The sequence below is a fragment of the Dipodomys merriami genome, unplaced genomic scaffold (genome assembly GCF_024711535.1).
Source record: "Dipodomys merriami isolate MVZ:Mamm:240054 unplaced genomic scaffold, mDipMer1.0.p SCAF_505, whole genome shotgun sequence".
NCBI lineage: Eukaryota > Metazoa > Chordata > Mammalia > Rodentia > Heteromyidae > Dipodomys > Dipodomys merriami.
In genome coordinates, this window is record NW_027206075.1 from 550,916 (window position 1) to 691,016 (window position 140,101).

At 49.0% G+C, this 140,101-nt stretch overlaps 3 protein-coding genes across 5 annotated transcripts; 1 reads left to right on the top strand and 2 right to left on the bottom strand.

Annotated features, from left to right (window-relative positions):
• The first annotated feature begins 9,138 nt into the window (after window positions 1-9,138).
• On the top strand, window positions 9,139-86,719 carry LOC138810694 (neuroblast differentiation-associated protein AHNAK). Of its 3 annotated transcripts, XM_069997889.1 has the most exons (6): window positions 9,139-9,318; window positions 22,551-22,652; window positions 22,849-23,005; window positions 23,434-23,621; window positions 53,969-54,068; window positions 86,371-86,719. In XM_069997889.1, the coding sequence occupies exons 3-6, from the start codon at window positions 22,849-22,851 to the stop codon at window positions 86,376-86,378; spliced, it is 453 nt and encodes a 150-aa protein (XP_069853990.1). In that variant the 5' UTR covers window positions 9,139-9,318; window positions 22,551-22,652; the 3' UTR covers window positions 86,379-86,719. The 3 variants fall into 3 exon arrangements, with proteins under 3 accessions (XP_069853990.1, XP_069853988.1, XP_069853989.1); XM_069997887.1 differs by lacking the exons at window positions 53,969-54,068; window positions 86,371-86,719 and adding an exon at window positions 25,348-42,938 and having other exon boundaries at window positions 9,152-9,318; XM_069997888.1 differs by lacking the exons at window positions 53,969-54,068; window positions 86,371-86,719 and adding an exon at window positions 25,348-42,938 and having other exon boundaries at window positions 9,152-9,318; window positions 22,551-22,617.
• A 4,812-nt stretch (window positions 86,720-91,531) lies between these two features.
• Window positions 91,532-93,953, bottom strand: LOC138810693 (uteroglobin-like). The gene is made up of 3 exons (XM_069997886.1): window positions 93,848-93,953; window positions 92,217-92,404; window positions 91,532-91,709 (listed from the first exon to the last, which is right to left on the bottom strand). Exons 1-3 carry the CDS (start codon window positions 93,900-93,902, stop codon window positions 91,629-91,631), a joined length of 324 nt encoding a protein of 107 aa, XP_069853987.1. The 5' UTR covers window positions 93,903-93,953; the 3' UTR covers window positions 91,532-91,628.
• Window positions 93,954-114,177: 20,224 nt separating this feature from the next.
• Window positions 114,178-131,399, bottom strand: LOC138810695 (isoaspartyl peptidase/L-asparaginase-like). Its single transcript, XM_069997890.1, has 7 exons — window positions 130,915-131,399; window positions 130,005-130,202; window positions 119,093-119,235; window positions 118,348-118,505; window positions 117,677-117,795; window positions 115,884-115,994; window positions 114,178-114,819 (listed from the first exon to the last, which is right to left on the bottom strand). Exons 2-7 carry the CDS (start codon window positions 130,192-130,194, stop codon window positions 114,611-114,613), a joined length of 930 nt encoding a protein of 309 aa, XP_069853991.1. The 5' UTR covers window positions 130,195-130,202; window positions 130,915-131,399; the 3' UTR covers window positions 114,178-114,610.
• Between the last annotated feature and the right edge of the window lie 8,702 nt (window positions 131,400-140,101).

Consider the following 140,101-nt stretch of genomic DNA (forward strand, 5'->3'; position numbering starts at 1 on the left):
AAAAGAAAAAGCTGGAAGTGGCGCTGTGGCTCAAGTGGTAGGGCGCTAGCCTTGAGCTGAAGAGCTGAGGGACAGCACCCAGGCCCAGAGTTCAGGCCCCACAACCGGACCCAAAAAAAAAAAAAAAAAGAAAAAAGTTAGTTAAAAGCCTCTAACGTTCTTCCAAGAAGAACTTAGATTCTTTTCATGTTCTGCTTTGAGCAGAGCTGGACAGCTGCTGCGCTGCTTGGGCCAGGCCCATCCCACCAGCTGCCCACATGCCCCAAGTGTGCCACTTCCCTCTTTGAGAGGTGGAGGGTCTAGCATGCTGAAGGGAGAGGAATGAAGTGCCGCGAGGGCCCCACCCAAGCATTTCTGAAATGAATACTGCAGTTTTTGTGGCGACCAGCCCTCTCCCCAGAACCCAGAACTTCCTCTTTGCACCTATCAGATAGGGGTTTTTTGTTTTTTGGATAGTTAGAGCTTCCTGGGCTCCTCCGTCCTGTACCAATAATGCTGTTAACTCCTGTGCTTGCTTTGACCCTCTGTGTGTTTGGACATAGGAGCCCACCCTGCTCTGATGCTGTGGTGCTAAAATATTGGTGCTCCTGAAAGGTTAGAGCAATTCTGCCACCTGCCCTTGTCTGTCTGCTCTAATCAGGCTGGCAGTGCCCCCAGGCAGAGTAGGCTGATTGCTACTCCAGCAGAATGACTGCAGTGGCCTAGGGTTTCAGCATCTCAGGGACCAGTGCAGAAGGGGATAAAGAGGCCTGGGGAGTGTGTCTCTGTGCGTTTGACTCTCAAGAGAGGGACGACACCTGGCCCAGGTGGCATCCTGGGTACCTCTGCTCTCGGGCTTGCTCCCCATTTTTATTTTCCTGATTTCCTAAGGATTCCAAGGGGAAGCCTATTGATTTTCTTGTTTAATATAACAAACAGGTTTGGGTGGTAGGACGGTCAGGCTTGGAGGCCATTTCTGATAGGATCTCCCAGGAACCGTGCCAGCTGCCCCCTTCCTGTGCAGCAGCAGCAGCAGCTGCATCTGTCATGCAAAGTCCTCCGCTGGCTCAGCCCTTTGGCAATCATCTGGCTGGCTCTGCCAGGATGGGAGGTAGACTAGACAGTAAGGGTGGGCAGAGCCCAGGGGGAGGTTAGGGCAGGGTGGGGGTGTTTGTGGGTGAGGAGGGTGGTAGCCTTGAGGGCTGAAGGGAAGAGGGGTTGCCAAGGTCAGGTGCAAGGAAGGAGTGGAATTGCTGAGCAGGCCAAGGAGGCCGAAAGATGAGCTTCGGGCTCCCATCACAGGAAGTGGGGGCCATATTGGGTTGGCATGGGAAACTTTCTAGGTGAAGGGAGCATTAGTTCCAGTGGGACCCTGGCCAGTCATTCATCAGAGAGGTCCGTATTTCTCCTGACTCAGAAGCCAACGGGCGCTTTCCGGCCAGTTCTCCACCATGTGGGACCTGACTCATCTAGTTGCCGAGGGTGTTGGCTGCTCTGGGCAATGAGTCTGCGCCACCTTGCCCTGTCCTGTCCATTCACTCGGACTGTTAGCACAGGGGTTATCAAGCACGCCCATTTGATCCCACTCTTCCACAGTTAAGTGTCTGTCACTTTGACTCAGGCTGACAGAATGTTATTTCACACGTGAATAAACTGGACCCCAGAGAGAGGGAAGTGACTTATCAAGGCCATAACTGTGTCTTCCCACAGCTCCTGAGTCACATTGGCTCCTGAGCTGGCAGCAGCATGCTTCAGTCACAGGCTGAGGATAATCAGCATGGTGGACACAGTATACTACTTTGGGAGGGTGAGGAGAAGGTGACTTCCTTCGAAAAGCTTCCATGATAGGACACACAGAGACGTGGAGTAAGTCCCAGGGCTGGGTTAACCGCAGCCATCCCAGGCCTGGGGTGGGCAGAGGGCACAGGGTGGAGCAGAGGCGGGACTTTGAGTGACAGGAGCCTCAACTATGTGGTGACTCAGGCTCTGGGCAGCTAAGGCCTTTCCTTCCCTGCTAAGTCTGCTCTCCTTAAGCTGAATTTAGGAAAGTGAGCTGAGGAGGTTGGGAAGCCCAGGCTAGAAAGGCAGAGGAAGTCCGAGAGGACTAAAAGAGGGGGTGAGGAGGTGAGTGTTCCCTTCTCTCTCTCCCTCCCTGCTGGGGCTGGGGGAACTAGCTGCGTCCCTCTGCTCTGGTATGCAGCTCAGCCATCCAGCCCCCAAGTCACTCTGAACTCTCAGGTCTTTTCTCTGCCTCCCTTCTTCCTTCACAGCCTCCAGCTATCCATGCTTTAACATCTCCCTAATGTTTGGTGCATTTTTCCTGAGATTCCTCCCCCAACTGCTAGGAATCCCTGGCTGCTGTGATGCCCGGTCCTTCCCTTTTTTTCCCCAGTTCCTTTCCTTTCTCCTGCCTGGACAGTGTTTCTTGGTCTTACTTCCTCCCAGGGCTTGGATTCTGAAGACAAGACAGAGTCCCCTGACTTTTCTTTTTTTCTTTCTTACTTTTTTCTTTTTTGGTATCAGCATCAGGACTTGAACTCAGGGCCTGGGTACTGTCCCTTAGTTTTTTCGCTCAAGGCTGGCACTCTATCACTTGAGCCACAGCTCCACTTCCACTTTTTGGTGATCAATTGGAGAGTCTCACATTTTACTACCTGGGCTGGCTTTCAACCACAATCCTCAGATCCCAGCCTCCTAAGTAGCTAGGATTACAGGCATGAGTCACCTAGCAACCACCGGCACCTAGCTTTCCCACACTGTTGTTCTCTAACCAGGTTTTTTTTTTTTTTTTTTTTTTTCCCCAATCCTGAGGCTTGAACTCAGGGCCTAAGCACTGTCCCTAAGTTTCTTTTTACTCAAGGCTAGCACTCTATCATTTGAGCCACAGTGCCACTTCCGGCTTTTTCTTGTGTATATGGTAGTGAGGATCGAACCCAGGGCTTCGTGCATGCTAGGTAAGCACTTTACCTCTAAGCCACATTTCCAGCCCTCTAACCAGTTTTAACTTTGGTTCTATTTGGGTCTGAGGATTTCATTAGAACCTGAGAGTCATGGGAGAATTTCTGGATCCTGGCTATTCAATCAGAATGATTCGATTCAGGAACACCTTATTTGAAGTCTGAGGTTTCATACAGGCTGGCATTTGCAGTGCGCTAGGGAATGACATTTGGCTTTGTATTTGGGGTTAAGGTGAGGAGTTTGGAGTTTGAGACTCTTAGGAAATGTTTGGACTCCCAGCTCACCCAATCAGCTTGTCTTTTAGCTTGGAGGAAGACTACAGATTAGGAAATTCTGAAAGTGAATGGAGAAGGGCCTGTTGGGCTGGAATGCTGATCTTAGACCGTTTTGGGGCAGGCTGATAAGGGGTTTTGGAGCTCCCCCGATGGCGCTAGAAAGGGTTGACTCATTTCTCTGCTAAGGATGCCATTCAAAAGGGGATACCATTCTTGAGGGAAAGTGAAGGGAAGAAGAGTCAGTCTGTTTCTAAAGCAACAACAAACACACCATACACATCACTTCCTTCCTGGAATCTCACTTTAAAAGCTGAAATTACCCTTTAAACTATCAGCTTCTCCTCTCCTTAACTAGCAGATTGCAGAAAAGGGGATTTGTGGCAAGGGGGGGAGGGGAAGGGGAATCCCTGGGCTAGGAGCCGGCCTAGTGAGCTCCCTTTTGTGGTTACTATGGAAACAGGCATAATAAGAACAAAACACAAGCACGTTGCCCGGCAACCAGAGAGCCTAAGGTTCATCACACACACTCATTCACAACACGTATGTTTCAGGGAACCCCCAGGGAGGGAGCGTCACTTTTGTGGAAGCTGGGCTATCCCAGTAATGACGAATCCTAGAGTGCATCTAGCTTTGCCAGGGATTCTGGAAGACCGCCATGTGGGCCACCTCTGACAGGTGGGGGGGCCAGCTGTAGGGCTGACCACCCTCTTTTCCACAGGTAGATAGGACTGTAGCCTTTATTTTGACAGGAGTCCAAAATCTGGAAGGAGCAAACAAGTTTTCTTCTCAAGAGAGAGAGGAGCCGGGCGCTGGTGGCTCACGCCTGTAATCCTAGCTACTCAGGAGGCTGAGATCTGAGGATCGCGGTTCAAAGCCAGCCCGGGCAGGAGAGACCGTGAGACTCCTATCTCCAATAAACCACCAGAAAACTGGAAGTGGCACTGTAGCTCAAGTGGTAGAGCGCTCGCCTTGAGCTGAAGAGCTGAGGGACAGCGCCCAGGCCCAGAGTTCAAGCCCCACGACCGACCAAAAAAAAAAACAAACAAAAAAAAAAAAAGAGAGAGAGGAGTCTTTATAAACTAAACTCTGTGTGTGTGTGTGTGTGTGTGTGTGAGAGAGAGAGAGAGAGAAAGAGAGAGAGAGAGAGAGAGAGAGAGAGATAGTGTGAAAGATCTGATAGAAGCCAAGTGTTGATGACTCATGTCTATAGCCTTACTCAGGAGGGCTGAGAGCTGAGGATTGTGGTTCAAAGCCAGCCTGGGGCAGGGAAGTCTGTGAGGCTCTTATCTCCTATTAGCTACCATAAAGCTAGCAGTGGAGCTGTGGCTCAAGCAGTAGAGCACAAACCTTGAACAAAAAAGTTAAGGACCAGTGCCCAGGCCCTGAGTTCAAACCACAGTAACACACACACACACACACACACACACACACACACACACACACACACACACACACACACACACACACACACACACACACACACAAAATCTCCTAGAAAACTTCTGATTTACTAAAAACAGAGACCTTTGAGGAATTCAGAGATAAGGTAAAAGGGATCAGAGCTATCTGAACTGTCTCCAGGACAGAGATTCTACTTTGCCAAGTTTTCCATTGCTTCCACTACCACTACAAGTTCCTGACCCAGTGCTACAGACACAATGATGTGTGTGCAGCTGCTGGAGAGACCTCTGAGGAGGCAAATTGCTCCCTGGGGGCTGGCAGCCAGAGGGATGTAGGATACTGGTGTGGAAAGAGCAAAGGCCTTTGGGGCTCAGAGTTCATTCATTCACGTAAAACTTGTTGCTCATTGAGAACTAGTGACTCACATCTATAATCCTAACTACTTAGGAGGCTGAGATCTGAAGATTGAAGTTCAAAGACAGCCTGGGCAGGAAAGTCCATGAGACTTTGTTCTCCACTTAACCACCAGAAAGCCAGAAGTGGAGCTGTGGCTCAAGTGGTAGAGCACTAGCTGTGAGTGAAGAAGCTAAGGGACAGCACCCAGGCCCTGAGTTCAAGCCCCCATGACGGGTACACACACATACACACACACACAGAGACAAAGTTGGTAGAACTAAAAACATGGGTATAAATTTTTGCAAGTATGTGAATTATCACTGAGAACTTGAAAATACCCTCCTTACCTGCACTGTGGCAGGTGACTGAAATCCCAGCTATGGTTCCAATCTCACTGACAGGACATGATCTCTTCAGTGCTGGAGTTTGAACCCTACACCCTGCACATGCTAGACAAGTGCTCTACCACTGGAGCCATGCCCACAGCTCCTTGCCTCCCCCACTCTCTCTTTTTTTTTTTTTTTGTCCTGGTTGGCTTTGAACTAGTGATCATCCTACCTTAACCTCCTGATTGGGTGGGATATACTTCCTGGCTACAATGTTTTTGAAGGGGTTGCGATTACCCCTTATCTATACTCAGCCTAGAATTGGGCAGTAGTTTGTCCTCAGAACCATCTCCCCACCAGGTAATCTTGATATCCTTTCTCTGAAGTACCTGGACAGTTATCCTTGCTCTGTGGCTGCTCTAAAAGTCAGCCTCACCCTCCTACTTTCTTCTCTGTTGACCAAGAGGGTGGCCAGAACAAACAATGGAACTCATAAATTGGCTCTGAGCAGGGCAGTTCCCTCTGTTCTATTCGGCTGGTGAGCTGAGCTCAGCTGTTCCCACCTCCTTCCTCCAAACCCCTGGAGCCCTCCTTGTAAATACCCCATGTTTTTGTGGCATATGTCACATTACATCCATCTTTATGAGAGCCTAGGTACAAATCAGCTTCTTTTTTTTTTTGGGTCCAGTCGTGGGGCCTGAACTCTGGGCCTGGGCGCTGTCCCTCAGCTCTTCAGCTCAAGGCTAGCGCTCTACCACTTGAGCCACAGCACCACTTCCGGCTTTTTTCTCTTTGCTTATGTGGTGCTGAGGAATCGAACCCAGGGCCTCAGGCATGCAAGGCAAGCACTTTACCACTGAGCCACCTTCCCAGCCCCTGGTACAAATCAACTTCTATTTTATTATAGTTATTTATTTTCTGGTCTTGGGACTTGAACTCAGGTCTTAGATGTTGTCCCTGAGCTCTTTGGCTCAAGTCTAATACTCTACCACTTTGAGCCATAGCTCCACTTCTGGTTTTCTGGTAGTTCATTGGAGATCAGAGTGTCATGGACTTTTCAGCCTGGGCTGCTTCAAACTGTGATCTCAGCCTTCTGAGTAGCTAGGATTATAGGTGTGAGCCTCCAGCGCCAGGCTCAACTTCTATTTGCTAGGAGAACTTAACTCTTTTAAGGAATCACATGATGGTTTATGTCAAAGTTAAAAATCCTTTCGTAGGGGGCTGGGAAGGTAGCTCAGTGGTAGAGCGCTTGCCTTGCATGCCTGAGGCCCTGGGTTAGATTCCTTAGCACCACATAAGCAGAAAAAGCCGGAAGTGGCGCTGTGGCTCAAGTGGTGGAGCGCTAGCCTTGAGCTGAAGAGCTGAGGGACAGCACCCAGGCCCAGAGTTCAGGCCCCACGACCGGACCCAAAAAAAAAAAAATCCTTTGGTAGAAGGGCACCACTGCTCAGTCCTGTAATCCTAGCTACTTGGAAGGCTGAGATTTGGGTATCATGCAGTTTGAAGACAGCATAGGCAAGAAAGTACAGGAGATGCTAATCTTATTAACCCCTTCCCCCCAGTTAATTAACAGTGGTTATTTGGGGAAAGTGGGTGGAGATAGTGAAGGAGAAAGATATTTACCTTTTATTGTTCGAATTATATTGTTTAAGTTCTAGGGCCTGGGTGTGTAGCTGGGTGATAGAATATGTGCTTAGTGTAGTGTTCAGGAAGGTGGAGATTCAGTCTCCTGCACCAACCAACCAATCAACTAACCTAGAACTTCACCACTAGGGAGGTACTGACATTAAAACAATTTTTTAAAAGTATATATTAGTTGCATAAAGAGGATTTCATTGTGGCATTTCCATCCATGGGTACAATGTACCTGGCTCTCTATCACTTTTCCTGTATTCTTCCCCTTTCTCCAAGGGATTGATTTTATTTTGAAAAATATCAACAGGAATGAGGCTTCATTTTATTCTTGGTCTCTGTTCAAGAAATAAATGTAAAGAGATGTTGGTGGTAGCTGGGCTCCAGTGGCTCACACCTGTCACCCTAGCTACTAAAGAAGCTGAGATCTGAGGACTGTGGTTCCAAACTAGCCAGGGCAGGAAGGTTGTGAGAGACTTCTCTCCAATAAACCACCAGAAAACCAGAAGTGGAGTTGTGAGTCAAGTGGTAGAGTGCTCCCCTTGAGCTGAAGAGTGTAGGGACAGCGCATAGGCCCAGAGTTCAAGCCCCATGACTGACAAAAAAAAATTGTTCCAAAGTGTGTGTGTGTGTGTGTGTGTGTGTGTGTGTGTGTGTGTGTGTGTGTATTCTTTAAAGGTGGGTCCAGAACCAAATGGGGGAGGGGGTGTTTTTATGGGAAGTGTGGATCCATGACTGCGCTTATAATGATGTGCATGTCAGGAGATTGAGTCAGTGCAGACCTATATGTGTGTGTGCGCGAGACACAGAGATTGACACAGACGGAAAAAGAGATAGACTGCTAGTGTTCAAGTCTCAGCCTTGTCTATGTGTCTTGACGTGTCCATACCTGTCGGAATATCTACCTATATTTCTTCACCTTTGGGTGCCTGCATGTCTGTGGCTCCTTTTGCTGGCTCTTCCTTCCCCCCACCGCCAGTACCCTGTGCGGTAACTGGACCTGCACACAGCCAGCCCCCAGGCTGGCAGGCGGACTTGGCTGCTGGTATTTTTAGCCTGTAAACATGTTTGCCATTTTAGAGGACAGGGCTGAGCTGGTCCCAGCCCCGGCCCACTCATGATCTCGCGACCAAGAGGGCGCTCCTAACCTCGTGCCAAGGGCTCAGATGCCCAGCCTGAACTCTCTCTCCTCCAGCATTTCGGAAGGAAGAGAAGTTGGTAGAATGGGTCATGAGTGGCCACCTTTGAGGGGGGAGAACCAAGAGGACCCAGGGAGAAGAAAAACAGAGGTGCAGAGAGGGTGTAGCCAGAAGGGCCCTGCACCCCATCATTAAATGTTTAATAAAAATCTCCGTGTGGTTAGAAGTTGCTGTGGGAAATGGCTGTAAATTAGGAGCTGGGAGGTGGAGGAGGAGTCGGAGAGGGGCTCCAGAACAGGAGAGAGCTGGGGAGATGCTGCAGCTCAGGGAGAGATGCGGACAGTGGGGGGGGGGGGGGGGAACCGCCCCTCCAAGGACTGGCAGCAGGCCTGACCTGACTCCCGGTGTCTGCCGCCACGGCCCGATCGGCACCACGGGGCGTGGGGCACGTGGGACCCTGACCCTGGGGCTGAGGCCGGGGTCTCCCGGGGAGGTTTCCCGGGAGGAGATGAGCAGGCGAGGGAGGAGATGGAAGGCGAGACAGGGGCTCGGCGGCCTGGAACTTGGGAAACGCGGCGGGGAGCCTGGGGCCTGCCCCCCCCCCCCCCCCCCAGTGCAGCCTAGCGTGAGAAAAAGCTCAAGTTCACGATCGGGCAGTTCAGTCGGAGCCGCCCGAACCTCTGGGCCCTTCCTGCAAAACGGGCTGCAGCTGTGAGCACGGCCCCCGGGGTGCTTCCAGGAATTTCTCGTCGATGAAGCAGATACTGGGGGGGGAGGGGGTGGACCCAAGGCCAGGGACAGGTCGGGGGGGGCAACAGATTGGATAAGGAGGGGGGGGAAGTGGCGTCCGATCGCCCCCGCGCCCCCTTTTCGGCAGCTCCCCCTCCGTACCACAGCCCACGCCCCGGGTACTCCCAGACTCGGCCCGGCTGGCTGGTCCCGGCTCGAGCTCCGGCCCCGCCCGGCCCCGCCCTCTCCCCACAGCTCGGGGCCGACCCGCCCGCCCCAGCCGGAGTTACAAGAGCCGCCTCCGCGCTCGGGGGCCCGGCCACTCGGAGCAGCGCTGCCGCCGCGGGGACCGTGCTGCCCAGCCCTGCCGGACCCGCCCCGACGACCGGGGTTCGCCGCCGCCGCCGCCGCCACCGCCAGCCGCCGCTCCGCCAGCTCGGGCCCCGCGCTGGCTATGGCAGTGCCCCGGGGCTGAGCGCACAGGTAGGGGCCGGGCGGGCTGGGGATAGGGTGTGTGTGTGGGGGGGAGGGGGGTCGGGGACGGCGGAGCCTGGACGGGGCGCCCTTGGGGTCCCTCGGTGTGAGCGCTCGCGGAGTGCGGAGCCCGGGGGCCGCCGGGCGGCGAGGGGCGGAGACGCGCCGCACCCCGCCAGGGGCGCTCGGCCTCCGAAGCTGGGGCGCAAGTTGGGCAAAGTTGGAAACTCGCGCCGACGGGAAGTGTGTGCGGCTAGCGCTCCGTCCTTCTCTCGGGGGGCGGGCGGTGTGGTCCCGATTGCACGGCGGGGCGCCCCGTTCCTGGCTCCAATCTTAGGCTGTTCCTCCCTCCCTCGCTCGCTCGCTCGCTCCCCCCCCCTTGGGGCGGTGGCTCCGCGCGCTGCTCGGTTTCAATTCGATGTTTACTGGATAAGTTTTCGGAGAACGCCGCGGCCGTTCCCCCGGGCCCCTCCCTGCACCCCGGTGCTCTGCACCCCTGCGCCCCGCGCCACCTCCGCTGTCCTTCCCCGCGCCTCCGCCCCTAACTCCGCGTCCCGAGTCCTCCCGGCCCCACCCTGTTCTGTACCCCCCGAGCCTCTCCCTTTCTGGCCCCCCCGCTCCCCCTCTAGCGGCCCCGCCCTGGTCTCGCCCCTCGGCGTGGTCCCCCCTTCTTCCTCCACTGGAAGTGGCTGCGCGCCCCTGCGGGACGGGCGGGGGTGGGGACATAATTAGCGAGATTCTTGCGCTGGGGTGGGCGGGGAGGGGGGTGCCGCGCCGAGACACAGCCCCCTCCAGAACCGCCCCTTCCCCCTCTTCGAGGCGGTGCTCCCCCCCACCTCCAAACTCGTCCGGGCGGGCGGGGTCCCCCCCCCCCCCCCGCGCCCTGGCCCGGCGCCAGCAGCCTGAGGAATGCGGTGGTTGGAGCCGGTGACTAATTCAAACCAGAACTCGGGAGAGGAGTGGCGAGGGGCAAAGGGGAGGGGGGAGAGGGGCTGCGTGTGGGCCGAGGGGCCGCGAGCCGAGCCCGGCGTGGGCGGGGGGCCGCGGCGTCCCGGGACCCCTCGGCTCCCCCGCGCTCGCCCGCCGCCGCGGCAGGGGGCGAGGCCGCGCGCCCCGGGGTGTGTGCAAGGGACCCGCGTTATGTAAGGCTTCGCCCAGGCAGGGACGGCGCCCGCGCTGCCCCTCGCCTGCCCGTGCCAGGGTCTGGAGGTGGGGGTGCTGATCGGGAAGGAGCGGGATTAGCTGTGCCCCCGTTTGCACGTCGGATGGGGTTACCTCCCAGTTCTGAGCCAGGACCACCAGGTCCGGGCCGCTCTGGCTCCGTGCGCGGCGTGGTCACGGGGGACCACGGGGCTGGCGCGCCTCCGGGCGCGCGCGCTCGGCAGGGTGTGGCCCCTCCCGCTGCAGCCCTCCAGGTGCTGGGGGAGCTGGCGGTCGCCGCCCGGTGTTGTGGGGCTCTGGGGAGGGGCTATCGAGAAAAACCCTTCCCCCTGTGGGCAGAGGGGTGAAACCCTACTTCTCGCAGGAAAAGGGAGGCAGATATTCACCTCTGGGTCCCCAGTGCCCTTACTGGGCTCCCAGTTAATGGCTTTGAAGTCGACTTCCCATTACAATTTAACCTCGGGATTGGGGGGGTGGGGATGTCTTTACTCTCGTGCCCCTCCTCTCTGCAGCCCCCCCCCCTACGCACATGATGATAGATCTCGGGTGGATTTGGGGGGGTGGGACCCCCTGATCAAGCAGGGTGCTGTTCGGATAGGTGGATGTGGGTAAGGGGAGGTCGAAGATGACTAGGACGGCATTTAAGGGCTTTTGTGCAAATTAAGTGAGTTAAAGAGGCGGAGGTCCCTACCCTGTGAGGGAAGTCCCTGAGGTAGGGCGTGGCACTTTCCTTTCTCACTGAATGGAGTGTCTGACTGCCTTCTCCTGCCGCCTGAGGGTCTACTGGGCCAGGCCCTCCCCTGGCCCTGTAGAGTGTGCAGATTGGGGGAAAGGTCTTAGGAAGCCCTCGGTTTAGAGGGCACACCTTTATTCTGAGCTGTGAACTGTGATGAAGGAGGGTGGTAGAGGAACTGAGACTCCGGGAGTTAAGTTTACAAAGGAAAGCTGGGCGCTGGTGACTCCTGCCTAAAATCCTAGCTACTCAGAAGACTGAGATTTGAGGATCTCTGTCTGAGACTCTTATCTCCAACTAACCACCAAAAAAGAAACAAAAAAAACCAGAAATGGAACTGTGGCTCAATTAATGGGTAGAACAACAGCCTTGAGTGAAGAAAAAGTTAGTGAGCTGGGCTCTGGTGGTTCCACATCTTTAATCCTAGCTACTCGGGACACATCTTTAATCCTAGCTACTCGGGAGTCTGAGATCTGAGGACTGAAGTTCAAAACCAGGCTGGGCAGGAAAGTCTGTAAGACTTATCTCCGGTTAACCACTCAAAACCTGAAGTGGAGCGTTGGCTTAAACAGTAGCCTTGAGCAAAAGAGTACAGGGGCAGCTCCCAGGCCCTGAGTTTAAACTCCAGGACCAGCAAAAAAAAAAAAAAAGCGCTAGTGAGAACTTGAGGCCCTGAGTTCAAGCCCCAGTGAAGCACATGTGGTGCACTCGTGCGTGCACGCGCGCGCACACACGTTTGCAAAGAACATAGGGATAGGGCCTGGGGTAGAGGATGAGGATTGGAAGATGAACTTTTCTCCAAAGCTCTGTGTTACCTCAGTTACACACACACACACACACACACACACACACACACACACACACACACACACACACACACACACACACACACACACACACACAAGCCTCACAAGTCAGAGAAGAAGGACCTGAGATCTCGTGCCATGTGGGGCTTAGTGTCACCAAGATGGATGGTCCACTGCAGCGATGCAGGGGTCCAGGTCTGTGCAGACTTCCTGAAGAGCGGACCCTGTACAGAGCTGAGGACTGGCGCTGGCCAGACATGGTCCCGAGCCAGAATGGGACACGAGAGAGGGAGAGAGACAGACAGAGTCAGAAAGAGGGACACAGAGAAAACCAACTCCAGAACCTGTGGAGGGAGAAAGCCTGCATTAGTCAAGGGTGTGGAATGGGCCCCAGGGGAGGAGGGGGAGGCTGGGTCACCTCAGTCAGTCCTGGGGAAGGCCCTGGGTGGAGGGGCCAGCACCACTAGACTGGATTCTTTTGCACGTTGTCTTGGATTGGAATGGGCCGGCAGGCTCTGGCGGAGCACTCCACTGGGAGCCTGAGGAGCTGGTTGGAGGAGTTGGGGCAAGGCAGTGGGGGTGGAGGAGTGTGTGGGGCACTGGGGTGTGGTGAGCAGCTTCTGCAGAACTTGGGAACTGCCTGGGGACAGGCTGAGGCAGACTGGGAGAGCTCGTCTGACTCCTGCTGGAAACTTAGTCTAGCTGTCCGCCCCCCCCCCCCCCAGTTTCTCTCCCTAGAGCTGGGCTGACCATGCGGGGTTTGATCTTAGGTGAGCGGAAGGGAGGTGTTCCCCCGAGGGTGTAGAATATGTGTTGTATTTGGGCAGGGGTGTGGTGGCAGTGCTGAGGGGCCCAGGCCTTCTGTTCCCTTTGCCCTGGGCAGGCTTCAGCCTGGGAGCTTGCCTTCCGCTGGATTTGACCCCTGGACCATCTCCTGGTCTGAGTGCTTTTTTTTGGGGGGGGGTCCCTTAGCTTTTTTTGTTCAAGGCTAATGCTCTACCACTTGAGCCACACTTCTACTTCTATTTCTGTTTCTGTTTCTCTCTCTCTTTTTTGGTGATAATTGGAGATGAAAGTCGTCATAGAAGCTGGGCACCAGTGCCTCAGCCCTGTAATCCTAGCTACTTAGCAAGCTGAGATATGAGGATCGAGCTTTGAAGCCAAATTCAGGCAGAAAAGTCTGCGTCTCTCTCCCTCTCCCCCTCCCTCTTTCTCCCCCCTCTCTCCCTCTCCCCTCCCCCTCTCTCCCTCTCCCCTCCACCTCTCCCCCTCCCCCTCCCCCCTCCTGTCGTGGGGCTTGAACTCTGGGCCTGGGCGCTGTCCCTGGGCTCTTCCGCTCAAGGCAAGCACTCTACCACTTCCAGTTATCTGGTGGTTTACTGGAGATCAGAGTCACGGACTTTCCTGCTGGGGCTGGCTTTGAACTGCGATCTCCAGATCTCAGCCCCCTGAGTTGCTAGGATTACAGGCAAGAGCCTGTGAGATTCTTATCTCCAATTAAGCACCCAAAACACAGGAAGTAAAGTTGTGGTTCAAGTGGTAGAGAGCTAATAGCCTTTAGCACAAAAGCTCAAGGACAGTGCCCAGGCCCTGAGTTCAAAAGTCTGTAAGACTTTCCTGCCTAGGCTGGCTCTGAACCAGGATCCTGAGATCTCAGCCTCCTGAGTAGCTAGCCACTGGTGCCCAGCCCTTATGGTTTTGGAGGGCCTGGGCAATGGCATTATGCTCTGCCGGTGGAAGTTTTGTGCCTGTGTGAGGATGTCTGTGACAGGGCCTGGACAGCCCAGGGATCACAGGCCCCACAAGGCTTTGCACACAGCCTGTCAGGGAGGAGCATCCTGCCTGCTCCCTGGGGGCCTGAGTGGAGGCTCGGGCAGCTGGAGGGGGGGGGGTAGAGTAGAAGGGGAAGTGCTTGGAGCTGATCCTGGCCGTGGCTACGTGTCCTACGGGCTGGGGGTGGCTATTTGGCAGCTCTGTCCTGCGCCCCTGCACTGGTGAGGCCTGACCGCTTGGGGGCGAATGCTCAGCACCCTTTCAAGAGCTGGGCCCTGGGTGGGGCAGAAGGCAGTTTCCAAGCCTAAATTTATACCCCGCCCCAGGGCAAGCAGAGTGTTATTCTATTGCCCCCTCCCCCTCTTTGGAGTTGGTGTTCTAATCCTGTGTACAGGCCCGGTTTTTGTCTCACCTCTGTGGCTGGTGTGGGACTTCCGCACTAGATAAGGGGAAGAGTCTGTCTTCAGAAGGAGAGCCCCCCTCTGGCCAGGGAGAAAGAGGGGCTCTCCCTAAGGGAAATGAGAATGTGGTGTTTTTAGGCTTGGAGATTGCTGGGTGAGTTGGGAGGAAGGTGTGTATGTATGGGCAGGAGAGGGAGAAGTAGAGGGAAAAAACCATTCAAATAAAAGCAGCCAGGAGCTGGTGGCTCAAGCCTACAATCCTAGCTACTCAGGAGGATGAGATCTGAGAATCATGGTTTGAAGCCAGCTTGGGCAGGAAAGTCCACTAGACTCTTATCTCTAATTAACCATCCAATGCCAGATGTGGAGCTGTGGCTCAAAATGGTAAATGGCTAAAGCTAAGGGACAACACTCAGGTCCTGAGTTCAAGCCTCAGACTGGCACCCACATAGACATAACATTTAAAAAGTAGCCCACTGACTGGGTTCTGAGCATGGAGCGATCCTGCAGGTTAGACGATCAGAAAAACCTCGCCTGACGGAGTGGGACTGAGGGGGAAAGGAGGGCTGGATTGGAAAGGCTGAAATAACTCAGGAGTTGTGGGTGGGGGCAGCTCCACCTCCCTCCTCCCCCCAGGGCAGGTAGCCTAGCCTGGGACTGGACTGGCCCCAGCTCACACCGAGGAAGGCTCTGATTCAGGTAGGAAAGCACCACGTAGAGAACCGGTAGAGGGTCTGCTAAGGAATAGGACTGTTTGTTGGCTTGCTCGGGGCTATGAAGATAAGGAATGGGGCTGACGTCTCAAAGCCTACTGGGTGGTTTTGTAAAGGGAACTCAGGCTCCTACGCCTCCCGAAGGCCAAGACGTTAGACTAGCGCAATTGTGACACAATTGCTTAGATACCTGTATGCTCCTCTAGGTCGATTAGGACAATTCCTCCTCCCCCCCTCCCCCCCAAGAAGTCTAGTAGTTGCAGCCTTGTGGGAGCATTTGGAGGCTTAGGCTGTTTTTCCTTGGTCCTTGGGTTGATGGTCTGTCTGTTCCTTCTCCTAGCGAGTGGTGACGTTTGCTTTGCCTTGCTGGTTGAGTCCCAGAAGGGAGGAGGCTCCTGTCCCAAGATAAATCTAGACATAAGCTGGGTTCTGGGAAAGATCCTGGAACCAATGAACCACAGGACCAGTAAGTTCTGTCCAGTGCAAAGGCTTGTGGACTTGGCTGGGCCAGGATGAGGGTGATGTGGGGGAGGGGAGGCCTGGAAGCTTCTCTGTCCTCCTGTGGGAGTATGTGTCATCCCTTTCCCTTCAGCTTGCACTTTTTTTTTTGGCTGGAGCTCGAACTCAGAGCCTAGGAGCTGTCCCTGAGCTTTTTCTTTTTCGGTCGTAGAGCTTGAACTCTGGGCCTGGGCGCTGCCCCTTAGCTCTTCAGCTCAAGGCTAGTGCTCTACCACTTGAGTCACTACGCCACTTCCAGCTTTTTCTGGTTATGTGGTGCTGAGGAATCAAACCCAGGGCCTCATGCATGCAAGGCAAGCGCTCTACCACTGAGCCACCTTCCCAGCCTCCTTGAGCTTTTTGTGCTCAAGGTTAGTGCTGTAGCACTTGAGCCACACAGCTCTACTTCTGGCTTTTTGCTGGTTAACTGGAAAGAAGAGTCTCACAGACTTTCCTGCCTGGGATGCCTTCAAATCTCAGTCCTCAGATCTGAGTCTCTTTGAGTAGCTGGGATTACAGGTGTGAGCCCCTGGTGCCTGGCTTCCAGTTTGCACTCCTCCCCCCCAGCACAGGTTTTGCATCCTCTGTGCATCTTTCTCTGTGGTTTCTGGTGTCTCTTGTCCTGTGCATATATACTGTGCCTTCACCTCTTTACCTGAGTGAAGACTGTGTCAAAGAGTCAGAGAGCCCTGGGCTTGCATTGCCAATCAGGCGTCTCTCCTCTGGGGCCTGCTTCCACATCTTTAAAATTAGGATATGAAGCAAGCAATGGTGGCTCATGCCACCAATAATCCTAGCTACTTGAGAGGCTGAGCTCTGAGGATCGAGCTTTAAAGCCTGGCCTGGCAGAAAAAGTCTCTGACACTCTTTATCTTCGATTAACCTTTAGAAAGTAAGAAGTGGAGCTGTGGCTCAAGTGGTAGAATGCCCAGCTTGAGTGAAAACACTCAAGGACAATGCCCAGGCCCCAGTACTAGCACAAAAACAAAGTAAAATAAGGATATCAGTTCTTATCATAGAGTTGTTTGCAGATAGTTAAGACACTTGGTTTGGATGTCTCCAGCGTAGAACCTGGCACTCAGAGTGCTCTGCAGAATTCCCTTTACCCCAGCTCTTGCTTGGGGATGGTGTGTGTATGTGTGTGCTTTCATTCTGGAGGTTTCTCTTCCTCCTTGTGACTGCGGAGTGTTTATGAGACTGTAGCACCCATCTGGGTGTGTCTCTTTTCTTTGAATATCCCATCCCTTCTCCTGCTTATGAGTATTTGGGGCTTTCCCTGTGGTGGAGGTCTTTAATTCTGAGCGTGAGTCATTGCGTTCTCGGGATGGTCTTTTGTGTATGGAAGCCTGGTTGGCTCATGTTCACGCTGCTAGGCTGGAAGTTTTGTGGTTGTTGGGTGTCCTCAGGGAGTGTCCCGTGCCCCGCGTGTGCAGGGCAGATGCACAAGTGTATTCCCCTCTGGTGTGTGTGTAGTAGCTTGTCTTCAGGTTTGGTGCTTTCAGAAAACTGAGGCCCCTGGGCTTATCTCTCAGCAAGTGTGAGTTCCTGCCCTTTTTTTTTTTTTTTTGGTCAGTTGTGGGGCTTGAACTCTGGCCTTGGGTGCTGACCCTCAGCTCTTCAGCTCAAGGTGAGTGTTAAACTGCTTGAGCCTCAGCGCCACTTCTGCTTTTCTGAGTGGTTTATTGGAGATAAGAGTCGTACAGACTTTTCTGCCTGGGCTGGCTTTGAACCAGGATTCTCAGATCTCAGCCTCCTGAGTAGCTAGGATGACCGGCATGAGCCACCGGCGCCAGGCAGTTCCTGACATCTTGATACTCATGTTGGTTGCTGGGCTGCCAGATTGCTGCAGAAGTTAGGCTGAGTCCTTTTCTTTCCTTTGCTGTCTTCACACTGGCTCTGGGAAGAAAGGGACACTGTTCACCCCCCCCCTCCCCCAGGGCCCTGGATGTCACCTCTGCTGGGGTGGGGGTGGGGAACAGAGGCTGCTCCTGAGCAGATCCTCCTTGATCTGCTTGGTGTTTCCCAGCTCCCTGGCTGCTCTGTGCAGCTTTCCGTGGTTTTGAATTTCAGGACTGCCCATTCTTCTGGCCTTAGTCACATGGTTCTGACAGTCATGTACATGGGTTCTCACTGTCGTAACCATTTTCTTTTTCCTCCTCCAGGCAGCCCTCCGCCATGGGGTTTCTCCACTCCAGCCCTGCTGCTCCTCCTCGCAGAGCGAGGGCACTGAGCCTGTGTTGGGAGGTCCACAGGGCTGGACCTCCCTGGGCTGTAGCCCCCACATTCTCCCAGTCTCTTGTCCCTCCTCCCATCCAGCGCTGTCCCACCGAACTCTGCACTGGGGGAAATCTAAACCCCTGCGGAAATGTGGCTAGAGCAACCCACGGACTATAATTTCAATCTCATTAATTTATGTGTGTGGGTTTTTCTTTTTCTGATGGTGATAAGGCTTGAACACAAGGCCTGGGCTCTGTCCCTGAGCTTTTTTTTTTTTTTTGCTGAAGGTGAGTGCTGTACCACTTTGAGCCTCAACACCACTGCTGGCTTTCTGGTGGTTCATTGGAGATAAGGGTCATGTGGCCTTTTCTGCCTAGGCTGAAATGGGATCCTCAGATCTTAGCCTCCTGAGCAGGGAGGATTACTGGCACGACCCACCAGCACCCTGCTTTATTTCTTCTTTTCTCCAGTCCTGGGGCTTGTCCTTAAAGCTTTCTTTCACTTAAAGCTAGCCCTTTACCACTTGAGCCACAGCTCCACTTCTGGCTTTTTTGGTGGTTACTTGGAGATAAAGGTCTAATGGATTTTCCTGCCTGGGTTTGGCTTTGAAGCTAGCTCTATCCCCAGATCTCAGCCTCCTGAGTAGCCAAGACTACAGGGGTGAGCCGGGCATTAGTTTACATTTGAATCCCCACATATGTCTACCATGTTGGACAGCTGCGCTTTGAGGTCTCTTGTTGTCTGAAGGACGATTTCCAAGAAATTTGCAAAGAAGCCTGATTTACCCTAACTGGGGGAGGAACATCTGGGCGCATCTGGGCTTATTACAGGCTCCAGGGGTGGAGGAGAGACTTAAGGGGTTGGGCCCCAGATGCAGAAAACAGGCCTTGGCCACCACATTCTCTTGGCTCTCATTTGTACCGCACATCTGTCCTTGGAGCTGAATGGCCCAGGTCAATGAGAGGGGAGGCCCTCTGGGCTGTGCCCAGCCTTTAGGCCAGAATCAGAGCAACAGTGGGCTGGGCATCCACCTGGCCAGGAAAGCCATGAATGCATGGCCAAGGCCATCCTACAACTTTGGGTCCAGTGGCTTCTGTCCTCACGGGCTGTGGGGCCCCCCTCCCCCTTCCCAGAATGGCTTCTCCTCCCTTGGAGGTGGTTTCAGTTGAAGCAGGTTGCTCAGTCCCTCTTGAACCTCGGCAACTCCTGGCTCCTCTCCTGAGGAGCCAGGCAGAGCAGCTGACCCCCAGCCCCTCTGGCACCTGGGGCCTGGCCCAGGAGGCACCACGTGTTTTAGGCCTGACCCTTTGCTTGTCTGGAGCTGTTGCTGCTAGCTGCAGTGACTCACACGGGGAAGGAGGGACGGTGGGTGGGTGGGTGGGGCCGCCATGTGGGCGAGGGTGAGCTGGCGGCCCTCTCTGCTCTCCCCTCCTCTGCTGCTGGCTCAGCACCAGGATGCTGGGCTGAGAAAAGGGGCCCTGCACAAGGAGGCAAAGGAGGAGGAAGACAGGGGCGCTGGCTGGGGCAGCCTGGAGGGGTGGCTTGAGCTCTGAGAGGACTGGGCTGGAAAGTTTTCCCCTTCTCTAGCCTTTGTCTGGCTCCTATCTGCAGGGCCTTCTTCTTGGCAGAAGGTATCTTTGAAGTTCCAGCGTTGGTATTTCACGGTGGGAAGGGTTTGTGAGGCCTCCTAGGCCTTCCAGGAAGGGAAGGAAGGGAAGGGAGGGGAGGGGAGGGGAGAGGGAGGAGGTGTTGCTCCAGCTCAGTCTTTGCTCACCACCTAGCCACCACAGCACCTGTGTTGCCAATGAAAGCTCCTGGTAAACACCACTTTTATGACCTTGTCAAATGGGAGAGCAGGTGTGTGTGTGTGGAGGGGCGGGGGAGGTAGGGTTTGTGTTTATCTTTCATCCATGTTGATTTCTGCCTAAGACTGCAGCTCCCAAGTGCCCATGCCTTTCTGAGAGCCATAGTCCCATAGATGTGAACATAGATGCACCTTTGAAGTTCCATTTATACATACATACAGGCATATATATGTATACGTATGTGTGTGTGTGTTTTGTACCAGTACTGGGGCTTGAACTCAGGGCCTTGCATTCTTTTTTTTTTTTTTGGGTCCGGTCGTGGGGCCTGAACTCTGGGCCTGGACGCTGTCCCTCAGTTCTTCAGCTCAAGGCTAGCGCTCTACCACTTGAGCCACAGCGCCGCTTCCGGCTTTTTTCTTTTTGCTTATGTGGTGCTGAGGAATCGAACCCAGGGCCTCTGGCATGCAAGGCAAGCGCTCTACCACTGAGCCACCTTCCCAGCCCGGGCCTTGCATTCTTGCTTGTTTTATTTTGCTCAAGGCTGGCGCTCTTACCACTTGAGTCACACGGCCACTTCTGGCTTTCTGGTGGCTAATTGGAGATAAGAGTCTCCTGGACTTTCCTGTCCAGGTGGCTTTGAACTGAGATCCTTAGGTCTTAGCCACCCTGAGTAACTAGGATTATAGACGTGAGCCACTTGGAATTCTATTTTTCATTTCTCTGAGAAGGCTTTCAAGCCTTCTAGAGCACTGAGAGGCTCCATTGGTCACACCCAGAACATCTTGCTTATAATTTATATCTGGAGTGGGATCTCAGCCTTTTAAATCTCCATACCACGCATGGAGAGTGCAGTTAATAAATATTTAGAAGTCTTGCTAGCGATGATGGTAGGTAACAATCTAATGTACTGCACAATTAAGTGTTAGTAGGCCAGCCCTCATGTTTGTCCCTGGCTAACTCCTTTTAGTTCAGTGTTGGACTGAGAGGAGGCAATCACTATGCATGTATGTATTTATTGATTGCTTGATAAACAGCTTCAGGGTGGGGTTTGGGGTGAGGCGCATCTCAATGAATGGTATCCCCCCCATATAATTTCACAGGCATGCTTTGGATGGCTATCGCCGCCATTTTGTGTGGGTAGATGCAGTTTAGGGCCAGCTCCATTGTCCTGCCCATGGTGTCTTCCCAGGGCACCTCTGGGGCTGACAGCTCATCCAGTGGGTGGGGTGGGGAGGGGGTTGTGTCTTTACTCACAAGGCCTGGCTCCAGGCCCTGTGCAGGCAGCCAGATAGGTTTTGACTCATTACAGGCCTGAGGCGGGTACAGCTGTACCTCAGCCTCTCAGCTTGGGCCAGGGCCTGGTGGAGCAGGGGATTCCTTGGTTCAGGTCACAGACAGCTAGGCCTAGGTCCTGGAGCCACCAGGCAGTGAGGGTTCCTTTTTGTCCTGAGGATGGGGAGGAGATGGTGAGTGGCTGAGAGGCCAGGGGAAGGCTGAGGGGTTAGCAGCAGAATGCTGCAGACCAGATTGGGTATAGAGGAAAGTTACAGATAGTTACAGATGCAGGTTGGAGCCTGGCCTGTCTATCTGTCTGTCTCTCATTCTCTGCCTCCTGAGTAAGTTAGGATTACAGGAGTGAGCCATCAGCACCTGGCTTCTTTTTCTATTTTTGGTGTCTGTCCTGGGGCTTGAACTCAGGGCCTGGGTGCTGTCCCTGACCTTTTCCACTTTTTTTTTTCTCTACCAATTAAGCAACAGCTCCACTTCCAACTTTTTGGTGATTAATTGATGAGAAGAGTCTCATGGACTTTCTTGCCCTGTTGGCTTTGAACTGATATCCTTAGATCTCAGCCTCCTTAGTAGCTGGGATTACAGGCATGAGCCACCAGTGTCCAGCTTGTCTCTCTTCTAGTGTGCCCTGGGTCAGATGGCCTTTCAAAATCTCAATCTGTCTGTGAAGTGGGGACAGTAATGCCTCCCTCTCACAGTCCTAATAGAGAATCTGATGGATACTGTAGGTGCAGAACTCCTGTGGGAGGGTCTTTGATCCGAAGGGAAATATTTTTTCTTTATTTTTATTTTGGTGGTACTGGGTTTGAGCTCGGGGTCTTCTGCTTATTAGGTAGGTGCTGTATCACTTGATCCACACCCTTAGCCCTTTTCCCTTTAGTTATTTTTCAGATAGGGCTTTGCAGTTTTACTTGAGGTGATCTTCAACTTCACTATTCCTGTCTGTGCCTCCCATGTAGCTGGGATTACAGGCATGCTCCACCATGCCTGGCTGGAAATTCTCTTTCCCTCCCTCCCTCCCTTCCTCCCTCCCTCCCTCTCCCTCCCTCTCTCTCTTTCTTTTTTTTTTTTTTGTCGGCCATGGGGCTTGAACTCTGGGCCTGGGCGCTGTCCCTCAGCTCTTCAGCTCAAGGCGAGCACTCTACCACTTGAGCTACAGCGCCACTTCCGGTTTTCTGGTGGTTTATTGGAGATAGGAGTCTCACGGTCTCTCCTGCCCGGGCTGGCTTTGAACCGCGATCCTCAGATCTCAGCCTCCTGAGTAGCTAGGATTACAGGCGTGAGCCACCAGCGCCCGGCCCTCTCTCTCTTTCTTTCTGTCGTGGGATCTGAACTCTGGGCCTGGGCGCTGTCCCTCAGCTCTTTAGCTCAAGGCTAGCACTCTACCAATTGAGCCACAGCGCCACTTCTGGCTTTTTTCTGCTATGTGGTGCTGAGGAATCAAACTCAGAGCCTCATGCATGCAAGGCAAGCGCTCTACCACTGAGCCACCTTCCCAGCCCTTCTCTTTCATTTTCACAGAGGGGAGCACAGTGGCTTGGAAAAGTTAAGTTGCCTTGGCCTGGGTCCCGCAACTAGGAAGATACAGAGCCAGTATTTGAGTCTGAGTCTGGCGTCCTCTATCCCACTTTCCTTTATTTTTATTTGTACTATTTTACTTGATCTCATTTTGGAAAGTACTAGTGTGTGAACTCCAGGGCTTGCTAGGCAGGCTGTTTGCAAGTCATGGAGTTGCTATAATGGGGTGGTGGGAGTTTGGCTTGGCCTAGAGGGGAACAGCATTCAGCCATCCCTTTGGTGGTTTTGAGCAAGCAGAATTCAAACAGGCAAACTTTTTTCCCTAGGCTGTGTGACGGAGATTCCCAAGGAAAAGAGACTGAGGGGAAGAGAGGAGGAAGGGGCGGGCTCCCGGTAAGGCATTCGCTCCTGAACAGAGTCCTGCAAAGGTCAGTAGGAGGGAGAATGGGGGGGGAGGATCTGGTGGCATCCGGAGCTGGACCGTGGGTGGAAGGGACAGAGGGGGCTGGTGGCAGAGGGGAGGACATCAGCCCCAGGCTACACATGCACAGGTTTTCATCATCCCTGTCTTGGGAGACCCTCTACATTGGAAGGGCGTGTGACCCCCACTGTCTCCATTTCCAGATGGAGAAAGAGGAAGAGACAACCCGGGAACTGCTACTGCCCAACTGGCAGGGCAGCGGCTCCCACGGGCTGACCATTGCCCAGAGTGATGACGGAGTCTTTGTGCAGAAAGTGAACCCGAACTCCCCTGCGGCCCGCACTGGGGTGGTCAAGGAGGGTGAGTTGCTCCAGGAGGCTGGATCGGGTGCTGGGAGGGGGGTGGGGTGGGTGCTCAGGGGTGGGGGAGGGGGGGGAGGGAAGCGCAGGGAGTAAGGAGCCCACAGGAATGGGCTGGGCATCCCACAGAGGCCCCAAACTCTGTCTTTCCTTGTCCACCCTGTCCCTTGCTAGAGGGTCTCAGAAGATGCTGGAGAACTAGTTTCTCAGGTCTGACTCTACCACTTACTATTACTTCTGCAGCTTTGAGTAAATGTAGTGGGCCTTCCTCAGCCTGTTTGTTCATCTGTAGTATGGGTATTCTCATGCCTGCTTGGTGCTCAGAAGGGTTAAAGGCAAGTTAGTATCCAGGCCCAACATACGGCTGTTTCTGTGTTTGTTTTCTGAGACTTCATAGGTCTTACTTGCTGTTGCTCTTTCCCCACTTAGGGGACCAGATTGTGGGGGCCACCATCTACTTCAACAACCTGCAGTCCGGGGAGGTGACCCAGCTGCTGAACACCATGGGGCACCACACCGTGGGCCTGAAGCTCCATCGCAAGGGGGACCGCTCCCCCGAGCCTGGCCATGCCTGGACCCAGGAAGTCTTCAGCTCGCGCAGCTCTGAGGTGGTTCTGGTGAGTACTCGCCGACCCCTTGGTGCCCTTAGCTGCCCACGACTCCCCTGACCTGCCGACTCCCCTTCTATCAGCCTTCTCGGCCTCAGCTGATTCCTTCTCCTTGCCTTCTTACCTCTGGGCCAGCCTGTTTCTTTCTGCACATGTATAGCGTGGGGCTGATGTCGCCTCTGAAAATTAAGTCTCTTGAGAGTGAGTGCCCGCTGTGCCAAGGGGTGGGACCAACTCATGTGCTCTAGGCCTAGATGCCAGGAGGAAGATCAGTTGCCTTTTTGTAGGAGTGTGAGCGCGTGTGTGTGAGCGTGTGCGTGCCCCATGCTGAGGCTTGGACTCAGCCTTAGCTTTTTTGCTCACTAGGTGCTCTACTAAGCCACAGCTGTACTTCTGGCTTTTTGGTGGCTAGATGGTGATGTCTCACGGAATTTCCTGCCCAGGCTGGTTTCAAACCTTTTTTTTTTTTTTTGTTGGTCATGGGGCTTGAACTCTGGGCCTGGGCGCTGTCCCTTAGCTCTTCAGCTCAAGGCGAGCGCTCTACCACTTGAGCTACAGAGCCACTTCCTGGTTTCAAACCTTGATCCTCAGATCTCAGCTTCCTGAGTAGCATGTAGGCTTGAGTCACTGGCTCTCTTCCTCTAAGAGTTGGCTGTTTTTTTTGGGGGGGGAGGGGAAGAAGGGTAGTTTTGTGATTTTCTTTTTCTTTTTAAGTGGCATAGAAAAAGAGAAGAAAGGAGATGAGAGGAGGGAAGGAGAGGGGGTGGGGTGGGGATTGATTTCCTGTTCTCTATTCAGGGAATGGGAGCTCAGTACTAAGCTGGGCGCTGGTGGCTCACATCTATAATCCTAGCTACTCAGGAGGCTGAGATGGCAGTTTGAAGTCAGCCCAGACAGAAAAGTCCCTGTGAGACTCTGATCTCCAATTAACCACTCAAAAGCCGGAAGTGGGGCTGTGGCTCAAGTGGTAGAGCGCTAGTCCTGAACATAGAGAAGCCCAGGGACAGCACCCAGGCCCTGAGTTGAAGCCCTACAATCAAACCTCCCCGACCTCCAAAGACTTCCAGTACTAGGCAGGTATTCTACCTTTAAGCCACATCCCCAGCCTGTCCCAGCCTTTGAGATGATTTCTTGCTGGCCTGGCCACCTCTGCCTCATAGATATCATTTAGCTCCTCACAGAGGCCAGAGATCATTCGGTGAGTCAGAGGCTGGGCAGTGCAGGGCTTATAGGGCTGTCTCTCTGTTCCTGGTCACTTGTTCATTTATCACGTGGCGGGTCTCCAGTGTGAAAGTATAATGCAAACACAGCCACGCTCTTAGGCTCAACAGATGCTTTCCAAAGTGCAAAGGGCTCCTGAGAGGCCTTCTTGGTGAAATGAAGATGTCGGCAAGCAGAGAGTTGCACACTGAGGTGTGTGGTTAGAGTGGGTTCCTGGAACAGGTGAACTGGAACCTCTCTGGATTTGAATACATCCCCAGCTCTTCCCCTGACTTCCATTTACGCCAATGTTCCCCAGTTATTTCTGCATCTTCCTATGATATGGCTGCCAGCACCCCTCTCCCCATGACTTTCTTCAGTGCCTTGTGCTTTACCCCAGGAGGCTTCCTGGCCCTCCCTTACCATCCTAGATTCTTTGGGAAGCAGGCACGTATGTATATATTATCAGCTGGGCTGTGGCTGGGCAGGTCAGGCAGGCTGGGCTGCAACCTCTGCCGGGCATGTCTTTCTGCAGAGCGGGGATGATGAGGAATACCAGCGCATCTACGCCACAAAGATCAAGCCTCGGCTGAGGTCAGAGGATGGAGTGGAAGGGGACCTGGGGGAGACGCAGAGCCGTACCATTACAGTGACCCGAAGGGTCACGGCCTACACGGTTGATGTGACCGGCCCGGAAGGAGCCAAAGAAATCGACATCAGCAGTCCTGAATTCATGATCAAGATTCCAAAGCATGAAGTGACAGAAATCTCTACCGTGGATGTAGAGGCCCAGCCTGGAAAGACAGTGATTAGACTGCCCTCGGGCGCGGGGGCAGTCTCTCCAACCACAGGCGCTGTCTTTGACCTCAGGACAGGAGCCATTTCCGCCTCGGGACCAGAGCTTCAAGGTCCTGGCCACTCAAAACTCCAGGTCACCGTGCCTGGAATAAAGGTGGGAAGTCCGGGCGTCGATGTCAGTGGGAAGGGTGACAAAGGAGGGGTTCAAGTGCCAGGAGTGGACCTTTCGTCCTCCCTTGGGGGTGGGGCGGGAGCAGCGCAGGGCCCCGCCCTCCAGAGTGGTGACAGTGGGAAAATTAACATTCCTACCATGAAGATGCCAAAATTTGGTGTCTCCACTGGAACGGAGGGCCAGGCACCAGAGGTAGGGCTGAATGTTTCTGCACCTGAATTCTCCCTGGGGCCCCGGGGCAGCAAGCCAGGCCTGGCTGTCAGTGGAGATATCAAGGAACCTCATCTGGAAGTGAAGGCACCCTCTGTCAATATCAAGGGGCTTGAGGGGAAGCTGAAAGGCCCCCAACTCACTGGACCGTCCCTTGAGGGTGACTTAGGCCTGAAGGGTACTAAGGCACAGGGCAGCATAGGAATAGATGCTTCTGCTCCCCAAATTGAGGGTGGGCTTACTGGCCCCAGGGTGGACATTCAAGCCCCGGATGTTCAAGTCCACGGGCCTGAGGGCAAACTGAACATGCCCAAGATGAAAGTCCCTACATTCTCTGTAGCAGGTTCCAAGGGAGCGGGAGCAGGGGTTGAGGTGACATTGCCCACAGGAGAAGTGGCTCTTCCTGGGGTGTCTGGGGATGTCAGCTTGCCCGAGATCGCTGCTGGTGGGCTGGAAGGGAAGATGAAGGGAGCTAAAGTCAAGACTCCTGAAATGATCATTCAGAAACCCCAAATCTCCATGCAGGATGTGGATCTGAGCCTTAGGTCCCCTAAACTGAAAGGCGATGTGAAGATCCCGGTTCCTGAGGTGAAAGGTGACCTTAAAGGCCCTCAAGTGGCAGTTAAAGGCGCCAAAGTAGACATAGAGACACCAAGCCTAGAGGGGACCGTGACAGGCCCCAAGCTTGGCAGTCTTTCTGGGAAGCCAGGCACATGTCGGATCTCTATGGCAGATGTAGACTTGAATGTGGCTGCCCCGAAAGTAAAAGGGGGTGTGGATGTCACACTTCCAAAAGTCGAAGGGAAAGTCAAAGTTCCCGAAGTGGGTATCAAAGGCCCCCAAGTGGATGTCAGTGCTCCAGATGTAGACGTTCATGGTCCTGAATGGAACCTGAAAATGCCCAAGATGAAGGTGCCCAAGTTCAGCACTCCAGGGGTCAAAGGGGAAGGCACAGATCTAGATGTGACTTTACCCAAAGGAGATGTCAGTGTTTCAGGGCCAAAGGTCAGTGTAGAAACCCCAGGTGTCAATGTGGAAGGTCTAGGGGGCAAACTTAAAGGCCCTGATATTAAGCTGCCTGAAGTAAGTGCCAAGACACCAAAGATCTCCATGCCTGATGTAGACCTGCATGTGAAAGGTACGAAGGTAAAGGGGGAGTATGATGTAACAGTACCGAAGCTGAAGGGAGACCTGAAAGGACCCAAAGTGGACATTGCAGTCCCAGATGTGGATGTTCAAGGTCCAGACTGGCATCTGAAGATGCCCAAGATGAAAATGCCCAAGTTCAGTGTGCCTGGGCTCAAAGCAGAGGGCCCGGAAGTAGATGTGAACCTGCCCAAGGCAGATGTGGACATTTCTGGGCCCAAGGTAGAGGTGAGTGCTCCAGAGGTGAGCCTAGAAGGACCAGAAGGAAAACTGAAAGGCCCTAAGTTTAAAATGCCTGAAATGAACATCAAAGCCTCAAAGATCTCCGTGCCAGATGTGGACCTACACTTGAAAGGCCCTAGTGCCAAGGGAACATATGACGTCACAGTTCCAAGGCCTGAAGGTGACATTAAAGTTCCTGATGTGGAACTTAAAAGTGCCAAAATCGATATTGAGGTACCGGATGTGGATGTGCATGGCCCAGACTGGCACCTGAAGATGCCCAAGGTGAAAATGCCCAAGTTCAGCATGCCTGGCTTCAAAGGGGAGGGCCCGGAAGTGGATGTGAACCTGCCCAAGGCTGACCTTGAAGTCTCTGGACCCAAAGTGGACATTGAAGGGCCTGCTTTGAATATTGAAGGGCCAGATGGGAAAGTGAAGGGCCCCAAGATCAAGATGCCAGAGATGAACATCAAAGCTCCCAAGATCTCCATGCCTGATGTGGATTTGCATATGAAAAGCCCCAAGGTAAAGGGAGACTACGACATCACCGTGCCAAAGCTGGAAGGAGACCTGAAAGGCCACAAAGTAGATGTCAGTGCTCCAGATGTTGACGTCCAAGGTCCGGATTGGAGCTTGAAAATGCCAAAGATTAAGATGCCAAAGTTCAGCATGCCTAGTCTCAAAGGAGAGGGCCCAGAAATAGATGTGAATCTGCCCAAAGCTGATATGGACATTTCTGCACCAAAGCTAGATATTAGTGCCCCAGATCTCAGCCTAGAAGGACCAGAAGGGAAGCTGAAGGGCCCTAAGTTTAAGATGCCTGAGATGCATTTCAAGGCTCCAAAGATGCCAGATGTCAATCTGGATCTCAAAGGACCAAAAGTGAAAGGAAATCTAGATGTGTCTGCACCAAAAATAGAGGGGGAAATAAAAGTTCCAGATGTAGACATCAAAGGTCCAAAGGTGGACATCAAAGCACCAGAGGTGGAAGGCTCAGAGTGGAGCCTGAAAATGCCCAAGATGAAAATGCCCAAGTTCAGTGTGCCCAGCCTAAAAGGTGAAGGTCCAGATGTAGATGTGACCCTTCCCAAGGCTGACATTAATGTCTCAGGACCCAAAGTGGACATTGAAGCCCCGGATGTAAGCCTGGAGGGCCCTGAAGGGAAGCTGAAGGGTCCTAAGTTCAAGATGCCAGACATGCATTTCAAGGCCCCCAAGGTCACCATGCCTGACATGGACTTACATCTGAAAGGCCCCAAAGTCAAGGGGGACATGGACGTGACTGTGCCCAAAGTAGAAGGTGAAATGAAAGTGCCAGATGTGGACATCAAAGGGCCTAAAATGGACATCAGTGCCCCAGATGTGGACGTTCAAGGTCCAGACTGGCACCTGAAGATGCCCAAGATGAAAATGCCCAAGTTCAGCATGCCTGGCTTCAAAGCAGAGGGCCCGGAAGTGGATGTGAACCTGCCCAAGGCTGACCTTGATGTGTCTGGACCCAAGGTGGACATTGATGTCCCAGATGTCAATATTGAAGCTCCAGATGTGAAAGTAAAGGGTCCCAAGTTCAAGATGCCTGAGATGAACATCAAGGCCCCCAAGATCTCCATGCCTGATGTAGACTTGAACCTGAAGGGGCCAAAGGTGAAAGGTGATGTGGATGTTTCTCTGCCTAAGGTAGAAGGTGAGATTAAAGTTCCTGAAGTTGACATCAAAGGCCCCAAAGTGGGCATGGATGCCCCTGATGTGGATGTTCAAGGCCCAGACTGGCACCTGAAGATGCCCAAGATCAAAATGCCCAAGTTCAGCATGCCTGGCTTCAAAGGAGAGGGTCCAGAAGTGGATGTGAACCTGCCCAAGGCTGACCTTGATGTCTCAGTTCCCAAGGTGGACATTGATGTTCCAGATGTGAATGTTGAAGGGCCAGATGCAAAAGTAAAAGGTCCCAAATTTAAGATGCCAGAAATGCATATAAAGCCTCAGAAGATATCCATGCCAGATGTTGGCTTACATCTGAAAGGCCCTAAAGTGAAAGGAGATTATGAAGCAACAATTCCAAAAGTCGAAGGAGAGATAAAAGCACCTGCTGTAGACATCAAAGGCCCTAAAGTGGACATTAATGCACCAGATGTGGAAGTCCAAGGTCCAGACTGGCACCTGAAGATGCCCAAGGTGAAAATGCCCAAGTTCAGCATGCCTGGCTTCAAAGGGGAGGGTCCAGAAGCGGATGTGAACCTGCCCAAGGCTGACCTTGATGTCTCAGGACCCAAGGTGGACATTGAAGGGCCTGATGTTGACATTCATGGTCCAGAAGGGAAACTGAAAGGCCCCAAGTTTAAGATGCCAAGCATGAACATACAGACCCACAAAATCTCCATGCCTGATGTTGGGCTGAATCTGAAAGGTCCTAAACTGAAAGGTGATGTTGATGTGTCCCTTCCCAAAGTGGAGGGGAACTTGAAAGGTCCGGAAATTGATGTGAAAGCTCCTAAAATGGATGTGGATGTTGGGGATATTGACATTGAATGTCCAGAAGGAAAGTTGAAAGGTCCCAAGTTCAAGATGCCAGACATGCACTTCAAGGCCCCCAAGATCTCCATGCCTGATGTGGACTTACACTTAAAAGGCCCCAAAGTCAAGGGGGACATGGATGTGACTGTGCCCAAAGTAGAAGGTGAAATGAAAGTGCCAGATGTGGACATCAAGGGGCCTAAAATGGACATCAGTGCCCCAGATGTGGACGTTCAAGGTCCAGACTGGCACCTGAAGATGCCCAAGATGAAAATGCCCAAGTTCAGCATGCCTGGCTTCAAAGCAGAGGGCCCTGAAGTGGATGTGAACCTGCCCAAGGCTGACCTTGATGTGTCTGGACCCAAGGTGGACATTGATGTTCCTGATTTGGAAGTTGAGGGACCAGAAGGAAAACTGAAAGGTCCCAAGTTCAAGATGCCCAAGTTGAACATCAAAGCTCCTAAAATATCTATGCCCGATGTGGACTTGAATTTGAAGGGACCTAAACTGAAAGGAGACATAGATGCTTCTGTGCCAGAAATGGAAGGTGAGCTCAGAGGCCCACATCTTGATATTAAAGGGCCTGGTGTGGACGTGGACATGCCTGATGTTGATCTAGAATGTCCTGATGCAAAGTTGAAGGGCCCCAAGTTCAAGATGCCTGACATGCACTTCAAGACCCCCAAGCTCTCCATGCCTGATGTGGACTTACATCTGAAAGGCCCCAAAGTCAAAGGTGATGTGGATGTGTCTGTACCAAAATTAGAAGGAGATTTGAAAGGTCCTAGCGTGGATGTGGAAGTACCGGATGTTGATCTAGAATGTCCTGATGCAAAGTTGAAGGGCCCCAAGTTTAAGATGCCTGACATGCACTTCAAGGCCCCCAAGATCTCCATGCCTGATGTGGACTTACATCTGAAAGGCTCCAAAGTCAAGGGGGACATGGACGTGACTGTGCCCAAAGTAGAAGGTGAAATGAAAGTGCCAGATGTGGACATCAAAGGGCCTAAAATGGACATCAGTGCCCCAGATGTGGACGTTCAAGGTCCAGACTGGCACCTGAAGATGCCCAAGATGAAAATGCCCAAGTTCAGCATGCCTGGCTTCAGAGCAGAGGGCCCTGAAGTGGATGTGAACCTGCCCAAGGCTGACCTTGATGTCTCAGGACCCAAGGTGGACATTGAAGGTCCGGATGTGAGTCTTGAGGTTCCAGAAGGGAAGTTGAAGGGTCCCAAGTTTAAGATGCCTGACATGCATTTCAAGACCCCCAAGATCTCCATGCCTGATGTGGACTTGCACTTGAAAGGCCCCAAAGTCAAAGGTGATGTGGATGTGTCTGTACCAAAATTAGAAGGAGATTTGAAAGGTCCTAGCGTGGATGTGGAAGTACCGGATGTTGATCTAGAATGTCCTGATGCAAAGTTGAAGGGCCCCAAGTTCAAGATGCCTGACATGCACTTCAAGGCCCCCAAGATCTCCATGCCTGATGTGGACTTACATCTGAAAGGCCCCAAAGTCAAGGGGGACATGGACGTGACTGTGCCCAAAGTAGAAGGTGAAATGAAAGTGCCAGATGTGGACATCAAGGGGCCGAAAGTGGACATCAGTGCCCCAGATGTGGACGTTCAAGGTCCAGACTGGCATCTGAAGATGCCCAAGATGAAAATGCCCAAGTTCAGCATGCCTGGCTTCAAAGCAGAGGGCCCTGAAGTGGATGTGAGCCTGCCCAAGGCTGACCTTGATGTCTCAGGACCCAAGGTGGACATTGAAGGTCCGGATGTGAACATTGAAGGGCCAGAGGGGAAGCTGAGGGGCCCCAAGTTTAAGATGCCTGAGATGCATTTCAAGACCCCCAAGATCTCCATGCCTGATGTTGATTTCAACTTAAAGGGTCCTAAAATCAAAGGGGACATTGATGCTTCTGCCCCAAAACTTGAGGGAGATTTCAGAGGTCCTGAACTAGATGTCAAGGGCCCCAAATTGGATGTTGACATGCCAGAAGTAGCCATGGAAGGTCCAGATGGAAAATGGAAAAGTCCTAAGTTCAAGATGCCAGATATGCACTTTAAAACTCCCAAAATATCCATGCCAGACATTGATCTACATTTGAAAGGTCCAAAGACGAAAGGAGAGGTAGGCATAGATGTTCCTAAATTAGAAGGAGACCTCAAAGCGCCACATGTGGACATCAGTGGCCCAGATATTGACATCGAAGGACCAGAGGGCAAACTGAAAGGCCCTAAGTTCAAGATGCCTGACGTACATTTCAAAGCTCCTAGTATTTCTATGCCTGATGTTGATCTGAATCTAAAAGGGCCTAAAATCAAGGGGGATGTTGATGTGACTGTGCCAGAGGTAGAAGGTAAAATTAAAGTACCAGATGTGGACATCAAGGGCCCCAAAGTAGATATAAATGCTCCTGAGGTTCAAGGCCCAGACTGGCACCTGAAGATGCCCAAGATGAAAATGCCCAAGTTCAGCATGCCTGGCTTCAGAGCAGAGGGTCCAGAAGTAGATGTGAACCTGCCCAAGGCTGACCTTGATGTCTCAGTTCCCAAGGTGGACATTGATGTTCCAGATGTGAATGTTGAAGGGCCAGATGCGAAAGTGAAGGGCCCCAAGTTCAAGATGCCTGAGATGAACATCAAGGCTCCGAAGCTCTCCATGCCTGACTTTGATTTGCATCTGAAAGGTCCCAAAGTGAAGGGCGATGTGGATGTTTCCATGCCCAAACTAGAAGGTGATCTCAAAGGTCCTGAAGTTGATATCAAAGGCCCTAAAGTGGACATTGATGCTCCAGATGTGGACGTGCAAGGTCCAGACTGGCACCTGAAGATGCCCAAGATGAAAATGCCCAAGTTCAGCATGCCTGGCTTCAAAGCAGAGGGCCCCGAAGTAGATGTGAACCTGCCCAAGGCTGACCTTGATGTCTCAGGACCCAAGGTGGACATTGAAGGACCTGAGGTTAACATCGAAGGACCAGAAGGAAAACTGAAAGGTCCTAAGTTCAAGATGCCTGAGATGAACATCAAGGCCCCCAAGATCTCCATGCCTGATGTAGACTTGAACCTGAAGGGGCCAAAGGTGAAAGGTGATGTGGATGTTTCTCTGCCTAAGGTAGAAGGTGAGATTAAAGTTCCTGAAGTTGACATCAAAGGCCCCAAAGTGGACATAGATGCCCCTGATGTGGATATTCAAGGCCCAGACTGGCACCTGAAGATGCCCAAGATCAAAATGCCCAAGTTTAGCATGCCTGGCTTCAAAGGAGAGGGTCCAGAAGTGGATGTGAACCTGCCCAAAGCTGACCTTGATGTGTCTGGGCCCAAGGTGGACATCGAGGGCCCTGAAGTTAACATTGAAGGGCCAGAAGGAAAACTGAAAGGTCCCAAGTTCAAGATGCCTGAGATGAACATCAAAGCCCCAAAGCTCTCCATGCCTGACTTTGATTTGCACCTGAAAGGTCCCAAAGTAAAGGGTGATGTGGACGTGTCTCTGCCCAAAGTGGAAGGTGACCTGAAGGGTCCTGAAGTGGACCTAACAGGACCCAAGGTGGACATTGATGTCCCTGATGTGGATGTTCATGGTCCAGACTGGCACCTGAAGATGCCCAAAGTAAAAATGCCCAAGTTCAGCATGCCTGGCTTCAAAGCAGAGGGCCCGGAAGTGGATGTGAACCTGCCCAAGGCTGACCTTGATGTCTCAGGACCCAAGGTGGACATTGAAGGGCCTGATGTTGACATTCATGGTCCAGAAGGGAAACTGAAAGGCCCCAAGTTTAAAATGCCTGAGATGAACATCAAGGCCCCCAAGATCTCCATGCCTGACATTGACCTTAATTTGAAGGGGCCAAAGGTGAAGGGTGATGTGGATGTTTCACTGCCTAAAGTAGAAGGTGAGATTAAAGTTCCTGAAGTTGACATCAAAGGCCCCAAAGTGGACGTGGATGCCCCTGATGTGGATGTTCAAGGCCCAGACTGGCACCTGAAGATGCCCAAGATCAAAATGCCCAAGTTCAGCATGCCTGGCTTCAAAGGAGAGGGTCCAGAAGTGGATGTGAACCTGCCCAAGGCTGACCTTGATGTCTCAGGACCCAGGGTGGACATTGATGTTCCAGATGTGAATGTTGAAGGACCAGATGTGAAAGTGAAGGGCCCCAAGTTCAAGATGCCTGAGATGAACATCAAGGCTCCTAAGATCTCCATGCCAGATTTGGATCTTAATCTGAAGGGTCCTAAAGTGAAAGGAGATGTGGATGTTTCACTTCCAAGTATAGAGGGTGATTTGAAGGGACCTAATCTTGACATAAAAGGTCCAAAGTTAGATTTAGAAGCACCAGATATTGACCTTCAGGGCCCTGAGGGCAAATTAAAGGGCCCCAAACTGAAGATGCCTGATATGCATGTGAATATGCCCAAGATCTCCATGCCAGAAATTGACTTGAATTTGAAAGGCTCAAAGCTGAAGGGAGATGTGGATATCTCTGGACCCAAATTGGAGGGTGACATGAAAACTCCCAAATTGGATGTAAAGGGCCCTGAAGTGGACATTTCTGCTCCCAAGATTAATATTGAAGGCAAATCAAAGAAATCTCGCTTCAAGCTTCCCAAATTCAACTTCTCAGGCTCCAAAGTTCAGACACCCGAGGTGGATGTCAAAGTTAAAAAGCCAGACATTGATGTAACGGGTCCAAAAGTTGATATTAATGCTCCTGAAGTTGAGCTCCAAGGAAAAGCAAAAGGAGGATCCAAGTTTAAAATGCCTTTCCTGACTATTTCCTCCCCCAAAGTTTCAATGCCTGATGTGGAACTCAATTTGAAAGGGCCCAAAGTCAAAGGAGACATAGATGTTACAGTTCCTAGTGTAGAAGGTGACTTTAAAGGCCCCAAAGTGGACATTGGAGCTCCAGAAGTGCATGTTAATGCCCCAGATGTGGATGTTCATGGTCCAGATTGGAACGTGAAAATGCCCAAGATGAAAATGCCTAAGTTCAGTGTGCCTGGAATAAAAGCAGAAGGGCCTGAGGTGGCTGTGGATCTGCCTAAAGGAGACCTCAGCATAGAAGGTCCCAGAATGAATATTGAGGCTCCAGTACTCAATGTGGAAGGTCCAGAGGGAAGCATAAAAGGTCCCAAGTTCAAGATGCCTGAGATGAACATCAAAGCCCCCAAGATCTCCATGCCTGACATTGACTTAAATCTGAAGGGTCCCAAACTGAAAGGTGATGTGGATGTGTCTCTGCCCAAAGTGGAAGGTGACCTCAAGGGCCCTGAAGTGGACATTAAAGGCCCTAAAGTGGACATTGATGCTCCTGATGTGGGCGTTCATGGTCCAGACTGGCACCTGAAGATGCCTAAAGTGAAAATGCCCAAGTTCAGCATGCCCAGCTTCAAAGGAGAAGGGCCTGAAGTGGATGTGAACCTGCCCAAGGCTGACCTTGATGTCTCAGGACCCAAGGTGGACATTGATGTTCCAGATGTGAATATTGAAGAGCCAGATGCGAAAGTGAAGGGCCCCAAGTTCAAGATGCCTGAGATGAACATCAAGGCTCCCAAGATCTCCATGCCTGACTTTGATCTAAACTTGAAGGGCCCCAAAGTAAAGGGTGATGTGGATGTTTCTTTGCCAAAAGTAGAAGGTGATTTCAAGGCCCCTGAAGTGGACATCAAGGGCCCCAAAGTGGACATTGACACTCCAGATATTAACATTGAAGGTCCAGAAGGTAAATTGAAGGGACCCAAATTTAAGATGCCAGAGATGCACCTCAAGGCTCCCAAAATTTCAATGCCTGACATTGATTTAAACCTAAAGGGGCCAAAGATAGGTGGTGATGTAGATGTTTCCCTACCCAAGATCGAAGGGGACTTAAAAGGCCCAGATGTTGATATCAAAGGTCCAAAAATGGATATCAATGCTCCAGATGTGGATGTTCAAGGTCCAGACTGGCACCTGAAGATGCCCAAGATGAAAATGCCCAAGTTCAGCATGCCTGGTTTCAAAGCAGAGGGCCCCGAAGTAGATGTGAACCTGCCCAAGGCTGACCTTGATGTCTCAGGACCCAAGGTGGACATTGAAGGACCTGAGGTTAACATCGAAGGGCCAGAAGGAAAACTGAAAGGTCCTAAGTTCAAGATGCCTGAGATGAACATCAAGGCCCCCAAGATCTCCATGCCGAACATTGACCTTAATCTGAAAGGTCCCAAAGTGAAGGGTGATGTGGATGTTTCCATGCCCAAAGTAGAAGGTGAGATTAAAGTTCCTGAAGTTGACATCAAAGGCCCCAAAGTGGACATGGATGCCCCTGATGTAGATGTTCAAGGCCCAGACTGGCACCTGAAGATGCCCAAGATCAAAATGCCCAAGTTTAGCATGCCTGGCTTCAAAGGAGAGGGTCCAGAAGTGGATGTGAACCTGCCCAAAGCTGACCTTGATGTGTCTGGGCCCAAGGTGGACATCGAGGGCCCTGAAGTTAACATTGAAGGGCCAGAAGGAAAACTGAAAGGTCCCAAGTTCAAGATGCCTGAGATGAACATCAAAGCCCCGAAGCTCTCCATGCCTGACTTTGATTTGCACCTGAAAGGTCCCAAAGTGAAGGGTGATGTGGACATGTCTCTGCCCAAAGTGGAAGGTGACCTGAAGGGTCCTGAAGTGGACCTAACGGGACCCAAGGTGGACATTGATGTCCCTGATGTGGATGTTCATGGTCCAGACTGGCACCTGAAGATGCCCAAAGTGAAAATGCCCAAGTTCAGCATGCCTGGCTTCAAAGCAGAGGGCCCGGAAGTGGATGTGAACCTGCCCAAGGCTGACCTTGATGTCTCAGGACCCAAGGTGGACATTGAAGGGCCTGATGTTGACATTCATGGTCCAGAAGGGAAACTGAAAGGCCCCAAGTTTAAAATGCCTGATCTGCATCTCAAGGCCCCCAAGATCTCCATGCCTGAAGTTGACCTTAATCTGAAGGGGCCAAAGGTGAAGGGTGATGTGGATGTTTCACTGCCTAAAGTAGAAGGTGAGATTAAAGTTCCTGAAGTTGACATCAAAGGCCCCAAAGTGGACGTGGATGCCCCTGATGTGGATGTTCAAGGCCCAGACTGGCACCTGAAGATGCCCAAGATCAAAATGCCCAAGTTCAGCATGCCTGGCTTCAAAGGAGAGGGTCCAGAAGTGGATGTGAACCTGCCCAAGGCTGACCTTGATGTCTCAGGACCCAAGGTGGACATTGATGTTCCAGATGTGAATGTTGAAGGACCAGATGTGAAAGTGAAGGGCCCCAAGTTCAAGATGCCTGAGGTGAACATCAAGGCTCCCAAGATCTCCATGCCTGACCTTGATTTGCATCTTAAGGGTCCAAAAGTGAAGGGAGATGTGGACGTGTCTCTGCCCAAAGTAGAAGGTGACTTCAAAGGCCCTGAAGTTGATATCAAAGGCCCTAAAATAGACATTGATGCTCCAGATGTGGACGTTCATGGCCCAGACTGGCACCTGAAGATGCCCAAAGTGAAAATGCCCAAGTTCAGCATGCCTGGCTTCAAAGCAGAGGGCCCGGAAGTGGATGTGAACCTGCCCAAGGCTGACCTTGATGTCTCAGGACCTAAGGTGGACATTGATGTTCCGGATGTGAATGTTGAAGCTCCAGATGTGAAAGTGAAGGGCCCCAAGTTCAAGATGCCTGAGATGAACATCAAGGCTCCCAAGATCTCCATGCCTGACTTTGACTTGCATCTGAAGGGCCCCAAAGTGAAGGGTGATGTAGATGTTTCCCTGCCTAAGATGGAAGGTGACATAAAGTGCCCAGACATTGATATGCAGGGCCCCAGCATGGACATTGACACCCCTGATGTCAACATTGAGGGTCCAGAGGGAAAATTAAAGGGGCCTAAATTTAAAATGCCAGACATGCATATCAAAGCTCCTAAGATCTCCATGCCTGACTTTGACTTACATCTTAAAGGGCCAAAAGTAAAGGGAGACGTGGACCTTTCCTTACCTAAAGTGGAAGGTGAGGTACACGGCCCTGATGTGCACATCGAAGGTCCCGAAGGGAAACTCAAAGGTCCCAAATTTAAAATGCCTGATGTTCATTTCAAAACCCCGCAAATCTCCATGAGTGACATTGATTTGAACTTGAAAGGACCTAAGGTCAAGGGAGACATGGACATTTCTATTCCCAAACTGGAAGGAGATCTGAAAGGCCCCCAAATGGATGTGTCAGGACCCAAGGTGGATCTAGAAATGCCTGATGTGGACATTCATGGGCCAGAAGGCAAACTGAAGGGACCCAAGTTTAAAATGCCTGACTTGCATCTCAAAGCACCCAAGATCTCAATGCCTGAAGTTGACCTAAATCTGAAGGGGCCAAAGGTAAAAGGGGATGTAGATGTGTCTCTGCCCAAAATAGAAGGTGACCTCAAAGGTCCTGAAGTTGACATCAAAGGCCCTAAAGTGGACATCAGTGCCCCTGATATGGACGTTCATGGTCCAGACTGGCACCTGAAGATGCCTAAAGTGAAAATGCCCAAGTTCAGCATGCCCGGCTTCAAAGGAGAAGGGCCTGAAGTGGATGTGAACCTGCCCAAGGCTGACCTTGATGTCTCAGGACCCAAGGTGGACATTGATGTTCCGGATGTGAATGTTGAAGGGCCAGATGTGAAAGTAAAGGGCCCCAAGTTCAAGATGCCTGAGGTGAACATCAAGGCTCCCAAGATCTCTATGCCTGACCTTGATTTAAACCTGAAAGGTCCCAAAGTGAAAGGAGATGTGGATGTGTCTCTGCCCAAAGTGGAAGGTGACCTCAAGGGCCCTGACGTGGACATCAAAGGCCCTAAAGTGGACATTGATGCTCCTGATGTGGATGTACATGGTCCAGACTGGCACCTGAAGATGCCCAAAGTGAAAATGCCCAAGTTCAGCATGCCTGGCATCAAAGCAGAGGGCCCAGAAGTGGATGTGAACCTGCCCAAGGCTGACCTTGATGTCTCAGGACCCAAGGTGGACATTGATGTTCCAGATGTGAATATTGAAGGGCCAGATGCAAAAGTGAAGGGCCCCAAGTTCAAGATGCCTGAGATAAATATCAAGGCCCCCAAAATCTCCATGCCTGATGTTGACCTAGACTTAAAGGGCCCCAAAGTAAAAGGAGATTTCGATGTGACTGTTCCTAAGATGGAAGGTTCCTTCAAAGGGCCCGATGTAGATCTTAAAGGTCCAAGTCTGGATTTCAAAGGCCCTGATGCCAAACTCAGTGGCCCTCATTTGAAGATGCCATCCCTGGATATATCCGTCCCTAAAGTAACTGTCCCTGAGGTTGATTTGCATCTGAAGACACCCCAGATTGGAGTTTCTGGTCCCAAGTTAGAAGGTGGTGACCTTGACCTGAAGGGACCGAAAGTCGATTTAGAAACTCCAGGCTTAGATGTACACATGGAAGGCCCAGAAATGAATATCGAGGGGCCAGATGTGAAAATCCCTAAATTCAAGAAACCAAAGTTTGGCTTTGGTGCAAAAAGCCCGAAGGCTGACATCAAATCACCAGCACTGGAGGTGACTTATCCTGAAGCAGAGCTCAACGTGGAGACGCCTGACATAAGCATCAGCGGCAAGGGCAAGAAAAGTAAGTTCAAGATGCCTAAAATTCACATGAGCGGACCCAAAGTGAAAGCCAAAAAGCAAGGATTTGATTTGAATGTTCCCGGGGGTGAGATTGACGCCAGTCTCAAAACTCCTGAGATGGAGGCCAGCGTCTCAGGACCTGATGCTGCGTTCAAGGCCGACATGAAATCTCCCAAAACCAAGAAAACCATGTTTGGAAAAATGTACTTCCCGGATGTGGAGTTTGACATTAAGTCACCTAAATTAAAAGCTGAGGCCCCCCTCCCGAGCCCCAAGATGGAGGGTGAAATCCAGGTCCCTGATGTAGACATTTCTTCCCCGGGGATTCATGTAGAAGGTCCTGACATCAAAGTGAAGTCTCCGAAGTTTAAGATGCCAGGTGTGGACATCTCTGGGCCAAAACTAGAGGGAGACTTGAAAGGCCCCGCCGTCCAGGCGAATTTCGGCACACCTGACATCAACATGGAAGGTGTCGATGTCAAGGTCAAAGGAACATCTTTTGGCATTTCTGCTCCTCAAGTCTCTTTACCTGATGTGAACCTGAACTTGAAAGGACCAAAGTTAACTGGTGATGTCCCCGGCGTGGGCCTCGAGGGACCAGACCTAGATCTGCAAGGTCCCGATGCCAAAATCAAGTTCCCCAAGTTCTCAATGCCCAAGATCAGTGTCCCTGGTGTGAAACTAGAAGGTGGGGGAACTGAGGTCCATACCCATGGTCCCTCTCTGGAAGGAAGCTTGAGCTCTCCAGATGTGAAGCTTGGAGGGCCTGATGTCTCTCTAAAGGGGCCAGGAGTTGACCTGCCTTCAGTGAACCTTTCTATGCCCAATGTCTCTGGGCCTGACCTTGACCTGAACTTGAAAGGACCAAGTCTGAAAGGAGACCTGGCTGCATCCATTCCCAGCGTGAAGATGCACGGCCCCGGGCTTGACATCAGCGGTATTGGTGGAAAGGTACAGATGGGAGGAGATGGTGTTGGAGCACCAGACTTGACGCTGAAGGGACCAAGCCTCCAGGGAGATCTGGCTGTGTCTGGTGACATCAAGTGCCCTAAAGTATCCGTAGGCGCTCCCAATCTAAGCGTGGAGGCTTCTGAAGGTGGGCTTAAATTTCCCCAAATGAGACTGCCCCACTTTGACATCTCTACTCCAGGATCCGATGTGGACGTTCATCTCAAGGGGCCACAAGTTTCTGGAGACCTCTCCGGGCCAGGCATGGGTGTGAATCTGAAAGGGCCCCAGATCTCAGCACCGGGTGTGGACTTGAACTTGGAAGGACCAAAAGTTAAAGGAAATCTTGGTGTTTCTGGTGATGTGGAAGGCCTCACTGTCAGAGGGGCTCTTCCAGGTGTCAGCGTTCAAGGCCTCGAAGGAAAACTCCAGATGCCGGGAATAAAGTCCTCTGGCTGTGATGTGAGCCTGCCAGCTGTGAATGTGCAGCTCCCAACCGGGCAGATCTCTGGTCCTGAAATCAAAGGCGATCTGAAGGGTTCAGGACCTGACATCCACTTAAAGGGGCCTTGCGTTGCTATGACATCTCCAGAGTCGGATTTTGGTGTCAGCTTGAAGGGCCCGAAAGTCAAAGGTGGTGTAGATGTCTCAGGGGCTGTCAGCGCTCCAGATATCAGCCTGGGTAAAGGACATATAGGTATCAAGGGCTCTGAGGGTGAGTGGAAGGGACCCCAAGTCTCTTCTGCTCTCAACTTGGACGCGTCCAAGTTTGCTGGGGGCCTTCATTTCTCAGGACCAAAGGTAGAAGGAGGTGTGAAAGGAGGCGAGATTGGACTCCAGGGTCCTGGGCTGAGTGTTTCTGGGCCTCAAGGTCACTTGGAAAGTGGATCTGGAAAAGTTACATTCCCCAAGATGAAGATCCCCAAATTTACCTTCTCTGGCCGGGAGCTGGTTGGCAGAGAAGTCGGGGTAGATGTCCACTTCCCTAAAGTGGAAGCCAACGTGCAGGCTGGCGAAGGTGACTGGGAAGAGTCTGAAGTGAAACTGAAGAAATCGAAGATCAAAATGCCCAAGTTCAATTTTTCCAAGCCTAAAGGGAAAGGGGGTGTCACCGGCTCCCCGGAAGCATCCATTTCCGGGTCTAAAGGTGACCTGAAAAGCTCCAAAGCCAGCCTCGGTTCTCTGGAAGGAGAGGCACAAGCAGACACATCTTCACCCAAAGGCAAATTCTCCCTGTTTAAAAGTAAGAAACCAAGGCACCGCTCCAATTCATTCAGCGACGAGAGGGAGTTCTCGGCGCCCTCCACCCCTACCGGAACTTTGGAATTTGAAGGTGGAGAAATGTCCCTGGAAGCTGGGAAAGTCAAAGGCAAGCATGGCAAGCTGAAATTTGGTACCTTTGGTGGATTGGGGTCAAAGAGCAAAGGTCACTATGAGGTGACGGGGAGTGATGAGGAGACAGGCAAGTTGCAGGGGAGTGGCGTGTCCTTGGCCTCTAAGTCCCGACTGTCCTCTACTTCTAGCAATGACAGTGGGACGAAGGTTGGCATCCAGCTGCCAGAGATAGAACTGGCGGTTTCTACCAAGAAAGAGTAGTGGGTCTTTGTATGTGTGTACATATATATATGTATATATAAAAAAAAGAATATGGCAGCCTTGGGTGTGTTTGTATATAAACTCCAAAGAGAAGCACCTCTCCAGCCTCAGCAATAATGCAAAGATCCGGGCTTCTGCCCCTGTGGCAAGTGCTACAAACAAATAAAAAACCCCAAACCAAAACAAACAAAAACCAACTGCCTCTAGGCTCCTGGAATCCTGCAAGTAGCTGGAGTTTCAGCTGGACCCAGCCGCAATGCAGAGTCAGTAGTATTTGCCTTAAAGATTTCAGGGCTCTTTTGACTTTTTGGTTTTGGTTTTTGGTTTTTGCTTTGACTGCTGAGAGAGCTCTTGTTTACTAAGCAAGCTTTTATTTTTGTGTGTGTTTATTATCATTTTTACTGAACATTGTTAGTGTTGGGGGGTAACTGAAACCCACTTTTTCATTGTAATGACTTTTTTTGGGGGGCTTTTCTTAATAAGAGGGTGGGATAAAAGGCAGTGGATGGGGTCAGATCTTAATTGCTCCTGAGATTTGATCTATTCAAATAGTAACATCTAGAGATGGTCCAAAGAAATGGCAGCCAGAGTGTGGGTATTTCTCCCAAACTCTTTAGCATAGGTTCCCTCCCTCCCCTCCCCCTCCAGGGGTGGTGGTCTCAGCCAGTTTGGTGCTCAGGATGACAGGAAATTAGCACGATTGCAGATTATCCCACGGGGCTTTCATGCTGTGTTTTATAAGAGAAATGTTTGAATTATGACTTGCCATGTTCTTGACAATAGTCTTGATTTTCTTTTAACAAATGCTATCATGAGCGAGAAAATTTCTGGCACTTTAATGGCAAATTAATTGAGAATGTAAAGAAAATCCATGCTGTATGAGGCAAATAAAACTTGTTTATTAACCCTGATAACTTGTGTCATTGTATTGTGTAATGACAGGGTGGAGCCAGGGGAAGTTTATCTGCCCAGCCCTGACTGTTGAGACTAGATATACCCAGTGTCATTGCTAGTTTTGCTAGTGACGTGTGTGTGTGTGTGTGTTTGTGTGTGTGTGTGTGTGTGTGCGCGCGCGCACCAATCCTGGAGCTTGAACTCAGGGCCTGGGCGCCTCTCCCTGAGTCTTTGTGCTCAAAGCTGGTATTCTACCACTTGAGCCACAGCTCTATTTCTGGCTTTTAGTTAATTGGAGATAAGAGTCTCAGAGTTTCTTGCTGGGCTGGCTTTGAATCATGATCCTCAGATCTCTGCCTCCTGAGTAACTAGGGTTACAAGTGTGAGCCACCAGCACCTGGCTACTGTTAGTGACTTTAAGTGTGACTTCCACATAGGAGAAGCATTCTTAAAAAATTGTTTTTATTGTTCTATATAATACAGGTGATATACAGAAGGGTTAGTGTTACATAAGTCAGGTAATGAGTACATTTCTTTTTGGACAATGTCATGCCTTCTCTCCCTCTCTCCCAGTTTTTTCCTCCCATCCCCACCCGCAAGTTCTATGGCTCATTTTCAATATAGTGTCCAGTGAGTAACCCCATTGCATTTGTTCACCCTCTGTCCCTCCATGTCTGTGCCCAAGAGGAGGCATTCTTAGTTTCTTGATTCGCACAGTGATCCTGGCTGGGCTGCTGCAGAATTAAGAGGGGTAGAGACTTAGCTGGAGCCAGGCCTTGGGCTCCAATCTCCAGCACTAGGACAAGAGAAAGGAGCTGTACCTGGCAAGATGGTGGCCTAATCCCCCAGGACCCTTCCACCAACGTGGCAGCCTTGGATATGGACTCAAGATTCAGAGGTGAATGGGAAAGAAGTCCTATTAGAGTAGCAGGAAGGACTCCTACTGTAAGGCACAGGATGGCTGCCTTCTGCTCTGGCACTGGCCATTGGCTACGTGTTCCCCCCAGTAGCCTCAAGTTACTTGTACACTCCAGGCCTCAGTTTCCTCTTTGAAATAATGGCGCTGATCTTGCCAGGTGCTGGTGGTTCCTGCTTGTTGTAATCCTAATTACTCAGGAGGCTGAGAGCTGAAGATCAAGGTTTGAAGCCAGCTGGGGCACAAAAGTCAGTGAGATTCTTCTCTCCAATTAACCAATTGATAAAGCTGGAATTATAGCCAGGCGCTGGTGGCTCATGCCTGTAATCCTAGCTACTCAGGAGGCTGAGATCTGAGGATCACAGTTCAAAGCCAGCCTGGGCAGGAAAGACCGTGAGACTCCTATCTCCAATAAACCACCAGAAAACCGGAAGTGGCGCTGTAGCTCAAGTGGTAGAGTGCTCGCCTTGAGCTGAAGAGCTGAGGGACAGCGCCCAGGCCCAGAGTTCAAGCCCCACGACCGACAAAAAAGAAAAGAAAAGAAAAAGCTGGAATTGGAGGTGTGGCTCAAGTGGTGGAGCACTAGCCTTGAACACAAAAGCTAAGCGAGAGCATGGGGATTGGGAAAGAAGACAACAACAAGAACTCCAAGTTTGGGCAAGTTTCTCTTGCAAGAGGGCTGGTGGCACGCTTGGCCTTGTTCTCTGGTTGGGGATTTTGAAAATGGGGCTCTTGGCTTTGGGCTTGCAGCACACAGCAGCTCTCTGTCTTTTCTTCATGAGGACAAAGAATTCGTGTATGAATGTTTGCCACAGGGCTGGAATGCCGTGCGCTGTTTACCAGCCTCAGCGTTGCCTTGTGGGGTCAGGCAGCCTTATGGGCTTCTTCCAGCCCTCAGGGATCCTGAAGTCTCAGCCCTGGGTCACAGCAAATGTGTGGGGTTTGCTGAGGAGGACAGCATCATTTCCCCTTAAATACTTCTTTTTTCTTTCCCTTTTTCTGGGCTGACAGTGCTGGGGCATAAACTCAGGGCCTGGAGGTGCTGTCCCTTAGCTTTTTTTTTTTTTTTTTTTTTTTTTAAACTCAAGGTTGTTGCTCTACCACTTGAGCCATAACTCCACTTGCAGCTTTTTGGTGGTTCATTGGAGAGAAGAGTCTTGTAGACTTTCCTGTCTAGGTTGGCTTCTTACTGTGATCCTCAGATCTCAGCCTCCTGACTAGCAAGGATTACAACATGCAAGTCTGGCTTTTTTGTTGTTGTTGTTGGTTGTGGAGCCTGAACTCTGGGCCTGGGCGTTTTCTCTCAGGTCTTCAGCTCAAGGCTAGTGCTCTACCACTTGAGCCACAGCGCCACTTTTCTACTTATGTGGTGCTGAGGAATCGGACCCCCAAGCATTCTACCACTGAGCCACCTTCCCAGCCCCTGGCTTTCTTTTCTCATTTAGTAAGTAGTCAAACTGAGGCTCAGTCAAGTTAAACCATGGGTGCAAAGCCACCCAGCTAGTAAGCATCAGGACCCCCGCTGGATCACAACTCACCCTGGGATCTGGTGTGACTGAGACACATGCACTTTTTACATAGCGTTCGGTTCACTCTGCTACCAGAAAGACTTAATAATAAGCTAGGTTTCAAAGCTTGGAGAGGGGCCAGGAGGGGTAATCCACTGCAGGCTGGAGTTGAGTGGGGGCGGGTCTACTTGGCAGGGTGGGGCCAGAAGGAGGGAGAGGAAGGGCTGGGAACTGAGACAGAAACTGGAGGCCCAGGCTGGGTTCTGCCCTGAAACAAAAAAAAGAAAAAAGAAAAAAGAACTCTGCCATGAGCCTATTTTTTGAGAGGGACAGGGTTTGTTCCAGGTCTCAAGTAGAGTGAAACCTTGCTCAAGGTCGGCCTTGTGGGCTGCTGCCAGCCCTTCCTGTGGCTTTCCTGCCCCTTGCCACCCTTACTGAGTCTGCAGCTCTTTCATGGTAATAAACAAGACAGAAAAGCCAATCAAAGTGTGTGCATTCTTATTAGCCCTGCCTACTGGTCCTGGACTTCAGCCCAGCCATACTAGAAGCCCTGTGGCCACCCTAGTGAGTGGCCATTCTGGCTGGCTCTAGCACATCCCTTTGGACAGAGTTGTTCCTGACAGCGACAGTTTCCCCTGGCATCTCTGCACCTGCCAGCTCTGCTCAGCAGCCGGGCAGAGGCCAATGTTAAACCTGTTGGAAAACGTGCCAACAACTTTTGGTGTGAGCACAAGGGCCTTGGACTTCCTGGGTGGAATGAAGCCACTCATCCCATCTCCAACCTCAGGCTCTCTCACTTTTCCTTCCAGAGATGAAGAAGAAAGACCTTGTGGGGTGCTGGTGGGGTACGGCCTGGGCTGGGCAAAGGGAAGCAAAACCCTTGGTCCTGGAGGAGGAAAGTTAAAGAAGTAAGGAAAAGGGAAGGCCAGGAAAAGGAAAGAGGGAGGCTGCGGGTGTGGCTCACTAGTACAGCCCCTGCCTGGCATATGCAAGACCAAGCTTGATCCCAAGCACTAAAGAAAGAAATGAGGGAGGAAAAGGAGGGAGGGAGGGAGATAGGGAGGATGGGAGGGAAGGAAGGAAGGAAGGAAGGAAGGAAGGAAGGAAGGGAGGGAGGAAGGAAGGAAGGGAGGGAGGAAGGAAGGAAGGGAGGGAGGGAGGGAGGAAAGGAGGAAGGAAGGGAGGAAGGAAGGGAGGGAGGGAGGGAGGGAGGAAGGAAGGGACTTACAGGAAACAGGACAGCACCATAGGATGATCTGGTGGTTTAAGCTTCTCCCCACCCACTGATCCAAATAAATTTAATCTAAATACAGTTGTAGTTTGCGACATGGAGGCAAACCAGAAATCAGCTCACACCTGGAAGCCCTCATTCTGCACTTGGAAGCCATCTAGTCTGGATTTGGCCTGTTCAGCCAAACTGTTAAATCCCCAGGCTCATATGAATTCTGCCACCCCTTACTGGGGGAATTTTTTAATCCACTTTAGAGCTGCTGCAAGCTATGAGCCAGGCAGTGGGTCCAGCAGGACACCGGGCACAGAGGAGATTGGGGCATCAAGAAAGAAGATTCTGGAAAGCCATCAGAACCTCCCCCTCCCCCCCCCCCCGACAGGTTTATACTTCTCCATTGGTGCTTCTCACCTTGGTGGGTTCTAAGCCCCAATTAGAGCACCAGTGCAAGTTGTCACTGCATCTAGATGGCTCTGAGGTCAGCTTTATATTGGTGGGCTCTCTATATGTTAACGTGTGTGTGTGTGTGTGTGTGTGTGTGTGTGTGTGTATGTATGTATGTATGTATGTATGTGTATGTATGCACAAGTGCCAGTACTGGGGCTTGAATTCAGGGCCTCATACTCTCCCTTAGCTTTTTCATATCAAGGCTGGTGCTCTACCACTTGAACCACACCTGGGTTTTTGGTTGTTAGAGATAAAGAGTTGTCTCTTGGGTTTGTCTGCCTGGGCTGATTTTGAACCAGGATTCCAAGTAGCTAGGATGACAGCCTGAGCCACCCACTCCATGAGCACTTTTGGACTTGTGCATTTGATAGGAGGACTTTGGGGTCCTGATGGGTGGGTGGGGCTTTCCAGTGGCTACTCCACCCATCAGAAGGCCAGCTCAGGGATTCTGGGACATGAGAGCTCTTGTTCAAAGCTGAACAATTAGAGGTATAGGTGTTCATGGGTCTTTGTGGTCCTGGAGTCTGACACAGCCCAAGATACTGAGCTGCCACCACAGTGGGCTACAGCAGGGGCATACAGCCCCAATCTGTGTGTGTGTGTGTGTGTGTGTGTGTGTGTGTGTACATGCACGCATGTGTGTGCTCATAATGGACCTTGACCTCAGAGTCTAGGCACTATCCCTTAACTTTGTTGCTGGAGGCTGGGGCTCTACTACTTGAGCCACAGCTCCACTTCCCGCTCTTTTGGTGGTTAGTTGAAGATAAGAGTCTCAAGGACTTTCTGTGCCAGCTGACTTTGAACCGTGATCCTCAGATTTCAGTCTCTTGAGTAGCTAGGATTACAGACGTGAGCCACCGTTGCCTAGCTGGGATGGCGTATGGTAAGGGGAGGGCTTTGGCAACCTTGGGCCTCCTTAGAGGTGTAGTGTGGACTGGGTTGTGTATTTTCCTTGCGTGTGTGGTCTCTGGGAGGGCCTGAGCTGGCAGGCAGCTGGGCTCTGTCCAGTCTCCAGTGGGCAGGCGGAGAGGAAGGCTGGAATGTGAGCCAGCAGGGAGAAGAATGACAGCGCATTTTCTGTTTGTAACGTTGTAAGTTCAGCTCGCAACTTGAATTTCAAGTGGGCCCTTCAGGCAGACAGGGAAGTCAGGTGAGGGAGGGGGTAGGGCAGCCTGTTTGGATTGTCTAAATTCCTAGAAAATAAATTCTAGGAATTCAGCTGTGGGAGAGAAAGGCGTGCTAGGCAGATGAAGCTGGGGACAGATGTGCTGACATGCTGCAGACAGGGAGTCTTTTTCTTTCTTTTTTCTTTTGTTAGTCGTGGGGCTTGAACTCATCTTGGGTGCTGTCCCTGAGCTCTTTTGCTTAAGGCTTAGTGCTCTACCACTTGGAACCACAGCTCCAAGTGTTTGGAGATAACCTCGATCCTCAGATCTCAGCCTCCTGAGTAGCTAGGATTATATGCATGAGCCACTGACACTTAGCTTTTTATCCCTGCCTGCTCCCTGGCCCTGCCCCCCCATTACTTGTCTCTTGAATCATATCAAAGAGACATCAGAGCTTTGAACCAAGGGTTTCTTCATATCTGTGTATGGTGTGGAAGCTTTCCCTGACACCTCCCATCTTCCCCATATCCCATGGGATCATGTTCTATAGTTTCCTGTTCTGTATTGTGTATACTCAGTTATCAGTGACTGCTTAGGGGCCTGTCTTCCTCATCAGGCTGTCAGCTCTGTAGAAGAGGAATGCAGTCTGCTGGTCTTTCATCATATTTCTGGCATGTGGTATGTAGTACATGGCAAAGACTACAAGCCACTGAGTTACTATGTTATTACTCCATGCACTTCTCCTTACCAGCACATACACCAATTTCCTTTCCCTTCCATTCCTTACTGTGTAGTTCTCTGATCTCTAGGGCATTTGCTGAGACTTAGGCTAAAAACAAACATAAACAGCCAGGTGCCAGAGACTCACACCTGTAATCCTAGCTACTCAAGAGGCTGAGATCTAAGGATTGTAGTTCCAAGTCAGCCTGGGTAGGAAAGTCTCTGAGATTCTTACTTCTAGTTAACCACCAAAAAGCTGGAAGTGACGCTGTGAGTCAAATGCTAGAATACCAACCTTGAGCACAAAAGTTAAGGGACAGAGCCCAGGTCCTAAATTCAAGCCCTAGTACCAGCACACACACAGACACACAGACACACACACAATAATAAATAGAAACAAAGGGGCTGGGAAGGTGGCTCAGTGGTAGAACGCTTGCCATGCATGCATGAGGCCCTGGGTTTGATTCCTCAGCACCACATAAGCAAAAAGAAAAAAGCCAGAAGTGGCGCTGCGGTTCAAGTGGTAGAGCGCTAGCCTTGAGCTGAAGAGCTGAGCAACAGTGCTCAGGCCCAGAGTTCAGGCCCCACGACTGGACCAAAAAAAGTTTTAACAAAAGTTAAAAACTCCAATGACCAAGACACAAAAAACACCAGATCTGAGTCTCCAAGTTATTGCTGAGGTTTCAAAAACTAGCTGCTATCCTTGAACCATTGGTGAGTCTGAATTTAGCTATAACCTAGGATACAAATCTACTTCCTTCAAGCCCCTAGGACTGCCATGCTGGGGTATTAGATCTAAAAGATAAACGTATACATAAACACATATAGGATGACAGACAGACAGACACACATATATGACTATATTTGTAATTGTGGGATTATTTGGAGGGATTAGAAGGATGAAAAGAGAATGTTAGAGAGGAACAAAACCAGAATACATTGCATCTGTGAATGAAGATGGCAACGTGAAACTCACAGAAAGCTGTGGGATAATAGCGCGTGGTAGAGAAAGTGAGTAGATAAAGGAGTCAGTCTGGTTAAAATACTGTATATGTATGTATGAAATACCACACGACACCCATTCAATAACTAATATACACTTCAAAAATGAATGATAGGCCAGGTGTTGTTGGCTTATGTCTGTAATCCTACTGAAGAGGCTGAGATCTGAGGACCGCGGTTCAAAGCCAGCCTGGACATGAAAGGCCATGAGACTCTTAGCTTCAATTAACCACCAGAAAACTGGAAGTGGAGCTGTGGCTCAAGTGGTAGAGCGCTAGCCTAAAGCAGAAAAGCTCAGGGACAGTGCCCAGGCCCTGCAAGTCCTGGTTAGGGTATGGGTACTAATGGGAGGGGAGAACGAAGAAGGTGAAGGAGGGTGAATGGGGTGCAGATATTGTACTGCTCCTGTGTGAAAATGGAACAGAGGAGCTTGTTGAGACTGGTTTGAAGGAGAGGTTTGGAGGAAATGAGTCTGATCAAAGTGCATTGCATACATATATGGCATGTCAAATGAAACTGCCTTGTTCAACTAATTGATGCAAATAGGAAATGTGGAAGAAAGAAAAACAAAACAACAAAATGCAAAGTAAGAACATAAATGAATAAATAAATATCAAGGTTTATTGTATGGATTTATAGACCTGTCAACATGAACCCTCTTTTTTTTTTTTTTTTTTTTTTTTTTTTGTCGGTCGTGGGGCTTGAACTCAGCCTGGTCACTCTTCAGCTCAAGGTGAGCACTCTACCACTTGAGCCACAGCACCACTTGTGGCTTTCTGAGTGGTGTAATGGAGATAAGAGTCTCGCAGACTTTCCTGCCGGGGCTGGCTTTGAACCATGATCCTCAGATCTCAGCCTCCTATGTAGCTAGGATTACAGGCGTGAGCCCGGCTAAAATGAACCCTCTTGAACAACTAGTTGAGACTAACGGAAAATGTAGAAGAATCCAGGCACTGGTGGCTCATGCCTATAATTCTAGCTACTCGGGAGGTTGATATCTGAGGATTGTGGTTCAAAGTCAGCCTGGGGAGAAAAATCTTATCTCCAATGAACCATCAGAAAACCCGGAGTGGCGCTGTGCCCAGCACTGCTTCTCACCTTTGAAGGAAGGCGAAGCTGCCCTGGTATTCACTGCAGCGAACTCTCCCCATCCCCTCTGTTCCCACCTTGCTGAGCCTGGTAGGCAGCTCTGGGCTGCCCTGTTACAGTACTGACCACTGCCAAGCAGGCCCTGCCCTATGCGTTTTGCTGGGTGGCTCTGTGACATACTAGCTTGGGAGTACAGGACAAGGATTTGTGGTGCCAAGAAATTACAGCACTGAAATGATCTTTCTCAGGTGGAGGCAAAAGTCCTCTAGAAAGTAGATTCTGACACACTGAGATCAGAAATCTCCTGGGGAGGGTGTTACAGAGTTGTATGTCTGAGCAATGTGCACACTCCATTGTAAGAGAGAAAGGGCTGCTTTGTCTGCACCCAGTTCAGCACTGGCTCGTTCAGTTTCAGCTGACACAGGTGGCTTTGGGTTAGCTGCTTATTCACAAGAGATCCAGCTCTTGTCAGCCAAAAGCAAGATGAAAAGATTATTTCCAACCAGAAATGGGGAGTGAGGAATCTCTGTTGATTGTCTTATCTCAGAGAGGAAAGGAGAGATGATGTTGATGTAGTTCTTTGGTTTGATTTCTGGTCTGGTCAGTCTGACTGAGTAGTTTAAGGCCCACTTGGATTTTTTTCTACATCCCTTGAACAGTCAGAGCAGCTGACCACACCCTAAGTCTCACTGTTGGGCCTGCACGTAGGTATCAGAGGAACAGGTTCAAACCTGACTCTCTGATCGTTAACAAAGCCTGTCTTCTCTAACAAGCAACCTCCAGGCCAATCAGATTACCCAGCCTTCTAGCACCCGTGTGAACCCGCATCTCAGGGCCAGGTGCAGGTGGGGCAGCCAGGTGCTTGTAAGAAGAGAGGCTGCCCTAGCCTGAAATTGCTCTTCTGCTGGCTTGCCGAGGGTGTCTGCTATTTCAACATTACTGAGTCATTTATTTTATTTTATTGTTTTGCCTATACTGAGGTTTGAATTCAGGGCCTGCGCACTATCTCTGAGCTCCTTTGCTCAAGAGTAGCACTTGAGGCACAGCTCTACTTCTGGATTTCTGGTAGTTAGCTGGAGATAAGATCCATATGGATTTTCCTGTCCAGGCTGGCTTCTAACCATGATCCTTAGATCTCAGTCCCTGAGTAGTGAAGTTTACAGGTGTGAGCCACGAGCGCCTGGCTCACTTCCAGCTTTTTGCTGGCTAATTGGTGATAAGAATTTCATAAACTTGTCTGGGAATGTGGTAGAGTGCTTGCCTAGCATGCATGAAGTCCTAGGTTCGATTCTTCAGTACTACATAAGCAGAGAAGGCTGGAAGTGGTGCTGTGGCTCAAGTGGTAGAATGCTAGACTTGAGTAAAAGAAGCTCAGGGACAGTGCCTAGGCCCTGAGTTCAAGCCCCAGGACTGGAAAGAAGAAGAAGGAGGAGGAGGAGGAGGAGGAGGAGGAGGAGGAGGAGGAGGAGGAGGAGGAGAGGCAGCAGCAGCAGCAGCAGGGTTAGAGCTCCCCCCTTTCTTTTTTTTTATTGGTCATGGGGCTTGAACTCTGGGCCTGGGCACTATCCATCAGCTCTTCAGCTCAAAGAAAGAGCTCCACTGCTTGAGCCACAGCACCACTTCTGGTTTTCTGGTGGTTAGTTGGAGATAAGAGTCTCACAGACTTTTTTGCTTAGACTGACTTTGAACCTCAATCCTCAGCTCTCAGCCTCCTGAGTAGCTAGTATTACAGGTATGAGCCCCATTTGTGTGTGTATTTGTGTGTGTGTGTGTATGTATGTATGAGTATGTGCTGATACTGGGGCTTGAACTCAGAGCCTGGACACTTATCCCTTAGTATTTTTTTTCTTTTTAAATAAACATTAGGTGGTCTCTCATTTTTCAATCTGTGAAACTCTTTTTTAATTTTTAAAAAATTATTATTACTTTTTGTTTATGTGGTATTGAGGAATCAAACCCAGGACTTTATGCATGGTAGGCAAGCACTCTACCACTAGCCACATTCCCAGCCCTTAAAAAAAAAAAAAAGTAGCCGGGCGCTGGTGGCTCACGCCTGTAATCCTAGCTACTCAGGAGGCTGAGATCTGAGGATCGCGGTTCAAAGCCAGCCCGGGCAGGAGAGACCGTGAGACTCCTATCTCCAATAAACCACCAGAAAACCGGAAGTAGCGCTGTAGCTCAAGTGGTAGAGCGCTCGCCTTGAGCTGAAGAGCTGAGGGACAGCTCCTAGGCCCAGAGTTCAAGCCCCACGGCCGACAAAAAAAAAAGAAAAAAAAAAGTAGGCTGGTATCACTTTAGTCATAGCTGCATGTCTGACTTTTTTTAGTGATTAATTGGAGATAAGAGTCTCATGGAGGGCTGGGAAGGTAGCTCAGCGGTAGAGTGCTTGCCTTGCATGCATGAGGCCCTGGGTTCCATTCCTCAGCACCACATAAACAGAAAAAGCCGGAAGTAGTGCTGTGGCTCCAGTGGTAGAGCGCTAGCCTTGAGCTGAAGAGCTGAGGGACAGCGCCCAGACCCAGAGTTCAAGCCCCACGACCGGCAAAAAAAAAAAGAGTCTCATGGAGTTTTCTGTCAGGGCTGGCTTTGAACTGCAATCCTTAGATCTCAGCTTCCTGAGTAGCCAGGATTATAGGGAAAGCCACTAGTGCCTGGCTGATGGGCTCCTTCAGCTCCTCTATTATCTCATCTATAGCTACAACTTCTAGACAGGGTTGGGCTTGGGTTGGGTTGGGAGTAGTGGGGGAAAAAGGTGTTTTTGTTTTTGTTTTTTGCCGGTCCTGGGACTTGAACTCAGGGCTTGGGCTCTGTCCCTGAGCCTCAAGACTAGCGTTCCTTCACTTGAGCCCCAGCATTACTTCTGGCTTTTTCTGTTGATATGGTACTGAGGACTTGAACCCAGGGCTTCATGCATGCTAGGCAAGCACTCTACCAATAAGCCAAAGGTGGTATTTTTTATACCCATATTAGCCATTTGAGGATTGATTAGATGATTTCAGAGTGACGCTGCCATAATTTTTATCCTTATTGCTAGAGCATGCCACAACCACCAGCCCTGGAATGTAAAGACCAGAATAAACTCAAGGAAGCCACCAACCAAGCCAGGGCAGTTTCAGTCTCCACCCCAAATACAGGTAAGATGTGGTAGGGACTGAAAGAATGATGACAATCTTAATTATAGAAATGATACCCTCTATGCAGAGATAAGATTCCTGAGAGCATCTGAAGGTAACTGTGACTTCCTGGTCTGTAGAAGGCACACAGGACACAGGGTCCAGATCTCACTCTAAGGCCTAGCAAGGAAATACCTCCTTCCAGATTTTTGAAATTCCCAGAAAGATTCCTAAAGTTTCTTCATTCTTAGTGAGCTGGACAAGGTCTTGATGCTTGTAAGACATTATCTATTAAACTTGCGGTGAAGGTGAAGCAGAGACGAAAAGGTTGGAATCTCCTAGTTGAAGATCTAGAATTGAGGAAGAACTTTTTTTTTTTTTTTTGTCCGTGTGGGGCTTGAACACTGTCCCTGAACTCTTCAGCTCAAGGCGAGCACTCTACTGCTTGAGCTACAACGCCACTTCCGGTTTTCTAGTGGTTTTATTGGAGATAAGGTCTCACGGACTTTCTTGCCCAGGCTGGCTTAGAACCGCGATCCTCAGATCTCAGCCTCCTGAGTAGCTAGGATTATAGGTGCCCGGCTTAGGAAGACCTTTTTTTTTGGTGCTAGAGAAATATTTTCTGTGCTGTGTCCTGTCCTTCTGTGAGATCACCTACTTTGTCTGCCTAGTAACATCTAATGTCTGTGTGTGTGTGTGTGTGTGTGTGTGTGTGTGTATGTTGAATGTGTCAGTATTAGGACTCAAACTCAAGTGCCTGAGCACTGTCCCTGAGACTTTTCTGCTCAAGGCCACACTCTACCACTTGAGCCACAGCTCCACTTTCAGCTTTTTGCTAGTTAATTGGAGATAAGTCTCTCAGATTTGTCTGCTCAGGCTGGCTTTGAACCTTGATCCTCAAATCTCATCCCCTGCAAGTAGCTAGGATTATTGGTGTGAGCTACAGCCCCCCTAACTATCTCTTTTTTTTTTTTTTTTGTCATCTGCTTGTTTAGGGGACTGTGCCTCTGTGTGCCTCTGTGTGTGTGTGTGTGTGTGTGTGTGTGTGTGTGTGTGTGTGTATGTGTGTGTGTGTGTGTGTGTGTATTGGTCATGAGGCTTGAACTCCGGGCCTGGGCACTGTCCCTGAGCTCTTTTACTCAAGGCTAGCGCTCTAGTACTTTGAGCCACAGCTCTACTTCTGGCTTTTTCTGTGAGTCTCATGGACTTTTCCTGCCTAGGCTGGCTTGGAATTGCATTCCTCAGATCTCAGCCTTCTGGGTGGCTAGGATTACAGGTGTCAGCCACCAGTGCCTTGCTGCTTCTCTGAGTTGAGCTTTAGGAAGCACCGCTGGGATGCTCAGCCATGCCCTACTCCATACCCCAACTCTCCCATATTCTCTGCCTGTCTTAGCTCTGCTAACATGTGCGTCTGATTAATACCTGGCTCACCCACCTCGTCCACCAAATCTTCCTTATCTGTGGTTCTCATTGTTTATGGCAATTGCTTCCTAGAGCTTCCCTCCTTGATCTTTTACTCCACTGCTACTGTGAGCTTGAGTGTTTTTCTAAAATAAAGATCAGCTGGCACCAGTAACTCATGCCTGGAATCCTAGCTACTCAGGAGGATCTGAGTATCAGATCTAAGGATCATGGTTCAAAGCTAGCCCAGACTAAAAAGTCTGTGAGATTCTTATCTCCAATTGACAAAAAAAAGCCAGAAGTGGAGGTGTGGCTCAAGTAGTAAGAGTGGCAGCCTTGAGTGAATAAGCTAAGAGATCAGTAGGGACTAAATAAATTAGATGATTGGATCTTTCTCCCTAAATGGTTTGTATACGAGAATCTGAATATCTATTTACTCCAGGCTGGGTAGGGCCTATGAAAAAGTAGGCCAATGAAAATGTAGAATGGAGGTTGGCAGTAGCAGGGATTCAGAGAAAGCTTTAGAGGAACATGTGTGGCTTTTCATCTCCACGTGCCTCCGTTTAAACAACAGGAGAGAGATTGAAGGTGCTGCTCACCAGGCGCTGCTTTGCTCTTTGCTTTGCTCATGGGCGTTTCCTTAGAAACCAATTACTGTGTGTCCCTGGCTTTTCTGGACTTTGAAAAAGCAGGATCTTCGTGTAAACATGACTTTCTCAGGCAGCAGAAGCCAGCTTTTCCTGCCCTGTTATTCCCCTCCTGATCTCAGGGTTTTGCCATTTCCCTGAAGATCAAAAACCTTCCTTCTTAACACGAGTCCCAGTGGTTTTCTCCAGGTAATTGGTCATAAATAAGCCGCCAGTCACTCAGAGCCCTGCTGGACTTGGAGATAAGGCCGTTTAGTGCAGACAGCCTGTGAATACTTGCCATACCCTAAATATTCAAGGCTTTTGGTTTGTTGGTTTGTTTGTCTTTTTCTGCTGGTCTTGGGGCTTGAACTCAGAGCCTGGGCACTGTCCCTGGGCTTCTTTTCCTCTCTCTCAAGGTGAGTGCTCTACCACTTGAGCCAACAGCTCCACTTCTGGCTTTTTGGTGGTTCATTGGAGATAAAGGTTTCATGAACTTTCCTGCCTGGGCTGGCTCTAAACCTGGGTCTTCAGCTCTCAACCTCCTGAGCAACTAGGATTATAGGCGTGAGCTACCACTGCCTTGCCCAAGGGGACTTTGAGAGTGAAAAGCTGGAGAGTTGAAGCTATAAAGGTAAACTCAGCCCAGGATGGTCCTGGAGGTTGTGTGGGCCTGCTGTAAAAACAGGAATGCAGAGTGTAGTGGGTAAGCACCAGAATTGAAACTGGGCTGCATGGGTTCAAATCCTGTGTCTGTCACCCTAACCTCAGGCAGGTTTTGGCTTTTTGCCCTATCTTCTCCTTTTCCCTCTTCTCCCCTCCCTCTCCCTTTCCTCTCCCTTCCCTTCCCTTCCCTCTTCCTTCCCTTCTCTTCTTCGGTTGTGGGACTTGAACTCAGGCCCAGGGCCTGGTGCTGTCCCTGAGCTTTTTCTTTTTTCTTTTATTGGTGGTTGTGGGGCTTGAATTCTGGGCCTGGGTACTGCCCCTCAGCTCTTCAGCTCAAGATGAACACTCTACCACTTGAGCCACAGTGTCACGTCCGGTTTTCTGGTGATTAATTGGAGATAAGGGTCTCATGAACTTTCCTGCCTGGGCTGGCTCTAAACCTGGGTCTTCAGCTCTCAGTCTCCTGAGTAGCTAGGATTACAGGCATGAGCCACTGTGCCCGGTTTCCCTGAGCTTTTAGCTCAAGGCTAGTGCTCTATTACTTTGAGTTACAATGCCATTTCTGGTTTTCTGGTGGTTAATTGGAGTTGAGTCTCACAGGCTTTCCTGCCTGGGCTGGCTTTGAACCACGATCCTCATATTTCAGCATCCTGAGTAGCTAGGATTATAGGCATGAGCCACGCTTCTCTCTCTCTCCTCCCTCCCTCTCCTCTCTCCCTCTCCTCCCTCCTCCTCCTCCCCTCCCTCCTAATCTTCCTTCCTTCCTTCCTTCCTTCCTTCCTTCCTTCCTTCCTTCCTTCTTCCCTCCCTCCCTCCCTTTTTCAGTATTTGGGGTTTGAACTTATGGTCTTCTACTAGCTAGGAAGATACTCTACCACTTGAGCCATACTCCTAGCCATTTTTGCTTTAGTTATTTTTACAATAAGGCCTCAGAGTTGTTGTTGGGGACAGTTTTGAACCCTGATACTCTTACCTATGCCTCTCAATAGCTGGTAATCAAGTGTGAGCTATTGCATGGGACCCCTTCACGGAGAGGGGGCTATTCCTTGCTCTTGAAGCCAGACTCCCATCTCAGGGCTTTTGCATTTCCTGTGAAGTATGTCTGGAATGCCTTTCCATTTGGCAGACTCTTCCCCTATAAGGACATTGGGCCAGAGAGGCCTCTAACACACCTCAGGGGGAGTTACAGGCCCTTGCCCTAATGCCCTGTTGCTGGTTTCATATTCTCTATTTACTTAGCTCTTTCTGACATATATTAATCTCCCAATTCATTCTTCTCCCTAAACTCCATATTTAAGGGGCCTGTTTTGTCTCTGTTGGAGCTTTGTAGGTCTCAATTAGAACTAGAGAATCTCTAAGCTCCCTCCCAGCTCACATTCCAGCTGGTGAGATACATTGGGCAGAACTGCCTATTTGGACTTTGGGAAAATACTGCGCATTTTTCCCCCAAGCACTGTTGATAAGGGGAAGAGTGACTACGTTCACTGGGTTTCTGCTCAAGGCTTGCCTTCTCCAGAGGCATTTTCAAAGGGGTTTATATAAAATCACACCTTCTCTCTCTTCCCACTTGCCTGGCTTGAGTTTTCTTCACATTTTTCTCTTGCACATTTGAGGAAATCTGCCTCCTCCTCCTCCTCCTTTTCTTCTTCTTCCTCCTCCTCCTCCTCCTCCTCCTCCTCCTCCTCCTCCTCCTCCTCCTCCTCCTCTTCCTCCTCCTCCTCCTCCTCCTCCTCCTCCTCCTCCTCCTCATCTTTCTTCTCTTCCTCCTCCTCCTCTTCCTCATCTTCCTCCTCTTCCACCTCCTCCTCCTCCTCCTCTTTCTTCATTTTGTGCTAGTTCTGGTGCTTGATCTCAGGACCTGGGTGCTGTCCTTGAGTTTGTTTGTTTGTTTTTTTTTGTTGTTGTTGTTCAAGGCTGGCACTCGGCTGTAAGCCATAGCTTCATTTCCATTATTTTGGTGATTAATTGGAGATAAAAGTCCCACAGACAGGGGGGAGGCTGGGAAGGGATGTGAAGGGTAAACCAAAGGAGGAGGCTGCAATGCTTGGTAAGAAATGTACGCATTATCCTGCCCATGTAATTGTAACCCCTCTGTACAGTATGTTCACAAATAAAATAAAATTAAATTAAAAAAAAAAAGTCCCACAGACTTTCCTGCTTGGGTTGGCTTTGAACTGTGATCCTCAGCTCTCAGCCTGTGGAGTAGCTATGATTATAGGCATGAGCCACCAGTGCCTAGCCCTCACTTTTATTTTATTTTGGTTATTTCTTAGGGTTTTCTTCTTTCCTCCTTCCCTCCCTCTCTCTTTCCTTCCTTCCCTCTCTTCCTTCCCAGTGAGCTGCTTAGCTCATGGTAGCCAGGAAACAGAGATTCAGAGACAGAGGAACAGACAGCTATCTTCTTTAAGAAGTAAACACCATAAGAAGAATTTGGTGGTGTTTAAGACTATCCCTAGTCCTCTAGAGCAGCATCTGTCATTTGTGGGTACCCAGTCAGCATTTGCTGGATGGAGTTATGATTTCAGTATATCTTCTGCTTTGTTACTGTGTAGTGTTTTACACTTTTAATCAATGAGCGCATGCAGTATTATTATCAGCCTATACAATGGCTGAGAAAATGGAGCTTCACACAGATCAGTGTCAGAGCTGGGATTTGAACCCAGGGGAGCTGGGTGCCTTGTCATACTTAGTCTCAGTTTTGGCCTGGAGTAGTAGCAAATGTATCTAGGCATCTGGACACAGATGGATGAGGTTGCACCTGTGTTTTGTCTGTTTGTGGGGCTGGAACCCAGGGCTGCTCTCATGCTAAGCACCACTGAGCTACACCCCTGCCTATGGCTGTTTCTAAATCCCTCTGTGAGCTGCTGTGTGGCTCTGATTTTGTAGAGAACATACTGTGCAGATCATTTTGGCACAGGACGGAATTCCAGAACTGGTTATTTGTTAGCAATCTTCTGGCTATAGCAGAAAGCTGTACAAACTGAGGGCTGGAAAGGCTGGGTGACTTCTGACTCCTCTGTGGTCTTACACTGAACCGATTGATTCATAAGCCAGCAGTGTTCCTGGCAAACTAGAAAGCTAGGGCCTATTCCACCCCAAATGTTCTTGCCATCTAGTGACCCTAAGACTCTGGGCCTTTGGAGGTCTCCCGTGACTTGGGTACAGGTCACATTTAAGGGACAGATCTTCACATCTGACTGGGACTACTCTCAAGGCAGGACCTCTTGGTATCAGAATCATATCTTTCAAAATGTCTTCTGGAGCCGGATGCCAGTGGCTCATACCTATAAATCATAGCTACTCGGGAAGCTGAGATCTGAGGCTCACGGTTCAAAGCCAGCCTGGGCAGCAAAGTCCATGAGACTCCTATCTCCAATTAACCACCAGAAAGCTGGAAGTGGCACTGTAGCTCAAGCAGTTGAGTGCTTGCCTTGAGCTGAAGAGCGCAGGGACAGTGCCCAAGCCCAGAGTTCAAGCCCCACAAGCAACCACCAACAAAAACCACAAAAAAAACCACCCAAAAAAACAAAAAACAAAATGTCTTCTGTTCTAGCACTGATGACTCACACCTGTAATCCTAGCTACTCAGGAAGTTGAGATTTGAGGATTGTGGATTAAAATCAGCCTGGACAGGAGAGTTTGTGAGACTCATCTGCAATAAACTACTCAGACAAAGCTGGAACTAGTGCAGTGGCTCAAGTGGTAGTGTGCTAGTGAGCACAAAGCAGCTCAGGTACAGCATGCAGGTCCTGAGTTCAAGCCCCAGGGCTGGCAGAAAAAACAACAACATTTTCTGGGTGCTCACAAAGAGCAGGACAAATGATACTCTCAGGATCCTTGTGTGCTCTAGTTACATCTTCATGGGTCTGAGATTTTGCCCATCTTTTACCTCCTAGGTCTCTTACAGGTTAAATGCTACCAGGAAGACCTAGAGCTGGTTCTGTTGCGTAGTCTGCGCATGAGGAATGAAGACTATTTTATGTTCATGAATAAGCTTGTACTTGTTGATATGCTGATTATGAGATAAGGTGTTCTGGTTTCACTTCATTACATATGAAATTGTAGTGCATGGTACAAGGCAGGCTTGAGTGATGTGGTCTCTGCTATGCTGGGCATAGAAAATAGGGGGGATATGTACCAGGGAGGCTGGTGAGTTTAAAATAAGAATACTGCTTTCCTTTGTACCAGTCCTGGAGCTTGAACTCAGGGCTTGTGTGCTGTCCTGAGCTTTTTCCCTCAAGGCTAATGTTCTATCATTTGAGCCCCAGATCTACTTCTTTGGTGGTTAATTGGAGATAAGAGTCTCATGAACTTTCCTGCTCAGGATGGCTTCAAACTGAACCCTTAGATCTTAGCCTCCTGAGTAGCTAGGATTATAGATGTAAGACACTGGCGTCAGACTTTTTATTTTTTCGATATCTATCCTGGAGTTGGAACGTAAGTCCTGGGTACTGTCTGTTAGTTGTTTTGCTCAAGGCTGGTGCTCTACCACATGAGCCACAGCTCCATTTCTGGCTTTTTTTTTTCTTTTGTGTGTGTGTGTGTGTGTGTGGTTAATTGGAGATAAGAGTCTCATAGACTCTGCTGCCTGGACTGGCTTCAAACTGTGATCCTCAGATTACAGTCTTCTGAGTAGCTGGGGTTCCAGGTGTGAGCCAATAGCCCCTGGGCCGGGCATTCCTCACCGAGGTCTCTTTGCTGGGATATCATTCTCCAGGTCCAGCCCAGGGGCCTGCCTTTGTGCTGTGCATTCTGACTTGGTCAGATCAGAATGCTGCAAATCTGAGGGATTTTTTTTTTTCTTTCCTAAACTGGGGCAGAATTCCTTGCATAGCAGAGAGCTTGGGGAAAGAAGGCCCTGTTTGGGGACAGAGGTTAGAGCCTCAGAGTTCAGGACCCACTTAGAACCAGTCGAGCCCTTCTGTGCTAATCACAAGTTTGCTTACTTAGGCTCTGAATTGGACCTGGAATGAACCTTGCCCTAAGCAGTGATTTATTTTAACCCTTGATTCTGATTTTTTTCTTCCATTCTGAACGCATGGCCCAGGAGGGGATTTGAACAGGGATGAAGGTAAGGGAGTGGGCAGGGCTAAGTATGATGTGGCTCTCATCTTTCAGGACCTTGGGTAGCTGGGTCCAGTCTGCTCTCCCCAGGGGGCCCAGGAGGGGTTCAGAAGACTAACCTGCCTGGCAAGGAAGCAGGATCTGGGTGGGAGAGCCCTGCCTGCTATCCTCTGGCTGGAGTTGAGAGTGGCTATGGTGGGGGTGTCAGTGGGGCGGGAGGGGGGTGCCCTCCTACAAACCTGGTAGAATTAAGCCAAAGGAGCAGCTGGTACCTTGTCAGCCCCTCCCCTGTATACCAGCTTCTTGGAACCCGCCCAGCTTGTCATAACTCTTTTTTTTTTTTTTTGGAAGTCAAAAGCAGTTGAGATCTGAGTATTCTCTAAAGCCACTTTGGAATACTTTCAAGAATAGTTTCAGAACAAAAACCGGGCCAAAGGACAGGATTGCAACCAGGGTTGTCTTACCCATTTGGAAAGATGGTTCTGGGAAGAGAACTTGGGGTTCACGCCTCATCTGCTTCATGCATAGTAGAAGGAAGTGGAAGGTATGTGGTCCAAGGGACGGTGGTGTCTGGTACTTGTCCAAGTAGTCCCTCTCCACAGGGTGACGGGCTCTTAGAGAAACATCTTCATAAAAGGGTCATGAGCGGTCTGGCAGCCTGCCAACCGTCCTTGTATCCCAGACAATAATGTTCGCCTGACAAAAAAATATTTAGGTAACTTTCTAGCTTAGTTATCACTTTATAGACATCAAACTACACAAGTAATGTATCTTTTGTTTTGTTTTGTTTTTGAGGAAAAAAAAATAAAGCTCTTAACAATTTGCCGAACTATCTTATTACCCTAAGTGCAGAAGTAGGCGGGCTTTGTAATCTCTAACTGCGTCAACAAGAGTGAAGTATGTGTGGGCCTGAAGACCTAGGAGGGATTATTTTAACATGATTTTTTTTTTTTTTTGGTAATGCCATATACATTTCAAAGCACTGTCAATAGCAATGGCCAGTTTGGGGAAAGTAAAAAGAAGAGAAAAGCCACAGAACAAGGGGGGATTTTCTCACGGGTGTTGCTCTGGGGTCTGAGGGGGAGAGAGCTGTCAGGCCTGGGGTAGGCTGGACTCAGCCCGGCCCAGGCCCCGCCCCTGCCCCGCCCCCCTCCCCAGGGCAACTTGGGTCCTGAGATAAGGAGGCTGTGTGCCCTTGGCTTCTAAGATAAAACCTATGTCTCTGGAAGGGAATTCCAGGAGGCAGAGGCCCCAGAGAGATCTCAATCTAGAATCTCCTCTGCTTGTCTGCTCTTGCTCTTTGAAGTCACAGGCCCAGAATAAGATGGTTGAGCTGGCTTTCTTTTATATACTCTGCTTATACCTGAGGCTTATGCAATACTATTCCTGGGCCACAAATGCCCTGCCCACCCTCGAATCCATTTCAGGGCAGTTATTTTCTGATCCTGTCTTCTTCCTGTTAGGTCTCTCTCTCTCTCTCTCTCTCAGTGCAGTACCTGGGCCTTGAACTCAGGGCCTCATGTTCTCACTTGGTCTTTTCTACCTAAGGCTGACACTACATCACTTAAGCCACAGCTCCACTTCTAGTTTTTTGGTTGGTTAATTGAAGACCAGAGTCTCATAGACTTTCCTGCCTGGGCTGGCTTGGAATTCCAATCCTCAGATCTCAGCCTTATGAGTAGCTAAGATTACATCCATGAGCCACCAGCACCCGGCTAGGGTCTCATTTTAAGTGCTTGGAAACTCCCTGTACCCAGCTTGTGCAACTGTTCTATAATGCCCTTGTCCCAACTCCAGGTTGTAACTTATGACTCAGTTTACGTGTTGTCAGATGTCCCTGTCAGGAAGATTTTTCAGAGTGGGAGAATGGAGACCCTTGTTGTCTGTAAGCATCTGGATTGGGTGCCAGTTGCTCATGCCTGTATTCTTAGCTACTCAGGAGACCTGAGTGCAAGGTTTAAGACCTGGACAGGAAAGGTGGAGAGAGTGAGATTCTTATATCTAATTAGCCAGCAAAAGAAAAAAGCCAGAAGTGGAGGTGTGGTTCACTTGGAAGAGCACCAGTCTTGAGTGAAAAGGCTTAGGGAAAGTTCCTAGGCCCTGACTGCAAGTCCTAAAGCCTGCCTACACACAATAATACCCGGATGTTGCGATATTGTCTATCACCTTCCAATGCCCAGGAACCAGCGCAGGCTCTGCTCCCAGGGATGCTTGTACATTTTACAGACTGACTGAATAGAAAATTTTTGTTGAGCAGTTGCCTCCTACCTCACCTGCTGCTGCAATCACTTATCTCAGGTAGCCCTTATACTAGCTGTGTAAAGAGGCTGCGCAGCCGTTTACACATAAGCCTGGTGGGTTTGGTAACTTTGCTGAAGTAACACAGCTAATAAATGGTAACAAGTCTTGGTTCTCATACAGACAATGCAGAAGAACCACTGGGAAACTAGCGGGGCCTGTAATCCTGGCTACTCAGGCAGATGAGATTTGAGAATTAAGGTTTGAAGCCAGCCTAGGCAGGAAAAATCCATGAGACTTTCCAATTAACCACAAAAAGCTGGAAATGGAAGTGTATCCCAAGTGATAGAAAAGCTAGAAAAGCTAAAGCAAGAGTGCAAGTTTCTGAGTTCAAGTTCCAACACTGCCACAAAAATAAATTGCTTGCAGTAGTGGTACTTGACCCTATGTTGAAAATAAACTATACAACTTGTGAGTGGGAACAGGAGGGAAAAACTGGGAGAGAGCAAAGGAAGGATATACTCTTAACCTGACTTATGTAATTGTAACCCCTCTGTACACCACCTTTATAATAACAAAAAACCAAAGACAAAAAACACTGAAAAAATAAATGGCCATCTTAACCATTTTCAGCGACACAGTTCTGTGGTATGAAATACATTTGCACTGTTGTGTAACTATCCAACATCCATCTGGTTAAAACTCGGTGGCCTTTAACCCCTGACTCCCCATCCCCCTGGCCCAGCCCCTGGCCACTGCTGCTCGCTCTACTCTCTCTCTCTCTGCATTCTCCCCTACTCTGGTAAGCCTCACAGATGTAATCATATCGCTTGTCCTCCATGTCTGGCTTATTTCACTGTCACAGGATTTTAAACAAGGGTTCCTGGTCATCCTCACGCCGGGTCTGGACTGTTGTTTGAGAAATGGGAGAGGTGGGGGAAGAAAGTGAGGAGAGATGTACGTTCCTAGCCCAGGCATCCAGCCCTGGATGCAGAATAGAGTGGGAGGAGCCTCTGAAGGGGTGGGGCCATGGGAGGGGCGGAGCTGCAGGTGGGGGCCGAGCCTCAGGAAGCGGCTGGGAGGTTGTTTTAATGCTGACAGGCATTGCATTAGTGGGTGTGGAAGTGTAGTATCTTCTTGGTTTTCCTTTCTCCCATTGGCTACTAAATGGAACTGAGGAGCTGGTGGCTTAAGTCTGGGTGGACATCCATCCATCCCCCTTTGCACCCTCACAGCCGGCTTTGGTGAACACAAGGCTACTCTTGCCACTTGGCTTTGGATAGTTCTCTGTCTCTGTTCCTCACTTTCCCTTTGTGACACTTAGAGACTTGGTACCAATCCGTACAAACTCTTGTTAGGATTAAGTTGAACAAATTCATGTGACGGGCTTAAATCCATGCCAGGCTCAGAGTCAGCACCCAAGCTGTGTTCCCTCTTCTAATTCAGAGTTTCTTTCTGGTTGGGTGTGGACCTCCTCTTTAAAACCAAATGCAGCCCGGGTGCTGGTGGCTCAAGTAATCCTGAGATCTCTGGAGTGAGATTCAAAGCTAGCTGAGGCAGGCAGGTTGGAGAGATTCTTATCTCCAGTTAAAAAGCAAAGAACTCTGCTGCTCAAGTGATAGAGCAGTAGCTGAGATTGAAAAAGCTGAACAGGGACCGGGAATGTGGCTTAGTGGTAGGGTGCTTGCCTAGCATGCATGAAGCCCTGAGTTCCATTCCTCAGAAACACATATACAGAAAAAGGCAGACATGGCCTTGTGGCTCAAGTGGTAGAGCACTAACCTTGAGAAAAAGAAGCTCAGGGACAGTGCCCAGACCATCAGTTCAAACCCAGGACTGGAAAAAAAAAAAAAAGAAAAAAAAAAAAGAAAAAGCTAAGCAAGAGCTCAAAGCTCGTTTTTGAGTTCAAGTGCCAGTAATGGCATACATGCAGGCATGCACACGCACACACACTCTCTCTCTCTCTCTCTCTCTCTCTCTCTCTCTCTCTCTCTCTCTCTCCAGGCAAGCAAACTGTGCAAAGGTGTGCACAGATTTGGCAGTGTGGGTGTGGGTTTGCTAGATGTGCGTGGTCACTGTGCCAGTTGGAGCTAAGGCCACAGACTCTGCTAGATTTCAGACACAGCTTGTGGGGGAAGTGGGCAGTTTTTGGAAGTCATGTTAAATGGAGGAAGGAAGGAAGGAAGGAAGGAAGGAAGGAAGGAAGGAAGGGTTTTCCTTCAAGGATAAAGATCCAGGTGATACCTGGTTGGCCTTGGCCCTTGAAGGCTGAGGATAGATCACCAGATACAGCCCTGGAGTCTCACACTGGAGTCCCATGGGAGCAGGGGGATGGAGTCACATTCTAGAAGGTGTTTTAGTATAGTCTCAGTGAGGCTAGGGCACCAAGAAGTGAGGCCTTTGCATGCACTGGCCAGAGCCTGGAGGATGGAGTGTCATGGAGCACTGAGGATCCAGGAAACAGCGTGGCTGTGGCCCTTTGTACCCAGGTTCAGCAGCCGGTGTGCCCAGCAGAGCAGCAGCGCCTCACAGACAATGACAGTTATAGAGCAGGGCCAGCCTGGGCAGGGAAGTCTGTGAGACTCCTATCTCCAAGGAATCAGCAAAAAGCTGACAGTAGAGGTGTGAACTCAAATGGTAGAGCACTAGCCTTGAGTGAAATAGCCCAGTGAGAACTTGAGGCCCTGAGTTCAAGCTCCAGGACTGGTGCATGCACATCCCCCTTCCCCTCCCCCCCACCTCTCCACACAAATTAAGACTCCTAATCCCTGGCTATTATTTGACTGAGATTTGGTGCTGTGGGTGGCCTTGATAATGAGTTTTTGATTGTTTGTTTGTTTTTGGTTGTAGGGATTGAGCTCTGGGCCTGGGCACTGTCCCTGAGCTCTTCAGCTCAAGGCCAGCACTGTACCACACTTTGAGCCACAGCGCCGCTTCTGGTTTTCTGAAGGTTAATTGGAGATAAGAGCCTCACAGACTTTCTTGACCAGGCTGGCTTTGAACCATGATCCTCAGGTCTTAGACTCCTGAGTAGCTAGGTAACAAGCTGAGCTACCAGCACCTGGGGAGAGTTTTGTTTTAGGACAGAAAAATTCACATCCCAGGCCAGTTAGGACAGATGTCACCTCATCAAATGACAGGCCCGATGGGAGAAGGCACAGCTGGATACAGGGAAGTGTAAACACAACGTGTGTGCGAACACGTGCATGCATACACAAGTGTGTGTGTGTGTGTTCAAGGAAGTATTCTCTCTCTTGCTCTTTCTCTTTTTTTTTTTTTTTTGCCGGCCATGGGGCCTGAACTCTGGGTCTGGGCGCTGTCCCTCAGCTCTTCAGCTCAAGGCTAGCGCTCTACCACTGGAGCCACAGCGCCACTTCCAACTTTTTCTGTTTATGTGGTGCTGAGGAATCGAACCCAGGGCCTCATGCTTGCAAGGCATGCACTCTACCGCTGAGCTATCTTCCCAGCCCCTCTTGCTCTTTCTCTAGCAGTACTGGAGTTTCGACCTCATAGCCACAGGCACGCTACCATTTGAGCCATGCTCCCAATCCTTTAATTATTTTGCTATTTTTCAGACAGGGTCTTGCTGCTCCTCCCCCTGTCCCCCCCCACCCCCTGCAGGCCTACCGAGGCCATGATTTCCTTTGTAGCTAGGATGGCAGGCATATGCTGCCATACCCACTTTTATTGCTGAGATGAGGCCTTGCTAATATTTGGCCCCAGTCTTCCAGATCTCCACCTCCTGAACAGCTGGAATTACAGGTATGAGAAACCACACCTAGACCTTCTTCTTGTTTTATTGAGACTGGATATTGCTCTGTAGATAGGATGGTCTTATACTTGAGATCTTCCTTCCTCCATCTCCTGAGTACTGGGATTATAGGCCTGTACTATAACACTCAACTGGAGGTCATAGTTGATCTTGGCTTTATTTTCTTGGTGACATAAAGGGTGAGATTATAACCTGAAAGAGAGAGAGAGAGGCTAATGGCTGGAAGACAAGAGGAGGTGTGGAGTAGACATCTTAGAAAGGGAGAAAGGAAACTTGCTAAGAAATGTGGCAGCATTTCCAGGCAGTGCTGAGTTACCACTTGAGATCCATGGCCATAAATTTAGAGTGATTCCAGTCGGCTTGATTGTGGGGTGTGTTCTCTACGCAGAGAGCCAAGAGGCTAACATCCTGTTATAATCAACTTGTTGGCCCGTTAAGACTCTATTTGTTGTCCTGGAGTATGGTTAAAATGGATGCATTATAAGAAACACATTCCTAGTCTTTAGTGGAATGAAAATAGCTGAAGTCAACTCTCGTGAGAGAAAATAACACCTTAATTCTCAGCTTAGATCTTTCCCATGAGGGACTTTGGTCCTGTAGCCCATCCAACTCTTCATAACCAGATCACTAACTTTTACTTATTCTGCCCAGTCTCTTGGCAGATTGTATGTGCATGTGCATGTATGTGCATGTGTGTGTGTGTGTGTGTGTGTGTGTGTGTGTGTGTGTGTGTGTGTGTGTGATGTATGTGTGCCAGTACTGGGGCTTAAACTTGGGGCCTCATTCTCTCCTTGGCTTTTTTCCCCACACAAGGCTGGCACTCTATTACTCGAGCCACAGCTCCACTTCTAGCTCTTTGCTGGTTCATTGGAGATAAGAGTCTCATAGACTTTCCTATCTGGGCTGGCTTTGAACCTGGATCCTCAAATCTCATCTTCCTGAGTAGCTAGGATTACGGGCATGACCCACCAGCATGCAGCTTCTAGGCAGATTTTAGATGAGCTAACAGCTGTCTAAATCTAGGTAAACTAAGTCTAGCTACTTAACTAGAGTAGTTGTTTCAAGAAGTGGCAAAGCGTGGGGATTTGGAGGTGGGAGATCTGGATTCAAGTTTCACACACCTACTATGTACTGGCCAGATGCTGATGAAACTCATCTAACCTACGAAAGGTAGTTTTGAATGAAGCAGTAAGCTCCAGGGACCTTACTGTCTGCCTCTCAGAGAATAAGGACTTCCTAATTTATGTAAATCAATTTATGTAAATCAATTATGTCAAAAGGAGGCTGGATAGGGATGATCATTTGCTAGCTGATTCTGGAATTGTCCAGAAGAATCCAGTTCTGTAGCTTCAATAGATAGGGACAGAGGGAAGAGCTCATCCCCAGACATGGCAGCTGACCTCTGCATAACTTGGCGCTAAGGAGGGCTGAGGGGCAGACTAGAGATCATGGGGATGGAGGAATGCGGCAGGGTCTGTGGTAAAAGAAAGTTCTACAGGTAAGATCTGGATGGGAGAGTAGTGCAAGATGTTGCCAAGCGCTAGGCTGCCTCTTTAAAAGGGGATCACTGAAGCTGGGCACTGGTGGCTCACACCTGTCATCCTGAGATCTGAGAATCGTGGTTCAAAGCCAGCCTGGCCAGGAAAGTCCATGAGGCTCTTATCTCCAATAAACTACTCAGAAAATGCTGGAAGTGGTGCTGTGGCTCAAGGGGTAGAGTGTTAGCCTTGAGTGTCAGGGAAAATGCTCAGGCCCTGAATTCAAGCCCCAGGTCTGGCACCCAAAAAAAGTTGGGGGTGGAGATTGCTGAGCTGGGCAGAGTTGTTTAGGCTCATAATCTCAGCACTTATTGGGCAGAGACAGGTGACTAGAAGTTTAAGAGGAGCCTGAGCTATATAGTGAGACCCTGTTTCAAAAACACCCCCCATTAGCTAGCTGCTGGTGGCACATGCATATAATCCTAGCCTCTTCGAAGGCTGAGAGCTGAGGATTTTGGTTTGAAGCCAGTCCAGGGAAGAAAAGTAGAGGTGTGACTTAAGTGCTAGAGTACCAATCTTGAGTAAAAAAACTAACCAAGAGAAAAAAAATCTTCCAGCTGGGAGCTGGTGGCTCATGCCTGTCATCCTAGCTACTCAGGAGGCTAAGATCTGAGGATCACAGTTCAAAGCCAGCCTGGCAGGAAAGTCTGAGACTCTTATCTCCAATAAACCACCAGAAGACTGGAAGTGGTGCAGTGGCTCAAGTGGTAGAGTACTTACTTTGAGCTGAAGAGCTCAAGGACAGCGCCCAGGCCCAGAGTTCAAGCCCCACGACAGACAAAAAAAAAAAAAAAAAAAATCCTCCGTACCCCGCAAAAACCCGGTCAACTAATAGAGCTGATAAAATAATTAGGGATAGCTTGTACTCTATCCCTTTGGTGGTGGTGAGGATCAGACTGAGGGCATTGTACATGCTGGGACAAAGGTTCCTCTACTGAGCCCCTCCCCCCCAGGCCATTTTCAGAGTGGCACAGTTTTGGAATGCAGGGTCCGAGAGGCCATTTTAGACAGGCTTCTCTTTTAAAGTTTAAATGTCCTCATGTAAAGGTTTTACCTTTAGCTATTCAGGAAATTCTACCCCATAAAATAAGTGACTCATTCATTTGCCGAAGGTTTTCCGCATAGCCAGGGTTTTACTAAGCCAACCACAGACACACTAATTCCTGGAAGACGGCGCCCATCTTGTGCTGGACTATAACTTGGAGATCATGTATAGATTTTTAAAATTCTCAGTGATTGAGGTTTCAAAGTTCTTTTGAGGAATTTGTTCTAAAATACTTCGGTGTGGCCCTTCTTTTCCTGTCAGGTTTGAAAGTGGAAATGGTTTCTGATCTATAGGTTAACTAGGCTTCAATTTCCTCCTAATTTTCTTAGGAAAACAAAACAAAACTATTCAGAGTCCAACTCACCCACCGGGCAGGTAGCTTCCCCCCAGGACTAGAGGACTGGACACACCCAGATCTCCAGGTCTCCAGGTCAGCAGATGGCTCTCTCTTCCCTTAAAATATCACCATCAGCAAGGCACCCATGGCTCACACCTGTAATCTTAGCTTCTCAGGAGGCTGAGATCTGAGGATTGCTGTTCAAAGCCAGCCTATATAAGAAAGTCCATGAGACTCTTACTGCTACTAAACTACTCAAAAGTCAGACATGGAGCTGTGGCTCAAGTGGTAGAGAGCCAGCTTTGAGCTAAAAAGCTCAGGGACAGAGCCCAGGCCCTAAATTCAAGCCCCAGGATCAGCACAACACACACACATACAGACACACACACTCTCTCTCTCTCTCTCTCTCTCTCTCTCTGCCTGTCTACACTGGCTAGGGCCTAGATGCTACTAACAGATCTGAAGGAGGGTTTGGGTCTCCAAAATGTGATTCTTGTGTGTCTAATAGCAAGGAAGACAGGAGCATTAGTAGGTAGAACTGGAGAAATTGGAACCATATCTCTCCCAAAGCCTGCCACGTGGGGAGCGTTCTTAAACCCACAGATGTGCCAGGCTCAGAACATGTGATTTCATGTGGGAGAGTCTTTCCATTTCCCCTTTCAACAACTTTGAGTTATATGAAATAATGGATAAAGATTTGTTTTTTTTTTCTTTTGAGGGACTAGGAACAGTGGCTCCCACCTATAATTCCAGCAGGAAACAGAGATCAGGAGGATCACAGTTCAAGACTACCTGGGGAAAATAAGCCAGGAGTAATAGTCCATACCCGTCATCCTAACTATACAGGAGACAGAAATAGGAGGATTAAGGTCCAGGGAGCAGTTGGGACAAAAATTTAAAACCCTAGTCAAACTAAAAGCAAAAAGTGGGTATGTGGTTTAAGTGGTAGAGTGCCAGCCTTGCAAGATTCTGAACCTTGCAAGAACCCTTGAGGGTTCTGAGTTCAAGTCCAAATATTGCCACAAAGGAAAAAAAAAGAAATTGTGATTTTTTTGGTATCTTATAAAATGACTTTCCTGTTGAGTCTATGCATCTAGCCTTTTTCTCAATGAGCATTTCCAAGTCTGTTTCTTAACACACACACCCCCCCCCCCCCCCCGCCACCTTTGCTGGTCCTGGGGCTTGAACTCAAGGCCTGGACATTGTCCCTGAGCTCTTTTACTCTACCACTGGAAGCACAGCTCCACTTCTGGCTTTTTGTAGATCGGAGATAAGAGTCTCAGGGCTTTCCTGCTTGGACTGGCTTTGAACTGAGATCCTCAGGTCTCAGCTTCCTGAATAGCTAGGATTGCAGCCACCCAGTGCCCAGCTTTGTGCTCATTTTTTTTTTTTTTTAATACAGCAGACAGGCTCCTGTGGAGTTCAGGAGATGACCTCTGGCCAGCTCTGCCACGCTGTCTACTTTCAGACTTCAGCTTTCTTTTCTGAGGGACCAGGAATGCATGTTCTGTAAGAGACACCCTGTGATTCCAGTGGTTCTGCTCGCTTCTCCCCTTCCCTCTGCCCGGAGAGAGCAGTCAGCCCAGGGTGGGCATTTTCTACTTTCTGCGTAGGATAGAGGCTGTAGGTTTCGGGCAGGACACAGGCCCAGGGAAGCTGGGCCCACTTCCAGTACCCCTGACTCAGTTCCTTGTGGTCAGATTTTATTTTTTCATCAGAAGTGTTGTGAAACCCCAGAACTCCAACCACGCCCACACATCAATGCTGAGCATATCCATGGAACTTTCCAGTTCTAAGTAGGAAGGCTGTGGAGACCTTCTCACCTGTAGTTTTGGAGATCCTTATTCCTTTTCCCCTCCTTTTTTTTTTTTTTGTTGGTCATGGGGTTTGAACTCTGGGCCTGAGCGCTGTCCTTCAGCTCTTTAGCTCAAGGTTAGTGCCCCACCACTTGAACCACAGTGCCACTTCTGGTTTTCTGGTGGTTTATGGGAAATAAGAGTCTCACAGACTTTCATATCTGGGCTGGATTTGAACCGCGATCCTCAGATCTCAGCCTTCTGAGTGGCTGGGACTACAGGTGTGAGCCTGGCACTCCTTTGCCCTTGGTGTGGGGGAATTTTGAAAGGTGCTGGGTCACAAGCCATCCCAGTTTGTTCTGGACTGTCCTGGCTTTAACACCACAAGTCCTGTCTTCCAGAAAATCCCTCATTCCAAACCAGACAAGGTAGTCTGTCTAGGTCTTCCGGCCTAGTTCCACAATTGCCAGTGTCTGTCTTCCTTGGTGGGGAAGCTAGCAGGGGGTGGGATTCAGAATCAGTTGGGGTACTTGGGAAGTTCTTGCTGAAGTCAGATTCAGTAGATCTGGAGCATTTTCTAAGCCCCCAGGTGAGTCTCCTGTGGATACCTTGTGCCAGAGGCCTTGGTGGAAGCAGAAAGCTCCTGCCTCAACCGGCTCAGAACTCAGGCAGGGGGGAGGCAGGCAGGAGGGAGGCTGGCAGGGGGAGGCAGAGCAGGGAATGAACTGACCTCACCATGCAGCAAAATGAGAACTATAACATTAGTACTTGGCCAAACTTTTTTCTCTTCCTCCCACCCTCCAAAGTAATTCAGAGTTCACAAAGCTTGGCTTTGTTCGGTGAGAGGGTGGCTTGGTGTTTTCTGGCCGGGGGCCGAGCGGAGGGTGTGCGCCCTAGCGGAGGGTGTGCGGACTGCAAAAAGTCTGTGTCCATTCTAAGTCCCACCAGCACAGGCCAGGGAACCAGGAGACCCGCATTCAGCACCTACTGCGGGTCTGACTCTCGGCCCTGTGGGTAAGGAGGTGGCCTCCCTCTTACTCTCGCTAGTCAGCTGTCCCACTAGTTGGGTGCTGGTGGCTCAAGCCTGTCATCCTAGCTACTCAGGAGGCTGAGATCTGCCGATCATGATTCCAAACCAAACCAGGCTGGAAAGCCCGTGAGACTCTTTTTTTTTTTTTTTGTCGGTCCTGGGGCTTGAACTCTGGGCCTGGGCGCTGTCCCTCAGCTCTTCAGCTCAAGGCGAGCGCTCTACCACTTGAGCTACAGTGCCACTTCCGGTTTTCTGGTGGTTTATTGGAGATAGGAGTCTCACGGTCTCTCCTGCCCGGGCTGGCTTTGAACCGCGATCCTCAGATCTCAGCCTCCTGAGTAGCTAGGATTACAGGCATGAGCCACCAGTGCCAGGCTCGTGAGACTCTTATCTCCAATTAACCAGCAAAAGCCAGAAGTAGAGCTGTGGCTCAAGTGGTAGAATGCTAGCCTTGAGCAAAAAAGGCTCAGAGACAGCGCCCAGGCCTTGAGTTCAAGCCCCCATGACTGCCATAAAAACAAACAGAGACAAAGACTCAGAGTTGTCCCTAAGAGGAGAGGAAAATAATGATGGTTACCTAAACCACTCATGACACTTACCCGACTCTGTGTGTGTGTATGTTTGTGTGTGTACACACGTGTGCGTGTGCATGCTTGTGTGCACATGAGCGCCAGTACTAGGGCTTGAACTCGAGGCCTCAAGCTCTTGCTAGTCTTTTTCTGCTCAAGGATGCCACAGCTCCACTTCCAGCCTTTTGCTGATTCATTGGAGCTCAGTCTCTTGGATTTGTCTGCCCAGGTTGAGTTCAAACTGAGATCCTCAGATCTCAGCCTGAGTAAATCCTCAGATCAGAGTAGCTAGGATTACAGGCATGAACCACCACACTTGAAGTACTTGATTAGTGGAAGTCCTATTAATAAGCATCTATCCCAAGCATTTATTAGCAGCAATTTCCTCAGGCGGAGGCGGGGAAGGGCCTGGGTGCAGGGTTAATATCTGGGGATGAGAAAGGCCCTGGACATGAGACAGGATGCAGAAACAGCGGCCTGGCCCTCACCCACACTGTGCCTGGGCTTGTGTTCCTCAGATACTTTCTCTTGATGGTTTTTTTTTTTTTAAATGAAGTTTTGCTACAGGATTGTTCTAATGTGTGTGTGTGTGTGTGTGTGTGTGTGTGTGTGTGTGTGTGTGTGTGTGTGTGTGCCCTCGGGCTTGAATTTAGGGCCTGGGCACTGTTCCTGAGCTTTTTTTGCTCAAGTCTAGCACTTTAACACTTGAGCCACAGCTCCACTTTTGGCTTTTTGGGGTTAGTTAACTGGAGAAAAGAGTTTCACAAACTTCCTTGCTCAGGCTGGCTTTGAACCTCGAGCCTCTGACCTCAGCCTCTGTAGAGTAGCTTGGATTACAGACATGAGCTACCAGTGCCTGGATGTTCTGATTTATTTTATTTTATTTTATTCTTTTATTTTTTAATTTATTTTTTATTTTTTTATTTTTATTTTATTTTTTTGTTCTGATGTTTTGATGGAGGAGAGATGGGACCAAAATCTTCCTCGCCCTGTGGGGATGATTAGAATAGAGAGCAGGCTTGAGAATCTCTTTACCATGACGAATCCCTAATTTTTTTTTTATTGTAATATTTGCCTAACTACTTGGGAAGCTGAGATAGGAGCCTTTTATTCTAGGACAGCCACAGGTTAAAACAAAAGAAGTTCTAGAGCTGAGCACTGGTGACTCATGCCTGAGATCTCAGCTACTCAGGAGACTGAGGTCTAGGGATCAGAGTTCAAAGCCAGCCTGGGCAGGAGAACCCGTAAGACTCTTATCCAATTAACCACCAGAAAACCAAAAATGACTCTGTGGCTCAATGTGGTAGAGTGCTAGCCTTGAGCACAAAAGCAAAGGGACAGTGTCAAGGCCCAGAGTTCAAGCTCCATGACTAACAAAAAAAGAAAAAGTTCTAGGGCTGGGCGCCAGTGGATCACGCCTGTAATCCTAGCTACTCAGGAGGCTGAGAATCTGAGGATCATGGTTCGAAGCCAGCCTGGGTAGGAAAGTTTGTGAGATTCTTATCTCCAATTAATCATAGAAAAAGCCAGAAGTAGCACTGTGGCTCAAATGGTAGAGTGCTAGCCTTGAGCAAAAAGATACTCAGGGACAGTACCCAGGCCCAGAGTTCAAGACCCAGGACAAGCAAACAAAAGTTAAAAAAAGAGTTCTAGAGACTCCATCTTGATCAATGGCCGGACACTGTGGGACACACCTGTTATCCTGACTGCAGGGATGACACAAGGCTGTGTGTAGTTGACAATGGAGGCCATCCCAGCAATGTCAGAAAGCACACTAGGAAGGTATCAGTTCAGGCTGGCCCAAGAATGCAGCGAGATCTATCTCAAAAATACCAAACACACAAAGGGTTTCCAGAATGGCTGAAGTATGAGGCCATGAATTCAAACCACAGTGCAAAAACAAGAATAAATGATTGGCACCTGTGGCTCACGCCTATAATCCTAGCTACTTGGGAGGCTGAAATCTGAGGGTCATGGTTCAAAGCTAGCCTGGGCAGGAAAGTTTGTGAGACTCTAATCTCCAACTGACAAGCAAAAAGCTAGAAATAGAGGTGTGTCTTGGGTGGTAGAGCTCAAACCTGGAGCAAAAGAGCCAAGTGAGAAAGCATGAGGCTCTAAGTTCAAATCCCAGTAGCAGCACACATAAAAAAATTGTAGCTGGGCACTGGTGGCTCATGCCTGTAATCCTAGCTACTCAAGAGGCTGAGATTAAGGTTCAAAGCCAGGCCAGGCAGGAAAGTCCATGAGCCTCTTGGAAGTGGCGCTGTGGCTCAAGGGTAGAGCACTTGCCTTGAGCTGAAGAGCTGAGGGACAGCGCCCAGGCCCAGAGTTCAAGCCCCATGACTGACAGAAAAAAATTGACACTGAATGCATCTTTCTGTTATAAGCCTTAGCCCAAATGCTTTACCATGAGTCACCTCATTTAGTTCCGTCTTACAGATGTGACAAGGAGAGTTCATCCCACAGCATCCTGGCTGAGACAAAGCAGACATCCAACCCCCAAGTGTATGCGGTCAACGGCTCCTCAGCCTCCCTAAACCTCAGGGTCCTCCTCTTGAACATTCCTTCATGGGATGTTTTATTAGATCGGGGCTAGGGAGATGGGGGAGATGCATATAAAATGCTTGACACGGTGCCTAGAACTTTATAAGATCTCAAAAAGGGTTAGTCATTGTTATTTTTGTTGCTATGATTTTTTTTCGAGCATTCCCCAGCATGCCGGGTGCTGGTAGTACCTTTGAAACCTGGTGGGCTGGCGCTGGTGAGTTGGGCTCTGTCAGAGTAGGGTGCAGAAAAGTTGCCCTTCCTGCATCTGGTGGGAGGCTCCCTCGTTACCATGGTTACAGTCTGGCCACCTGGCTCCCTCTCTGTCACTGGCACCTCTCCAGCTCAGGTCTGGGTGACCTTGTTCCTACCTGGTGTTGGTCCACAGCTGCTTCTCTGAGGTCCCTTCTGTCCTCCTCTAGTTTTAGTTTAGTTTTGGTTTAGGGTGGGGGGCTAGTACTGGGGCTTGAACTCAGGGTCTGGGCTCTGTTCCTGAACTTTTTTTTTGCTCAATGCTAGTGCTCTGCCACTTGAGCCACAGCTTTACTTCCATCTTTTTGCTGGTTAATTAGAGATAAGAGTCTCACAGACTGTCCTGCCTGGACAGTGATCTTTCAGATCTCAGCCTCCTGAGTAGCTGGGGTTATAGGTGTGGGTCACTAGAGCCTGGGATGTCTAGTTTTAGTTTTATTGCCTCTAAGTGGGGATGGAGCCCACTTGGGGTACAGGAGAGGATGAACTGGAGGGACCAGGGACTAAGGGGGGGTGGTTATTGAAGATCTTCAGGGGAGGAAACGAGAGCTGGGAGAGCCCTGGCCTTGGAAATGAGAGAGGACAGCTTTAAGAAATATATTGGGAGCTGGGAAGGTGGCTCAGTGGTAGAGTGCTTGCCTAGCATACATGAAGCTATGGATTCGATTCCTCAGTACCACGTACACAGAAAAAGCCAGAAGTGGCACTATGGCTCAAATGGTAGAGTGCTAGCCTTGAGCAAAAAGAAGCTCAGGAGCCGGGCGCTGGTGGCTCACGCCTGTAATCCTAGCTACTCAGGAGGCTGAGATCTGAGGATCTCGGTTCAAAGCCAGCCCGGGCAGGAAAGACCGTGAGACTCCTATCTCCAATAAACCACCAGAAAACCGGAAGTGGTGCTGTAGCTCAAGTGGTAGAGCGCTTGCCTTGAGCTGAAGAGCTGAGGGACAGCACTCAGGCCCAGAGTTCAAGCCCCACAACCGACACACACACACAAAAAAAGAAGCTCAGGGACAGTGCCCAGGCCTTGCTGGAGCCTTGTGCCAGTGGCTCATGCCTGTAATCCTAGCTACTCAGGAGGCTGAGATCTGAAGATCATGGTTCAAAGCCAGCCTGGGCAGTAAAGTCCATGAGACTCCAATGAACTAGCAAAAAACTAAAAGTAGAGCTAGGATTCAAAAGTCTTGAATGGAAAAACTAAGGGACAAGTACCCAGCCCCTGAGTTCAAGCCCTGGTACCAGCAGTGGGGGGAGGAATCAGGAGGAGAAAGGGTAGACATTTGAAGTTAGGTGGGATAGTTGATTCCCAGGCCCTGAAAGAGACATAGGGATGCGACTGAGATGGGGTGGGGAGGCTTTCCTGAGAAGACTCTCAGCTCCTTCTAGGACATGATGGTGAGAGGAGGAGGTGTAACACTGGGCTAGCATTTCCTCACCAAATGGACATCTCATTTAGCAATGGAACTCACCGCCTTCGCCTTTCCTTCATCGCTATCTTAATATTCTAAGAGAAGAGGGTTTTGTTTTTTCTTTTTGCAGTCCAAGGACAAATCCCTATTCTTGAGATTATTTGTTCAAGACGTATGAGCTGCCAAGTTCACAGCCAGGGGTGTGGCTCTTAGGCTATTATGGGATGCAACACAGAGGGCACACGGTCTCCTGGCTCACACGCACCTGTCAGGTCCCGTAGCAGGCTGGAGTGGCTGAGCCCCAAGATGGTCAGGCAGAAACTTGGGGTCCTGGGTTCATTGGCATCCTCCAAGCCTGTGGCTGCATCTGGGGATGGTTGGGTGGTGGCACCGTTATAAAACCAACTGGCTCCCCAAAGGAAAAGGAACGAAATCTCTCCTCCCTTCTCCAGCAGCCCAGCCTGAGGGAGCCTGTGTCCACAGCCTACATAGCATGATGTTTGTTTTACTTAGTTATATTTACTTATTTAATATTTTTTTCCAGCCTCAGGGCTTGAACTCAGAGTCTGAGCACTGTCCCTTAGCTTTTTCCCTCCAGGCTGGCACTTTACCACTTGAGCCACAGATTCACTTTCAGCTTTTTGGTGGCTAACTGTACCTAAGAGTCTCATGGACTTTCCTGCCCGGGCTGGCTTTGAACTGAGATTCTCAGATCTCAGCCTCCTGAGTAGCCAGGATTATAGGCGTGAACTACCAGCATCCAGCATCATGGTGACCACCCCGGTCCCATATTTCTGCCATCATCCCCCTTGCTTTGAAGAAATGATAGTGGGGAGCCAGCTCATAGGCCGGGAAGCCAAACCTTTCTCCTCTATTTATTCAGATGGTAGCTATGGAAGCAAACAGAAGTTTGACTAGATCCATGAGCTCAATATTCCACCGCATTTAAGGCTGGTGTCTTCTGACGCAGGAGGCATAAAACATAACGTTGATGTTGAAATGAATAATGGTCCCCGCTGGGGGTGGGGGTGGGGGTGGAGGGAAGCGTGCATTTTTAAGAAAAAGTTCTCAGCTGGAATGTTCAGAGACGACGCTAGTCTGATTCATGTGGGTGCTGTGTGTCTTCTTGGTAAGCTTTGGCAAGGCCGGCTCAAGGCTGCTTTTGGGGAGTGAGTGTGGAGGGAATGGGTTCTTCTCTACGGTCACCTTCTTCTTCTGGTTCATGGGGTAGGAGCTAAGGAGGGCTTTGTGTTGCATGTAAGGTGTGATTCAGGGCAAGGTCTTGTTGGGAACCAGTGAGGACCAGTATTCCTTTAGTCCCTGCTGTTCCAGTCAGTTGTGTCTGGTAGTGGGCTGGGTCCCTTGGACTCTGCTTCTCTAAGGGGCAGGGCGGGGGGTAGGGGGGAGAGGGAGTTCAGTGTGTTTATCCCTGTGAAGTGTGCAGGAACCTGCCTGGTACAGCATCCCTGCATCCACCTATCAGCACATCTGGAATCGATGGGTCAGTCAACAAACGCATTTGGAACTTGTCCATATTCCATCCTGCAGAGAAGAAGCCCTGAGTCAGGTGCCGGTGGCTCACGCCTGTAATCCTAGAGATGCTGAGATCTGAGGATCAAGGTTCAAAGCCAGCCTGAGCGGGAAAGTCTATGAGACTCTTATCTACAATTAACCACCAGAAAACCTGAAGTGGCGCTGTGGTTCAAGTGGTAGAGCGCTAGCCTTGAGCACAGAGAGGCTCAAGGACAGTGCCCAGGCCCTGAGTTCAAGCTCCAGGACTGGCAAAAAAAAAAAAAAAAAAAGAAAAGAAAAGAAAAAAGAAAGAAAGAGAAGCAATCAGAACCTAGCTGGAGACAGAAAAAGCGACACTGTGGAAATAAATAGGGACGCGGAGAGGCCTTGGGACCCGCCCTTCCCCTCAGTGCTGACATCTTGCAGGGCTCGCGCTGGGCGAGGCACGCTGTCAGCCAGCCCTGCTGCAACCTCCTGGCAGCCAAAGCAGGGAGAAAGGAAAATCTGGAACTCATTGTGTGGTTGTTTCTAATTTCCTTCTGCTTTCGAGATCCTCTTCTAAGGAAAGAACAATGCCTCAAACAGCCAGGCCCAGGCTTCCTTGGCTGGGCCTCTGCCAGCTGTAGAGGTGTGGGTGCCCGGCAGAGCACAATGGGCTGGCACTCACACAGCAGATGGCTTGAGTCTATCCTCTGAGAAACCCTGGGACGGTCAGGATGGAGGCTGGATTGTGTCTCAGTTGATGAAACAAGTCCCACCCACCCTGCTTCAGCCCCAGTATGCATTTGATCTCATTTTATATGTATGCATCTGTATACAGTGCCATTTCTGGGGCTTGAACTCAGGGCCCCGGTGCTGTCTCTTAGCTTTTCTGCTCAAGGGCTAGCATGCTACTGCTTGAGCCACAGCTCCACTTCTACCTTTTGCTGGTTGATTGGAGATGGGAGTCTTACAGACTTTCCTGCCTGGGCTGGTCTCAAACCATAATCCTCAGATCTCAGCCTCTGGTGGAGCTAGGATTATAGGTGTGAGCCACCAGTGCCTGGATCATAAATTTTGTCTTATACTTTCCCTGTTTGCCAAGGAAAGATAGTAGTTGCTTTACCACTAGGATTTTGTTTTGAGGCAGGTGGATGAAGGGAGTCACAGAGCTCTAGCTCAAGACCACACCTAGATCTGCAGTCAAGAGACTGTTCAGTGCCATCCTAGCCAAGCAGCCTGAGGACAGTGGTGGCTCCTTTGGATTTGGCTCAAAGCCCACTGCCTGGGTGGGCCCCGTGCCGAGACTGTCATTTGCACAGGGAAAGCCAGCTGGATTGGGGGACAAGATCCAGGGTGACATCTTGCTATCTTCATACTTGGCTGTTTATTTATTTATTCATTAGTTAGTGGGTTGTAGGGCTTGAACTCAGGGCCTGGACACTGTCCCTGAGCCTCTTTGTTCTCCAGGCTAGCGCTCTACCACTTGAGCCAACAGTGCCACTTCTGGTTTTTGAGTAGTTCATTAGGGATAAGAGTCTTATAGGGACTTTCTGCCAGGGCTGACTTTGAACTGTGATCCTCAGATCTCAGCCCCATGAGTAGCTAGGATGATGGTGACTAGCCACCAGCATCTGGCTCAGTGTTTTTAAATTTGCATGGAAACAATACATAACTGTTAAATATATTCATCACGTACCACCAACATCTTCATGAACACCACATTGCTTGTGGAAATTCTTGGCACAGGCCTTACACAAAACTGTGTCTCCAGGCATGTCTGATGGTTGTGGGTGGGGGGAGGTTAAGCCTTAAGTCGATAAAGAATAATGTATGTTGCCTGTACCTGGTTAAATATACTCCAGAAGCTGGGCACTGGTGCTCACGCCTGTAATGCTAGCTACTCCAGAGGCTGAGATCTGAGGATCTCAGTTTGATGCCAGTCTAGGCAGAAAGGTCTGTGAGATTCTCATCTCCAATTAACCAGCAAAAAGCCAGAAGTGAAGCTGTGACTCAAGTGGTAGAATGCCAGCCTTGAGCAAAAAAGTCAAGCAAGAGCTTGAGACCCTGACATCAGCCCCCACTCCCCCTACCCAAAGGTGCTCCAGGAATGGTATACCACCTCCTCCCACTCTGCTGCTTGGCCAGATGTTCCCCAGATGTTCCTGTCAGCGTCTCTGTCTCTTTCAGAGGACCCAGTGAGGACCTCTGTCAGTCCACACATTCCTCAGGTGTTTAGAACCATGTCCGGTGCTCAGCACATGCTCCAGGAGTGTTAACATCCATTGGAACCTGAGAGGTGTCTTAGTGTTTTCTGTTGCTATAACAACCCAGGTAAATTCTAAAGGAAAGAGGGTCTTGGACAGAATCTACCAAGGTGGAGAAGCAAAAAGAGGGAAGAAGGGGAAGGAAGCACAAAGGCAAGGAAGAGACAGAGGAGAGGCTGGTGTGCTCATGCCAGCCGACTCCTGAGCTATATAATCTAGTACCCTATAAAACAAGCTCTTCCCCGCTGACCTAGTCTAATCTGAGACTGAAGGGATGTTTCTAATCGATATTTCTCTTTATTTTGTTTATATATCAGACATAGACTCTCACTATACGGCTCAGGCTGGCCTTGAACTTTGTGTGTGTGTGTGTGTGTGTGTGTGTGTCTGTCTGTCTGTCTGGTGGCTTGAACTCAGGGTCTGGGTGCTGAGCTTTTTTTTTTACTCATCTAGTACTTTACCATTAGAGCCACAGCTCCACTTCTGGCGGTTTTTGGTAGGTTTAATAGAAAAAAAGAGTCTTGGGGCTGGGAAGGTGGCTCAGTGGTAGAGTGCTAACCTTGAGCTGAAAAGCTGCCCAGAGGTCAAGCCCCACAACTGACCAAAAAAAAAAAAAAAAAAAAAATGGTAAAGAAATAAGAGTCTCACAGATTTTCCTGCCTGGGTTGGCTTTGAACCACAATTCTCAGATCTCAGCCTCCTAAGTAGCTAGGATTACAAGCATGAGCCACCAGTGCTGGGCTGGCTTTAATCCTTCTTAAGCTTCGTGTGTGTGTGTGTGTGTGTGTGTGTGTGTGTGTGTGTGTGTGTGTGTGTGTGTGTGTGTGTGTGTGTGTGTGTGTGCTCGCTCGTGCGCGCGCTGGGATAACAGTTGTCTGTTGCTGGTCCTGGCTTTAACCCAATCTCTAGAGAAAGGCATCTGTCCATTCATGAAGACGGTGTCCTAATGACTCAATCAGATCCTACCAGACTCACACTGTGTTGTTTTTTTTGGGCAGTACTGAGGTTTGAACTCAGGGTGTTGCACTTGCTACACAAGTACTCTATCCCTGAGCCATGCCTCTAGCCATTATCCCTCACCCCTTAAAGGTCTCACTGCCTCTTAATACCTTGACTTTGAAGACCCCCCCTGTCTAGCACACGAGGCACCCGCCCCTCTCTGCCCAGCTCTTACCAGCCTGCCTACTGTCTCCCTTTGGCCAGCTGTGGTCAGGTGGCATGGCTGTCCTTTCCTTCAGATTACAGGACTGCACTAAGATACCATCGTGACATGAGTCATCATGAAATACCCGGATGCAGTTAGGAATCATCTGGGTCCACTAGAGGTTGTGTGTGTGTGTGTGTGTGTGTGTGTGTGTGTGTGTGTGTGTGTGTGTGTGTGTGCTGGAGCCTGGTGCTGGCTCTGGAATGGTGGAAAGGCTGGGTGGGAGTAAGCAACCCTGTGAAGCAATGCTGGGCTCCTGGTGGGACTATGAATTCTGCCCTAGGCCATGGAACTTTGACTTCCTGTTTGGCCTGGCATGTATTCCCCCATATTTTTGGCTCTGACACATCCTCTCCCTCCCCCTCTCAGGATCTGTTTCCTCAACTGCAAAATTGAGGGGGTTGTATGAGATCATATCTGTGGCCTCTTTAACCTCTAAAAAAATGATGATTTTGTCTCCCAGCCCCCCCCCCCCCGCCCTCTTTTCCCCTCAGCCTGTTGGCTTGAGAGCAAGAAGGAGGGGGAAGAGGAGAAGGGGGAAGTGAGCAGGAAGGACAGCCCCTCCCACCCTCAAGAATGGTCCAGGCCAAGACATCAATAGTACAGAGGCTGACATTCCTTGTGTTAGGGAGGAGATAGAGGGAGAAAAGAAAAAGACTGAAAATGCAAATGCATACATTCCCTTACAAATAACACATGTTTGGACATATGAGAGAGAAATTTGAAGGGGAAAATAAAACACATGGCAAAAGATGTTACAAAAGACAGCTCAGAAGAGTGGGCAAGGGCCGAGCGCTGGCTCACGCGCCTGTTTGGTCACTACTCAGGAGGCTGAGATCTGAGCATCTCAGTTAGAAGCCATCCCAGGCAGGAGACTCTTATCTCCAAATAAGCACCAAAAAGCCACAAGTAGAGCTGTGGCTCAAGTGCTAAGCTTGAGCACAAAAGCTCAAAGATAGTGCCTAGGCCCCAGGCCTGGGACACACACACACACACACACACACACACACACACACACACACACAGTTTTCTCTGAGCTTGAGCGCTGGTGGCTCCCAAGACTGACACACACACACACACACACACACACACACACACACACACACACATACACACACACACACACACACACACATACACACACAGAGTCTGCAGAAGCCAGGTGCTGGTAGCTTATGCCTATAATCCTAGCTATTCAGGAGGCTGAGATCTGAGGATCATGGTCCAAAGCCAGCCTGGGCAGGAAAGTCCATGAGATTCTTACCTCCAATTAACTATCAGAAAAATCGTAAGTGGAGCTGTGGCTCCAAGTGGTAGAGCACTGGCCTTGAGCAAAAAGAGGTCAGGGACGACACTCAGGGTCCCGTGTTCAAACCTCAGGACCAACAAAAAAAAAAAAAAAAAAGGAAAAAAGAAAAAAAGAGCACAGGATGGGAAAGATGTGTTGGCGAAATGGTCACAATTGGAAGGGCCTGGAGTGTAGGCTGTGCAGGCCTTAGCATACAAGCCAGTGTTAAGCGTGCTACAGTGTGGAAGTTAATACTCCCCAAAGACCTTGGTCTGCAGGTGGTGCTGGTGAGGGGTGATGGATCTTTACAGGTGGGAAGTCCTTAAATCACCGTGGCGTGTCTGCACCGTGGGACGGTGGGATCCCAGCCCCATCTTTCTCTCTTTTGCTTCCCAGCAAAGGTGAGCGGTGTGTGCCATCACACACACCTCCCCACCATTGCTATCTGTAACCTCTATTGGCGGCCCAAAGCGGCGGGTCTTCTCCACCTTGGACTGGAGCCTCCAAAACATTGTGTGCTCTAGCTGGGAGCCAGGGGCTCACGCCTGTCATCCTAGCTACTCAGGAGGCTGAGGTCTGAGGATCGAGGTTCAAAGCCAGCCTGGGCAGGAAAGTCTGTGAGACTCTTATCTCCAATAAACCACTAGAAAACCAGAAGTGGCACTGTGGCTCAAGTGGTAAAGCACCCGCCTTGAGCCAAAGAGCTGAGGGACAGCGCCCAGGCCCAGAGTTCAAGCCCCACCACTGACACCCCCCAAAAAAAATTGTGTGCTCTGATAAACCTTTTTCCTTCCTTCCTTCCTTCCTTCCTTCCTTCCTTCCTTCCTTCCTTCCTTCCTTCCTTTCTTTCTTCCTTCCTTCCTTTCTTTCTTTCTTTCTTTCTTTCTTTCTTTCTTTCTTTCTTTCTTTCTTTCTTTCTTTCTTTCTTTCTTTCTTTCTTTCTTTGCCAATACTGGGGCTTGAACTCAGAGCTATGTGTTCTCTCAGTTTTGTCTCTCAAGCCTGGCCTCTACCATTTGAGTCACACCTCCACTTCTGGCTTTTTGCTGGTGAATTGGAGATAAAAGTTTCACAGAATTTTCTGCCTGGGATGACTCTGAACCTCAATCCTCAGCTCTCAGCTTCCTGAGTTGCTAGGATGACAGGCGTGAGCCACTGGGACTGGGCCAACTCTTTCTTTCTAACCTATCTCAGCCAGGCATCCGTGGCTCACACCTGTCATCCTAGCAATTCAGGAGGCTGAGATCTGAGGATCAGGGTTCAAAGCCAGCCTGGGCAGGAAGTCTGTGAGACTCTTCAACCAGAAAACTAGAGTGGTCAAGTGGTCAAGCGTTAGCCTTGAGCAAAAGAAGCTCAGGGACAGTGCCCAGGCCCTGAGTTCAAGCCCCATGACTGACAAAAAACACAAAACACAAAACACAAAAAGCAAACCTAGCTTATCTCAGTTATTTCATTATACTAATAGTTGATTTAACACTGGAAGATTATGGTTACTCTTCTTCTCTCTTTCCTGAAATGCCAGCCCCTGTGTGGGACCTGACCTATGGGCAGACATTGGCTTTCCACAAGATTCCTTTCCATCCTTGCTATACAGAAAGTACCAGAGCTACCTCGAACCCACAGCCTCAGTCCCCAAATCTGTCTCCCAACCCAGCTTAGTTTCAATGCTCTCCCAAGCAAGTGGAGAGGACATTTTCTCCCACTAGGCCGAAGTCAGCGGTCTCCTATTGACTGAGAAGAGACGCATGAAGTGTGTTGACTGAAACTCTTTTTTGTTGTTGTTTTACAGGGCCATAGCAATGACCAGGAAGACACCCGCCCCCTCTGAAGGCTGTTTTTGTGACTGTTCTTTGCAGCATTGTTCTAAAAAAGGGAAATTACAGCTTGCTGTGCCAAAGGAAATAAACACCTGCTGTTAAAGGAATATCTTTCCACGAGGTGGCTTTTCAAAGCACTCACGGTTATACCCACGGCTCGTTCTGGACAGAGGCTGGGCAGAGCCTCTACCGTTGTGTTTCTTTGCTTGCAAGGGCGATGGGGCATGTGTGGGCTTGTCACTAGGCTGAGGGGTGGGCCTTCGTACCCTCAGGTGCAGGTGATGATCCATGGATCTATCTAATAAATATTCCTCAAGCATCCTTCTGTGTCAGCCCTGAGGTTTTATTTTTGTTTTGGAGAAAAGGGCCTTATGTTAGGTAGTCCAGGCTGGAGCTCACATTCCTCCCAAATGCTGGGATTACAGGCATGAGCCACTACACTCGGCTATCCCTAGTGGGTTTAGTTCTGTTTTTCTTTCCTGGGTTGTTACGATTTTGCTGGGATGGTTGGCTATAGGCAGGTCACATTTTTGTCATTTGCATATTTTGTTGTTGTCGGTTTTTATTTCTCTTCAATTTTCAGAGTCAGCACAGGGCCGCTGATTCGGCATGACTGACAGAAGAGCCACAGGGAATCTTGGCCCATTCCCCCCTCTTCTGTTGTCTTCTTTGGTCCCTCTCCCCCTCACATCTTTCTCTTTCCTCTGTGTGTGTGTGTGTGTGTGTGTGTGTGTGTGTGTGTGTGTGTGTGTGTGTGTGTGTGTATTGTGTGTGTGTGTATTGGTGCTGAGGTTTGAACTCAGGGCCTTGTGCGCTTGCTTCGTGTTTTCTCTCAATGTTGTCATTCTTGCATTTGGGACACTCTGCCACTTCAAGCTTTTTGCTGGTTAATTGAAGATAAGCATCTCACAAAGTTTTCTGCCCAGACTGCCTTCCACTTGGATCCTCATGTCTCAGCCTTTTGAGTAGCTAGGATTACACAGTGAGCCACTAATGCCTGATTTCCCTTTCTCTTTCCTCTTTGAGTAATCTGAAGAAACAGAAATGTTTGTTTGTTTGTTTGTTTGTTTGTTTGGTCAGTCACGGAGCTTGAACTCAGGACCTGGGTGCTGTCCCTGAGTCTTTTGTTCAAGGTTAGTGCTCTACCACTTTGAGCCACAGCTCCCCTTATGGCCTTTGTTGGTTAACTGGAGATAAGAGTCTCTTGATCTTATCTGCCAAGGCTGGCTTTAAACTTCACACCTCAGATCTCAGCCTCCTGAGTAGCTAGGATTACAGGTGTGACTTACTGGTGCCTGGCTATAGCTTCTGAGACAAAAATTGGAGTGAGAAACCTAAAGGAACCTCTCTAGTTATGTGTCTCAGGGTTCCAAACTTCAGATAGTTTATAAAAGTATCAACATGCGGGACATTGGTGGCCTGTAACCTTAGCTACTTAGGAGATTGAGATCTGAGGATCAAGGTTTGAAGCCATCCTGGGCAGAAAAGTCCCCATGAGACTCTTACCTCCAATTAACCACTCAGAAACTGGAAGTGGAGCTGTGGCTCAAAGTGGTAGAGCACTAGCCTTGTGCAAAAAAGCTCAGGGACAGAGCCCAGGCCCTGAGATCAAGCCCTAGGACCATCACCAACAACAGAAAGTATCCATATGACTTTTGTGGTGGGCTGGACATCCATTTCATTGACGTGATCCAAGAACAAATCCAGGCTGCTAACCCTGGTTGATGGGTGTCAAAGTTGGCAGCCAGTGCTTGCTGAGCTGGATCGATCTGCAGATACTGTTGCTTGCACTTATTCTAGTTTTCTAATTCTAGGTTGTTCATGGAAATATGCTGGGTGGCTAGCTCTTGATGATTCACCCTCACATTATTCTCTGTTGGCATATTTGGTAAACCCTTGGGAAGAATGTCCCCCTAATTACACGTTGCAGGATGCATTGTTGGTGTGGCCCTATCATTTCCAATCGAGGTCTCTTTTATCATCTATCCGAAGCATTTTGAGTAGCAATTGCTCCTTGGTGAATTACTACCCACAGAATCCCCTGGTATTCGTAAACAGCTTGCCTTGGGTCAGCGGTAATCCAAGCATCATTGTATCCACCTCATCTTGATAGAGTTGGTGAGGGCTGGTTTTGCTTCCTCTTCCTGCCTCGTGAGTCATTTAGAGATTTTTTTTTTCCTGCCAGGCTAACCTCGAGTGTCTCACGTGTAAAACAGCAGCTTTTCTGATAATCAGCGTATCGGGGCTGTAAAGAACATGTACTTGTTTTGTGGGTGTTAAAAGGAAGAATGGAGAATGTGGTTCTTTAGGAGTTGAGTGGTAGTGGTGGTGGTATTGGGTAATTGAAGAAAAAAGAAAATCTATCTGGGTCCTGGTGACTCACGCCTGTAATCCTAGCTACTCAGGAGACAGATCTGAAGGTAATGGTTCAAAGCCAGGCCAGGCAGAAAAGTAGGAGAGACTGTTATTTCCCATTAACCACCAAAGGGGGGGGGGGGGCGTTTGCAGAAGTGGAACTGTGGTTCAAGTAATACAGCATTAGCCTTGAGTGGAAGAAAAAGCTCAGGAACAATCTTCAGGACTTCAGTTGAAGTGTCAGAACTGGCACAAAACAAAAACCAAGCCCAAACCCAAAACCCAAATCCAAGAACAACCCACCAAAAAAAAAAACCTCCGATATCTTTCTTGGTGTTAAAGTAGTTCACATGTTTATAGCTTTCTTTCACGCACCTGAAGGCAGACACCTCTGTGACAGCCTTGTACTTCTTTTTAGCCTGAGTTATCTGCATTGTATTTGCCCAAGGTAAATATTTCTCTAGCTGTGAACAGGTCATTAAAATTCTGAACCTTTTATGGCCCTGGATCCTTATCGTTGAAATAATACTCAGTGAGGTGGACAGTCCACCTGGAGGCAAAGGTATGTGCCTGTCAGATGACCTGGATGCAGAAGAATTTCAGGCCCTGGAAGTCAGGGAGTTGGGGGTGAGGGGTGGGGAGAAGATGCCAGCTCCAGAGCCCCACCTGATACAAAGAATGTCTTTTGAAATTGCCAGTCCCCCCCTGACCTGCCCTAGAATTTTTACAATTCCAGTCCCTCCTTCTCGACAGACAATGAAGGGTGGGGTGTGGCTGCTTTACAGTTTGTGTGTTTTTTGGTTGTTGTTGGGGGGCGGGGGTAGGTGAAATGTTCTCCTTCGTATCTATTAGTTAGTTTCCTGGCTCTGGGGAATCCTGATTTAGTTGGGGGATCCCATCACCCCTCAGGAGGCGTGGGGAGGAGCTGGGGTCTGCACTCTGGGTTGGTATTGTGCAAATGACTGTTGAGTAAACAATCAAATGGGGGTTACTATGTTGTGATTTGCGCTTCAAGACTTTAAAAACCAGGCAGGTGGAGGTCAAAGGTCAGTTGCCAGCTCCTCTCAATCCTGAGGGGCCATCTCCTGGTTTGATTCTGTTCTACTTGCCCTTGGAAGCTTCTGGGAATGGAATTAAAGCAAATTAAAAAAAATAATAATAACATGTCATGCAGGTCCCTGTTTTTCCTCAGAATTCTAATTTCATAAAAGCTTCAAAAATCAAATTAAGAGAAAAAAAGGTAGAGGACACAAGATATCTTAGAAGTCAAGTTGGAGGTAGGTGCACATTTAGAGGCCCTGAGCCGGACAAGGTCAAGGCTGCCAGACAGTGTGGTCGACACTGCCCCCTGGTGGCCTCCATGCTCAGGGCAGGCACGGCCCTACCCTCCCACGTGGCTTCTTGGAGATGGCCAAGCTGGCCAACCCGCTGGGCAGGCTCTTCTAGAGGTTGCCTCCTTCCTTCCTTCCCTCCCTTTGCTCCACCCCACTTCCATCCTTACTCCCCCCCAGAGACTGGAGATGGGTGTGGCTTGATCAGGGGGCTGACTCTCACCAGACAGGAGCTGGGTTGGTTGTTTGTTGTTTGGTTGTTTTTTTGGTGTGTGGGGGGGTGCGGGAATCTTTAGGACAAGTTGTATTTGCACATTTTACTTTAGAGCCACTTATAACGTGTGTTTATTTCGGTGCCATTCCTGAGGGTTGAGCTCCAGACCTGAGTGCTGTCCCTTAGCTTTAAAAAAAATTTTTTTTTTTTTTGCTCTAGGCTAACACTCCTCTACTACTTGAGCCAGAGCTCCATTTCTGGCTTTTGGATGATAAATCAGAGATAAGAACTCACAGACTTTCCTGCAATCCTCAGATTTCAGTGTCCCGAGTAGCTAGGATTGCATGCGTGAACTGCCAGCATCAGATTGAAAGTAATATCTCATCTCTATCTCTCTCCTACCATCTCGATATCTATATATTAGCAGCTGATGTTTGGCCTGTACACAAAGCCTGAAATGGGAAAGCTTGGGCTTTAAAAAGTCTGTGGGTAGGAGAGGTGGGTGGAAGGGGTTGGAATAGATCAGAATCCCCGTGGCGGCACACTAGGTCAGCAGGGAGCCCGCTCCACCGTGCTGGAGTTGTGGCAGTCTGGGACTGTAGTGGGGCCTGTGCTCATGGGGGAGAGGATGACTTGAAGCTGCCCCCATTGACTGGAGAGGGAAGTGTTAAGGGATGGCCCTGAGGCTTCTGACAGACCAGGCGACAGGAGAGGGTGGAGGGTGGTGGCTAGAACTGGGTGAGACTCAGGGCCAGGCTGGAGATGGGAAGCCTGCTAGACTCCCAGATGTGGAGGAGTGGTTAGATCTAGCAGGAGGGGGCTTGAGCTCTTTGCATAGCAGGTATCAGAAACAGAAGAAAGGAATTTGCGGGGAGGCTTCTGAGCTTTCTTCTGGGGTTCAAGGGCAGAACTCATTTGCTTTTTTTTTGGTGCTAGTCCTGGGGCTTGAACTCATGGCCTAGGTGCTGTCCCTGAGCTTTTCTGCTCAAGGCTAGTGTTCTATCACTTGAGACACAGTACCAAGTCTAGATTTTTGGGGGGTGATTAATTGAAGAGCCTCACAGACTTGACCTCCCCCTCCCCCAACCCCCCCCAGCCCAGGCTGGCTTTGAACCACGATCCTCAGATCTCAGCCTCCTGAGTAGCTCTTCTATATGTTGCTGTATTTCTTAGCCAGGCTGTAACAAGCCTCCCCTCTTAGGCAGGTAAATGAGAAGATGGAAGACAAGCCGGTGGAGATGCTTGTGTTTTATTGAAGAGAGCACAGGCAAGTGTGTGTGGGGGGGGAGGGGATGGAGGTCAAGGTGACAATGACAGGGACTTTTGGCCATTAGGCATCTTTGCCTTTGACACTCCCTGGGCTTTGGGCTCCTATGTCAGATGCACATAGTGGGCTTTTTAATATATTGTCCTAAAAGAAAGAAACAAAAACATTAATAGTAGATTTCACACAGACACTGGGTCAGAGAAACATTTGAACTGAGGAGGTATAGTCAACTCTGGGAAGAATTAAGAGTATGAGGGCTTGGTGCTTTCCTCAAAGGCATCAAGAAAAAAAAAATCTATCTAGGGTCCAGTGGCTCACTCCCATACGCCTAGCTCTAACTTAGGCTGAGAACTGAACATTGCTGTTCAAAGCCAGTGCAGGCAGGAAAGTCTCTGTGACTCTTATCTCCAATTAACTATCAAAAACACTGAACTATGGCTGTGGCTCAAATGGTAAAGCAGCAGCCTTGAGTGAAAAAGGTCAGGTCCAGAGTGCAGGTCTTGAGTTCAAGCCCTAGGACTGGCCCCCAAACCAAAACCAAAAAATCCCCACCAACAAGCACAACAAAAGCTAAAGCTGCTGGAGTGGTATATCATGCCTGTAACTCCAGCCCTGGCTCTACGGCCACCGAGTGTGAAGGAGGCTGCTTACCGCCAGCTTCATGACGTTGGATCGGGTCTCCTGGGGGAGCGTGTCCACCAGCTTCTTCATCTGGAGGGCTGAGTCCAAGATGGCTTGCTCGGGGTGGAAAGGCTTCAGGGAGCCTTCATAACTCGAGAGGGTGCCCAGGAGGAATTTCTCAAAGGCATATAGAAATCTCGGGCAGATCTCTGCAGAAGCTAGAGGACAGGAAAGACAAAACATGAAGCCAGGACCTTTCCCAAGCTCGCTGCCAGTTCTCTGTCAGATGCAAACAGCTGGGGCCAATCAGGAAGAGATAGATGATGATGATGATGATGATGATGATGATGATGATGATGATGATGATGATGATGATTGTCGGTCATGGAGCTTGAACTCAGGGCCTGAGCACTGTTCCTGAGTATTTTTGTTCAAGGCTAGTGCTCTATTTTGAGCCATAGCATCACTTCTGGTTTTCTGGGGGTTAATTGGCGTCTCACGGACTTTCTTACCTGGGTTGGCTTTGAACTGGGATCCTCAGATCCTCCTGCATAGCTAGAATGACAGGCACAAGCCACCAGTGCCTGGCTGAAGTTTTGCTTTGTTTTGTTGTTTAATAGCAATCATATTTTCAACTTGGATTGGAAGAAACAGAGTGGAAAAGAGCTAGAGACCCCCCATTTCCTAAAAGACTGGATACATGGGGGAGATATGACCGCCCTTCCTCCCTCCCTCCCTCCACTCCTTCATTTCCCATTCATTTCTTCTTAGAGACGGCAACAATTACTCTTTCTGGAATATTCCTTTCTCTTCAGAATAAAGGGTTTCTTTGAAGAACATGAGTCTCAGCATCTCCTCTTCTAGACTCCCCCCCACCCCCCGCCCCTCACGTTAAGACTAACAGCAAGAATTGGCTGGAGGGCTGGGAATGTGGCTTAGTGGTAGAGTGCTTGCCTAGCATGCATGAAGCCTTGGGACAGTGCCCAGGCTATGAGTTCAAGCCCCAGGACTGGCAAAGAAAAAAAAAAAAGAGTTGGGTGGAGACCCCAAACCTGGAGGCTGAGTCAGTGTTTCTTGACTTCCCAGGCCTGTCCTGGTCTAGACATTGGGGCAATCCCTGTTCCTAGAAGCGCATGCCTCTGATCCCCTCCATGAGTTCTTCCAGTCTTTCTGATCCCCTGAAATTCTTTTCTTTCTTTCTTTCTTTTTTTTTTTTGCCAGTCCTGGGGCTTGAACTCAGGGCCTGGGCGCTGTCTCTGAGCCATTCTGTGCTCAAGGCTAGCGCTCTACCACTTGAGCTACAGTGCCCCTTCCAGCCTTTTCTGTTCATGTGAGTCTGAGGAATCGAACCCAGGGCTTCATGCATGCTAGGCAAGCACCTTACCACTAAGCCACCTTCCTAGCCCCTCCCCTGAAATTCTTATTTGCGCTACTAGGGTCTGAACTCAAGGCTTCAGGGTTGCTAGGAAGGCCCTTCACCGCTGAGCCACGCCTCCACCCAGTCCATACTCTCTGGAATTCTTTCCCTATCTCCTAACAGCTTGCTGCTTTCCCCAAGACCCAGGATGGACGTGGTCATCAGACCCAGAGTTCTGGGAATCAGCATTTGGGGTCCCCCCTCGGCCCACCCCTTCACTGGGAGAGGGGACCTGGGCACTCACCAGAGCTGCAGCACATGGCTAGGGCAGCCAGGGCAAGGACGGTGGCCAGCTTCATGGCGGAAGGCTGGGGAGGCGCTGGCTGTGTGGAGCTGGAGGTCCTGGGGCACCCATGGCTCCAGGCATCTTCTTATATGCTCCAGGGTGGCATGGGAAGGCAGGGGTGGGGGGCGGGGGCAGGGGCAAGGCCCACTTAGGAGATGGAATTATTTGCTTGGGCATCTGCTTTGTGGAATAAGTAAATATTTTCATTTCTCAATCCAGTTTCTGATGTCCTTGAAACTGAGCTCCCACAATGGGCCCCTTGGGAGAAAGCTCAGGTACCCCCTTCTCTAGAAGGCAGCAGGGGGGGCCTGAGCCAGGGGACCCAACTCACTGGCCCTCCAAGGAAGGACCTTAGGCCGTGATGGTCTTGATTCTCAGGGCATCACTGTAGTCAGGCTCCGGGGAGACTTGGACTAAAGTATGTGGACAAATAAAAGACTTTTCCAGACCCCAAGTCTTCAGCCAGACACTGCTAGTTCACGCCTGTCATCTTAGTTACCCAGGAGGCTGGGATCTGAAGGGCACAGTTGGAAGCCAGCCCAGGGAGGAAAGTCTGTGAGATTCTTACCTCCAGTTAACCAGCAAAAAACTGGAAGTAGGGCTGTGGCTCAAATGGTAGAGTGCCAGCCTTGAGCAAAAAAAAAACAAAAAAAAACAAAAAAAAACTGAGAGCAAGAGGCCCTGAGTTAAGTGTACACACACACACACACACACACACACACACACACACACACACACACACGACCCAATGAAGCCACAATGCTGAGCCCAGGCTGGTCCTGTTCCCATCCTGAACTCTGTCCTCCATTTCTGCCTTTCTGCTGGCCAAAGGCAAAAACACTTTACAGTCCTCATCTCTCTTAACCTCTGAATGACCTTTATTTCTCTTTGACCCTCTCCTTTTTTGATCCTGTATTTCCCCTGGGTTCCCATGCTCAATTCTTTCCCGTGGTCCCTCCTCTGGCCTTATTCTTACCCTTCTTATTCTTTCTTGATGTTGACTTTTTCTTTTTTCAGTTGTTTTTATAAGGGTAGTGTACAGAGCGGTTACAGTTACATAAGTCAGGTAACGAGTGCATTGGCTTTTACTAGTGGTTCTGAAGTGTTGGCTGTTCTCAGCTTTCTCCCTTCCTTCTCCAGTGCTCCTGTTTTAGAACCACCTGGCCCCGCCTGATTGAAGCCTGCTCCTTGGTCTTGCAGCTACCAATCAGAGGTCAGGAGTTGATCTTCCCACCAAGCCCACCAAAGTCATCCTGTCCTGCCTGGTGGCCAGATGAAATTCAAGTTCAACTTGCAAGGCCCTTGGCCCCTTGGCCTCTGTCTGCCCTTTGAACTTCACCCCCAGTGCCTCGCATGGCGTTTGATGTTTTCTTAAAGTATTTGTATATTTGAGAACATTCTAGATTTTCTTCTTTCTACCTTTTCACAAACTAAGTCTCATTCTTGGATGATGAATTTCTTGTCCATTTCTTTAAATCTATTTGAACTTGAAGATTCAGTCAATTGTCCATCTTTTTTTGGGGAGGGGGTTGATTGTGGGGCTCAAACCTGGGCACTGTCCCTCAGCTCTTCAGCTCAAGGCTAGCACTCTACCACTCGAGCCACAGTGCCACTTCTGGTTTTCTGGTGGTTTATTGGAGATAAGAGTCACATGGACTTTCCTGCCTGGACTGGCTTTGAACCACAGTCCAAAAATCTCAGGCTCCTGAGTAGCTAGGATTACAGCCGTGAACCACCAGCACTGAGCTTTCTCCCTTTATTTTTTTCTCCAGGTTAGTGTTTTGTCACACCTTCACTTCTGTTGTGTGTGTGTGTGTGTGTGTGTGTGTGTGTGTGTGTGTGTGTGTGTGTTTCTTTTGCTGCTTAATTGGAGATAAGAGTCTCATGGACTTTTCTGTCCAGACTGGCTTTGCACCAAGATCCTCAGTTCTCAGCCTCCTGAGAAGCTAGGATTACAGGCGTGAGCTACGGGTGCCTGGCAGCTGACATCCAGTTCTGTACTCAAAACTCCACCTCAGCACCTGCTTTCCTAATGCAGCAACCCATGGCAGGGACAGGACAATGGAGCGGTCACACCCCAGTTCTTGTCATTGTGGGGTTGACAAACAAGTAAATAAGTAAATGAAATAATTACAGTTGCCATGCTTGCTAGGGAGGGACTGAGCAGGTGCTTGGTTAGAAAAGATCTATTTAGATGATGGAATTAGTCCAACCTTTGTGAATGGGTGGCTGTATTCGAGGCCACAGAAGATTCTAGAAAGAGGAAACACCCAGCACAGAGGACCTAAGGTGGGAATGCCCTAGGCATCCACGAACTGGAGGTTTAGGACCTACAGGGGCTCTGTACACATTACAGGGAAGGCAGTGGTAGGAGGATTGAGAGTTTGAGGCCATCTCAGGCAGAGTTAGCAAAATTCAAGTTAAAAAATAAAATACAGGGCTGGGAAGGTGGCTCAGTGGTAGAGCGCTTGCCTCGCATGCATGAGGCCCTGGGTTCAATTCCTCAGCACCACATAAGCAGAAAGAGAAAAGCTAGGAAATGGTGCTGTGGCTCAAATGGTAGAGCGCTAGCCTTGAGCTGAAGAGCTGAGGGACAGCGCCCAGGCCCAGAGTTCAGTCCCACGACCAACCAAAAAAAAAAAAAAAGAAGAAGAAAGAAAAAGAAAAAGATTTAGTGGCTCAAGTAGTAAAGCACTTGTCTAGCATGCCCAACGTTCTATAGTGTGTGTGTGTGTTTATTTATTGTTTATTTATTTATTTGCTAATCTTTTTTGTGTGTGTCAGTTCTAGGGCTTGAACTCAGGGCCTGGGCACTGTCCCTGAGCTCTTTTGCTCAAGTCTAGCACTCTACCACTTTGAGTCACAGCTCTACTTCCAGATTTTGAGTGTTTAATTGGAGTAAGAGTCTTCCTGTGACTTCTCTGCCCCAGCTGGCTTTGAACTAGGCTGAGTACCTAGGATGACAGGCGTGATTCACCAGCATCCAGCCCACAGGCTTTTAAAATTTTTTTTTCTTAAATAGAGTCTATGGAACCCAGGCTGGCCTTGTAACTACATAGTTAGCTTAGTCTGGTCTTGACCTCATGATCCTCCTGCCTCAATTTACTGGGTGCTGGCATTACAAGGGTACACCACAATGCCCAACTTCTCAAAGGGACTTAATCAGGGAGTGAAGTGCTCTGACTTCCATCTGTTGAGGTGACCCTGAGTTGGGAATTGGGGTTCATGGGAAACCTTGGGAAGAACAGGGCTGGGAGTGGGAACAGGGAAGCCTTCAGCAGATGGGCGGGTGCTCAGAGAGAACTCTCACTGCGTGCCTTTCTCCACCCGTGGGTTCACAGTGCTCACTGCACGGTGTTCTTTCAAATCTTTTCTTGTGCCACTCCTTTTCACTTGACTGATCTCCTGCAGGGCTGTGGCCTTCGAGAGCAAGCAGTACTGGCTAAGCAGGAATTCCTGGGATGAATTGATGAGCGAAGCCGTTGAGTTATGTGCTATCTGGGGTGGCACGGGCAGATAGTCCCACTTAGAGACGACTTAATGTGGTTGCAAAGAGCACAGGTTGGGAAAGTAGTTGCTGTGAATGAATTGCCCTGTGATCACACCGAGGAATACTATACAGCTGGGTAGACAGATGAGGAAGGAAGATCTGAACTGTTGATGAAAGGCTCACCCAGGCAGACTTGGAAAGGACATAGAAAAAAAAATTGCTGGACATTGGTGGCTCACGCCTGTAATCCTAGCTACTAGGGAGGCTGAGATTTGAGGATCACGGTTCAAAGCCAGCCCAGGCAGGGAAGTCCACAAGACTCTTATCTCTAATTAGCTACTAGAAAACTGGAAGTAGCACTGTGGCTCAAGTGGTAGTCTTGAGCTGAAGAGTTGAGGGACAGTGTCCAGGCCCAGAGTTCAAGCCCCATGACCAACCAGAAAAAAAAAAAAAAGTCTCATGGCCTTTCCTGCCAGGGCTAGCTTTATACCTTGATCCTCATACTTTGAAATAGCTAGGATGACAAGCCTGAGCCACTAGTTCCTGGTTCTTTTTTTTTTTTTCTTTTTAAGACCATACAGTTCTGACACATGCTAGCTACCATGTGGGTGAAATTTGATCTGATACGAAGTAGAAAAAGCTAGTCACAAAAAGAGAAATATTACCAGGCATTAGTGGCTCATACCTGTAATCCTAGCTACTCAGGAGGCTGAGATCTGAGGATCATGGTTCAAAACCAGCCCCAGCGGGAAAGTCCATAAGACTCTTATCTCCAGTGAACTACCCAGAAAACCGGAAGTGGCAGTGTGGCTCAAGTGGTAGAGCGCTCACCTTGAGCTGAAGAGCTCAGGGACAGCATCCAGGCCCAGAGTTCAAGCCCCATAACTGATAACAACAACAAAAACCCCAGAACAAAAAACATGATCCTTCCCATCTCTACCTCCAGGGTAGTTAGAAATACAAGTATTTCTTTCTCCTGCCATGCAGACTGCAAGACTCAAGGTACTTCTCTGACTCCTCGCAGAAAAGTATTGATCAAGGCTGGTATTACAGGCATGAGTCTCCATCTGCCCTACAAGGGTGTCTTCCTGCAAGTGCCACAGCTCCCTGGCTGTGCAGAGAATGGCTGAATGAGTGTCATCACGACAAGTCCAGCTCTTGAAACCCAACTCTCTCTAGGGAAGTCTGCAGGCCATCTTCCAAGGCCGTGTTATGGGAAGCAGTGGCTCCTGCCCTTGTTTCTGCCACTTCCCTGCCAAGTCTCCTCTCTAACTCTCTTGTTCCTCTGCATTCACTCCTGGGTCTTCTTTTCCTTCACTTCTTCCATCCTTCTTCCTTTCCCTTCCCTCCCAAGAGGCCTCTGGCTCATCACCCTCCTTCCTACATGATGGCTTCCTAGGCCCAGCTGGTGAAGGTTGGAGATCCATCTTGGGCCTTAGTAGGACCATTATTGGCCACCGGCCAAATGTCCCGAGCTGTTCCAGGCCCTGGGAGAGCCCTGCTGGCAGCGGTGAGTCTCTTCTCTCCTCGGCCCAAGAGCCTGCAAAGCCTCCTCTGCTTCCTTTGCCCTCTCCCAAGAAATGTATTTGTCGAGGCTCTGAGCAGAGAACTTCTTAAACTTGAACACAGAGCTGTGTGCTGGTGGCTCCTAGCTCCTCAGGAGCTGGGCTCTGAGGATCAAGACAAGTCCATGAGACTCTTACCTCCCATTAACCAGCAAAAAGCCAGAAAACAAGATGTGGTTCAAGGGGTAGAGCGCTAGGCTTGAGTGAAAAAGCAAAGCAGGAGCTTGATCCTGAGTTCAAGCCTCAGTACTGGCACAAAACAAAACAGTAGTTTATTGGAGGTATGGCTCATGGATTTCCTGCCTGGGCTGGCGTTGAACTGTGATCCTCAGATCTCAGCCTCCTGAGTAGCTAGGATGACAGGCGTGAGCCACCAGTACCTGACATCAATTTTTTTTTGGGGGGGGGAATCCGGTCGTGGGGCCTGAACTCTGGGCCTGGGCGCTGTCCCTCAGCAATTCAGCTCAAGGCTAGCACTCTACCACTTGAATCACAGTACCACTATTGGCTTTTTTCTTTTTTCTTATGTGGTGCTGAGGAATCGAACCCAGGGCCTCAAACATGCAAGGCAAGCACTCTACCACTGAGCCACCTTCCCAGTCTCACCTGACATCAATTTTTATTTTATTTATTTTTGTGCCCATCCTGGGGCTTGAACTCAGGGCCTGAACACTGTCCCTGAGCTTCTTTTGCTCAAGGCTAGTGCTCTACCACTTGAGCCACAGCCCCACTTCTGGCTTTTTTGAGTAATTTATTGGAGATAAGAGTCTCATGGACTTTCCTGCTTCAAACCACAATCCTCAGATCTCAGCCTCTTGAGTAGCTAGGATTACAGGTGTGAGCCACCGGCACCTGGCTCAACTTTAATTATTACAGAATATTGCTTTGCGTAGATGAATGCATGCAATTTAGCTCACCAGTACCTCATTTCCACTCTTTCTGCCATTGCAAATCACTTAGTGTATACTTCCTTGCAACCTGGGAGCTCCTTTTGTAGGAGAGCTGCATGGATTTTGGACCCTCCTAGCCTTTGTTGGTAAGGATTTCCAAAGCCTGGAAGCCAATCTCTTCCAACTGCAGTGGGGGGAGGGGGGCTGCTGTTGGAGGTGACAGATGCAGGGAGGGCATCACAGGCAGGGGATGGCAACTTGTTTTGATCTTCACAGAGATCTTGGTTGTTTTCTCAGTTCGTCACTCAGCCCTCAGCACATCTGGCCAGCACATGTGTGTCTTTGCAGGCTACAGTGTGACATTCTGTATTTGCACATGATCCTTCAGTTACAAGATTGTACACAGGCGTATGTGCAGTGACAGGGGCTTTCTTTCTTTCTTTCTTTCTTTCTTTTGTCAGTCCTGGGGCTTGAACTCAGGGCCTGGGCGCTGTCCCTCAGCTCTTCAGCTCAAGGCTGGCCCTCTGCCACTTAAGCCACAGCACCCCTTCTGGCTTTTTCTGTTTATGTGGTACTGTGGTACTAAGGAATCGGACTCAGGGCTTCATGCATGCTAGGCCAGCACTCTACCACTAAGCCACATTCCCAGCCCCTTTTGGGGGAGGGAGGGGGACTTTCTGGTTCTGCAGCTGGATGGATTCAGGGAGAGCAGGGGCAGGCTTTGACAAGCTGCAGATCTGGGCGTTTTCACGTGTTCCCAGCCAGGCAGGTGCTGTGTTCTCAGAAGGACTGAGTGTCCCTCTCTCCGCTCCCTCTCAGGACAGAGCTGAAAGTGGGGCTGAGGTGCCCCCTCCCCCCCCCCCCCCCCCCGCAGGACAGGCAGGTTCTTTTGTTTTGGGTTAACCTTCCTAGTAGGGTGTGGACCCTGAAACCCATGGACGGCCCTGCTCTTCAGGGAGGAAACTGGTTCCCCTCCATTTTTGAGGCTTACTCTGGGGATTTGGGCAGAAGTGGCAGAGCATCCCCATTCACTTCTTGACCTTTCTCAGGATGAATGCTCATTTGAATGCTTTTTTTTTTTTTTTTTTTTTGCCAGTCCTGGAGCTTGAACTCAAAGCCAGACACTGTCCCTTGGCTTTTTTCCTCAAGGTTGATGCTCTACCACTTGAGCCATAGCTCCAAAAATCAAATGTATTTTTGCTCTCACCTCTTCCTTTTACTTAAACGGATAGAGATTTGGTCATGGTGATTTTTTTTTTTTTTTTTTTTGTCGGTCGTGGGGCTTGAACTCTGGGCCTGGGCGCTGTCCCTCAGCTCTTCAGCTCAAGGCGAGCGCTCTACCACTTGAGCTACAGCGCCACTTCCGGTTTTCTGGTGGTTTATTGGAGATAGGAGTCTCACGGTCTCTCCTGCCTGGGCTGGCTTTGAACCGTGATCCTCAGATCTCAGCCTCCTGAGTAGCTAGGATTACAGGTGTGAGCCACCAGCGCCCGGCGTCATGGTGATTTTTTTTGTCAGTCCTGGGGCTTGAACTCAGGGCCTGGGCGCTGTCCTTGAGCTCTTCTGCTCAAGGTTAGCGCTCAGCCACTTTGAGCCACAGCATGATTTCTGGCTTTTTTTTTTTTTTGGTGATTAATGGAAATAAGAGTCTTGCTGGGGCCATGCCTGTAATCCTAGCTACTCAGAAGGCTGAGATCTGAGGATCGTAGTTCAAAGCCAGCCTGGGCAGGGAAGTCCATGAGACTTTCCTGAAAATCAGAAAGTGGCTCTGTGGTTCAAGTGGTAGAGTGCTAGTCTTGAGCTGAAGAGCTGAGGGACAGCGCCCAGGCCCAGGGTTCAAGCCCTATAACTGACAAAAAAAAAAAAAAAAAAAAAAAAGAAAGAACAAAGAGAGACATGTTGCTGTGGCTCAAGTGGTAGAGTGCTAGCCTTGAGCAAAAGCAGCTCAGGGACAGTGCCCAGGCCCAGAGTTCAAGTCCCAGGACTGGCCAAACACCTTGCCCAGGCTGTTAATATCCCCAGATGAGCCTCTTGAGTAGCCAGAATTACAGGCTCATGAGCCCCCAGTACTTGGCTTTGGTTTAGGTGATCTTGAAGGTCCCCTCCGAGCATCTGATACTTCATGTCACCTGGCACCGGCTTGTCTTTGTCACAGACCATCCACTCCCTGCCTGTCTCTGTCCATAGGCGCCACCCCTGCAGGGATCACACTCATGGAGGGAGCTGGTGATGAAGAGGGGGATGAGAAACCATGCCAATAAAAATAAACAAACATCCGGGCACACACACCTGCAGGTGCAAACGCCACAGCTTATTCACGAGTCTGTATATTTACCTAACAGTACTTCAGGGTTTTTTTTTTTTCTTGTTTGTTGTTGTTGTTATAGTCTGATATATTAAATTTTGTGTAAAGAATGTTATGTAAATAATTCACTCGTAAGTGAATGTTCATGAAACCAAAATATCCGCAACAAAGTAAATATTTGGCAATTGCTAATTGTATGGGGTGAGCTTCTGATTTGTTCTCAAGCTCTAAAACAAGTTGAAAGAGGAATACATTTTAACTCTGAAGATACTAAAATGTAGCAAAAAAGAACTACAATGCTCACTTACCAAACAAACATATTACATTCTCATTATTTAAGATTTTAAGTAAAAAAAAAACCATACAAAAATAATCAACACTGGACACCTATCACCCTAGCTACTCAGGAGGCTGAGATCTGAGGATCATGGTTCAAAGCCAGTCAGGATAGAAAAGTCCTTGAGACTCTTAACTCCAATGAACCATCAAAAAGTCAGAAGTGGTGGCTCCGTGGTAGAGTGCTTGCCTAGCATGCATGAGGCCTTGGATTTGATTCCTCAGCACCACATAAGCAGAAAAAGCCGGAAGTGGCACTGTGGCTCAAGTAGTAGAGTGCTAACCTTGAGCTGAAGAGCTGAGGGACAGCACCTAGGCCCAGAGTTCAGGCCCCATGATTGACCAAAAAAAAAAGTCAGAAGCAGAGGTATGGTTCGAGTGATAGAGCACCAGTCTTGAGAGGGTAAAGCTCAAGGACAGCACCCAAGCCTCAGTACTTGCACAAAAACAAACAAATGAACAAACAAAATCCTCTTACTGCCTGGACCAGGAGGGCAACGAAGATCTCTGCAGAGACCAACAGACTTTGCCTTCCTGACTGCAGTAGGAATATTTTTCCTGGGGTGTATGTGGGGGGGTGTCTAGAAGCCAGGCTTTGTCAACAAACAGAGCCTTCCCCCCAAAGCCTGGCTTTTGAACCCCAAAAGCTGCAAAGAGATTTCTCCTTCCTTCCTTTTTTTTTTTTTTTTTTGCCAGTCCTGGGGCTTAAACTCAGGGGCTAGACACTGTCCCTGAGCTTCTTTTGCTCAAGGCTGGTACTCTACCACTTGAGCCACAGCATCATTTCTGGCTTTTTCTGTGTATGAAATAGTGAGGAATCGAACCCAGGGCTTCATGCATGCTAGGCAAGCACTCTACCATTAAGCTACCTTCCCAGCCTGTGAGTTTTCTCCTTTCTTGACCTTTTCTCACAGCCCTTTATTTCCCTGGGGGCTCTCCTTGGCTACCTGAAACCCAGGAAGAGCTAAGAGAAGAAAGGAAAACAAGAGGAAAAAAATAATAAAGGTTAATATTTCAAAAATCTCCCACTGTCCCGGCCCGCCCAGACAGGACTTCACAGCTGCCTTTGACTCTCCCCCAATCTGAACTCTGGGGAACCCCGGAGTCTTTGATCTGGAATGGCGGCCGGAAGGGCGGTGGGGAGCATGTGACTCTCCTTCCCCATGTGTTCTGGAAAAGGGATGAGTGTTCTGGAAAAGGGATTTGGGGGCCTAAACTCTGAGCCTGGGCGCTGTTCCTCAGCTCTTCAGCTCAAGGCTAGCACTCTACCACTTGAGCACCACTTCTGGCTTTTTCTGCTTATGTGGTGCTGAGGCATCGAACCCAGAACCTCATGTATGCAAAGCAAGCACTCTACCACTAAGCCACCTTCCCAGCCTATGGAAAAGGGATTTATCAAGAGGTTTCACCAAGAGTTCCATGCAAAGACTGGATTTGAACCTGGGTTTTAGGTTTGTGGTCCTGGAATCTTTCCAGCTAGACTGGAGAGTCTGGCTCTGACCCTGTTTCTTGCTCTAAATACACCCAACACGCCATGAGCAAATCAGCTTAATGTATTTATGCTCAACATTTAATGGAACATTGGGGCTTTAAAAATGCAGCAAAACAGCCAGTACTGGCCTTGATTTACTTTCTTTTGAAAATCCAGGTCTTTTCCCGGATGAATTCAGATGGCCAGGAGATAGAATAACTAGAGAATGCCAATTCTTCAGGCTGGAAATAGAAATACTTTGTTTAGGCAAGGGGCAATTATAAAAGCGGCCTATACCAGATCTGTAACCTGGCTGGGGGTCGGTGCGTGAGAGGGCGGGGCTTCTAGGATTCTCTGGGGAGGGGCTGTGTAGGGCTTATGTCCTTGATCATCTGGCTCAGTGTGTGTGTGTGTGTGTGTGTGTGTGTGTGTGTGTGTGTATGTGTGTGTATGTGTTCATGTTCAAAGTTAGCATTGCCCTGAATTCTGTTCTCTCCACAGCAGCTAGAGTGAATTTTTAGAATGCATATCTGGTTACAGATGCCAGTGGCTCATGCCTGTAATCCTGGTTCTTCAGGAGGCTAAGAGCTGAGGATCCTCATTTGAAGACAAATAGGGCAGAAAAATGCCCCAAATTCTTTTTTGTTGTTGTTGTTGTTGGACATGGGGCTTGAACCCTGGGCCTGAGTGCTGTCCCTCAGCTCTTCATTTCCAGGCTCTACTACTTGAGCCACAGCACCACTGCTGGTTTTCTGTTGGTTGACTGGAGATAAGAGTCTCATGGACTTTTCTCTCTGGGCTGGCTTTGAACTTTGATCTTCAGATCTCAGCCTCCTGAGTAGCTAGGATTACAGGCATGAGCCGCTGCCGGTACCTGGCTCCCCTGAATTCTTACCTGCAACTAACCAGCAAAAAGCTGGAAATAGAGGCTTGACTCAAGAGGTAGAACATCAACTTTGAGTGAAAAAGCTAAGGGACAGGACTCAGGCTTCTGAGGTTATGCCCCACTACTGGTACCAAACCAAAGGAAAAAAAACCTAAGAATGTATATCATGTCAGATCACTTCTCTGTGAAATCTTTCTGGCTTCCTACACCACTTGGAACATAACTCAAGACCCTGCAGGGCCTGCCCCAACCTCCTGCCTCATCTTGGGTCCTACTTGGGGCCAGGCTTGGTGCCCTGAAGCTCTACCAAGCATTTGCCCTGTTCTTGCTTTGCCTCTGCCCGGACATTCTCTCGTGGATTATTTCCTGGTTGCACCTTGTCACCATGGGTGTGCTTCTGTGTCCTGGCTGTAATAAGATGCTCTCTGGTCTCTATGGGGCTGCCCATCCCCTCACTCAGGGTCTGGCTTGCTTTCTTTCAGTGCCTTTGTCACTGTCTGACATGGCCCTGTTTAGATGATTACTCATGGATTATCCAGAATGAAAGCTCCATGCTTTCCTTCCATGCTCTAGGGCCCAGAGACACAGTGCATACTTTAATTATTTATGGAATGAATGAACAGAGCTCTGAGCCTGAGGAGGGGAATGTGTGTAATATACACAGCAGTGCCTGGCATAGATGAAAAACTGTCTATTCTTTTTTCTCTCTCTCCCTCCCTCTCTCCCTTCCTCCCTTCCTTCCTCCTTCCCTCCCTCCCTCCCTTTTTCTTTCCATTCTTTCCCAAAGAGCCTTCCCCCCCCAAAGCCTGGCTTTTGAACCCCAAAAGCCCAGAAGAGATTCTCCCTTCCATTCTTCCTTCCTTCCTTCCCTCCCTCCCTCCCTCCTTTCCTTCCTCCCTTCCTCCCTCCCTTCCTAATTCTTCCTTCTTTTTTTTTTTTTTTTTTGCCAGTCTTGGTGCTGTCCCTAAGCCTCTTTTGTGCTCAAGGCTAGTGCTCTACCACTTGAGCCACAGTGCCACTTTTGGTTTTTGAGTGGTTACTCAGAGATAAGAGTTTCACAGGGACTTTTTTTTTTTTTTTTTGCTGGAGTCGGCTTTGAACTGTGATCCTCAGATCTCAGCCTCCTGAATAGCTAGGATTACAGGCGTGAGCCACTGGCACCCAGCTCCTTTCTTCTTCCTTTCTTTTCTTTTTGTGCCCCAGTACTGGGCCTTGAACTGGATTTTTTTTTTTTTTTTGTCAGTCATGAGGCCAGAACTCTGGGCCTGGGCGCTGTCCCTGAGCTCTTCAGCTCCGGGCTAGCGCTCTACCACTTGAGCCACAGTGCCACTTCTGTTTTTTTTTGCTTGTGTGGTACTGAGGAATTGAACCCAGGGCCTCATGCATGCAAGGCAAGCACTCTACCACTGAGCCACCTTCCCAGCCCCTTGAACTGGATCTTATGCTATTTTTCCCCCCTCTCAAGGCAGGTACTCTACCATTTGAGCCACACCTCCACTTCTGTTTTTTTTTTTTTGCTAGTTACTTGGAGATAAGAGCATCAGGGATTTGCCTGCTAGGGCTGGCTTTAAATTGTGATCCCCAGATCTCAGCTTCCTGACACGGTGGGATTAGAGGTGGGCCTTTTTGTATTTCGATTACTTTCCAGGTAGAGTTTTGTACTTTTACCTGAGTTGGCCTCAGATTAAAAAAAAAAAAAAAAGACAGGAGATCACCAGGCAAGAGAACCCTTACTGTTTGTCCTGGATGTAGGGAAATTCCTCTCTAGGCAGATGAGGTCCCTGTTTTCAAGGTAGTTGTGTCCTTTTTTTGCCCAGAGCACAAGGTCTCTGGCCAGGATGGCCTAGAAGTGTAGCCCAACTCACATCTGGTAATCCCAGCTCCACCCCTTGCAAGCTTGGAGGATTCTGTTCTCTAATCCTGGGGTTTCTCATCTGAAGAACAGCCTCTGGTTACAGGGGAGTTAGGGTTAATGGCTGCATGGTTGACCTTGGACACTCCTTGTTCCCATCCCTGGAATTAAACAGCCCTGTGGCCTTGGCCCTGGCTCTGAAAGCCTGGTTTTCCTGGGCCTAGGGGCCCACCCAGGCCTTCCTCCTCAGGAGCTATTTTTGCCAGAAGTTGAGCTCATGGACTCGGCGCCTGTAGGGGCCACACATCAGCCAGCGACCCTCCCTCTCCTGGGACTTGCTCCAGAGACCAGGTCTGGTTTTCATTGTGTGGCTCTCTCTAATGCCTTTGGCATCTGAGTTTCTTTCAGAAGGAGGAAGATACGCCTAACTGGTTGTGACCCAGCTTAGTTCTGAGGAAAAGGAAAAAGCCAGGCACTGGTGACTTAAGCCTGTAATCCTAGCTACTCAGGAGGCTGAGATGTGAGGATCACGGTTCAAAGCCAGCCCAGGCAGAAAAAGTCTGTGAGACTCTTATCTCCAATGAATTAACAAAAGCTGGGAATGGAGCTGGAGTGCTAGCTTTGAGTATGAAAGCATAGAGGACAGTTCCCAGGTCATCAGTTCAAGCCTCCAAACCAGCACATACAAAAAATAAAAATAAAATAAAAACTGCACTTAAGATTCTAGCAACAGCTGGGCGCCGGTGGCTCACGCTTGTAATCCTAGCTACTGAGGAGGCTGAGATCATGGTTCAAAGCCAGCCTGGGCAGAAAAGTCCAATTAACCACTAGAAAACCGGAAGTGGTGCTGTGGTTCAAGCGATAGAGCTCTCGCCTTGAGCTGAAGAGCTGAGGGACAGCACCAAGGCCCAGGCCCAGAGTTCAAGCCCCATGACTGACAAAAAAAAAAAAAGACTCTAGCAAGCTGGACTTGAATGAGCTCTGCTACTTCCTAGTTGTGCGGGTATCAAAAGCCTCATTTGTGACCTGTATGATGCAGAAATGATGTGTAAATGTTTTACTGGGGTTCACCTTTGTGTGGGTATCATGCAAGGAATACTGATTTTTTTTTTTTACTAGCTGAGCAACTGGTCTACCATCCAAAATGGTCAAGCAACTTTTTCTTTTCCTTCCTTCCTTCCTTCCTTCCTTCCTTCCTTCCTTCCTTCCTTCCTTCCTTTCCTTCCTTCCTTCCTTCCTTCCTTCCTTCCTTCCTTCCTTCCTTCCTTCCTTCCTTCCTTCCTTCCTTTCTCTTCTTTCTGCTAGTGGTGGGACTTGAACTCAGCCTGGGCACTGTCCCTGAGCTTCTTTTGCTCAAGGCTAGCACTCTACCACTTGAGCCATAGTACCACTTCCGGTTTTCTGGTGATAAGATTCTCTTTTTTTTTTTGGGTCCGGTCATGGGGCCTGGGCACTGTCCCTCAGCTCTTCAGCTCAAGGCTAGCACTCTACCACTTGAGCCACAGTGCCACTTCTGGCTTTTTTCTTTTTGCTTATGTGGTGCTGAGGAATTGAACCCAGGGCCTCGAGCATGCAAGGCAAGCACTCTACCACTGAGCCACCTTCCCAGCCCATGAGTTCTTGAGAGTGGCCAAGATTGGGTTCCTAAGAGGGGCACTGATGGGCTGGCTGCTGGGCTCAGCGTCCAACTTCCTCATTCCTGTCTTCTTGTTTGGGATGAGGAGGGGGAAGCTGCTACCCAAGCTGCTTCCCCAGGGAAGCTTTGTTACTCAGAAGAAGGGCTTGATGTTCAGAGATGACTTCCAAGCTTGACTGTGTGTGGTGTGGCCTGAGTCACGGCAGCCCCAATGGCTCCGAGCTTGGTCCTAAGTGTGCTAGGCCTCGTGGCAGGCAGCCTATCTGGGCAGCCTGGACTATTCAGAGTCAGGGCTGGCGAGGCTGGAGAAGGAAAGTAGAGGGAAGCCGTGTTGATTAGAAATAGGAAGCCAAGCCAGGCGCAGGTGGCTCGCGCCTGTAATCCTAGCTACTCAGGAGGCTGAGATCCGAGGATCTTGGTTCAAAGCTAGCTTAGGCAGGAAAGTCTGTGAGACTTTTTTTTTTTTTTTTGTCAGTCATGGGGCTTGAACTCTGGGCCTGGGCGCTATCCCTGTGCTCTTCAGCTCAAGGCTAGCGCTCTACCACTTGAGCCACAGCACCACTTCCAGTTTTCTGGTGGTTCATTGGAGATGAGTCTCACGGATTTTTCTGCCTGGGCTGGCTTTGAACCATGATTCTCAGATCTCAGCCTCCTCAGTAGCTAGGATTACAGGCGTAAGCCACCGGCACCGGGCGTTGTGAGGCTCTTATCTCCAATTAACCACCAGAAACCCAGAAGTGGCACTGTGGCTTAAGTGGTAGAGCTCTTGCCTTGAGCTGAAGGGCCGAGGGACAGTGTCCAGGCCCAGAGTTCAAGCCCCACAACCGACCAAAAAAGCCAGACTGCAATAGTGTCTCTTTTTGTTTTGTCAGTTGTGAGGCTTGAACTCAGGGCTTGGGCATTGTCCCTGAGCTCTGATAGCAGGAGAGTTGTACCCGGGGTCCTGGTGGTGGGTAGGGGACTTGGCACTCCAGCTGAGAATGCCCAGATGGCTCCTAGTGGTGGGTGCCCCGCCTGGTCCCCGATGCGTCCTGATTCTGAGTAGTTGATAAATGTGTTGGGATTTTTACCAAGACAGGGACAGGGCGGGGAAGGGCTTGGGAGAAGTGACAGAATTTTTAATCATGAGACATCCAGGGTGTGATGTGTGTGTGATCTATGGCTGAGATAGCAGCCAGAGATGGACAGGAAGATTGGGGAGGCCCACGAATGACAGCCAGGCCCAGTGAGGTCAGGCGAGAGGCATGTGAGGCCCAGCAGAGCCCCACCTTGGCTGAGTGAGCCCAGGGGAGGGGTGGAGACAGGCCGAGAGAGGAAGGAAAAACTGGCCTAAGTCTTTCTTGCTTTTAAGAGTAAATACATTCAGAGTCCAAGAGTTCAAGTCCCCGGGGTCTGCTTTAGGCAGGAGAAAAGGGGTGGGAGCCTTAGCCCCCAGTAAACAAATATGGCTGGATTTGGTGCCAGTGGCCAGTTTCACCCTTGATTGGTAAATACTTCTGAAAAACTGCCTCAGCACTGGGGGGGGGGGGGGGGGGGGAGGGGGGGGAGGGGGACCGGAGCTATTGTGTTGGGGCACAGGTCCTGGGAGAGGTTGAAGGGGAGGGGAGCTGGGGCAGGTGACCTGGGGTGCCCAGTCCTTTCCTGGTAGCTGCTGAGGGTAAGTGCAATCCCACGGGCTCTCCCTCCAGCTCACCCTTTGCCAAACTCTGGGTGGAGCCCCATCTGCTTTGGCACAGCCCACATTTCCCTTTCCAAACCTAGTTTTTTCTTTCCTTCTTATTTCTGTGCGGGTTCTGGGGTTTAAACTCCAGGGCCTGGAGCCTTCGCTTGGCTTTTTCACTCAAAGCTGGAGTAGTCTGTTCTATCACTTGAGCCACTTCTGTCTTTTGGCTGATTCATTGGGACTAAGAGACTCATGGATTTTCCTGCCCAGGCTGGCTTTGAACTAGGATTCACAGATTTTGGCCTCCTGAGTAGTTAGGATCACAAGGATGAGACACAGGGTTCTGACCCCCCTCCCCGCCACCTTTTTTTTGTGCCAGTCCTGGAGCTTGAACTCAGGGCCTGAGCACTGTCCCTGAGCTTCTTTTGCACAAGGCTAGCACTTCAGCCACAGTGCCACTTCTGGCTTTTTCTGTGTATGTGGTTCTGGGGAATGGAACCCAGGGCTTATGCATGCTAGGCAATCACTCTACCACTGAGCCACATTCCCAACCATTTATTAGTTTTTATAATGAAGTCTCTGATCAGGCCCAGACCATACTGTCCGGACTCCACCCGGGTTTCAAGTCCCTTTCATGATCCTGTGGCCTGGCCCCCACTTCCTCTCTGGGTCTGGCCTCCCTCCCCGAGAGGGGAGAGACACTGTGCACGTCTCTCTACTGGCAGTGTTCCTTGTTCTCTTAACAGAGAGACCAAAGCCAAATGTAATGAAGATTGTGTGCAAAGATGGAGGCCTCTCGAGGAGACGGCGTGGGGTGAAGTCAATGTCTCCGACCACCTTTCCCTCACCTGTCATTTCTCATGACAAGCCTGAAGCAGATCTGTTCCACATCCCTAGATAATATTTTGTGTTGGTACTGGGCCTTGAACTTGGGGACCTTAGCTTTTTGCTCAAGGCTGGTATTCTACCACTTGAGCCAAACCACCACTTCTGGCTTTTTGGTGGTTAATTGGAGATAAGGGTCTCACAGATTTTCCTGTTTGAGATGGCTTCAAACTGTGAACCTCCAGAGTAGCTAGGATTACAGGTGTGAGCTACTGGTATCCGGCTCCCTAGATGAGTTCTATCTAGAAAGGAATGAGTGAAGAAGGACAATCATGGAAAAAGGCTTTTGAGTGACAAGCTGTAATCCTGACCCTCGAGTTCAGCAGAGGGCTGGCTCTATAGTCTCCTGCTTGGTGGGCACTTGCTTTGGGCTCTGGGCTCATTTTCCCTTTTGGGGATGGTGTCCAAGTGTCGATTGACCTATCTTCCTGGCTAGAAGCAGTAGCTGGAGGTGGGGTGTGCACCCTGACCTTGGTCACCTTGGACTCTGCCGTCCCGGAAGTGGTGTTAACTGCTGATTTTGGAGGGGTCAGTGGGCACATTGCTAATTTTTTTTATTTTATTATTTTTTGGACAAGTCTCAAACAGATTGTAGTGTTTTGATGAAAAGGAAGGTTGGGATCGGAATCTTCTGTTGGTTCCAAATGTTCAGGGCAGGCTGTTCTGATCTTGAACAAGATAAATGACCTCCCCTGGGCCTCTGAAACCTGAGGATGTGCTGTCGTTTGCCGCCCTCTTGTGGCAGAGAGGTGATGGAGCCGATTGTCCTCTGCTCCCCAGCAGGATCTTGTTCATGTATTTGAAATGGAGAAAGCCACTGGACAATGTGGGGTCAAAAACAACAAGAACCACAGGGGCAAACACATGTATCTTGGCCTTGACTAAGGGGTTGACCATAGGGCACCTCAATACTGTAGTTGCTCAGCCAGCGAGGTCAGGTGGCCACAAGCAGAGCCTCTTGCTATCAGTCCTTAGCTGGGGTCACCTCACGTGTGAATCACACAAATGATAAGCCCAAAGTTAGACCGTTCTCGGGTTTCTTTTTCATGGCTTAGGGCCCCCTCACCTCTTCCCTTTCTTCTCAGGTACCTGGTGATAGGTATCGTCTCCAATTCCTAACTTGACTTTGTTTTGCTTCTTGTCACCTCTTAAATTCACCTCTTAAATCAAAGTTCCAACCTCCCAGTTCTTCAGGGGACAGGGCCCTTAAAGTTAAAATGAGGAGGTTGAGTCCTTAGTCCAGTGTCTGTGTAAGAAGAGGTCTGAGCACGCTCTAAGAAAAGGCCATGCGAAGATACTTACCATGAGAAGATAGCCATCTAAGCTGAGCGTGGTGGCACATGTCTGTAAGCTCAGCACTTGGGAGACTGAGGCAGGAGGGTTGTGAGTTTAAGGGCAGCCTGAGGTACCTAGTGGGTTTGAAGAAGGAAAGAAAGAAAAAAGACAGCCATCTGTAGGGGAGAGGTACAGGAGAAAGTAGACCTGTTAACACTTTGATCTTGGACTTTCAGCACTGAGAAAATACGTTTCTGTTGGTGAAAGCCACTCAGTCTGTGGGATTTTATTGTGGAAGCCTTAGCAGATTAATATAGCATCTAACCAAGTAATTCCAAACAAGTTGCTACTGTATGTTGAGGTTTTTCAATATTTACAAACACATCAGCTCCCTCCTAGGCTTGACCACAGTATCTAGATTTGTCCATTGGAGCCTTAAGGTACAGTACTGGACAGTTTTCTTTCAGTTTCTTTTCTTTTCTTTTCGTGCCCAAAATTTTTCTGGGCTTGAACTCAGGGCCTAGATGTTGTCCCTAAGCTTTTTTTTTTTTTAAACTCAGATGAGCCCTGCTCAACTCCTGGCTTTTTGGTAATTAATTAGCAGTAAGAGTCTTACAAACTTTCCTGCCTGGGCTGCCTTTGCTGTATTGAAGCCTGGAACTGATTCTTGCTTTCCCTCATTGGCGGGTGCTCTATGATCTGAGCCATGCCTCCAACCTCTGGGCTGGTTTTGAAGCTTCATCTTTAGATCTTTAAACCACAATCCTCAGATCTCAGCCTCTTGAGTAGCTAGGATTACACGTGTGAGCCACTGGCACCTGGCTTCAGTTATATGGAGCTTGACTTCAGGGCCTGGGTGCTGTCCCTGAGCTTCTTTTATATTCAAGGTTAGTGCTCTACCACTGAACCACAGCTCCACTTCCAGCTTTTTCTGGGTCATTTATTAGAGATAAGGGTCTCACAGACTTTCCTGCCTGGGCTGGCTTTGAACAGTGATTCTCAGATCTCAGCCTCCTGAGTAGCTAGGATTACAGGTGTGAATCACCATTGTCTGGCTTGTTTAATCTTGAGTAGTACATAACTTTCAAATTCTTCAAAGTGAATGTACCCAGGGTCCCCCAGTGAATGGGGTAAGTAGTTTTGGAGTTCAGCCCTGACTTCAGATGGGAAACAGGTAGATATGGAGTCAAGAGCGATCACTGTGTGAGTCACGAGCGACCACTGGCAACCTGCAGGACTACTGAGCCACAGGCCGTGTTGGTACTGCCAAATGGGGGGTTTGGTTTTTTCCTTAACCCATTCAAAAACTGAAAAAGTCCTGTTCTGAAAAATTCCTGACTGTCCTGTCTCCATGGCCTCCTCAGCCGGAAGAGACCCCTTATCTCCAACACCTGTCTGAAATGGGGGACAAGGGCGAGAGGTTTTGTCTCTTCTGGGGGTCTTTCTGTCAACAGTGACACCTAACCACGCTGTTATTCTTTCAAAATACATTTTATTTAGTGGCATGTGGAATTGGAAGTTAAGCAATTGCCTTTCAGAGAAAAGGTAAACCCTGATACACTAAAGAAAAAAAAATCTGAAACAAAACTTGAGTAGCTATGTCAAATGTCACAGCAGAAATACCATGTCCAGTGCAGTGAGACATGGACAGGAAGACACCCTGCCAAGGAAATGGCATCGCCATGACAACCAGGCTAACCTTCCATGAATGAGGCTTCACCCCATAGCGCTGGCTGGCAGCCTGGGCCTTAGTGAGCCGCGGTGTCAGTCTCTCCCTGCTTCTGGGAGAAGCCAGAGAGGTCCTCAACTCATCCCGTGGGGGAACACCGGGTGAGGGGGCTCGCCTGACTACCAGGAAGACCCTCGGTCTTCAAATTCCATCCCTTATGACCCCCTCATCTCTAGATTGGGGAGCTAAGGGGTCCTCTTCAAGGATCTGGACACATGTCTGTATTACTCACTCAGAGAGGAGCTGAGCTTTGTTAAGAGAAAAAGCCTTGTTAGATGAAAAGCGTCTCCCTTAAAGGTGTTGCGTTCTTTTGCCAAGTGGTCAACAATGAAGTCTTTAATCTTTTGCCATCCACCTGGGCCTGGCTCAGCAGCTCTGCCACGGTGGCTCCCGGACGCGGTCCCCGTTCCTAGGCCCTTGCCCTGCCCGCCTTCCCAGGACTGGCCTCTGTGAGCGTGGGGGCGTGCCCACCCCTGAAGACCCTCCCTGCCCTGCGCCAGTTCTGTGGGGTCGCCAGTGATCGCGGGCTCTCTTTCTAGCCGTACACAATAGAGATTGCTCAGGAAAGGCCTCTTGCACTCTAGAGGCGCCCCGCCCCCCCCCAGATGCTATTGACCCAGGCAACAAAAGGAGGGACAGAATACGTGAGGTTTCCATGTCTACTTCTAATTGATCAAGCTACATCTCCACACTGCGCAGCTGAGCTTCACCTCCGAGCTAGCACCTACAACCTGGTCTTCAAGAGCACATGTCTGTGATGGTGGTCTCGTTAAGGTCGACGCCGGCATACACCTTGCCATCCTGTGCGGCTGCCCAGGGCATGGAGGTGGAGGTCCATCTGGCTGTCCATTCTCCTGTTTTGGTGATCATGATGAGGCCACCTAAGCCTTTCACTCTGGACTTCATGTACTCCAGTGACAGGTCAGCAGCCTGCTCCACTGACTTTCCTGTACAGAAAGGAAGGAGAAATAGAGCTGAGCCCTGGTGGTTCATGCCTGGGATTCTAGCTACTCAGGAGGCTGAGATCTGAGGCCAGCCCAGGCAGGGAAGTCTGTGAGACTCTAATATTCAATAAACTACCAACAAGGCTCCAGACATGCAGCTGTGGCTCAAGCTGTAGCACTCTAGCCTTGAGCTTTAAAAAAAAAAAAAAGGCTCATGGGGCTGGGAAGATGGTTCAGTGGTAGAGCGCTTGCCTTGCATGCATGAGGCCCTGGGTTCGATTCCTCAGCACCACATAAGCAAAATGAAAAAAGCTGGAAGTGGCGCTGTGGCTCAAGTGGTAGAGCTCTAGCCTTGAGCTGAAGAGCTGAGGGACAGCGCCCAGGCCCAGAGTTCAGGCCCCACAACTGGACCCAAAAAAAAATAAAAATTAAAAAAAAAAAGGCTCAGGGAGGGGTTGGGAAGGTGGCTTATTGGTAGAGTGTTTCCCTAGCATGCATGAAACCCTAGGTTCAATTCCTCAGTATCACACACACAGAAAAAGCCGGAAGTGGTGATGTGGCTCATGGTAGTGGTAGAGTGCTAGCCATGAGCAAAAGAAGCTCAGAAACAGCGTCCAGGACCAGCAAGAAGAATAAAAAAAGGAAAGGAAAAATAATACTCAAATCTGATAGAAGCATCCTTTAGAGATGCTGATAGGCTCTATTTCTCTCTCTTCTTCTCTCTCCCTTTCTCCCTCCCTCCCTCCCCCCTCCTCCCTCCCTCTCTCTCACTATCCATCTATCTTGATACCAAGGCTTAAACTCAGAGCCTGGGTGCTGTCTCTTAGCTTTTCTGCTCAAGGATGGTGCTCTACCACTTGAGCCACTGCTCCACTTCTGGCTTTTTGGTGATTCATTAGAGATAAGAGTCTCATGGACTTTCCAGTCTGGATGGCTTCAAATTACAATCCTCAGATCTCAGCCTGCTCAGTAGCTAGGATTACAGGCATGAGACACAGGAGCATGGCTGAAATTGCTTTTACAAACTCACGGTCACCATTCATGAACGTGTTCCCTGCTGTATGTACCTTGTTCTACGTGGAAGAGAGCGAGTCTTGCCAGGTTCACCTTCAGGATGCTTTCTCCATGCCCCGTGGTTGAAATGGCTCCAATGTTATTGTCAGCGTAACCTCCAGATCCTGCTCAAAAGAAGAGACTGGTTCTAATAGAGCAGTAACAGCTGGTGGCACAAGCCTGAATCCTAGCTACTCAAGGAGGCTGAGATCTGAGGATCGTGGTTTGAGGATCATGGGCAAGAAGGTCTGTGAGATTCTTATCTCCAATAAGTTACAAAAAAACAAAACAGCTGGACACGGAGCCGTGATTCAAATGGTAGAGGGATGATGAGGGAGCACCATGCAAAGGCACCGAACCCCTGAGGATAGATCCTTGAAGACTGAGCCTCAGGGAGGCGGGGGTCCCGCCCAGGTATTCACCTCATATTTCTCAGTGGGTCACCCCCTTCTCTTCCTTGTCTGCTCCACATACCCGACACCTGAACAAGAAACCCTCTGACTGAATCATGACCAACAAGCATGCCGGGTGCCGATGACTCACGCCTGTAATCCTAGCTACTCGGGAGGCTGAGATCTGAGGATCATGGTTCAAAGCTAGCCCAGAAGGAAAGTCCATGGGACTCTTATCTCCAATGAACCATCAGAAAACCGGAAGTGGTGCTGTGGCTCAAGTGGTAGAGTGCTCCCCTTGAGCTAAAGAGCTGAGGGACAGCGCCCAGGCCCCATGACCCCCCCCCCCCCACACACACACAAAAGAAACTGGGCACCACCGGTGGCTCACGCCTATAATCCTAGCTACTCAGGAGGCTGAGATCTGAGGATTATGGTTCAAAGCCAGCCCTGGCAGGAAAGTCCACGTGAGACTCTTATCTCCAATAAACCACTAGAAAATCAAAAGTGGTGCTGTGGCTCAAGTGGTAAAGCGCTTGCCTTGAGCTGAAGAGTGCAGGGACAGTGCCCAGACCCAGAGTTCAAGCCCCACGACCAACAAAAAAAAAAAAAAAAAGAATTCTTCCTTACTTTATTCTTGGACTAAGAAATTTTAAGGCCTTTTTCTCCATCATTTCTGTGTGTGTTCATATACAGAACACATCAGACTCCTGAAGTCTTTCCGTGGTTGAAATGGAAGCATTATATTAACATTTGCCTTAATGAATGAATGAATTTTTGTGCTAGTCCTAGGGCTTGAACTGAGGGCCTGGGCACTGTCCTTGAGCTTTTCTGTTCAAGGTTATCATTATGCCACTAGAGTCACAGCTACATTTCTGGCTTTTTGGGGTACATAATCTGAGATAGGAGTCTCATGGACTTTCCTGCCTACGCTGGCTTTGAACTGTGATCCTCAGCTCTCAGCCTCTTGTGTAGCTAGGATGACAGGCGTGAGCCACCGGCGCTCAGCCTCTTACACTTGTTACTGTGAGCCCAGGCCTGGGAAGCCACGTCATGTACGTGACCCTCTGTGTGTGAGTGCACATCCAGAATCCGGAGTAAAAGAGAAGGCAGCAGCCACAGGGCAGCCTGGGACAACTTTAGCATTCTCTGCCCCTGAATCCTTCCCCAAGACATGCCCAAATTTACTATGGAAGAAGGGTGACTACTGGATGCAGACACCTTGCTCACAGAGGGGCACCAACAACCCCTGCCCACCCCAACACCATTCCTCAAAATTCTGAAAGCTGTCACCGAGGAGAAAGGAAATGGGAAATGATGTAAGCACAGCACTGTGTGACGGGGGAGGGGGGGGAGGGGGGAGGGGGAGGGGCGGGTTGGTTGATGGAAAGGAGGAGGCCATCCCTTAGTCCTACCTATACATGGAGAGTCTCCAACTCGGCCAACCATTTTATTCACGATGCCCCCAGTAGAGGTTGCATAGGCCAAGTTTCCTCTGCAGTCCATGGCAACAGCACCCACAGTTCCCAGGTGTCTGTGAGAAATAAACAGAAAGAATGACAGCCAGAAGATGACACTCCACAGGAAACAGCATAGCTTCACACCACCTTTTAGCTTCCTGTAGTGTACTGTAACATGCATGGACGGAAAACACTTTGAGCCAAACATTCTAGGTTCAAAGAAACCTTTACTTATTATTATTCTGCACAGGAAAGTCCACGAGACTCTAATTAACCAGCAAAAGGCCAGAAGTGGAGGTGTGGCTTAGTGATAGAGCACCAGCCCTGAGTGGAAAAAGCTAATAAAGAGCACAAGGCCCTAGGTTCAAGCCCTAGTTTCCCCTCCTCAGCCCCAGAGCATCTAGATAAATGACACGGCCATGCCCCTCAATCTTCTCTCAAATCATGTCAATTACTGGAGTTATGGTCCTACTACTCATGCGAGTTGGGTAAGAAAATGGATGAAATGGAAGAACCAAAAAGATCAGCTTTTCCATTATTTAGTTTAAAAGACATATGCAATGTAGGAAGGAGGACTCTTCCCAACTTCCCCACATGCCAAGCCGGCAGGATCCTGGGAGACTTACTTTGCACAGTCTGCTTTCTGGGCACCTAGCTCTTCCTTCTCTCTTTCCAGGTGCTTTTTGTTTCTTGTGGTTATAAGTTCTTCTACGGGGATTTGCTGGACTCCCATGTCCTGTGCGAATTTTGCAGCCCCTTGGTCAGTCAGAAAGCAATGAGGTGTCTGTACCAGGAGCAAAAGGGAAAACAGGTTTGTGAAAAAAAAAAAGTGTTTTGTACTGGCTTGAACTCAGAGCCTGTGTGCTGTCCCTTAGTTTTTTTTTTTTTTTTTTTACTCAAACTAGTACTCAACCACTTGAACCACAGTTTCACTTCTGGCTTTTTTGGTAGTTTAGTGGAGATAAGGGTCTTACAGAGGGCGAGGAAGGTAGCTCAGTGGTAGAGCATTTGCCTAGCAGGCATGGAGCCCTGATTCCAATCCTCAGTACCACATACACAGAAAAAGCCAAAAGGGGCTTTGTGGTTCAAGTGGTAGTGTGCTAGCCTTGAGCAAAAGAAGCTCAGGGACAGTGCCCAGGCTCTGAGTTCAAGGACCAGCCAAAAAAAAAAAAAAGAGCCTTACAGATTTTCCTGCCCAGGCTGGCTTTGAACCACAATCCTCCTGAGTAGTTGGGATTACAGGCGTGAGCCCCTGGTGCCCAGCTTCTTCTATGCAATTTTATGACAGTGATCTCAAGGGCAGGCCCCTTTCACCGCTGAAGTACAATGGTTAACGGTGAGCCAGGCCAGAGTGGCTTTAGTCCCACGTACCTTGTCCATAACCAGCCGTGCGAGCTTCACAGGGTTGGCAATACAGCGCACGGCTGACACTGCTCCTGAAGACAGGTCCTTCCCATCCATGATACTGGCATCCATCTCAATGTCTCCATTTATGTTCAGCACAGACCCACAACCTACAATAGGGATGAAGGGAGAGAATTAAAAAGGGAGGGAAGGACTAAAGGTGCGGCTCAGTGGCAGAACACCAGCCTAGCAAGCACGAGGCCCTGAGTTTAAATCCCAGTACCACCAAAACAAGAAAGCATTAGAAAAAACCATCTGTTTGATCTTACTTCCATCCCTCTTTTATTCTGTTACCAGATCTGACTACGCACTGGTGTGGGTATGGTTTGTTCCTCAACGGTTCAGGTATGGAAGGAAGCCTGGTGGAGTATTGAAGAGGTGATTAGGTGGAAGAGGATCAATGCTGATCTGGTGGAGTGTGGGAGGGTTTTATAGGGGTGGATCAGATCCACAATATGGCAGTAGCTTTTTTGTATGTGTATGCTGGTCAAGGGGCTTGAACTCAGGGCCTGGGCACTGTCCCTGACCTTCTTTTTGCTCAAAGCGAGCACTCTACCACTTGAGACCCAGCTCCACTTCTGGCTCTTTTGGTAGTTTAGTGGAGATCCTCAGATTTCAAACTGTGATCCCCGTATCTCAGTTTCCTCTGCAGCGAGGATTGTGGGTGTGAGCCCTGGCACCCGGCGTGACAGCGGGAGAGCAGGACCAGCCTCTCTGGTCTCTTACTTCATCGTTGTCACGTCATGCATCTGTCACCAGAGGGAGCAGATGGTGGTGCTATGCTCTTGAACCTCCAGAACTGGCAGCTAAATAAACTTCTTTTTAATTGTTTTTGTGTTTGTTTGGTGAGACCCAGGGTCTCACCTATACTAGGTAAGTGCTCCACTACTGAGTTGCACTCAACTCTTTTTTTCTTTATAAAGTATCCTGGTCAGGATACTTTATTGTTACAGCAATACTATGAAGACTGAGACAGTACTCTGTGACCTACTGAAGCAAAGGTAGTAGCCCTTCTTGATCTGGTCTCTCTCCAGGTGCCTGCACCCCAAAAACACGGGGCTTCTCCAAGCTACTCTGTGCCTTTGCCAGGCTGCCTACCACAAATGCCTTTCTCCCATTTCCTGCTTTGATGCTGCTTAAAAGTCTAGCTATCGCAGTATCTATTTTCGTCTGTAAAATGGGTAAGAATGGGCTGGGAATATGGCTTAGTGGTAGAGTGCTTGCCTAGCATGCTGAAGCCCTGGGTTCGATTCCTCAGTACCACATACCCAGAAAAAGCCAGATATGGCACTGTGGCTCAAGTGGTAGAGCACTAGCCTTGAGCAAAAAGAAGCTCAGGGACAGTGCCCAGGCCCTGAGTTTAGGCCCCAGGACTGGAAAAAAAAAAAAGGGTAAGAACATCTGCTTAATTCTCATAGCCACCTATGAGGCAGATGGATGACAAACACCTGGAGCAGTGCCTGGCTCACAAAGACACCAGTAAGAGTTGGTTGCTTTGACTGTAAGCCAGCTGAACAGGTGGCAAAACCACAAACCCCCTGCACTCCCAATGATCAACCGTCTGTCAGGCCAAGTGTAATGGCCTGTCACTGTCTGTGACAGCCATTTCTCTCTGCGAAGGTAGTCACAGACATGGATGCTTTTGTGAGGTGTCAAGCGAAACCCAACGTTGCAGAAGCAATTATTTTATGGATAGGAGAGAGATCATTTAACTGGGAAATTTTAAGAGACTGATAATATAGACAATATTAGTTTCTTAAAAATATTTTCATGAATCTGAAGAAGCCTAAAAGCAATGTAAACTGCTACTTGGTAGAGACTGGGCTATTCTGGTACTTGGGCAAATCACCAGCTTCGCTAGGATAGAGCAAGTGACTAAGGAAACTGACCCCCAGAACTTCATTTGGGTTGTGGAAATGTTCTTTGTTGCTAAATGATTGTTAAATAAATTATTTATTGACTGAATTAGAAAGGAAGCAAGTGAAGCAGAATTATGTTTCCCTCCCTCCCTTCTTTCCTCTCCAACCCTCCTTTTCTTCCTTCCCTCTTACCTTCAACTCTTCCCTCCTCCCCTCCCCTCCCTCCATCCTACTTTCCTTTCTTTTTTTTGCAGTGCTGAGATGGAACACAGGACCTTTGCACATGCTAAGCAAGTGCCCCACAATCACAGAGTCCTAGACTAATCATTATACACACGGTCTGAGGCATACTAGAAGACATTGGGGGAAGAAGCACTAGGAAGTATTCCACAGGCCATGATAAACTTCATGAGTAAGGATTAAATAAAAAGCTTCTGGGGCTGGGAAGGTGGCTCAATGGTAGAGCGCTTGCCTTGCATGCATGAGGCCCTGGGTTCAATTCCTCAGCACCACATAAGCAAAAAGAAAAAAATCCAGAAGTGGCGCTGTGGCTCAAGTGGTAGAGCGCTAGCCTTGAGCTGAAGAGCTGAGGGACAGCACCCAGGCCCAGAGTTCAGGCCCCACGACCGGACCCAAAAATAAATAAATGAATAAAATAAAAAGCTTCTGACCTAACATCTAGCAAGATGGGAACCTGTTATTGCTCAGATAGTAGTCTGGATGACGATCTTTGTGAAAGGAGAAACAAAAAGCAGTGCTCTGCAAGTGCTTCTGTGTTCAGCTTGGATGTTTCCAGTGGAGCAGGAGCCCAAAGAAAAGCCACATTTCCCCTGAGTTGAGGAGTTGAGGGTAGAGAACTCAGAAAGCCAGAGTGGCTGGAATTTGTGAGGTAGGGTACTTGAGAGGAACATGTTACAGAGAGATGAGAGAGAGAAAGTCGGGGCGGGGGGGGGGGGGGGGAAGCAAATATACTGACCATGCATGTAAGATGTATTGGCCAGTTTTCTGTGAAAATCGTAGACTGGGTAAAAGTGAAAAGTGGTTTATTTAGATCATAGTTCTGGAGGGTTGGGGCCTAACACCAAGGTATTGGAGCCAGTAAAGGGCTCAAGGTGGATGGCATCACAAGGCAGGGGGTATATGAAGAGGGAGTAACTGCCTGGCAAGTCAGAAAACCAGAGAACTACGGGACCAGCAGAAGTGCCATGAGAACCCGTCAATCCCTTCCAAGGGCACGGCAATGACCTCTGCTAGTCCCGCCCAGGGCCTCAGGCTTGCCACTTGAGCCATCCCCAGACCTCCCAGATCCTCTTGATCCTCTTCTACTTTCCTTCCTTCCTTCTCTCTCTCTTCTCCTCCTACTTCCCCTTCCTTTCTTCTTCTTCCTCCTCTTCCTCCTCCTCCTCCTTCTCTTTGACCTCCTTCTCCTTTTCCACCTCTTCCTCCTCCTCCTTCTTTGTGCTGGTCCTGGGGCTTGAACTCAGGGCCTGGGCAATGAGCTTTTTATTTAAGGCTAGTTTGAGCCACACTTCCACTTCTGGCTCTTTGGCGGTTAAATGGAGATAAGTGTTTTACAGACTTTCCTGCCTGGGCTGGCTCCAAACCATGATCCTCAGATCTCAGCCTCCTGAGTCACTGGTGCCCAGCAGGGGTCTTGCCTCTTAAAAGTCTTCATGTCTTTTGACACTGACACACTGAGGGCCAACACTTGAGGCAAGAAGAGGAAGAGCCACATAAAGGATGTTGTGAAACCATTTCTGGAGCCCACATGGCTAGGAATGCCTCCAGTTCCTACAGGCTGAAGTACAAGAACTTCACAACTAAATATAGAACTTCTTAATGTGTTTTCTTATTAATAGGGAGTGGCAGTGGGGCAAAATCAACCCAAGGCTGTTTTAGTCCCATCTAAGAAAGCTTAGAGGTAAGCTTCAACTAGATCAAACTGTTTTGTACAAATCTTACTGCTTCCCAGAACAAAGCTCAAGAATAAAGGAATACCAAAATATTCAACACTTGACAGGGCAAAACTCACAGTGTCCCATATCCAATAAGAAATGACGATATAAGTTGGATGCCGGTGGCTTACATCTGTAATCTTAGGTACTCAGAAGGTTGAGATCATAGGATTGCAGTTTGAAGCTAGCCTGGGCAGGAAAGTCTATGAAATTTATCTCCAATTAACCACCTAAAAGCCAGTAGAGCTGTGGCTCGAGTGGTAGAACTCTAGCCTTGAGCATAAAACCTCAGGGGTAGGTGGCCAGGTCCTGATTTGAAGTCCCAGGACTGGCAGACACATGAAAGAAAGAAAGAAAGAAAGAAAGAAAGAAAGAAAGAAAGAAAGAAAGAAAGAAAGAAAGAAAGAAAGAAAGAAAGAAAGAAAGAAAGAAAGAAAGAAAGAAAGAAAGAAAGGAAAGAAAGAAAGAAAGAAAGAAAGAAAGAAAGAAAGAAAAGAAAGAAAGAGAGAGAGAGAGAGAAAGAAAGAGAAAAAGAGAGAGAGAAAGAAAGAGAAAGAGAGAAAGAGAGAGAAAGAGAGAAAGAAAGAGAAAGAGAGAAAAGAGAAAGAAAGAAAGAGAGAAAGAGAGAAAGAAAGGAAGGAAGGGGGAAAGAAAGAAAGGAAGGAAGGGGGAAAGGAGGAGGGAAAGAAAAAGAGAGAGAGAGGAAGGAAGGAAGAAAGGAAGGAAGGGAAGGAGGGAGGGAGGGAGGGAGGGAAGAAAAAAAATTAACCACATAAAGAAATAGGAAAAACATGATCCAAAATGAGGAGGAAAAAACAAAAATCAATCAATACTAACAGACTCAGAAATGAGAGAAATGACAGAACAGAAGATGTTGAGACTTTTATTACTATATTTTATATATACCAAAACATACAGTGAAATATCAAAAGGATCCAACTAGAACTACAATTTTTAAAAAGTCTGCCATGAAAAACCTAGTGGGGGCTGGGAAGGTGGCTCAGTGGTAGAGCACTTGCCTTGCATGCATGAGGCCCTGGGTTCGATTCCTCAGCACCACATAAGAAAAAAGAAAAAAGCCGGAAGTGGTGCTGTGGCTCCAGTGGTAGAGCGCTAGCCTTGAGCTGAAGAGCTGAGGGACAGCGCCCAGGCCCAGAGTTCAGGCCCCATAACCGGACCCAAAAAAAAAAAAAAAGAAAAAAAGAAAAGAAAAGAAAAACCTAGTAGATGGGATTAATATTAGATTAGGTGTTTCAGCACAAAATATTAATGAATTTGAAGAGATACAGAAACAGAACCTACCCTGGCTCAAAACTCCACAAACAAACAGAAAATACAAAAAAAAAAAAAAAAGATGAAGACATTAGATTCTCGGGCATGGCGATACATTCCTATAATCTCAGCATTTGGGAGGGTGAGGATGGAGGATAGTAAGTTTGAGGCTAGCCTAGGCCTCACACTGAGATCTGTCACACAAAATTTAGAGAATCGGGCTGGGAAGGTGGCTCAGTGGTAGAGCGCTTGCCTTGCATGTCTGAGGCCCTGGGTTTGATTCCTCAGCACCACATAAACAGAAAAAGCTGGAAGTGGCGCTGTGGCTCAAGCTGTAGAGCGCTCGCCTTGAGATGAAGAGCTGAGGGACAGCGCCTAGGCCCAGAGTTCAGGTCCACGACCGGCATTAAAAAAAAAAAAAAAATTTAGAGAATCATTGAGATCAAGGACAATTTCAAGAAGCCAAATATTTAGAACTGATCTTTTCAAGAGGAGAGATAAGACAGGAGGATGAAAAAAATAAGGAAATAAATTCAAATAATGAATTTGATAAAAATTATGAATGCACAGATCTGAGAGGCTCCATGAACTTCGAGCTAAACAAACATGAAGAAAACTTCACTGAGGCACAAGATTAAACAATTTACAGAGAAGAGAATCTTAAAATCAGACAGAGGAAAAGGACACAGGAAGAAAAGGAAAATGGTTAGAATGACAGCAGATGTTTTACCAGAGCAATGCAAGGCCAAAGAGAGTGGAACAATGTCTGAAATTTCCCTGAAGGACAAAACCCTGCCATGTTGGAATTTTTCAACAAGTAAAGAAGTGAACATCAAGAATTGGGCACTGGTGGCTCACTCCTGTAATCTTAGCTACTCAGGAGGCTGGGAATCATGGTTTGAAGCTAGTCTGGGCAGAAAAGTCTCTGAGACGTTTATCTTTAAAAAACCAGTAAAAAGCTAAAACTGGAGGTGTGCTGAAGTGGTAGAATGCCAGCTTTGAGTGAAAAAGCTGAGTGTCAGAGGTCCTGATTTCAGACCTCAGTACTCGGCGCGCGTGCGCACGCCTACACACACACACACAAATGAAAAATGTACAAAACAAGAAATGCTAAAAGAAGGCCTTCAGGTAAATCAACCATAGTAGATAATGAACAGGATTTACTTAAAGGAATAAAGTGCATTGAAATAGAAATTATCTAAATAAACACATTTCTCTTTTTATAGGATATTTAAAACTGAACTTTCAAAAATAAAAAGTGACAGCATATTATATAATTTATAACATACACAGAATGAAATCCATGGCAATAACAGCATAAAGGAAGAACAAGTAGCAGAGAAGTAGCTGCTATAAGGTACTTACGTCATACCTGAGGGCAGACTGTGACAAGTTGGAGGTGCATACTACAAACCCTCAAACAATCAGTGAAAAAAAACCCACACAAGCTAGTCGGCCAGCAAAGAAATTGAGATAGAACCACACACAGTGCTCAGTTATTCCAAAGAAGGCAGAAAAAGACTGAGAAAGGGATAGGCATGGCGTAAGAAGCAGAGTGCCTGTTTGGCAAGCAAGGGGCTCTAAGTTCAAATCACAGTACTGCTAACACACACACACACACACACACACACACACACACACACACACACACACACACACACACACACACACACTGAGAGAGAGAGGGAGAACAGGCTATGAGAAAAAAGGAGAGAGCAGACAGAAAATAAATGGCAAGATAATGGATTTATACACAAATTTATCAACATTTACATTCTATGTAAATATTCTAAACACCTCAACTCAAAAGCAGAAATTGTCAATTAGTACACATACTCTATTCTTTCCATAAGAAATTCACTTTAAAACACAAATTGATTAAATATGAAAGAACAGAAAAAAGATATATCAAGATATATCAGTGAAAGTTGAAAGTGTCTATGTTAATATTAGATGATAAAGCATACTTCAGCACGAGAAACATGGAATAAGGACATTAAATGAAAATAAAGGGTTGATTCACATACAACTATCTATTCATCAGACATCAGAGTCTCAAGTCAAAGGAAGCAGAAACAGAACTGAAATGAGAAACAGACACTTCACAATTACCTTTTTGTGTTCCAGTCCTGGGGCCTGAATTAAGGGCCTGAGCTTTTTTGCTCAAGGCTAGTGCCCTACCACTTGAGCCACAGCACCATTACAGGTAGGAGACACTGGCATGTGGCTTTCACAATTATTTTTAAAGACTTCAGTACTTCTCTTTAGAAATAGACAGGCTGGGTCTTGTGGTAAGCCACCAGTACCCAGCAAAAGAATATATATATATATATATTTTTTTGTTAGTCATGGGGCTTGAACTCTAGGCCTGGGTGCTGTCCTTGAGCTCTTCAGCTCAAGCCTAGCGCTCTACCACTGAGCCACAATGCCACTTCTGGCTTTTTCTGTTTACATGGGCCTCATGCATGCGGGGCAAGCACTGTCCCGCTGAGCCACCTTCCCAGCCCCAAGAATAAAATTTTTAAGAATAAAATTTTGCAAATAACTCTAGGCTTATTAATTAATTACATGGAACAGAAACACTGCTGAAACATACAACTGGACAAAGCTCACTCAAAGGAGAAACAGATGGCCTGAATTGTTCATAACTAACAGAAAAATTAATTTAGTACTTAGAAACTTTCCAACAATCAAACAAATAAATACCCCTCAAACTCAGATGCTTTCCCTAGCAAATTCTATGTAACACTTTGAAGAAATACATCAGTTCCACGGAAGCTCATGAAAAACAGCCGAGTACACACTTTCCATGCCTTCACATGGAGGAAATTCTCTATAAATATGGCTCAGCTCCAGTGAATGCAAAGGGCTATTATTTGGTTTCCAATCTGAGAAAGTCTTTACAGATCACTTCTAGGCTGGGCACAGCCTAGTACTCCTAGAGTACTAGGAGTACTAGTACTCCTAGAGTCTCAGGAGGCTGAGAGAGGAAAACCACTTGTGCCCACAAGTTTGACACCAGTCTCAAGAATCAAGGCGATAGCATTAAGGGGAAAAAAGAAAGTCTAGTGCTAAAATCTGAAAGTTCTATTTTTGTCTATCAAGCTAGTTTTTAATTAACTAAGTATTATGCAACAAATTGCAGAAATCAAACGTTAATCCACAGTAAAACATGACTAGAAACAGGGACACTGCTTTCTGGAACACTCAGATCAGGTGTCATAAATACTAATTACTAAATGCCCTGGAATTCAGTAACTACTTGGAGTCAGCATTTGGTATAGAGTTCCTACATAGCTTTTCTAGAGATTACAGCAGAGGCCCCTGGGAATAATACTGTTTTTTCATACTGACGTTAGCTGGAAAAAGCCAAGGGAAAAACAGAGCCAAGGTAGAGGGTACGCTGTGGTTGAGTTCTGGCCATTTCTGGCTCTAAATCCTCCTTTTCAGTGTTACTTCATCTCCCTTAGACAGCTGCAAACCAGAGGGCACACACTTAGAAAGCAGGCTTTGAGGAACACAGCAAAAGAAATGAGAACTGGCCAGTGGTGAAATTCCCCAACCTGTACCTGTTCAGTTCCTATGGAGGGACCACCTGTTAAGTCTATGGAATGAGAGCCCAGGCAAAGTGGGGCTGTTAGTCAAGAGATTCCACAGATACAGCAGGCTGCTGCTCCCCTTGCTGGCTACTTGGGTTCTCATCTGGGAAATTTGGTCTCCCCCAACAACCACCTTAGGGCACTGTTAGGTCTCATCCTGTGGCCAGGCAGCCTGCTAGATGTAGGAAGCTTTTCTGAGTGCTGAGAGGAGTCAAGGAGACAGAACCAAATCTTCAGGAAAGATCTGATGATTCATTGGTTAAAATTTCCTGAAATTCTTTTCCCTGACAGATGTTGAGTGGGAGGTTATAATTCCAAGAAGTCTTTTAATCCTGAGATCTTAGCTTTTCTATTTGAAAATAAAGAGGAAATCAATGTCTTTCAGCAGGTTGGGTGGTCTTTTGGTTCCTTAGTGTTTTCATCTGAGAAATAAGCATGATAAGTGCACTTAATTCACAGATTATAGTACAGATGTTCAATGCATTAATCAGGCATAATTCTTAAGTCACTGCCTGGCATACAGTAAATAGCCATATGGTGGTGATTCTAAAAAGAATGGGTGGATTGAAACACAGAAGAATACACACCATGACTTCATTAGTAGGAAATTCTAGAGTGCAAACTAATTTATTGGGCCAGGTGAACATCAGCAGATGCCTTGTGCTGAGAGAGAAGGAACTTTGGTGAATTCCCTCATACTCCAAACTGTTTTTACTTCTGATCCAATGTGTGTAGGTTCTCTCTCCAATCCCCACCAGCAGATCCCAACAGAGCGCCCATCATCCACCGAGCGTTAGATCCTGGAGGTTAGGGGTTCAGTCCCCCAAAATTGCCCCTGCAGAGCCAGGTGCCAGAGGTTGTAATCCTAGTTACTCAGGAGGCTGAGATCTGAGGATGGCAGTTCAAAGCCACCCAGGATAGGAAGGTCTATAAAACTTTTATCTCCAATAAACTACTCAGAGAAAGCTGGAAGTGGAGCTGTGGTTCAAACAGTAGAGCACTTGTCTTCAGGAAAAGCAGCTCAATCCAGGGTTTCAAGCCCCAGGACAGGGAAAAAAAGAAAAGAAAGAAAAGCCTCTCCTGCTTTCTAGGCCAATCACAAGCTTCTGCTACACACTAGAGGTTCCCTAGCCTCCTTCTTGGCTTATTATTATTATTTTTTGTCACTCCTGGGTCTTGAACTCAGCCTGGGTGCTGTCCCTGAGCTCTTCAGTTCAAGAAAAGTGCTCTACCACTTGAGCCACAGCACCACTTCTGGTTTTCTGGTGGTTAATTGGAGATAAGAGTCTCACACACTGGCTTTAAATGGTCATCCTCAGAGCTCAGCCTCCTGAGTAGCTAGGATTATATAGGCGTCAGTCACTGGAACTGGGCTACTTAGATTAATTTCTTAGAGCACCTCAGGGAAACAGGTTGATCTGTCTATTATACAAAGGATAGGCTAAATGATGCAGATGAATAGCCTGCAAGATATATAGGGTAGTCAGGGGGCAATGGCTCATGCCTGTAATCTCAGGTACTCAGGAGGATCTCAGCCAGTTTGAAGCCAACCCTGGCAGAGAAGTCTGTGAGACTCCATCTCCAATTAGCCCACAAAATATGGGACTGGAGGTATGGCTCAAGTGGTAAAGTACCACTTGAGAGAGTACCATCCATGAACAAGAAATGGAATTGAGTGCGGGAGACCCTGAACTGCAGCCCCAGTACTTGAGCATGTGCGTGTGTGTATGTGCATGGGCGCGCGCACACACACACACACACACACACACACACACACACACACACACACACACACACTCATTCTCTCTCTCTCTCTCAAAACAATTTGAGTTGGGTGTTGGTGGCTCACACCTATAATTCTAACTAATTGGGAGGCTGAGATCTGAGAATCATGGTGAAAAACCAACAGGGGCAGGAAAGTCTGTGAAGGCTTTGATCTCCCATTAAGCACTAGAAAACCGGAAGTGGAGCTGTGGCTCCAAGTGGTAGAGCTCAGGTGGGTTCAAGACCCATGACCAACAAAAACAAGGGCAACAACAAACAAACACAGAACCTGATCAGCTTAGAAAGAGAAACAAAACTCGCGTCCACCCCCATTCCCTCCCCCCCAGCATATTTAGTTTGACCTCAAAGCCAAACTTGGAGGCACCGTCCCGCCAGGAGTCCCGCGGGGAGCGCTGGGCAGGAGCTTTACCTGCGTTGAACTCGGGGTCGTTTTCCAGGATGGCCACGGCGCATTCCACGGCGTCCACGGCGCTGCCCCCGTCCCTGAGGATCTTGTAGCCCATCTTGGCGGCGCGGATGATGCCCTGGCGCACGCGCTCCTTGCGCTCCGAGGAGAAGTTGCTGGCTCCGCCACCGTGGACCACGACCACAGGTTTCATGGCCGTGCCTGGGCATCGAGGGGAGGCGTCAAGACCCGGTCCCCGAGGGTCACGGGATGGGGGTACAGGGTGCGGGGCCGGGGGGAGGGGCGGGGGGCGGGAAGGGGTCGGGGGATAGGAGGTGCAGGGGCCGGGGTTAGGAGGACAGGGTTCAGGGGGTGCAGGGGTGCAGGCCTCAGCGAGCTGGCTCGGCGTGCACGACTGGATTTAGTTTCAGGCCTTTTCTGGAGGCCGGCAGGGAGGGACGGGCTGGGTTCCAGCTCTGTGCACGCACACGATCCGCACACGATTCGGGGCCTCCAGCTCCCCTCCAGGCTTCCCGCCGCCCTCCCTCCCTCCCGTCCCCTAGCCTGGGCGCCTGCCAGCCCGCGTGTACACACACTCGTGTGTGTGTGTGTGTGTGTGTATGGGGAGGGAGGTTGTGGGACTCGGCATCCTCGATCCCCCTCGCAAGGCTGCACGGCGGCCTCAGTTTCCCCGGAGAAGCGCGGGCCTGGTGGGGGATGGCGCCCCCGGCTCCAAGTCGAGCCTCAGTTTCTCCAAAGAGGAGGCGCGCTTCCCGATCGCCGAGGGCCGGACGCCCCCGCGGTCCCTCTCCCCGCCTCGACCCCCGCGGCCCCGAGGCAGTGGCTCCCACCCTCGGTCGGAAGGTCCTAGTTCTGTCCCTGCTCATTTCGTTCACGCCCGGGGCAGCTCGAACGGCTGCTGCTCAGGACTTACGGAGGACCCCGGCGGGAGGTGAGCACCGGGTGTTCGTGGCCCCGGCGGGAGGTGAGCAGCGGGTGTCCGTGGCCCCGGCGGGAGGTGAGCAGCGGGCGTCTGTGGCCAAGGCGGGAGGTGAGCACCGGGTGTCTGTGGCCACGGCGGGAGGTGAACAGCGGATGTCAGTGGCCCCGGACCGAAATGAATACCGGGTGTCCGCGGCGCCGAACGGAGGTGAATACCGGACGTCAGTGGCCCCGGTAGGAATTGTGTACCGGGTGTCCGTGGCGCCGGACCGAAGTGAACACCGGGTGTCCGTGGCGGCGACCGGAGACGAACACCGGGTGTCCGTGGCGGCGACCGGAGACGAACACCGGGTGTCCGTGGCGGCGGCGGGAGATGAACAGCGGGTGTCCGTGGTGCCGGCGGGAGATGAACAGCGGGTGTCAGTGGCCCCGGCGGGAGGGGCACACCGGGTGTCCGTGCTGCCAGGCCGTCCAGCCAGCTTGGAAGCCGCCGCGTCCAGCCTGCAGCGAGGCCGGCTCCACAAACCGCTGGGCCAGCGACCGCTGGGGGCACAACGGTTCCGCGCCTGCGCACGAGGGCGGGGCTGCGCCGCCGCTGAGGTCCGCACAAACCCCGCCCCCGGGCCCACCCGCCTGCTCCCCCCGCCCGCGCTGACGGCCACGCCCCTCGCGTCTGGCCTCGCCCCCAGAACGGCCGGGTGTCCTGCTCAGGCTTCCGTCCAGTCATAGGCCCCGCCCACGCTGGGAGCCGGCTCCGCCCCTCGGCCTGGCCCTGCCCCTGCTCGCATCCAACCTGGGCTCCTCCCAGAACCCGGATGACTCTGATCTTCCACCCAGTCCAGCACCTCAGCAGCAGCAGGAAGGTTTCTCCTCCTGTTAGGTTTGGAGGATGGTGGGGAAAGCACTCAGTGGTTTTGTAATTGCACCTCGAAATGCAACGCAGCACTCCCCTGGGGATTGCGAGCTACTCTGCATTAAAAAGCTCTCCCCTTTACTCCTCCTCCTTTACCCTTCATCTTTTGCAAATAACAGAATGATGAACTGTAAAACCATCTGTAATTGTCACACCTGTAATCCTACAACTCAGGATGTTGAGATCTGAGGATTTCAGTTTGAAGCCAGCCCAGGCAGGAAGCCCTTTGAGATTCTTTAAGTGGAGCAGTGCTCAAGTGGTAGAACGCTAGCCTAAAGCTCATGAACATGGCCTAGGCCCAGCGTTCATGGCGCACACACCAATCTGAAATTGGCCTGATTCTGTGTGTGGGGCTGATAATCCCAGCTTACTTCTACCTCTGAGCTGCAGGATCTAAATCCCTACACTCTTAAGCTTCTGTACTTCAGATGACATCCCCCCCCCCCCCCCCCGGGTTCCTTAAAGACTTGACAACAGAGGAACACAGTCTCGGAAACCAATGCGTATTATTTGTTCACCGGAGCTGTCTTAGTAAGATAGCTAAGATACTGGGTTAACGATGTGGACTGAAGGATGCTTTACTCCAAAAAGTACTTTTTTTTGAGTCACAAATTTATTTTTTCATAGCTTTTAGTTTTTATTTTTTTTTGGTGGTTCTTGGGGCTTGAACTCTGGGCACTGTCCCTCAGCTCTTCAGCTCAAAGCTAGCTCTCTACCACTTGAGCCACAGCACCACTTCTGGTTTTCTGGTGGTTTATTGGAGATCAGAGTCTCTCAATCTCTGGAGCAGGTAGGATTACAGGCATGAGCTACCAGCTACTGGTTCTTCTCTCTCTTTAAAAAAAAAATGTATTGCTAAGGTGATGTCTAGAGGGGCTACATGTCAGGTAATGAGTACATTTCTTCTTTTTGATGATTACATATAATTCAATCCATGCTCCTAGGCAAGGGAGGGCATACCAACCCTGCCTGGTCAATCATAGCATTCTATATAATTGGCGATAATAATTAGTTAGAGAGCTGGGCATGTGGCCCACGCATGGTCTATGTGATAACTCCTTTAGAAATGAAGTTTGGACAATAGAAGAAATAAGTTTTGTCCACTACAACTGAGGCTATTTGGGATTGTTGATGGTCATCTTTTGTACCCTGTGGAGAGAACATTTGAAAAATGAAATTATATGGTTAAAAAAAGTTAACTTTCTCCAAAGTAATATCTGGCCTTTATCCTTGGCTCCTTGAAGATGGTGTCTAAACCCTTGGGAAGTTTATTAAAAAGGACCATGCCAGGGGTTGGGAATGTGGCTTCGTGGTAGACTGCTTGTCTAGCATGCATGAAGCCCTGGGTTCACTTCCTCAGTACCACATAAACAGAAAAATCCAGAAGTGGCGCTGTGGCTCAAGTGGTAGAGTACCAACCTTGAGCCAAGAAGCTCATGGACAATGCCCCAGGACAGGCAAAAAAAGGGACCATGCCAGATGGTCTAACAACAGGATTGTAAAAAGAAAGACCTTTGAGCAGACACAGAGGTAGGATCTCTGTGACAGTCTCTGGAGGTAGAGATTGAAGAGATTCCTTTACGAGCCAAGAAAGCCAAAGATTGCAACACCTAGGGGAGGCTCAATAGAACCAAAGAAGGGTCTTCTGCTAGAGCTGTCGAGAAAGAACAGCCCTAATGACACCCTGATTTGGACTCGCAGCCTCCAGAACTGGGGAGCTGGGGGAGGGGCAGAGGATGGGTGGGAATCTTTTACTTCTTATGTAACTCTTTGGCCAAATCAAAGAACTCAATTAATACAAGTGCTGATTAGCAATAGAAAACCGTAAAGTTTTACTCAATGAATAAGAGAGTGAAGCTTGAAGGCATGAATAATCAAAGCATGCTGCTTTCATATTTTAGACAAACAAGAGTAAGCCACAGGAAGAATGGATGTCTTATCTGAACCTGTGTACTAAATTCTGGGGAGGTTACTCTGCAGATGGCTTATTTAGGTTCTTTGCAAGTCCCAATTACCAGTGCCTGATGATCAAGACAACTTTCCAGCCTTGGTATTGAAACCAGCTAAAAGCCTGGGCATGTAGCCACCTCTTAAACTCCTTAATGTTACCGAATAAATGGAAGGTCAGAGTTGGCAGGCATGGTTTCTGTGCCCACAACTATGGCCATGGACTGAGAACTTAAATCTGAGATGGTATCTAGTAGCTATTTGTGGACCAGGGGTTACACAGGTACGTTGTGTTCTTGGAAGAACGGTAAACTGAACTTGGCAGCTCATGCCTGTTCCTGTTCCTGTCAAACAGCCAAGATAAGAAAGTTCCCCGAAGTCTCACTTTACCATCCAGATCTGACCAATGAATGGTGAACTGAAGTAAAATCTGAATAGTCTGGGCTAAGTTCTTCCTGAGGCTTACATCCCTCATTTGCATAGCAGAGCAGAATGGATGCTGGGAAGAAAAGTGTTTACTGTAGAAGCCAGCTTCTTGCTTCATTCCTTCTCAGAATACTTTTGTTTTCTACCAAAGGCTGCCTCTTCTGGGTTTGCCAAGTAGTTGTTGAAATAAAGACTCTCTTTTTATATTGATTTTTTCCTTTTGTTGTTGTTGTTGTTGACAGATTTAGTGTTCTTCTTTCCAAATTTTTATTATAAAGTGAAAATTACTTATGTTGGACTTTTTTCCTTCTGCTCTCTGGTTATGCTGCTGGTGGCTTAGGAAATTAATCCTAGGACCAGTCTTTCTACTTTTGGCTAGCACCTGTAACAGCTTACTAAACCCTTTATTTATCTATTTATATATTTGTGTGTGCCATTACTGGGGCTTGAATTAGGGCCTGAGCACTGTCCCTGAGCATTGTTTTGCTCAAATCTGGTGCTCTATCATTAGAGCTATAGCTTCACTTCAGGATTTTTTGGTGGATAATTGGAGCTAAGAGTCTCATGGATTTTCCTGGCTTCTAACCTCTCTCCTTAGATTTCAGCCTCTTGAGGAGCTAAGAGAGTGCCCAGCTCCAAACATTTGTATTTGAGACATTTTTTTTTTTTTACATTTTGTCTTACCACAGTTAGCATTAGATCTGTCCTAGAAAATGGTGCCTCTCTTCCCCAGCCCTGGCCCTCATCTCTCTGCCATACACAACAGATCTGTGGCCTGATCTAGTGGGTCTCAGACTTTAGGTAGGATCAGAATCAGCTGGAGTTAAAAGTCTAGCTTTGTGGCTCCTAGTCACAGACTTTCCCATTCATCAGGTGGTTGTGAACACATTCAATCTGAGGTTGGCACTACCTTCTTCCTGGGAACCAGAGTAGCTGGGTAGGAGGTTGGGAAACTTGTTTACTTTTAGTTCTCTTGCAAGTGTCTGATGAATGATAAAGAGTTTTTTTTGTTTTGTTTTTTGTTTCTTCAGTGCTGGATGTTGGCATGCTTAATTCTGCTTCTCTGTGGGGACCAGCTAAGTGGGAACTGAAGCAGTCTAGGAATGATTAAATTAATCCCCAGAAGTAATTTTGTAGCAATGAGGGGAGTTCTCAAGGTAGAGGGATCTATCCCAAAGCTGTAAAGCTATCTCAGCTGTACAACTACCACCCATGCGTCTTTTGTTTCATAACATTGCCTGTATTTTTTTTTCTTTCTCAAAGAGATCTCCCCTAGCAAGATGACAGCTGTTTGGGGGCTTGTCAATTTTCAAGTTCTTGGTCATTTTTTCTTGGTACCATAAGGCTCAACACAAGGTCTGACTCTCAGAAGAGTTTCATGATGTTAAAAAACCCCAAAAAGCAATTTCCCAGAAGTTCCTGGTCACCATTATTAGGAGGAATGAACAGGAGATTATTTGAATATTTATAAGCTGGCCAGTAAGCATGGCTTGTTGCTATGATAGGACATCAACAATGGTTTTCAATAGAGGAACCTGGAACTCATGCTCCTGGCAGTGTTCTGGACAGTTTCTGTTTAGAAGGGGCTATAGAGGTAGTAACAGCTTCATGGGATGCTCTGTGCTGGGCACAGAGGCTAGCGCATACGAGCTCTAAAGAGTCTGTAGAATCAATAATAAAGCTAAGTTCCTACAGGAAGGCCTCAGCTATTTGTTTTGTTTTGTTTTTTTGTCAGTCATGGGCCTGAACTCTGGGCCTGGGTGCTGTCCCTCAGCTCTTCAGCTCAAGGCTAGTGCTCTACCACTTGAGCCAAGGCGCCACTCCCAGCTTTTTCTGCTTATGTGGTGCTAAGGAATTGAACCCAGGGCCTCATGCATGCAAGGCAAGCACTCTACCACTGAGACACCTTCCCAGCCCAGGCCTCAGCTATTGTACAAGGCCTGGACCAAAACTTAGGGTGCTCTATGTACTAATGGATAGCAATAATGATTTTTTCCTTAAAAATATTATGTATTTACTATATTTACTAATGAATCAAATGTCACAATATTAATCATTAATATTATGAGCAAAACCAAATTATTAATGAAAATAAAAATGAAGGAAATTAAATTATTAATACAATACTATTTATTTATTTTTACTATTTTATTATCTTGAAGCAGTTGTTCAAAGGAGTTTTTTTTTTTTTTTCTTTTTTTTGGGTCCAGTCATGGGGCCTGAACTCTGGGCCTGGGCGCTGTCCCTCAGCTCTTCAGCTCAAGGCTAGCGCTCTACCACTTGAGCCACAGTGCCATTTCCGGATTTTTTTCTTTTTGCTTATGTGGTACTGGGGAATCGAAACTAGGGCCTCAGGCATGCAAGGCAAGTGCTCTACCATGAGCCACCTTCCCAGCCCCTCAAAGGAGTTTTTATTCAACATGTCAGTTTGTGAGTACAGTGCATCTCAATCGATGTCACAGCTTTGATAGCACTGGGTATTGAACTCAAAATCTCCCATTTAGTAGGCAGATGCTCTGACACTTGAGCCTGGAGTTAGGGACATTTCTGTTAGTGCCATTTCTGTGAGGAAGCGTAGTGGACATGAGATGATCCAAGTATGATTTTTGGAATCACAGGGTTGAGTGCCACACAGACAGAATGTTTTTAAAGATGGGGAGATGAAAGGTAACAATTCTTCCGGGGAGCATGATGAGAATCCATCTTGCTCTCATAATCCAATGGCTGCCTTCCTGGCCCACTGATCCCCACCCCTCTGGAGCCAGTTCTCAGAAAGACCTCAGCCTTGACCCTTTCTAAAAGTACCTGTTGCCCCTGGTGAAGACTGTCTGCAGTAACTGTCCCATTTTACAACTAATAACTTCCTCATTTTGCTATACTTAGACCCTCTGTGCTCCTCTTATCTCTGACGGCTTGATGGAACTTGGCTCCCTTCTGCAGCGATGGTCTGGTCTGTTGTGGTCTCTGTCTTCTCTCTTTCCTTTCCTCACAGAGAACATCCCATGGACAAGGCATATTAAGAACAGAGCAGATGAAATACAAAATTATTAAAGTCCAATTGCTTAGCGAGGACGGAATTAGGTCTCTGTGGGAAGTAAAGTCAGAGTAAAGTTCTTATTTATTCATTTTTAGGCATATACTTTTTGGGGGGGCTGGTGGTGTGACACAGTGGTATAGCACCTGTGTAGAAAGCAGGAAGCCCTGAGTGCAAACCCTAGTACTGCAAACCAGTGCCTGGCTCCCCCGCCCTCTGTCTGTCCGTCCCTGTCTCTGTCTTTTTCCAGGCCTGAGCACTGTCCCTGAGCTTCTTTTGCTCAAGGCTAGCACTCTACAACTTGAGCAGCAGTGCCACTTCCAGCCTTTTCAGTTTATGTGGTACTGAGGAATTGAACCTAGGGCTTCATGAATGCTAGGCAAGCACTCTACCACTAAGCCAAACCTTCCTAACCCTTGTTTCGCTCTTAATGACTTCTGTGTCTAGATGGCACACTATTTTGGTAATTAATTGGCTCTTATGAATATGTGCTGTATTTTTCTTGATGTCCTCCTCCACAAAAACCAGAATAGAAAACATATTTTTGCTGGGCACTGGTGGCTCATGCCTGAAATCCTAAGCTCTGATCTGAGGATCATGGTTAAAAGCCTGCCTGGGCAGAAAGTCCATGAGACTCTTATCTTCAATTAGCCACTAGAAAACCATAAGTGGCATTGTGGCTCAAAGTGGTAGAGGGTTAGCCTTGAGTGAAAGAGTTCAGGGACAGTAAGGTGCAGACTCTAAGTTCTAAAAGCTTCTTGTACCTGGATAGGCTTCTCTTTTTCAAGATTTGGGAAGTTTTCTTCTAGTATTCTGTTGAAAATATTTCCTATACCTTTAGAGCTTCTGCTCTTCCCTTTCCAATACCTCTCAGCCACAAATTTGGTCTTTTAATTGACTCCTATACTTCTTGCAGACTCCGTTCTTGCTTCTTGGTTTGTTTGCTTGTTTCGTCTGTTTACTTTCTTTCTCTAGTGCATCTAAATCTTCAAGTATCTGTCTTCCTTGTCATCTGTCCTGCTGCAGAAGCTTTGTACTTTATAATTTTATTTCTCTGCTCTGGTTTACCATTTTTTAGGATTTTGATCTCTTTATATAAACCACCTAAGCAGATTCAAAAAAGTAGTGAAATTGAAATGGCAGTGCAGTACCTCCCGACAAAGAAAAGTCCAGATCCTGATGGCTTTATTTATTTTTTGGTTGGTCATGGGGCTTGAACTCTGGGCCTGAGTGTTCCTTCAGCAATTCAGCTCAAGGCTAGTGCTCTACCACTTGAGCCACAGTGCCACTTCTGGTATTCTGGTGGTTTATTGGAGATAAGAGTCTCCCGGACTTCCCAGGCTGGCTTTGAACTGCAATCCTCAGATTTTAGCCTCTTGAGTAGCTAGGATTACAAGCATGAGCCACTGGCACCCAGCACAGCTGAATCTTATAAGGCCTTTGAAGCTGATGCTTCTCAAAAGTATTTCATGAAATGCAAAAGGAAGGATCACTACCAAATTCAATCTATGAAGCTAGCATTATAGTTATCCTCAAACCAGACAGAAAGTCAACTAAAGAAGAGAACTAACTATAGACCTATCTCTTTGATAAGCATAGTTGTAAAACTTTTTAATAAAATACTGGGCAACCTAGACAAATAACTAATAAAAATCATACACTATAATCAAGTGATTTTCTTCTTATAGATGAGCCAATGTGTAAATCAATACATGTAATATCAACAGATCCCAAGACAAGAATCACACAATCATCTCAATACAGCAGAAAAAAATCCTCTAACAAGCTCCAATATCCTTTTATGAGAAAAGCTCTGAAGAATATAGATGTAGACAGAACATTCCTCAACATAATAAAGACGGTTTATAACAACCCTACAGCCAGCATCACACTAAATGGTGAAAAACTAAAACCATTCCCTCTAAAATGAGAAATAAGACAAGATGTCCACTTTCTCCACTCCTTTTCAGTATTGTATGGGAATTCCTAGCCAGAGCAAGAAGACAAAAGAAAGACACAGATGGGACCCAAATACAGAAAGAGGTCAAACTATTACTAAAGAACCCTGGAAATTCTACCCCTAAGCTCCTAGAGCTGATAAATAACTTTGGAAAAGTAACAGAGTATAAAAAACAATCAGTAATTTTTCTGTACACTAACAGATGATTGAGAGTGAAATGAGGAAAGCAACACCATTTGAATTAGACTAGAAAATACCTAAGCATCAACCTAACAAAGGAAATGAAGGACTTCTACCATAAAATTTGTAAAGTTGGGTCTGGGAAGGTGGCTCAGTGGTAGAGTGCTTGCCTTGTATGCATGAGGCCCTGGGTTCGATTCCTCAGCACCACATAAGCAAAACGAAAAAAGCTGGAAGTGGCTCTGTGGCTCAAGTGGTAGAGCGCTAGCCTTGAGCTGAAAAGCTGAGGGACAGCACCCAGGCCCAGAGTTCAGGCCCCACGACCGGACCCAAAAAATAAATAAATAAATAAAATTTTGAAGACATTGAAGATGACAGTAAGGAGTGGAAAGACCCCGTACTCCTGGACTGGTAGACTTAATATCATGAAAATGGCAACACTGTCCAAAACGATTTGCAAATTCAATGCAATACCTATCAAAATTCCAACATTCCAACATTATTCTTCACTGAGATAGAGAAAACAATCCAAAAATTCACATAAAATCGTAAGAGGCCCTGAATCGCACAAACCATCCTGGGCAGAAAAAGTAGCATTGGAAGTATAACAGCTCTGGACTTCCAACTCTACTACATAGGTGCAGTGATGAAAACAACTTGCTACTGGCATGAAAACAGGGTCAAGGACCAGGAAAACAATAGAAAATACAGAAATAAAC

What these genes read in the sequence shown, in the direction of transcription:
- LOC138810694 (XM_069997887.1), top strand. Translation starts at nt 22,849, where the DNA reads ATGGAGAAAGAGGAAGAGACAACCCGGGAACTGCTACTGCCCAACTGG. An exon ending in CACTGGGGTGGTCAAGGAGG is followed by an intron (nt 23,006 to 23,433) that starts GTGAGTTGCTCC and finishes TTCCCCACTTAG; the next exon opens with GGGACCAGATTGTGGGGGCC. An exon ending in GCAGCTCTGAGGTGGTTCTG is followed by an intron (nt 23,622 to 25,347) that starts GTGAGTACTCGC and finishes GTCTTTCTGCAG; the next exon opens with AGCGGGGATGATGAGGAATA.
- LOC138810693 (XM_069997886.1), bottom strand. Translation starts at nt 93,902, where the DNA reads ATGAAGCTGGCCACCGTCCTTGCCCTGGCTGCCCTAGCCATGTGCTGC. An exon ending in AGCCATGTGCTGCAGCTCTG is followed by an intron (nt 92,405 to 93,847) that starts GTGAGTGCCCAG and finishes CCTGTCCTCTAG; the next exon opens with CTTCTGCAGAGATCTGCCCG. An exon ending in CCAACGTCATGAAGCTGGCG is followed by an intron (nt 91,710 to 92,216) that starts GTAAGCAGCCTC and finishes TCTTTCTTTTAG; the next exon opens with GACAATATATTAAAAAGCCC.
- LOC138810695 (XM_069997890.1), bottom strand. Translation starts at nt 130,194, where the DNA reads ATGAAACCTGTGGTCGTGGTCCACGGTGGCGGAGCCAGCAACTTCTCC. An exon ending in CGACCCCGAGTTCAACGCAG is followed by an intron (nt 119,236 to 130,004) that starts GTAAAGCTCCTG and finishes TCCCTATTGTAG; the next exon opens with GTTGTGGGTCTGTGCTGAAC. An exon ending in CAGAAAGCAGACTGTGCAAA is followed by an intron (nt 117,796 to 118,347) that starts GTAAGTCTCCCA and finishes TATTTCTCACAG; the next exon opens with ACACCTGGGAACTGTGGGTG.